We start from the raw sequence: 127,076 nt of genomic DNA on the forward strand, positions 1-127,076 counted from the left end.
GTTCAGCAGGTATGGACACTTCTGCCACAAAGGAAGACTGCGAATATCCAGAGTATTCAGCCTGAAGAAGAGAATGCTCTGAGTCACCCTTATTGCAGCCTTCCAGTACCTAAAAGGGAGCCTACAAGGAAGCTGGAGAGGGTCTTTTTACAAGGGCACATAGTGACAGGACAAGGGGTAGTGGCTTTGAACTGAAAGAGGGTAAATTTAGATTGAATACAAGGAAGAAATTCTTTACTTGAGGATGGTGAGGCACTGGAATAGGTGGTGAGGCACAGAGAAGTTATAGATGCCCTATCCCTGGAGGGTTTCAAGGCTGGGTTGGATGGGGCTTTGAGCAACTTGGTCTAATGAAAGGTCTCCCTGGCCATTGCAGGGGTGTTGGAAATAGATGATCTCTAAGGTCCCTTCCAACCCAAGCCATTCTATGATCCTATGATTTAGAAAAGCCCCATAATCTGCCCTTGGGAAAATCTCAGGTACTGTGTGGTGTTGCTTATCTGAAAAAACATGGGTGAAAAAGCAGCAGGGCAATGTGTATATTCAGATGCTCAGAGCAGGGCCTGTTGGACATGTCTGTGCATCTTGTGGGGTTCTCTGTCACAGATGTCTGCTTGAGAATGGGGTTTGTGTGGCCTTTTGCCATGGGTTTTATGATCTTGCCCCATGTTCATCTAAGACTCAAAAAGACTTCCAAGATCACTGCAGTACTTCATCACTGTCTATAATTATCTAGAGGGTGGGTGTTAAAAGGATGGAGCCATGCTGTTCTCAGTGGTGCTGAGCAATAGGACAAGAGGCAGTGGGTGGGTGATCGAGCACTGAAACAGATTTCCCAGAGAGGTTGTGGAGCCTCCCTCACTGCAGACATTAAAAACCCACCTGGACACAATCCTGTGCCATGTGTTCTGGGATGACCCTGCTTGAGCAGGGAGGTTGGACCAGATGACCCACTGTGGTTCCTCCCAACCTGACACATTCCATGAGCCTGTGGTTCTGTGAAGTGCAGTGGGGGAGCAGCAGGACAACAAGTCAGGTGAGTTTAATCAGGTTTGTTACTCCAACCTGAGAGGGGCATCACAGGCCTCGGGGAGGTTAAGCAAGGGAGGACGGAAGATGTTCTCCCCAGAGAACATTTTCGCAGCCGTTCTGCTTCACAAGGAGAGATGAAAACGGTCACAATAAAATGTTAATAAATGAATTGTAATGTGACAGTCTACAATATGGTGAATGATAATAGCACAAATTTCCTCTGAAATCGGGAGACAGGGAGATAAAACGCCAGCAAAGTGGTTTATTGGCCGTCTATGCGGAGCTGTGCCCACACGGTGACTCACAGGGCACCCCTTCGGCCATCGACTGCTCCGGCCGTGCCCGGCCCCGCCCGCCAGCGGGCGGGTCTCGGCGCGGCGCTCGATTGAGCGGCCTGTGCCTGACTCGGCGGTGGCGGGGGGAGGCGGCCGGGGCGCTCCCGATGCTGCGGTGGCTGATCGGCGGCGGCCGGGAGCCGCAGGGCCTGGCCGAGGTGAGGCTGCCGAGCCTTAGGCTCGGGGCTGGCGGTGCCGTGAGGGCGGGATGCGCTGGGCCGTGGCGTTTCCCGCGGGGTGGGTCTGGGCCGTGCTCCGCGCCGGCTCTCGGCCTGCGGGGCCTTTGGGCTGACAGAACTGGTTATGGGCTTAGTGGAGGAGAAGGAGGGGAAGGCAGAAGCACAGAAGCGAACCTCGCGTACTGTGTCCAGTTCTGGGCCCCTCAGTTCAGGAAGGATATTGAGGTGCTGGAGCGTGTCCAGGCAAAGGCAGTGAAGCTGTTGAAGGGACTGGAGCACAAGTCCTGTGAGGAGAGGCTGAGGGGGCTACGGTTGTTTAGTCTGGAGAAGAGGAGGCTCAGGGGAGACCTCATCACTCTCTACAGCTACCTGAAAGGAGATTGTAGCCAGGTGTGGGTCCGTCACTTCTCCCAGGCAACAAGTGGCAGGACGAGCGGAAATGGCCTCAGGCTCCTCCAGGGGAGGTTCAGGTTGGACATCAGGAAAAATTTCTTCACAGAAAGGGTGATTTGATATTGGAATGAGGTGCCCAGTAGGGTGGTGAATTGATTCTGTGAAGAGCAGAACACCCACGCTGAGCTCTCCCGGGAGCTGTTGGAAGCATCCCGGCTCTCTCCCCCCTTATTGGCGGGGGTTGTGTTGTGTAGCTGCAAGAACTGCGTGTACGTCCTGCCCTCAATGAGACTGATAATATAAATTGTAGGCAGTGACTTGTTATTTGCAGTAACTTCTTATTTACGTGTCATAGTAGTTCACAGTAGTCTTCTAGCACTTCTTAGTTTCTCATCCATGAAACACAGTTTGTTACATAGTGCACAAACATAGTGCACTGGCATCCTTCCTGCTACTTGGGTTAAGAGTTTTACTAGATTTGGGGGAGAGATTGTTGGGATTTTCATGTCTCTAAGAGTCTGGTGAAGTTCTCAGACACTTAACAATAACAATGTCAACGGGCTTCATACACATAGTGCTTTTGTAATTTAGACAAGTATGAGGAAGTAGTTATTTTCCAGCTGCTGTTCATGAGCAGGTCATGCCAGTGTCATGGATGACTTCAAATGCCAGTACTTACTTTGGTGGAAGCTTGCATTTGTGCCAGTTTGGAATGACGACATGTGGGAATGTCTTTGACTTTTGTGACCAGTCAGAATGTGGGTTGCATTGCAGTCATATTTAACAGATTTGTGTGCAGTTGTTTCTGAAAGGAGGATGGGAAACATGATGCAGTTTTGTAAGATGTGCTAGAATGTGAATCAAGATGTGGCCCAAATCTTCCATTCTGCCATTCATAGCTTGGTTAAACCTGATCCACAGGACTTTTGTTCTCATTGTTAGCACTGTTTTGTGGAATGACTGTAATAATTTTGCTTCTCTGAGGAAAAACTGTATAACAAATATTGCTAAGGGGTAGTCCCTAAACTTCCCCCTTCCCCCCCCCCCACTTTATGATATATTGTTTCAGCTAATGATCTTCATAACTAGTTCTTAAATAGGTAAGAAAGCCCATAGCAGTGTGTGGGCTGTGGATTTAGGGTGTTTCATGTGGTATGACTTCAGACAGATGTGTTGAGGGGCATTACACTGGGTGAATAGAGAAAGTCTCTAGCAAGGCTATCCTGAGTTCATGAAATGTAAATTTCTCCTTGCCCATTTTTATTTTTACAATGGAATTGAAAGTAATTTAGACTTAAGCTCCTGAATATCTTCAGCTGATGGTCATGGTATCATCTTAGGCAGGGTGGTTCTGGAAGTGGAGGCATCTAAGTGGGTCAATGGCCGTCATGGCCAGTAGTAGCTAATTTATCATGCTCCATGGTGCATAAAATCAGTATGTATGTGTACTCCTGTGTTCCATGTTTTTGGTGAATTGCATTTGAAAATCCTACTTTTAAACACTTTACATCATGGGAATTTATAGGAAGTTTTGAAGTTTGGATTAATATTTTGTGGTGTGGTTTTTGTTTGTTTGTTTGTTTTTGTTTTTGTTTTTTGTTTGGTTTGGTTTTTCTTTTTTTTAACTGATTACTGTAGTGATGCTTACAGGTCCTGCATAAAAACATGCAAGTTGGGAATGGATTCCATTGGCATCACTCTTCAGCTTTCCCTTCTAAAAACATAATTGCTGTAAGAGAGTCCAATTAATAGTTTCTAAAAAAAATAGATTTCTTCAGAGAAAGAATCCTCATGTAAATATTTGGTAAATTTGGTAAATATTAATGTATGTTTCCTCAGTACAGTATTGCAAATGTACTGAGATTTGCTTAGAATATTTAGAATTCATTTTTTTAAGGCATGTTTTGATTACCTTTTAACAGGCTGAACTCCAAGTTTTCAAGTTTGTCCCAGCTTCTCTTTCTATCTGTGCAGATTCTACTTGCATTATTTTAAAAGGAAACTGCTATTCCCATGTGATTGCATAAAATGAGGAACAGTTTCTTCATGAAATGCATCAGATAGCACAAACCTAAGATAAAATCACAAGAGCTTAATTTAAAAATTAAGAACTCCTAATTTTTTCAAAATAAACAGAGGTTTCTTTTGCCATTTTTCAATCTTGTTATTCTTAGTTTATGAAGACCAGTATCATAGTAATAGAAAATATCAAAGTAATAGAAAATAATTTATTAATCCTGCTTGAAGATGTTCCAATTTCTGAGAATAATACATTTGTCCTTGCTGTGATATTACCTATCATGTGTGCTGCCTTCTGTACAGTGTTCTGTAGTTACCTTTTTACAGTGTAGGTTCTGCTAAAGTCCTCAAAGAGGAGATAGTCTTGGAAGTAAGATGATGTTGACTGCTGTGTAAAATAAATCCAGAAGGAGAAGAGTGCTGCCACAGAGTTACTATTGAGCTGTTTTGTTTTTTTAAAAAGTAGTGTCTAATAGTAAGTTTTTTCACAGTATATAAGACCTTAATTACAAAAAAGTTGTCTTGAAACAAACTGATTGAGATTAGCAGAACTATTATTCCTTGAAACTGCAGTTCTGTGCAGTATTTTATTGACCCTATCTGATGATCAGCTTGCTTCAAGTGATTGATTGTCCTTTTAATTAATAGTCTAGGTGGGGGTAATTACAAATGCTGTTCTATAAAATGATTAATCATTCTCTACTTTTTTTTAACCGATTGGCTTTGGTATTTTCTGAATAGAGTAGCAATGGATGATTTATATATTATGTAACAGAACAGCATTTGTTCTTATTTGTTTTAAATATGTTGTCTTTATATAGGATTTTAAAACTGAACAGCAGATGAAAGATATGAGAGGTTCACAAACCTCTCATAAGATATGTAATTTAATGAAAACCTGAGTGTATGGTGAATTGAGTCATGAAGCTGGCTCCACATGACAGCTCATAACCAAACTGGGTTTTCATCATGCTGTATTAGCAATTAAAGCAGTACAAAATGCTTTGTTAAACAGAAAATACCATATTATAATTTAAAATGCATGCAATAGAAAGCTATTATTTACTTGAAATAGTAAGAAATTATATATTTTTTAACGATTTTCATTAAGGCAAAATGGTATTTCAGGAACTTCACACATGAGTCTGTATGTAGATTGTTAGAGGTTACAAAGACCTGATGAAAATAATTATGTAATTACCAAATTTTAACTCATTTTTTATGAATTTTAGAAATCCTCTGTACAGACAGTTGGTGAAGAACAAATACAGAATCCTTACACGGAGCTCCTTGTGTTGAAAGGTCATCAAGATATAGTACGATTTCTAGTGCAAATAGATGACTGCAGGTATGAAATACCATTTCAAATTGTTTCACAGTGTCCTTGACAATACTTCAGAGAATATTTGTGAAAATGTAGTAATATTTGTAGTATTCTCTTTTTATTTCTGGTGGGGGAGGGCAAGAAAAACTGGAGTTATAAAAAGTGAGGGATGAACACTCCCTTTTCTTGGTATGTTACTATGTCTTTTGGCTTCTTTTGTAAATTTTACTTTAATGAGAACATAATGGTGAATGAGTTGTTTCTTGGTGCCAAGTCATTTGTTTGGAAGAAATGTTCTTTTTAGTCTGTTCCTTTTTGAGTGTTCCTTCTGTACATGCATATGGACCCTTTCTCACGGGACAACATGCAGTAGTGTCCACTTCTGCTCTGAGAGGATACATGTGTTTTGTGTTTCTGAACTGAGAATAGCTGTTATTCACCTTTTGGTTCTATGAAAAATTGTAATAGGCTCCTTTAGATACACTGTAGCAATTAGACATGACATCTTCAGCAATACTGAGCGTTGGTTGCTGTTCCTTTCTTTCCAATCTTCTGCTGCACTTTCTTCCGAAGCTACAGTACTTGACTCAGTTGAGCTTTAGTTAATGCAGGGTTTTTTAACTTTTCAAATATTGACATTGTCATCACATTATTCAGAATGACTGCTTAGCAAAATTCATCATATGCCTAATCTCTGCATTTCGTTTCTCTTCCAATTTGATCTGATTCAACTGGCTGTACTTCTTTGAAACCTGATTTTTCCTTTGTTTCTCTCGGTCAGTTTTCAGCTATGAAGCAGAGATGAAGTTATTGTATTTGCCTTTGTCACTTTGGAAGTGTAACTGAGAGAATGAATTATGATAGTTGTACATTACAACTGGCTTCTGTTCTAGTTTTCTCTAAATTAGCCTTACATGTTCTTTAATTATACTTGATCCTACAAGAGAAGAAATAATTATCTGCCTTAAAAGTAGGGTTGTGAATTCTTTAGTCAGTAATAAAATGTAGTGACTCTTGGCTGATGTGGAGAATAAAATAGAAAACGTTTAAAGATTAAGAATGTAAGTAACAGGCAAGAACAGTTATGGTAAGGAGCTGTAGTAATTTATATCTTTTATGGATTAGATTCAGAAGGGAATTTCTAATATATTCATCAATACACTACACAAAGTTAACATGGATAATAACTTGTTTTAATCCTAGCAGTGTATAGCAGGTGTTTTGTGAAGGAAGGTTGTGTTCTTCCCCATGCATATTGATTGGAAGAGATCATGCAAGTGGTCTCTTCCAATTCAGGAATGCCCACAGAATCCTGTTTTCTAATAAGATTCGTAATATATATATATATATATATATAAAAATATAAATTTCACAAAAGAATGCAGGCAGGATCTTTAGCATGTCAGTTTTTATCGTTAATGTCATAAATATATATATCACGAAAGTTACGTGCGTTACCATAAAATTTAGTTTTCTGCATTGTAGTAGTCTGCCAGAAAATTCCTATAAAAATGGAAAACTCTTGTGGCTTTTCTTCAGTGCTTTTTTTCCCAGACCAGTTATTAAAATAACTCTTTATCAAACTATGTTTTCTCAAAACACATACTGAATAGATGTAATTGATTTTTATAGAAATACCAGAGTATTCTTAAGTTGCTGTGTGATGCAAATAAATTGTTTACCATTTTGAGCTTCTTTCTCTGGTGGCAGGTAAATTACTGAAGCTAAACTAATGATAATCATTGTAAAGCTAAAGTCTGGGTGGCTGCATTTAATATAGGCTGTAACATAGCATATGGATAAGGAGTAAGTTATATAGCTGGTTAATATTCTGAGAGTTTGAGGAGTTTAATAGAGTTGCTTCACTGGGCAGTAATTCTGAGTTTTTATTTATCAAGAATATGGTATTTTCTGGATTGTTAAACACCTGATAATATTATTCACTTGATTCTTTTCAGTAAAATTAGTATTGTTACTCAGCTTCTGAAATGTTTTTATTTAGTTTCTGCAGCTATTCCATTGTGTGCTTTTTGTCAACTATTGTAAGCCAAATTTCACGCTTCAGATCTTTAGATAATATCATCTTAGTGAGAATTTTGCAGAAGGATTTTCTTGTTTTCTCAGTGGCTCAGCTAAAACCAGTGAGTGGAAAATTTTCTCAGATTGGTTTTTGAAGATACTAAATAAATCCTGTATGAATGTAAGAGAAAGCTGGTGAGCTTTTTTTTTGCTTTTTCTTTTTTTTTTCTTTCTCCTTTGCTCTTGTACTTTTTGAACATGAAGTAGGGGTCATATTGATTGGAAGATCACTAAGAAAGACTAAGCCTGAGCAAGGGTCTTCCAAAAAGTGGACTGAAATAAAATTGCATGTAACACTCTAGCATTTGGCACATTAAATTAAACAGAGTTCTGTTGCAGTATGCTTTTGTTATAGAAAAATATGCTGAAGTTTTAATGTTGTTATAGTGACTATGCTTCCAAAATGTTGTTATAACTCTTTGTGTAAACCTTTCTCCTTCCCAAGATCCCTCACTATACTTTGGAACGTCCTGAGAGATAACTGAAAGCCTACCTATTGGTTGTTAACCCTTTGTTATCATGGGTTGTTTGTAAGACCTCCTGGACTCCTAATGGTTACATTGTGATCCCCCCCAAAAGTATTTAAGCAGTTACGAGAACAATAAAACTCTCTATGCCTGCTCACCCTGCTAGCAGCTCGTCTCCTGGTCTCTCTGGGGGCCCTGGAGACCACGTGGTGGGAGGGGATGGAGGGCATGCGCCCCCCGGAGCAAGGGGTAAAAAGAAAAGCCTCTTGCCTGGGGTTTCCCCTCCCTATCCACCTTCAACGTTCGTCAGAGTTCATAACACATTTTAAGAATAGTTTTTTTTGTTGCTCATTTGACCATCCCTTGCTCCTTCAGGAAACAGACAAGATGTGATCACCAGATGATGGTGATATTGACTGCAAAAAAATGAGGTGTCCCATAAGGAGCATATGTAGGCACATGGTTAGATACTCATTGTAACCTAGAGAAAAAGATTAAATTCAAGTCAGATTTTGTTCATGTGAGATTAACATGCTAATCTGAACTTGTGTTTTCTTCATATGGTATGCCTTTCATGTGGATTTTTATCAGAAGTCAAATTTAGCACCTTAAATGTGCTGCCCTTTGAAGTTCTTTTAAGCCACACTCTAAGTTGCAATGGTAAATCCTGATCTACTCTGTTCCTGGGCTGAACTCAGATGAGTGGTTTGTACTTGTTAGATGTCTTACAGTTGACTCTGACTAATAGTGTTTGGTTTTAGAGTTCACTGTTATTTGGTGTTTAAGAGCTCATATTTTTAAACAAGAGAATTGGTTCTTTTATGTGGGATTCTTTTTATAGTAGTACATATTAGAATTCTTACATCGTGTTCTTATATTAAGTGTATGTTGAGAAATACCTATTCAAATGTACTGACTTTAGAAACTATAATTGGGATTTACAAATATATTTATTCTGTAAAGACAGTCTGATATATCTTGTAAGTATTTTTTCTTCCATAACTGTTTACTGCTTTTCCATTACATTATGCTATACTGAAGTTTTCAGTTTGTTACGATTTTTTGTTTCTTTTTCTTCAGGTTTGCATCTGCAGGAGATGATGGAATCGTATGTCTGTGGAATGCTCAGGTTAGGTGATTTTTTGGGGGCTAGCTTGTGTGTTCTGAAGAGGGTAGAAGTTGTGGAGAGGACTTAGAAATGCCTAGCAGTGAAAAAGCAGAATAAATAAGAGTTGCTGCAGAGCTGTTTGAAAATGTACAAGTGGAGGGAGCCTGTTAAATTTTAGTTTATAAAGGAGAGTTAGGATATGAAAAACTGTGTGAACTCAAGAGAAGGATAAGTTTTGAAAGTATAATGTTTTGGAAAGACATAGTGATTTTAGAGAGATTTTATATTAAATGATAATGTGAAAAGGAGAAGTGTGTATGAATGTGTGCCTTTAATTACTCTTTAGAAGTGTGTTGTGTGTTTGCAGTTAACACCAAAATGTTGACTAGTAACTCAATAAATATGTAAGAAGATCCAAGCCTGCCAGGATTTTTATATATACTTAAGTTTTAAATTGTTTCAGGTTTTTTTTTTTTTTTACAAGTGTGGGTATAACCCTCGAGCCTGCGCAGTGCATTTTTTTAGGTGCATCAGCGCGCTTGTAGCAAGCGTGGGTAGAGCCCCTCTCAAATCTTCGTTCACGAAGCCCAGCCGTGATGAAATTGTTTCAGTAGCTTTACTAGTGATACCTCTTTGTGGTATAACTGATTAGGCTAAATGGTGAGCTAGCACAAAAATGTATTGGAAAGAAACCAAAGGCAGTAGAAGTTCAACATTTCATGCAGTGCAGGAACAGGGCCTTAAGTGCTTGCTGTGATAAAAATCTTGTAACTTTTGAAAACCTTACAAAGGCATTAGTTTTATCATGGAAGTGATGCTCTGTTAGTGTGACATCTGCTGATCTGGTCTTCTGCTCCGTATCTCTGTATCATTGACAGAATTGTAGAAGGGTTGAGCATTAGACCTGTTGTAAGCCAAATTGTGTTAAGGAGGTCTGGTATGTAAGTTACATTGTTCAATAAGAAGTCTGAAGGGGAGACATGCTGTACTGTCTAAAGTGTATCAAACATTCAAATTGAGGAAGAAAAAAATGTCAGACTGTAAATTTTTAAAAATATTCTGAAAAATTTATGTGACATTTATGATGGTGTAATTTTAAAATACAGAAGGGGAGACTTGAAATGTCTCTTGAGCAGTTTCAGTTACTACTTTGCTGTTGTTAAGGGCCTTTTGTAATTTTTTAATTCTATAATTTGGAAAAGGAGTTTTGAATATTAAAACCTATATATGTGATTATATATACCCAGTGTTCTGAGCAGTTTGTGAATGTAAAACTCATTTAGATATTGAGCTTATGAACTGAGTTCCATTTTCTATTTCTGTAGGATTTGTAATAATTTAAAACAGTAACTCACAGCTGTAAAGAAGTTTGCTGCTAAACTTACCTTGTGTTTTAGTTGTGTGTTTAAAATGCCAGTGTGCTTCTGCATGTTTGTTTGTGGAGTTTTGCTGTCTAAACATAGCAGAAGTAGCTCCGGTTTTCTAAAGCACCATCTTAAATCTATAGATAATGTATATACTAAACAAAGCTGGCAGGAAGTTGACAGTACTGTGTTTACCATAAACATAGGTCAAGTTTTTCTAGTAATTAAAAAAAAAAAAAAAAAAAAAGGACTTTTTCAAGAGAGGGTTTATCAACAAATTTGAATTACCATAGTATTCATGGGTGAATGGCCAATGTTTGCATTAAAATTAAATAAATTTAATACAGAATTTAGTTCTTAAGGGCTTTTAGAGGGTTTTTTACTCTCAGAGTAATTTGCATTATGTCCTTTAAGCCTATGCATAGTATGTTATTTAATCTTGAATAACATTGAAGGTAGTAAGAAGCAAATCCATAAATTACTTTAGAAAGGAGGATTTTAGACTCTTAAAAATTCTTGCTTTCAAAAGTTATGTGATACCTATGTTTTATGCTACAGTAGGCATTTTACATATTTTACATTTAGTTTTCCATGGTTTTGTTTTTCAGACTGGAGAAAAACTTTTTGAACTTCATGGACACACACACAAAATTACAGCTATAGCACCATTTTCTTCGTCAGATTCTTTTGAAGAAAGAAAACATTTGATTATAACAGCCTCAGCTGATAGAACAGTTATTGTATCCTTTGATCTGGAGAATATTCAAATTCCTATCAGCTTTTTTTTTTTCTTTTAAATGTAGCACTGAGACAGGCTGCAGGTGTCTCAAAATGTATTGGCCAATAATACCTACCAGGTGTAATGGGGTTACACAGGAGTTTTACTAGTTATTGCTCACAAGTAGATGCAATCCTTGCTACAAATATGAATCCATAACAGACCTTTATTAATATGCCATTTAAGCCAAATATTGAAAAGACAGTTAGAGTTTAGAAGACTGAGTCTCTTTCCTAATCTGTCAAAAACACAGCATTTATATTTATAATGCATAGAAACCCTTCAGTTTCCTTAATGAATAAAGACAGGTTTGGGACTGCACTAGTGGCAGACAGGTTCAGAAAGTGTCATGTTTCCATTCTACTGTAAAGGTAAGCTAAAGAAACCCTATGAATGTCTGTTGTGTTGTTATATACAATAATTGTTATGTATGGTTCGTGGGTCCTATGGTCACGGGTGTTAAAATGAACAGCTGTGTTTGGTGTGAGCAGTGGTACATAATGAGTGGCTGAGAAGTGGGTGTAAATCTTAATTTGTTTTTTGAACTCTTAATACCTCAATTTTCTTTTTGAAAGGACGTAGAACAAAGGTAACTTTATGGCTTGGTTCTGTTACTGTGTTGCAAAAGATAACCTACATTTAAAGTAGTTCTTGACTGTTAACAGGAGGAAAAAAGCAATGAAAAAATAGGTTTTTGCATTATTGATGAAAAATGTAACATATGTAATTAAATTTGTGTTTCTCAGGGAAGTGATACCCGGATACTGTGCTTCATGGTACTTACAGATTTATTTAACTAAAGCTCATGATCATTTAACTGAGAAATTCCCTGTAGAACTTTTGCAGGAGACATATATCTGATTTTTGTTCTGCAGTGTTTGACAGTTCTTCAAAGACTGGATGTATGGTTGTCTGGAGGGAGTGATCTATGTGTTTGGAACCGAAAATTAGATCTCTTGTGTAAGACCAGTCATCTTACTGATGCAGGTAAAAATGTAAATGACTCATTATAGCTATTAAAGTGCAAGTAAAATGGATCTGTATAATGATGCAAAACCAACTTGGCAGATTTCCTTTAATTCTAGTGATAACATTATGTATTAGAGCCACTTGCTCTTTTTTAAAATGTCAGACTTCATAGTTTCAGAATTAAGACTGCTTTTAATCTCCTGTGCTGTGTGAATTAAAGAGTATGTCAAATCTCAGTAACTGTACAATAGCTTGGACTTAGAGGGCTAGACCTTGGATACTGGTCTGTATGTGTTTGCTGTAGCATGTACCAGATCCTTTGACTGGCTTTTTGTGTGATCGAGTGGGAGTTCTATTACTCTGAAGTGAGCTTTGTAGTAGTGGAACAGTAGAGATTACTTTTTATTATTAAGAACCAGTACTTTTTATGTAGAAAATGCAGGTTTTGATAGGAATATAATAAATGTAATCAGATATCAATGTCAATCCTGCTTTTATATTAATAAACTTACATATTGTATGTCCATATGAAGAAAAATTGTTGCATGTTTATTGCCGTGCTTTACCAAGTAACCTGTGAAGCTGTGAATCACATTTAAAGGTGGAACTAATATTGTCCTTATTTTTATCATAGAATAGAGTAGTGGTAGGCAAAGCCTTCTGAATCTTTGAGGATATTAATACTTCTTTTGATTCAGTATTAAATGTTATGCTAAATGCCAGCTGAAAGTGGTGCTGTGGTGCTTTGTGTGAAGTGCTGTTGGAACTTTGGTACAAGGAATCAATGGGATGTGTAGCATGGGCCTTGTCTTCTATCCTAACTGCATGCTTCCTTTGTGGTGAAAGAGATTGCTTATTCCTTGGGGAATTTTTCTGTAATGGTGTGGTGGCACAGACTGGGAGAATTCTGTGCAGGATTAAGGCAGACTAACAGCAAGTTGGACATTTTATCTCAGGCCTTACTTTTCTTCAGCTGGCTCTGCACAGTATTTTAGAATTGTGTGTACTGAGGTATGTACAGTGTCTAATAACTTTGGTACTGCCTTTGTTTAGAATCTTAAAAATTGTCATGGTGTCCTTAATACTGTCCAGCATTAGGACATAAATATCTTAACTGTATTTAAAATAAAGAGATAATTTACTTTCAGTTTCACTGCAAGTTTGATGTTCACTGCTGGATTCAGGACCAAAAGTCCTGACCTCGCCTCTGTTTGAGATAATCTATTTAATTCTGGTGCCATTTAACTTTCATTTCAGGCAATATGCTTCTGTTTTGATTATAACTTTTTAAGTGGAAGAAAGATTGTTAAGAACTTTATTAATAAGGAGTTAACAATTTGCTGTGTTATAACCAGTGGTTTTCCTTTCCTCCCTTATCCCCTGGTTTTTTTTCAAAGGTATCAGTGCTTTGGTTGAATTGCCCAAAAATTGTGTTGCAGCAGCTGTTGGCAAACAGCTAAGTGAGTATGTTGCATTTCTGTGAAGTGTTCATGTTCCACTATAACAGCTGCTTATCAGAGATATGTGTAAAAAACACACTGCTGGAATTGTATACGAAAAGTAAATGGTATTAGTGTGTGATCAGCAACCTTCTTCCATTTCTTTACAAAGAGGAGACAATACTAATCTCATTAGGAATCTTGTAGATGAAACTTTTCTATCTTTAGAATCATAGAATCATTAAGGTTGGAAAAGACTTCCAAGGTATCAAGTCCAACCTTGAACACCACCATACCAATTAAACCATTGCACTAAGTGCCATGTCCAGTCATTTCTTGAACACCTCCAGGGATGGTAACTCCACCACATCCCTGGGCAGTCCATTCCAATGCCTGATCACCTTTTCAGTGAAGAATTTCTTCCTGATGTCCAACCTGAACCTCCCCTGCTGCAGCTTAAGGCCACTTCCTTTTGTCCTTTTGGGAGAAGATGCCAGTCCCCACTTCTCCACAACCTTCTCTCAGGTAGTTGTAGGGAGTCATGAGGTCTCCTTAAACCTCCTTTTTTCCAGGCTAAATGACCCTAACTCCTTCCTCTTAAGACTTGTGCACCAGATCCTTTCCTATCTGTTGCCCTTCTCTGGATGTACTCCAACACCTCAATGTCTTTCTTCAAGTGAGGGGCCCAGAGCTGGACAGAGCTGGATTTGAGGTGTGGTCTCACCAGTGGGATGGTCACTGCCCTGGTCCTGCTGGCCACACTGCTGATACAGACCAGGATGCCATTGGCCTTCTTGGCTACCTGGGCACACTTGATGGCTCATGTTGGTCAAGCAGGACCTGCCATTCTTAAACCAATGCTGGCTGGGCCTGGTCCCCTGGTTGTCTTGCATATGCTGCGTGATTACACTCAAGATAATTTGTTCCATCACCTTCCCTGGCACTGAGATCAGCCTGACAGGCCTATAATTCCCTGGATCCTCCTTCTGACCTGTCTTGTAAATGGATGTCACACTGGTCAACCTCCAGCTGACTGGACCTCCCTGGTTAACCAGGACTGATGATAAATGACAGAGAGTGGCTTGGCGAGCTCCTCCGCCAGCTCAGTCAGTGTTAGTGCCACCTGTCCAGATCTGACTGGGGCAACTGACATTTGTCCTGCTGAAGAAGGTCTGGGACTGCTTATCTGACCTGTCAGTTACTAGGATTCTCTAGAGCCTCCTTATCCCAGAATCAGAAGCTATAATGAGACAGTGTGATGATTTCTGTTGTTCAGTTGGAGATAGAATTATCTGTGGCTAGGTGTTGGTGGAGAGTCTTTTTGATAAGTGCTGTGTAAAATTATTGAAATTTCAAAATAAAGAATAAAATCCAAGAGCAAAAGTAGAACATTATATCAATGAAAAAGCAGATGTTGCTCAAGATGATTAAATACTTTGTTGAAAAATTAGCAACCTGATAGTTTGATCAAAGAATCAGGAACAAATTAAGAATAGTCCTCTTGTGTTTAGACATTGGTATACAATGTAAACTTCCATCTGAACTTCCCACACTTCTTTTGCAGTACCCTTGAGATAGAAAAGAAATTTGTAGCCTGGTTAAAATAAAGTCTTAATTCCTGACGATCTCAATTGCCTTACTAGAGAATATTGCATCCTTTTGAATATTAATTTTTCAGTGAGATGAGTCATCAAGAAACATTTGACTTTTAGTTCACTTATCCATAAAAATGTCTTATACTTCTCACTTCTGCTTTCTACAGCTTCTGATGTTGACCAGTTCTCTACATTTCAGAGTAACTAGGCTGAAATGTTTTATCCTAGAGTTGCAGTAGTGAGAGGCCTTAATGATAACGCTGAAATAACTCATTCCCATTTTTTGATGTCATGAGTGACCATAAATAGCTCTTATATTGTCTCACTTATGTTTTAGTTTGTGTCTCTCTGAAAATGATGTGTTTTATTATAGTTCCATCTTATTCTGAATGAAAGATCTTATTTAGACAATTTCTCTTTCTTTGAAGTAATTTTTAGGTTGAGTGATTCTAACAATGAATCTGAAGGTTGGAATGTCTTTGAAGTAAAGCGCCTTGTTGACCATCAGGATAACATTTTGTCATTAGTCAGCGTCAATGGTAAGAATTGTTTTATAATGTTACTGCTTTTGTTAGTTACCAGTGGGATAAACCTATGGAGTTTTTTCGGACCCAAGTTTTAACTGGAGTGAAACTACTTAACTAGTGGATATACCATCTTGTGTAGCTGCAAAGGTAGTGACATGTCAAAATATAACTTGTTTATGGATTAAAAATGAGACAAAATCAGGCAAGTTGCAGAGTAGAAGAGAGGTAATGTCATTGATGGAAATGGAGCTCTGAGTTTTCTTTCTGTTAGGAAAGTCAAAAAGGCTACTTTTCCCCTTGTTCCTTCTGACTCTTAAAATGGGATATGCAAGGCCATGTTCCTTGCAGTTGTCACAAGGTAACTGAAGATTCTGAGAGTGCAGATGTGGGCCTGCATAGAGATTATAGAGAGTCTGGAAGACGATACAGTCTCTGCTGCTCATTAGGGCAGTACTGAGGTATTACCAGGAATCCAGAATCCTGTCCCTTCTACTCTGTTTTTCTTTTTTTTTTTTTTTGACACAGAATCCAGAACCCAGAACAAGTTATTACTGGTGTAATAGAGAGTGTGTATTTGTCCTTGGGTGTATCTGTGTCGGCCTGGTTGGCACAAAGGGGCTTTGTTACAGAGGCAACAAGAAGCTGGAAAAAAACCCCCTTTGATTCTATGGTACTTGTTTCTGAGCGTAACTGTGTCATCATTTTCTCCTTTTGGATTACCAAGAGCAAGCAGTGTTTGGTTTAAAGAGACAATATGCTACCTGCATTAAATATTGCTAGGAAGTGGTTCCTTCCCATGTATGAAAAACAAATTCATGGCGAGCTACTTCAGCCTTGCCACCCACTTAATTTGTGATCTGTAATTCTATTTATGGCATAGACCTACTTTGTTGCTTCTGAGGGGTGTCCAAACACCTACTTGTGCAAGGAATAGAAGGACTTTTTATGTAGAAATGGAGTTGAAGTACTTGTACATACTTCTGGTGGTGTTCCTTGCCTTTGCTACACAGTACTGTGCGGTGTGGTCAGTGAATGTTCTTCTTCCTAGTTTTAATTTTACAGGAGAGCTCATCTCCTTTTGCTCATTTGAGCTGTGCTAGGTAATAAAATGAGTATTTACTCAAAGAGAGGGGGTTTAGTCCAATCAGTTATGTACTGCACATTGTAGATAGCTTTACATGAAAACAGGAACTCTTACCTTTCTAGGGTTGTTACTTTGTGTGAAATGTGGTTTTTCAATATAATGGTTTTCTTCCCCCCCTGCAGACTTGACTTTTGTGACAGGTTCTCACGTAGGTGAGCTAATAGTTTGGGATGCGCTTGACTGGACAAAGCAGGCATCTGAGTGCAACTTCTGGGACTCCTCTGTCCATCCAGATATACAGCCAGAAATAAAGTTATCCCAAAGCCCAAATGAAACTTCAGTTCAACACCTAACATCTGATGAGGAGGTAATAAGCTTTAAATAGAGTAAACTAATTCAAGTAAGCTAGGATGACCCTACCACAGAAGACCAACTGCTTTGTGTTTTCAGTTTCCTTGTTTTAATATGAGAGAATTCTAAATGTGCACAGCTATTTTTATACAGTCCAGAGGTTTTATATAAAATATTGGCTGTTGAGCTAACTGAAGGTTATAATATGTTGATGGTATTAGGAACTAACATAATGGACTTTCAGCAACAGCATTTCTTTTTGAGTGACAAAGATTTATTAACTGTTTACAGTACCAGTAGAGAAAAAATAAATAGGAGGTGTGTGTTTTGATGGCATACATCTTTCATATTCCATTCTTCTGGAAATGCAGTTTTCACAATAATGTGCCTCTTTGAACAGTTATATCTGAAGGTACTATGGAGTGAATTTAAGAACAGTCATATGCCAGTGCTTAATAGTAAATTAGTATTGCTCCTTCTGTTCAGATGGGCCATGCTCAGTTGTATACTCAAACGCGTGTCCAGGATCCAGGCTACTGTAATAATGTTCTGGATGTAAGTTCTTGATCGGAATACTCTGTCAGAACCCAGTTACTGTTCAGCAAACACTAAAAGTCCTCAGGTTATTACTTTGTGAAATGTTACCAACTTTTAGTGGCAACATAAAAGACGTTTCATAGTTGTCATGTAGGTCAGTTACTGGGGAATGATTAAGAAAGGGATTCCTGGAAATGTATTCAAAGATATGAGCTATAACAAAATCAAAACTGTGGAAAAGCCTGAATTCCTAAAACCCTGGAGAGAGAAACGTTGTGGGTTGTGGACAGAAAAAAAGATGTGGTTATATCTAAAGGTAGGATTTCCAGTGTGGCCAATGCTTATTTCTACAATGAGTCAAAAGCAAATTTTATTTAGGGTAAGATCTATAATTTGACTTTAAAATACTTTGATTTTCTGCTTGAAAGCTACACATGATGTGTTTTAAGGGAGAGGCAAAGAATTTTGAGAAGGTCAGAAGTTGTTAAAACATGGAGTGTGGAATCTGAGGCTACTGAAGGCTTTCTTCCATGCCTGGAACTGAACTAAACAAATTAGTGGGAATTTTATTCATCATGAGAATTTTGAATGGTGAGAAGTAAGAGTGGTTCTAGTGTTAAATCCTGAAATAGAAGGTGTTTTAAGGCAGAGCTGTGCATTGTAAAGGTCCTACCTAAAAATTGGTGAAGAAATGTATTTGTATAATGTCTTATTTTGTTACCTGCAGTCTAAAAGCAGAACGTTGTTCTTCATGTTAAAAAAAAATAATACAAAATAGGTGTTTTCTCTGTGTTCCAGGCTTGGTAGTTGGGTTGTTGGAGAAGATGAATGTGCCTAGTTTGGCCCTGAGATTGTAGGCAAAACATGATTTCAGAAACAAATGGGGTGGTAAAGGTTTGGCAATACTAGGAAACAGTGCTAGGGAGTGTATCTGCTGCCCTGATACGTGTGTGTTTCTGTTTAGTTGCCTTTTAAGACAGATGTACAATTTATGCTTCATCATCTTTTATTTTCTTGGGGTTTGAGATGACCAGGATTTTGCCAAGGCTTGTGAAAAAAGAAGAGTGCTCCATAAAAAGCTGTAAGACTGTGTGACTCATGATGGAAGAGTGATGTGGAAGACCACTGAATTTGAACATCACACAAAATAGGAAAATAATACAGATTGGCTCAGTGGGCTTTTTTTTCTTCTTGATTTGGCAATGGTGCTATCAGAAATCTGTTTAACAGTTTCAATGCTTCCAACACAGATGTACATAAGAAAAACCTGAAACTCTGAACAAAAACCTGGATAAAGAGTTTTCAACAGTGTCAAAACATTGCATATATATAGAAAATCTTAGTCAAAGACAGTAGGTTACAATTTTTACCAAATGTTGACAGATGTGTAGTGTGAACATCTTATGAGACACAGATGTTTGGGTTGTGTAAGTGGAAGCAGGCCATTCAGGGAAGTGTTCCAGCATACCATCACCTAAACAAGATATGTTCAAAACTCAAACAATGTACTGAATGGAAGCGTTTTGCATGCTCCTGGTACTGAATATTAGTCATGTGTACATACATGTGTACATTTGCCCGCTCTAAGATCATCACAACTAGCAAGAGGGTCCAGGTCCAAAGATGTGTAAGCTGTTTCTGGCTTCTCAGGGTCATGAGGGTTGTGAGATGGAATGCGTGCACTCTTCAGAAGAAAAGCATTGAGTGCAAAACATAGCATTGTGTAGTACTTTCCCATGACAGAATTCTTTTTCTGTACCTGGTAGAGCTGAAATACTTGAGCAAGGCCTCTTTGTCCAGCTTCAGTTAAGTTTCAAAAAGAGGCCAAAATGCAAAACAGCCTCCTGTATTCTCAGGCTTTCTTGATAAAACAAAAGTTTTTCAGAACACAGAGCATTATTTTAGTGTAAGAACATAAACGTTTAATTGCAGAAGTGTATTGATTTGTTTGTATCCTTGATTACTGCTTATACTGTAAGGTACTAGGTACAGGATAAAAATACAGACCTTAAATAACTGCTTAGAGTGTAGGAGGAGATCCCACATTTGCTCAAAAAAGAAAATCTGTATTTTTTCTGACTGACTAATTTCATATGTTTGGGATAAAGCAGCAACATGAGGACAGTAACAAGCTGGATAGTGCAGGTTAGATGACATCATAGTATCTCTGGAAATCTGTTACATGCAGGATGATTTTTCAGCATCTGTTTCTTCAAGTTGTTCCATTGAATTTTTTTTCCAGTGTGTGTTTGCTGCTGTTGGGAAAGGCATATACGTATATAATCTTCAAATGAAGCGTGTGATTGCCTGCCAGAGAACTGCTCATGACTCCTCTGTGCTGCACATCGAGAAGCTTCCAAACAGGTACATTTTGTTAATGCAATAAAGAAAAGCAAAACTTGGTAAGGTGACTAGACAGACTACAAAGCTGCATCTGATTTCTAGGGCAGGGACTTATCTGCAGTTCGATCTGCTTTTATTAGGTAGAGCTTGTTGATCTGGTTTTTGAAAATTCATCATTGTAATTCAACAGGAAAAAACTATAATCCAATATATCTAGAGTGGTACACAGGCTGAAAATATCTCAGCTGTTTTCAAAATCAGCTCTGATAAAGCACTTTTGTCTACATTGTGAAAATACAGCTTCATGGCATTTTACTTCTGTAAAGCAAAGGCATATGACATATTCAGTAAATATTTTTCACTAAATATTTTGTAACAATTGAAATGTTTCAACAAAAAGTAATAACTTCCAGCCTTTGTTCATTAGTGCTGAATTTCTAGCTGTAAATTGATTTGAGAGCCAACTTGAACAATTTGCTGCATATATGTATATATATGTATATATATTCTAAGAGTAGTTGTGTTAGGTTCCTTTATACTCTTGTTCAATGGAGCAAAAATCTATCAGAAGATGAAAATTAGGGCCTTGATTGTGTAAATGCATGTGCTGTTCTAAGTGTGTAATGAAATAGGGTACCTTTTCTTTTGTTATTTTTCCATAAGAAAAGGTTTTTGCTTAATGAAAATAGGCTAATGGACACCATTTAGTCGAACTGTGTTTGCAGAGTGTAAGCTTCTTCTGTTTTGTTTTACATAGTGGTATGCTTTTAAAATGGCGTTGAAAATGTTTGTTTTTTCCACCTATTCTACAAGTCTGTTATAGTTTGTTCTGCTACAGATGCACTTCGTTTGAGGTAACTCGCTATCTCCTATAGAAACATCACAAGGTGATTTGCACAGATAAGTATCCATGCTAGTGTTGCTTATCAACTGTTTTTGCAGGCAGCTGATCTCCTGCTCAGAAGATGGCAGTGTGCGCATTTGGGAACTCAGAGAAAAGCAGCAGTTGCCAGCTGAACCAGTTCCAACAGGTTTGCTAGTAGTGGGGGGGGGTGAAAAGAACATTTGAAAACATAACAGGAAACCCAGTATTCACCATATAGGAATAGAGAGGCTTTCAGGCTTTGTAAGAAGAGATAATGTCTTGTGTTCAACCAACTGATAACAGGTGTGGGAGAGAAACTGAAGAAGGCTCGGGTATATAAGCCCCTCAAGATCTGATGTGGGACATTAAAAGGTCTAGGTGAAGTAGTTCTTTGTCATAAAGCTTATTTAAAGTTTACAGTTGTATAAGGCAGTTTAACAAAAATTAGGACCTCTCCTGACGAACCTTGATCCTTCCCTCCTTGCACCAAATAATGCTGAATCCTCTGCCATGCAAGATTAAATAGTTGCAGAATCTTGTGCAGAAAGCTAGAAAAGCTTGCAGATGAACAACTGGCACAAAAAAGCAAGTGTTTTCCACATCTCTTTGAACTTGGAATGATATTGGGATTCACTTTGAGGCTGTATGTTTCATACTGCCTCTGGGCATTTCAGTCCTCAAGGCTAGTTGCTGGTGTTAGAGGGAGCATTTTCCTCAAGTACAGACATTCACAGAATCATAGAATGGGTCAGATTGGAAGTGACCACAGTGAGTCATCTGGTCAGACCTCCCTGCTAAAGCATGGTCATCCCAGAACACATGGCACAGGATTGTGTCCAGATGGTACTTTATTATCTCCAGTGAGGGAGACTCCACAACTCTCCATTGCTCTCTGGGCAGTCTGTTTCAGTGCACGGTCACACAATAAAGAAGTTGTTCTACATACTCAGGTGGAACTTCCTGTGCATCAGTTTCTACCCATTGCCTTTTGTCCTATTGCTTGGCACCACCAAGAAGAGCCTGGATCCATCCTCTTGGTACCCTCCCTTCAGATACTTAGACATTGATGAGGTCTCCTCTTAGTCGTCTCTTCTTGATGCTGAACAGGCTAACTTCCCTCAGCCTATCCAGATGTTCCAGCCCCCTCATCATCTTTGTAGCTGGACCTACTCCAGGAGCTCCATGTCTCTCTTGTCCTGAGGAGTCCAGAACTGGGTACAACACCCCAGGCGAAGCCTCACCGGGGCTGAGCAGAGGTGCAGGATCAGCTCCCTTCACCTGCCGCAATGCATTCCCTCCTGCAATGCTTTTCCTAATGCACCCCAGGATATCACTGGTCTTCTTGGCCACAAGGCCTCGCTGCTGGCTCATGGACACCTTGTTGAATTTCAGACAGTTCTTCTCTGCCCATCTCTCCAACCTGTCAAGGCCCTTCTGAAGGGCAGCACAGCCCTCTGGGGTATCAGCCACTCCCAACTTTGTGTCATCAGTGAACTTGCTGAGGAGGCATCTGCCCCTTCATCAAAATCATGGGTGAACAAGTTAAACAATACTGGCCCCAATATTGAACCTTGGGGGACACCACTAGTGACAGGCCCCTGTGCCTCTGGAATCTACTGTTCAGCCAGTTCTTAATCCACCTCACTGTCCACTCATCCAGCCCACAATTCCTGAGTTTGCCAGTAAGGATATTGGGAAAGACAGTGTTGAAAACTGTGCTGAAGTTGAGGTAGACAATATCCACTGCTCTCCTCTCATCTATCTAGGTAGAGAATGCTTCATCGCAGAAAGTAATCAGGTTGGTCAAGCATGACTTTAATGAGTCCGTTCTGACTACGCCTGATCACCTTCTAGTCCTCCATGTGGATACAGAGGGCCTCCAGAATGAGGTGCTTAATTACCTTTCTGGGGATTCAGCTGAGGCTGACTGGCTGGTAGTTCCCTGGGTCCTCCTTCTTGCCCATTTGAAGACTGGGGTGACATTTGCTGTCTTCCAGTCATCAGGCATCTCTCCTGATCTCCATGACTTTTCAAAGATGATTGTGAGCAGCCTTGCTATGGTGTCTTTCAGCTCTTTCAGCCCTGGTGCATCCCAGGTCAGGGCCCATGGCCTTGTGGATCTCAGATTTGCCTAGGTGGTCTCTAACCCAATCCTCCTTGACTAAGGGAAAGTCTTCCTTCCAGCATTCCTTTACCCTGGTTTCCTAGGTCAGAAATTCCTGAGGGCTGGCCTTGTCTATGAAGATTGATGCAAAGATCAATAACTCAGCCTTCTCTGCATCCTCTGTTATCAGGGTTCCCCCTCCATTTAGTAACAGGTCCACGTTATCACGTTATCCTTAGTTTTGCTTTTGTTATTGATGTATTTGAAGAAGCCCTTCTTGTTGTCTTTCACATCCTTGGCTACATTTAATTCCAGATGGCCTGCCTTGTCTCTTTTCTACTTGTTCTTAGAGCCTCTCTATATTCATTCCAAGTGGCATGACCCTGCTTCTGTTTCCTGTGTATTTCCTGCTTATGCTTGACCAATGACAGGAGTTCCTTTGTAGTGCTTGATACTCTTTGACCAGGCTAGCAGCTTTTCTGCACACTGGCAATTGTTGCCTTGGACAGGTGCTCTGGACAATATAATTAGTATTAAGGACTGGAAACAGCTGTAGACTTGCTCTCTTGTAGGAATTTTTTTATTCAAGCTGTGAATAATTTTCTTGATGTATCTTGTCTGTCTTGTCTACCTGGCTGTTCATCTTCTTCAACTTCTGCAAATATATTTTTGCTGCCTGGCTTGATTTAGAAACATTTTTTTCAGGAATGTTCTGTCTTCAGTATTGCTGGTGACAGCTTATCTACATGGTAACAAGTGATATTTGGCTTCACATTGGAAATTTATAACTTTTGTGAATCAAGATGTTTGAAAGAAACCTTAGTGAGATATTGCTGTTAATTTGCTCTATTTTTGTTCTAGGGATCCCCTGAGAGGTTGTTCATCTCACCAATTACATTCCGTGCACCAGGGCTATAGTTTAGCGCACTTCTAGTTTTGTGTGCTGGTGGGGCTGAGGGAAGGATTGGGAATAAAGTCTGAACTGCACTGTGAACAAAACACAACTTTCTTCTGTCAGTACTATTGCATAGTTCACCTGGTGGCTGTGGCTGTGTATTTTTGTGATCTAAATGGAACATGTGGAGTACTATCTTTATACTCCAGTTTGGCTGATAGTTTTAAATCTGAAGGAAGAAGCCAATGGGCCAACACTTCAATGCTATAGTGCAGGACACACTATAAATGGTGCCTCATTTTTCTCCTCTTTGCATAAGTAACAATTTAGGAGCACAAAGCAAAGGTGAACATTAGTGTCCTGCATCTACCTTTGCTGTTCAGTTAGTTCATTTAGGAAGTCTTTGTATTTCTTCTTAAATCTGTATACTGTCTCATCCAGGTGTGTAATTCAGCATGTTTACTAAATTATATCTAATTAGGACAAGTAGCTGTGTTTCATTCCTCCCTCAAGATAAATAATGCAGATGTATAAAAGCTGCACAGTACAATGCTTCTCTCAGTTTGCCATGTAGTGTGTCCTGCTTTTAGATTTTATGTGGCTCTTCAGCTAGAGGAAATAAATTGTATTCGTTATTTTTGCCAAAATGAGAGACTTTTCTTCCCCCAGGGTTTTTCAACATGTGGGGCTTTGGAAGGGCAAACAAGCAGGCAAACCAAGCTGCCAAGAAGATGCAAGAGAATACACCTATGTATTTCTTGGAGCTGGTTGGCGATTTGATTGGTCATTCATCAGCTGTGCAGGTAGGTCAGCTTTAGTAGGAACAAGAAAAAGTGAATGTTGGTAAGTAATGTAAATTTGACAGCATAAATTTGAGAAAACATCTGTAAAGCTGTAACTTTTGACTGTCTGGGTCTGGAGGCTGGGAGCACATTGGTATATTTAGGGCAGTATGAAAACAGTAATACATACTGACTTAGTACTGTAATGAGAACTTGTTCAGTGATGCCTGAGGACTGTGTGCACATATGTGCTACAGATAATTTGGTAGCGTATTTGGTTTCTTTTATAGACTGCAGACAGTACAACTGGCAACCACATACGTGACCCAGATTTCATCTTAAGTTCACAATCTAAACAAGGGCTCATGCAAAACAAAACACATTCAGTAATTTCTTAGCCTTCTGCGCTGTGAGCATGAAGGAGCTCTTTTAATGTTAGATCAGTTACCATTCCGTGCTTCTGTATACCTAATATAGTATGCTTTTGTTTTAAATGGCATTTTCCCTCCACACTTTTCTGTGTTTGACAATCTATTGGAGTAAGAAATCACTTTCTTACAGTGGACTTCTATACACATTCTTGGCAGGAGCAGGGGGAAAGGCAGATAGAGAGGAGTGGAGTGCTTTTGGAGTAGCTTTGCTCACAAGTATTCATGAGACTGACAGGATTTCAGAACTGCTGCTGCTGCCAAAACCTGAAAGATTTTGTTTAAAAGCTAAGGTGGTGAACGTTTCTGCTATGTTTCTTTTGAAAAATGATTGAAAGTGGTCTTATTATTGACTTGGAAAGTTGCTATCTAAGAAAGAGGACATACTGTGTAATTCAGCAAGGGACACAACATAGAAGGTGGGGGGCATATGTTGGGTTTTGGCTGGGATGCTGCAGAGCGAAGGGGTAATGGAGATGATGGTGGATGTAATTTCCTGCAACCTTCTACATATGGAAAATCATGAGGTTTTTTTTTAAACTAAGGGCAGACTAGAGCTGTTGAGGAAGAAAATGTTGAGTAGTGATGAAATGTGCTGACCGAAATAGTAAGTGGCTATTCCTAGAACAGGTAAATCTTGGCCTGAATGCTTTCCCCAAGCAGATCCCTTCAAGAAAATGAAGAGTCAGGGCACTGTGAGCATACCATAGGGACATCGCTGGTTCTGTTGGCTATTGTGTTGAACTGCAATTAGTGGTTAATTTTAGGCAGCCTTGTGAAGGTCTCAGAAATCAGGAATGACCTCATGACTTGTCAGCTCCATTGGTCTTGCAAAATCCCTCCACTGCTGCTGTACTTTTCTCCTGTGTTGCCTTTCTTGCTTGTTGGACTTCCTCTGTGTGACCAGGTATGTGCTGATGTCTGTCACTGTTGTTTGCTCTTTGATCCTTCCAGGCCTGGTGCTAGTAGTCTGCTGTGTTGTAGGGAAGGGGACAGTGTACCCAAAGAACAGAACAGACTTCTGTTCTTAAGAAACCAGATCAAAGTTCAGACAAGTCATTCACTCTTCTATTGCTGACTTCTCCAAGTTGCTTCAAGATTCTGTCTTTTATTGCTTTCTGTCCAGAATGCTTTAGTGCTTTTTTAAAATGGAGATCTTTCAGTATAAAGTTCTGTTTAAAGACTTATTTTGTGCAGTGATTTTATGACCTCTCAAATGGACAGTATGGAGTGTAATTTTGCATACCTATCTATAAGCAAAGCCATTTCAGATATGTGTATTTGTTTAGTCCAGCTGTAAACTAAATAGTTAAGCAAGTTGACCATTCGTGCACACATCATGGTAATAATAATTGTTTCATTGCAGATGTTCCTGTACTTTGGTGAACTGGGACTGGCTACATGCTCTGCTGACCACCTCATTATTTTGTGGAAGGATGGCGAACGAGAATCTAGCCTCCGCAGTTTAACATTATTTCAAAAATTGGCACAAAATGGTGATTTGCAGCTCAAACTTTAAATTGCTTGAATACAGGCTACATGTATGTAAAGTGGATGCGTGTTAAACGTGAATGTGAGGCTGAGCTACTGGGAATCGGACTACCAGTAATGCTTACACTTGATGTCATGTATTATATTGGAGATTTTATTAGTTGCTATTATTCTTCTCAAAGGAGAATTTTGCATGTTGGCTTACTCTGTCAGCAGAAATGGTGTTCTCTTGAAAGACTGAAGATAATGATGACTCATTAAATGGTTTCTAATGTTGTTCCCACATGGGTAGATGTCAAGATTTGTGAAAATCCTCAGGTGGATCATAACTAAAACAGTTGGGGGTATCCACAGTGCTGCGTGCAGAAAGGAGGCATGGCAAAAAATGTGCAGCATAAACACTAAAACACAGTAACAAAAAGACAAAAGCCAAAAACCCACAAACCAACTCAAAGCAAACAAACCAACAAAAAAAGCAAAGTTGAACCCAGAACTGATAAAAAGAAAGGGTGAGGGTGAATGAGCTAATGAGTGGTAGGTTACCATTTGAACAAGAAGAGCTAGGGAAAGGGAGAATTTGGGAACTTAGTGGGTGCTGTTCTCCTCAGGTCTACTCAGAAGGTCCAGTACTTAATGGTTCTTGAAACACAACTAAGTGTTGTGCAACTTTTGAGTCCCACATCTTCCCTTTGAATCCATGAGAATTGGTTTTAGTACTGGAGACTACAAGGCTGTAATTCCATACTTAAGATACACTGGTTGCAGTAAGTGCAATTAAAACAAAGGGCTAAGCAGATCCTGGCAAGAACAGGAGCAGAAGGAGGAAGCTCCTAGTTTCCTAGAAGAAACCAGGGAGCCTTTAGACCTGCTTTCCTCCAGTGACTGTGGGCACTTGCCTTCCTCCTACTACCTAGAAGCCAAGCTTTGCCTCTTGAGTCTGACCATAGTCTCTGGAAGGCTGGGCAGAGGGATACTAAGATTTTGAGCTGTATTTTTTTCCTACCTTAGTCAACTTGTATAGGTTTTCTTATTTTGAGTAGAGAGTTCAAAATAGCTTATTTCAAAACTACAAAACAGATGGAGAAATTGTTAAACTACCTTCTTCTTTCAATTCAGGAAGGTTAAATTAGTGTTAAAACTTGAGCTCCATGTTCTTTGCTCAGCTTGGCTCTTCTTTTGACCAGCTTAGGAAAGGCATTTGGATTACATCTGAGGATAACATACTTCTGGGTTTATGGTATTAAACTGGACAGAGAAATGCATGTTAAGTCTGCATCATTTCAGCTTGTCTTCATCAGCAAATGTTGCATTTTTGGCTTCCCCAACTCAAACTGGGGAGATGAAGTTTTTCTTTGGCTCTTTTTCTTGTTTCAATTGACAACTGTTTAGTTGTTTATAAAGGGTGTCTACACATTGTTACTAAACCTTTAGAGGGAAAGCTTATAAAAATTAGATTATTTGGAGAGAATACTGCTATCGTCAGTTATAGATAGAGAGAAGAAAGCTCATATTTTTTTATCTCTTCTTACACCATGAGAACAACCATTTCCTTTTTATGTGACTGCTTTAAGTGAATAACTGGTAGAAAAACAGACCTATTTAACTAAACAGTTCTGGTCACAAAACTCCGTGTGCAATTTACAGGGATGTAATTCATCCTTAAATAGTCATACATGCATGTATAAATATTTATATCTATCAAAAGTGCCATTGTTCTCAGATACATTCCAGTGGCAATAGATCTTCCAAGGGTCTCTTCCTTTAAAGATGGTTGAATTGAAAGTATTAAATTGAGTTCTTTGTTTTAGAAATAAACTTCGAACATAACAGTGAACATAGTAAGACTATATTATCCCATTCATCTGTTAAATGAGAATTTGTCACTTGCTGTTGGGAGGTGCAGTGAGCAGAATTATGGTGACCATATGAGAATTTTTAGTTCTTACTTATGTCCTTTTAAATTTTTTTTGCACCTTGCGGTAACACAGAATTCCGTATGTTCACACCATAAAAGCAAATATCTTTATCTGACCTACTCCTAATACTTCTACAACTCTGAGGTGACTGTTTTACACATCTGTGCACTGACAATAGCATGAAACAAGCAGCTGTTAGTCACTGGACTAGTCTAGGAGATCTCACGCAACTGGCAGATGACAATTAATCTGTGCTGATTTATTTTGCTCCTGAAGAGGACCTATCTCCACAGAGATTGCTCTTTTTTTACTTAGTCTGACTGTGGGAGGAAATACGTGATCTTGCAACAAATATATTGATTCCACATTAACACCTTGTCTTCATTTCTTGTTCACAAGTTGAACTTTATTTTTCAGATTCCTTCCACTGTTCACATTTTTTTCCTTGTGACAGAAGTGTGACAAAAATTATGAATTGAAATGTTTTACATGGATGTGGTCTTACAGTGTTGCTGTATTTAACAAATTAACAAAGCTTTGAATTTTGAGAAATTCTTTTCTCTAATGCAAGCTGCAGTGAGCATTCAGTTATCAGAATAGTTAAAGTACAACCACCGAGAGCACTAGTTCTAAATAAAGGAATGGAAAAAGCAAACAGTTTACAGTATTAGAAAACAGAGGTTCAATTAATAAGAATAAAAATCCATTGAAGAATGTTGCCATAGATAATAGGAAAGAATAAAGAAACACGCTTCACCAGAAACACAGTTCTTCAAGTATACACAACGCAGCATTTTAATACACAGCAACCTGCCTTAGCTATGACAAAAGTAAGGATCTGTTACAATTCTAACAAAAATATAGCTTATATACATTTCTCTGCACATACATTTTATGAATGTTTCCTTTTGTTTCAGAACTTGGTACAAAACATACAAAAAAGGTTGGCACATTTTGTAAGCTACCTGCAGTAAACAGCATTATCGCAATGTTACCACAGCAGTCTAAATGCTGTTTGCTTTTTGTTTGTTTGTTTTTTTGTTTCTTCTCCTTTTCCCAGTTTGATTCTTGATACAGCGTAGGGGAAGTGGACTGCTTCTTCAGCTGCAGTCACAGCTTTGACAGTCTTGCCTGAAACCTGGAGTGCACAGTGTTAAAAATCAGCAGTTCTGCCAGTATTTATTAACTGAATAATCTGAGAATAGTCTAAAATTTGAACTCATGTTCTGCATGTGATTAAAATGAGATGTACAAAAATATGCATTTGTGCTTTGAAAGCCTTAGCATAAATTTCATATCTTAAAACTAATGAAAAACTATGTTTGATTTCTAACTTATTTACATATTTTGAAGTACTTTTTACGTCACAAAACAAACCAGCATTTTATTAGGAGGATAAAGCAGTAAAAATTATAATACTGTTATAAATTATAACCTGGACATTTTTTTAAAAAGCAACAGGTTCATCCTAGAAGTAAGTAGCACAATATATGAACATATCATAAAATTTAGATCAGGTTAATAAAAGTGATGACCATGCGTACAAACTCCACTTTATAAAAAAAGTATGGTGATCAATTACCACAATAGTTTTTGTGTAAAATATGGTGAAATCTTGCATGATAATGTCTGTAAGATGGCAGAGAACTGTGTGGATGGCACCAGCTATACAGAACATGCTTATTTTCCTTCATTATATGATCAGTTTTAGGGGACGTTGACTCCTACCAAGATTTTATATGGAAAAGAAAGAACAGGTGGTGCTCAGAGAGAGAGTCTCTATAATAAGGTTGTTTTAAAAGGTGCCAGGTTTGGGTTTTTTACTATATCCAGTTTATTGAGGTTTATTTGTTCTACTGTGCGTATTCTTTTAGAAGTATGGTTCAGAGAGCTGAAGAACATTGATAGAATTGGAACAAATTTATACAAGATAAGTGGGAAATTTTTATGCTTATTTGTAAGGCTGTTCTCACTGTCCTGGTAACTACGTTGCCCTTCTATCAGAGAAAGAGTTGTGTGAAGTGTTAGTGAGTACAGGTGTATCAACTACAAGATTCAACAAGTGCATATTCAGTATTAGAAATTAGTTACAGAAGTACATTTTCTGCCACAAAATATTATTTCCAAAGAGCACTTAGTCATCTGTGGATTATATAGCCTCATTGAAAAACATTTTTCTGTAGAATTCAGAGAAGCTTAAAAATTATGAGTAAAATATTTCCATCTTGTTATGTAGTTTTAATTTCACTGGAAAGGTAATATCATCCCCTTTGTAGCCAAGAGTCCATAAGTAATTCACAGTGAAACTGGCAGAGCAAGTGGTCTTTTTTTTGGATTTTGTGTCAGTTGATGTTTTCTGATGGAAGCCTGAGACTCTTGCACTTTAAATCATCCAGTGTTTTCCAGTGTTTGTAGTTATTAGCCAGGTGTTGCATCAAAACAGGCAGATGTGCAAATGCTGAAAGAACAGGAGAAACAGTTGTACTGTGTATACAGAATGGGCAGAAGAACAGCCCAACTGCATCTGAAATTGGCATTCGTCTACTTTTTTTGTTTCTTCAGTTCCTTAAACTAATACTAAAAGGGGAAAGTTTTTTATACTGTGTTCTCTTTCAAGAAAATCTCTTTCTTAATGCAGGCTGACTTTATTAAATTATGCTAACATGCAACCACATTGGTCTTAGCTTCTGCTGCTCAGAAGAAAAACATTGTTTAAGGAAAAAAAAAGTAGATGAGAAAAAGCTTATTTTTAAACCATTACTCTTCCTCTACCTAGATTGTCTGGTAAGAGCTCAACTTTTATAAAGTGTGTTGTTTGCAGTGAAACGGTCTTCAGCAGTATCACTGCACAGTATCCTGTACTGTACTGCTTCTATACAGGTAATGACCCTCAAAAAAGTGGACTCAAGGCCAGCTTGAGATGAGTCATTTTAGTCTGTAAGAATATCTGCTTCAGACCAAGGAAGAAAAAGTAAGCAGAAGTACTTACCATCCCACGCATCAAACATATCTGTTATAAAATAATCAATGAAGGAAATCTGAGACTTGGGGATGCTGCAGGTGTTTCTGTCAAATACTGGCATTACAACAGGCAGACCCTGTCTCTTCTCTTCATCAGTCTAAGAAGACAAAACTCTAATTAGCCACTAAAGCTTTGCTGACTTTCATGCTGGAGTAGCAAAGCTGTAGGAGATTTAACACAAACCTTAGACCCCCTGAGGTGAACTGCCTCAGTTTCATGTGTGTTATTTCATCTGGAACAGGGATTGAAATCAACATCCCTTCCCATTCACAAGTACTGTTATTTTTGTAGTTCTGTGATTGCACTTAGCTCTAGCAAGACAGAATGCTCTTATCAGGTGATTAGGGTACTCCAGCTGAAAAATGGAAAATGGGGTTGCAGAGTCCTTTAGCAGAGGACTCCATTTTTCCACATCTCTAGTGGCTGTTTCAAACCATTTGTCTTTTAAGTAAGAAGAGGCTGTTGCTGAGGCTACTTTCTCTGCTGGTATTAAGTTATAAGGTGAATGGAAGAAAAGGTATGCCCTTTAACTCTGCATCTACAACTGGCCACTCCCGGGCAGGTGGAGCTCGTTAGCCCTTAAAAAGGCAACCCATCTACGTCCTGAGGACCTCGCTGCCACCGTCCAAGCTCGCTTGGCCCCGGCAGATGAACCTTAGGATTAAAGGGTGGGCTCAGTTCCGCGCACACTGTGTCTCACCTAAAAAATCCAATGCGCAGGCTGGAAGGTGTAAAGACCTTCCCCAGATCTTCGCTCGCGAAGACTGGCCATTATTATTATTATTACAACTGGAACAAGGCTTGTTTTGTTGCACTCAGTATGGTGGAGGATCAAATCACCTCAACTGTTTCTTAGAACTAAATTACAAACCAAAAAAATGTCCCATTTTAAGAAGTACAGACAGCACCTATGCTGGAATGAGCAGCGTAGCAGTCCTCAAAATAAGCAGATGAGTTGAATGAACAGCAGAACAGTTCTCAGCACCTCACATTGCTGCATGTAGGCTAGTGCCTAAGCTGGGCTGTTTAAAGCTAGCTCATGATACCTTGACTGCTAGGGAGATACAACCTAAGTGATCCTTGATCTTACTTAGGGCATGACAGAATTGATTCACTGTGATTAAAATGAAATTCAGACATGTCCTAAGTACTTGTTACAATTTTCTTTTAGTAATAACTATCAGATGTATGATCTGAATTTGGATGGTAGGCATGCCCACTTTTCTGTCTCTCGACTCATAGCTGCTGATTTCTGTACCATTAGTGGCAAAAAAAGACTAAGATTCTTATTGGTTATTCAAATAAAAAACTGGAAGCGTATTTCACTTTCAGGAAGCTGGTACATATCTGTCAGAAAAAATGAGTGTGAAGAGTGAAGTTGAGCTTTCAGTTCTGTCTGGAGAGACCCCATGCCATAAGTATTTACATTGGCCATGTGCCTCCACTGCTCATCTGCCTACCCTGACAATAGTTCAGGTTCTACCTTAGAAGAGAAAGGGCCATCCCAGTGGTTCAGCTGAGGGCTGCATCAGGCATAGATCTTCATGCTTCCTTCACTGGGACTAGAAGCTAGAATGGTGATGGTCTTGAATTTCAGCCAATGAAATTGACTAAGACTAATCAAATAATTTTGTTTCAGCCAGATGAAGAAAGTTGAAAATGTAAAACTTCCTTTTCACCATTCTGTACAATGAGCTTTATGATGAACAAACTAGCTAACTGCCTGTCATGAATTCTTCTGCATGAAACTGATGGGCCAGTTCTGGCTGGGAACAAAAAAAACACATCTGGACTCTGGTGACACCAGGCAGATCCTGTGTGGAACTGCAGAGCAGCTGGTGTGCATTTTCTTACATAATATAATGGTCAAATCATAAAAGTATACGTACCTGTGCAAAATACTCCTCTGAAATCCTCCCTGCCCATTCGATACACAGCTCTAGAGGGCGACATGGATTTGCTACATCTGCACATTTAATCATCATGCGTTTGATCAGTGTCTGATTGTCTGGAAAATTCTTTATATTGGCTGTACATTCAGTGTCGCTGCCTTCGCTCTGTAAAGGAGAGACGACTACAGTGACCATGGGCCACATCCCCCGCTGGCAGGAGTGAGGGCGTTATTATCAGCTCTCTGCACTTGGGCAGTAAGCGGGCACTCAGTCTGCCACCTTCTAATGTCATGCAGAGCACCAGGAATTTGGAGAAGAAAGTGATGCCTGAGAACTGCAGCCTTGCTAAGTAACTAATTGTAACTCTAATACATATTACAGTTGTGAAGAGTCTGAGAATTAACAGCTAAATTTGTAAAATAAAGAGCTATAGGCTCTTTATCAGGTAGGAAGTTACTTTCTCTGCATCCCAGCCTTGTCCAGTTGGAAGAGGACTATGACAGGGGATGCATCCACCAACTTCTAGCTCATAAATAATCCTCAGTGCTAAGTGTTTAAGTCTGAGGGTGATGATTTTAGGGGACTGCTTCCCTTAAGGGAGTTTTTGGAGTTAGATTTTCATTCCTAAATGAGAAAACTGAGGCAGGCACAGGGGGCTGAACTGACTTGCACAACTTACTGTTACTTTTATACGCAGAAAAGCAGATCTCTACCATTCAGTTCCAGCATATTCACATATAAAACTACCTTCTTTATGCTAGACTTTGAACCCTCAGCCTGGAATCACCTCTGGTTTTAGTTATGAGAAGGGGTGCAGTCTTAGGTAATCTATGAGATTAACAGTTAAGAAAACACAGGGGCAGCAGACTGATTGCAGAAAGTGTCTACTTGCTAGACAGTAAAATATCAGACTGCTTACTGACTGCTCTGGACAGCAGGTGGAGGTGACAAGGTAGTTGTTACAAGTCTGCTGTGGCATCATATTCTGAGTCTTGAACAGTTTACAAAAGGCACAGGTATATTATGTTCCTTGTGGAGTAATAAAAAGCCTACACCTCAGCTCATCATGGCATTAATGCTGTTCTCAAAATAATATATTTGTGTTATTATGGCCTTCCTTCACTGCTAAATTCAACTCATGAGTCAAAAACTTTACATAAGTACTTTTTACCACGGCAACTAAATTAATGTCCCTGTGGTTTATGGAGAGATATTTTGCAGTGACTTTTGCCAGATCAGGCATTCATCTTCTAACTTTATGTTTAGCAGTTCTTTTTCAGCATGGATAGTGCAGCAAAGACCTGCCAAATTAACCCTGCACCTTAACTGCTGTTCAAGATAAAAATAGAAAGAGCCACTGTTAACAGTAAAGGACAACCTAATACTGGGGGAAAACAACCATTCTGTAGTACAAGTGGTTCTGTGCTCCACTTTTATTGTGTGGCAAGTTGTGATTTCCAGCTCACACTGTTGGGAAGAATGGAGCTCACCAATTCCTAGAAGTAGTTCAGTTCAACTGACATAATGCTGTCTCTAAAGTCATAAACCCCACCAGTCCTGACTGATTTCTGTACCCATGACACCCTACAGTGCAAAAAGTCCAGTTACAGATATTACCAGAAGCAACTTCTATTTATTTTTAGTATTGTTGACCTTCAATTTTGTCTGATTTTTTTTCAGTGTTTCCAACAAAGCACTGTTTTCACTAAGGGGGGCTAAGGTAGTCTTTCCTCAGGTAATACTGCTGTGGAGAACCCTGTCAGGCTCAGCCCTGAAAGGCAGCAAGAGAAGGTAAGAGGGGCATGGGAAAGTCAGAGGCAGCTTATGAAACAAACCCTGGCTGGAGCATTAGGGTGTATAACTGATAGGAATAAAGGCCTGGACATCTCTTGGTACAATCAGGAGTTGACAGGTCTCAGGAAGGTATTCCTCAGGACTTGAAGGCTCCAGATTACACAGACCCAAAACCATCAAGGTAGGTTCCTCAGTTACAACCCTAAGCTCAGGCAAATCCCACTGTTTGGAGACAGGACCATAGGCACAGGTGCCAACCTGGCTCCATGCACAGAATTTTCAATGTAAAACAACACCCACTTTCTGAATACAAGATGGCTTTGAAGACAAGGCTTATAAATGAAATGTTTAAATGAGCTAAGGGCAGAGCCAGACATAGAAAACAAGAAAATGAAAGTATTTTTTCACGCTTTGATGTGTGAGATCACAAATTTAATTGTGTTATCTGGACATTACCACAATGCAAATTAATCAAGGTGAATGAAAATGGTACTTAAAGTTGTCTTGAAAAACCTAACTGAAATGCCTGAGGATGTAAAGTCCCCCAGGCACTTACGTGTGGGCTGGTCTCCTCACATGCCATAGGCTTGTTGATACTGTTCACAAATTTGTTCACATGCTCAAAGTGCTTCGTCATCTCTGTTGCCAAAACCATATCAATAATGGCCTGACGCAATGTCCGGTAGCGATTTCTAGGAAAGAAAAAGAGTTCCTGCTCACAAGCCTGCCAGACAGAGCTCTGTCCTTTCCTCATACCTGGCTAGACAGTACTGCAAAATGCTGCTCAAGGGCTCACCATGTGAGCTGGCACCTTCAGAGTTAGGAACAGTCTAGGGACGGAGGAATGGACTAGATCATGCCTCTCTGGGTTCCTCCAGCTGTTATTTTTGCCTAATGAAAATCAATTCCCTGAGGTTAATAAAAATTTACAACTCAGTTGCATAATACTGTAACACTAAGACAAGTTGTCCAGGAATGGCACCAACACATCCATCTGACTATATGTTAGCTTGGAACTCGAAGCTCAGAAACAACACTGTTTGGTGTCAGGCCTTTTCCTTTTCCTTTCAGATCTCTTTCTCTCTCAACTTGTCCCTGCAAAAGCCGGGCTTATGTAATGGAACTCCCAGGCTACAGCATGCCACAGGGAGCCTTCAGATCTCCCAGAGCTTCGTGTTGATCTGGCACTCCCCACTCTGCCCCATGTGAATGCAGTAGTGCTTGGAAGCATGGGACCTTGTGCAGACACAGCACGCAGCATCTAGCTGCTGGGGTGGAACAATATACCACAAAAGGTATATATCCTGCAGGTATATATCCTATATATCCAAAAGGCCGTGGGCCAAGGTGCAGTCTTGAGGTTGTCAATTGGACCATGTTAACGTAATCCACAAAAGATTATTGAAAATCTCTAAAAGCTTCCAAAAATTACAAATTGGAAGATGGGGGTGGTGAAGGAGGAAATGAAAACCTTTTTTAAAAATCATTTCTACATAGCATTCTGGAAGAAGTTAAATATTAATATCTGTATTTAAACACATGGGCACTCCTCCAGAAGACACACCTGTCGATATTCTTGAAAATGTTGCATTTGCTGTCTTTAGTTGTAAGCTGAAATGCCAGTGCTGTGTGATGACTCTCTAATACGGCTGTATCATTGTAAAGGACAGCTAATTCACTGCCTGCATTGCACAGGAAAGAGTTGGTCCGTCCAGGGTGGTCTACATCATGAATGGTGGCAGCTATTAATGCAGCTACCTCATCTAAATGGTCCAGACTTCCCTACAGGAAGAGAGAAAAATTATGATGTGGCACAAAAAATTACAGTAAATATTTTTTGATCATTTCTAGGTACTCTCAATTATGCAAACATAAGCTTCAGTGTAATTATCCTTCCTCCTTGCAATCATTTTCCACTCACTGTGCCCACAGATTAGCTACTACAAAACTCTCACTCCCACCTCTACCTATATACTCTTTTCTTTAAAGCAGCTTTTTACTATGCTGTCACCTAAGCAATATCTTTGCATAAAATTCTCTAAAGGACAGATCATTTAGAGATTCTGTATGTGCTTGACTGAATGCATCTGTACTATCTCTGCTTCTACACACTTTTTATCTTTGAATACGGTAGGACAGACTGTTTCAGTTGGAAGTGACTTACAGTGAGCATTAGCCCAACTGCCTGACCACTTCAGGGCTGACCAAAAGTTAATGCATGTTGTTGCCCAAATGCCCCTTAAACACTGACAGGCTCAGGGCATCAACCACCTTTCTATGAAGCCTGTTCCAGTGTGTGTGACCACTCAGTAAAGAAATACTTCCTAATGTCCAGTCTGAACCTCCCCTGGCACAGCTTTGAACCATTCCCACTCATCCTGTCACTGGGCACCAGGGAGAATAGCTCACACCTCCCTCTCCAAAGCTTTTGCAAAACTTTATTGAGAGCTATTACTAACCAAGAGAAAGAAAGGGGACAGGTTCCCTTCCCACCCCTATTATTTCTACTTAAAAAAGTAAATTTGTATAAACAGACTTTAGAGAAACTGTATGGGCTTGCTGGCTTCACAGGAAGAGTTAAAGGGCAGAGAGAGTTTATGAAGCCAGGACCATTATTTAAACATGTGACTTTTGGATGACACATATAAAATGGTAAACACACTGAAATCCTAGCCCAGAGGACTCCTAGTTGAGGGTTCTACCTTAACTCTCTCCTTGCCAAGAAAGAAGGCGGTGGCATGCAGGACATCTGCCGCGTGTGTGGAGTTGTGGTAGGAGTTGGAGGAATGGTAGTTGGCCTCAATGACCTGCAGCCATGCCCGCAGCGTTACTTCTGAGCAGTTTAAAAACTCAGAGACCCCAAACCGGGCAAAAACTTTTAAGCCCAAATACACTAATGGCCTGAAAAACAATAGAAGAAAAAAGCACTTGTAAAATAGGAACTTGTGATGTTCTAAAAGCAATGTATTTGATGAAGAAAACAGTAAGACCTTAAAAGGGGTGGGGAATGTTAAACAGTTTTAACTTGCACATCTACAGCCTCTCAAAAGCCTGAGCAAGGTTACAAATTATTGTATCTACTATCCTTTCAGACATTATTTTAATATGTTTTGTGGAAATGGTGCAGTTCCATTAGTTTGAACAGTTCCTGTGGCTTCAGAAAAAAACATCTTAAAAGCCCAGGTCTTTTGTGGTTTTAGTATCTGTCAATCAAACAAAAATACATTTATTTTTTTCCTGAGGAGGAAAAGCAGTCTTTGAACATGACATGGACACATTCCCAAAGATTAAGAAGCCGTAAGACAAAAAAAGATGGAATATTAAATGTAAACTGCTGTATGAGTATGTGTGTGTTTGTGTGTAATGATGCAGAGCCCATGTGTGAAACAGTAAATATTCTAATATTTTTGGTTCTTAAATCCAGATCCACTCTCGGTTGTCATTTACACTGCATTGCCTGTGAGAGAGTCTGTCAGTCATATTTCTCACAAGCTGATCTGCAGAACCTTTGACCTCATAAAGGCGTAATGAAAACCTAGCATCTGCAGATTATACCCAGGCACATTCCTAAAATGGCCATTTTCTGCAAAGAGAGTACAAAAGATTGGGTAGTCTCTGATTCTTTGGGTCTTGGAATGAAAATCACTTTTCTCTGTGGATGACATGATTATTTTTGCAGTCTGCATGACCTCAAAACTACTGATGTCTGTTTTCATTATGAACTTTAAAATCTAAGTCTCTTGGTCCTATCACTGGTTTATCCTCCATTCTATTTTTTTATCCCTATAATCAAAAGCTACAGTTGCCTCAGACCTTCCCAAATCATAGGATGATTTGGGTGAGGGAGGGAAGAGGCTTGCTTTTTCCAGCATGACCGTTTGCACATGAGCAGGAAAAAAGGGCATCTGCAGGACATCTAGCATGTAGCAACATCAGACTATGCCAAACAGTGTCACCTGGACAGAGTGGAGGTATGTCAAGCAAAAAAGCTCCCACAGATTTGCTGTGTCTTGCTTCAGTTTTTCCAGAGCAAAGTGCTTTCTGCTACAGCTCCTCAACAGCCTTTCTCTGCACCCAGGGGAAGGAGTACAGTACCTTTTATTTGTAACAGCCTCCAACTCAAAAATATTGAAGTCCCAGCTTTCCTCGTTATCTAGGAGCTGTGCAATACAGGGTGGAACATCATTGATGGTATTTGGCACTGGAAGGTGACTGTGGCTCAGGTTCATATCTGTTGAAATGGAATTTGGGAATTAACACATTTCTGGATTATTCCCCCCACACTACTGCAATCCCCTGCAGAATTCCATTTAGAAAACAACTCTTTTTCAAGAAAAACAACTTTTTCCTCACATGAAAAAGTCTGTAAAGGTCTATAATATAAAAGGTTTATTACATGGTGGTTGAACATTAACCAAAAAGATCAGTGAATATTTCTTTGAGTGACAATTCATTTTTTTGCTAACATCTTGAAATGCCTTATCTTAATTATTTGAACCTGCTTCAACTCCAAAATGGAGGCAGTCTAGCACTTGTTCTGCAGTCATTTAGCCAACCATTTCCAAAGACATATATCCCACTGCAAATTAGCCTGAAGCTCTATGTCAGCAGCACTGACAAGGGAAGTCACACATGCAAAGGAAATTTAAAACGGTGGCTTACTCTTAGAAAACACATACTCATTTCCTGACAGTCTTCTCAAGCCATCCTGGAAAAAAAAAACAAGTTTATTATAAGTTTTAGGCAGAGGGGCTATGCATCACTAGCATCACTAGTTGCAAAAACACTACATACACTTTGTCTTTAGCTACTATTCCTGAGTAATAAAAGCACTGCTATTACTGTGGCATTATAAGCACCATCCTTGTTCTAAGATTTTTGGATCCTTGAAAGGATCCAAGGAAGACTGGTATGAGATTTCCAGAAATGATATTATTAACTATGCAGTGTATTGCCCTCTTTGACCCTTTCATTGGCACCTGCAAGATCTCACCATTCAAATTAGGCACTATAATTTATTTTTAGTTTTCTTTATATTATTTTGGCAGGAATTAGCTCAGTGTACATTAAAAAATTAGTAAATCTATGATGAAATATAGACAGTATGTCGCTGCTGTTACAGTCAGGACATGATTAAAGCAATCTCACTAATACACTGTACCAGCTGTAGAGCAATCCCTCTAATATCATCTAAGCTTCTAGAGTTTCTAAAAAGTATCCCCTTCAGTATCTCCTGAGACAAATCAGACTGGATGATATGGTTTCTAGTGGCAACCATGTTCACTTTTATGTGAGGATGAATGCACCCAATGGACTGAGATGTGACCATATCTTACTACATCTTAGTGCCTGCTGCTGATAAAGAGGTTGAAATCCTAAAGTGAAATGGTGATGAATCCTCTTCCCATTGCTTGGGACATTTTAGCATAGCAGAGCACTGAAGTGTGGTGTAGGACACTTACAGTAGTAACTTTATCTCTACTGATTTTACTCACAGTCATCAGACCTCCAACAAGATCACTTGTGTGAGGATCTTCATCTTTGGTACCTAGCTGAGGAGAGTAAAGCTCTGTTGTCCGCAGGATCTCCAGAACTCTGTCCAAGGCCTCTGCTACTGTGATGGGGCTGTTTTCCTGGGCAGCATTAATTATGTTAATGACCTGAAAGCAGATTAAGGAGGCAGGCAAAGAAAAGTGAATGGCACTTTTTTCTTTTCTTATTACATAGTCTTTATTCTTGACTTGATTATGCTAATTCTCATTTAGCAAATGCAGTGCAGTTCTCCCAACCCTTGAAGTACAACTCTGAAAATGTAAATTTGTGCTCAGATTTCCTAGTATCCATCTACTATTTTTAACTGTCAGACTCTTGGGAAGTGAAAGCAGAAGGGTGTGAAATATCTGAAATATTGCAAGTGGGTGGACCAAAAACTAGCAATGATGTCCCAGTCCTTCGGCATATCCAGTTCTGCTCTGAAGCAATCATTCAATACCTAGAGGAAAACCCAAACAAACAAGTAAATTCCTGGATATGACTCATATATCCTGACATAGGATGTAAAGCCTTAGTTTTCTCCATGCAAAAATAAAGGGCAGAGAGCAGAAAGAGCTCAGCTGTAGAAGAAGAGGATGGCTCTTTTTGTGCCTCAGCCACAATCTGGGAATGCCACAATGATACAGCAGCACCAAGGGCTGTTCTTGATCTGTCAAGACTGAGAGGAAGAAAGCCCCAATGCCGTCTTCTCCAGCAATGAGAGGCTGCTGCAGGGGCACTACAGGCCTCCCTGCAGGTATGACTGAGGATAAGGAAAAGTTCTTACAGTAGTGTTGGGAAGTAAGAACTTGATGAGAGCAAGAAAAGATGGGGAGAGAGGAAAAAATGAGGGTGGGAAATACCTGGCACCTTGGTGTGTGTTACAAGTGACTTTGCAGCTGGTTTGCAACAGCAGAGTTTGTGTAACACAGATAGTGAAGAAAAGACTGCAGGAAAGTGGGGGAGACAGAACATGGTGCAGGTGCTCCTTCTTCTGTGTGCTGTCTTATCAATAGGAAGAGCAAAGGTGAGACTGGAAGCACATCCTCCTACAGATACACAGCCCAACAGAACAGTGTCCCCTTCCTGTCAGCAGCAGTGCATTTAACAAGGGCACACTTTCCCCCTTTTTCATTTTCTTTCTTATGACTAGGATTTGGAATGCAATGATGAGATGTAAAAAGTAGTAAGGATAAAAAAAAGTTATTTATATTATTCTGTTAAATATGAAGTGCAGGAAACCTCTGGTTGTATATTCACCAACTACATACTTCCCTATGAGAGCGACTCCAGACTCCGAGTGTGTGGAAAAGTCAGTGCTCAGGACTCACCTTTGTGATAGGAGCTTCTATGGTCATTGAGTGAATCCTTGCCATTGAGGAGTACCGTCGGGTCTGTAAGCTTGGAGCTGCCATTCAAGAGAGCCACAGGGTATAAATCAGATGACAGCATTTAAAGAGCAGAAGGCTGGGGACCAGCACAACAGAATCCAGCCTCATGTCCCACTTCTGTATCTCTCCTCCTGCAAGTTCTTTACTGTTTCATTTCTTGCTCTGTTGTCAACCTCCTTGGTAAGTATCCCTCACTTTTACTATCAGATTTTCTATCCATCCTTCACTTTGGAATGAAGCTATACCTATTTTGCCTCATGCCCAGTACCTGCCAATTGCTCTTTTGATTGCTGTGGATCTCTGTCAGACATGGCTCCTCCGGTGAGTGTGTGGGTGTATGTCCCTCATCTTGGTGATATAACTGGTCTCATGGAACCCATTCCTGCTCCCCATAAGCTGACCTTCACTTACTACATAGAGTGGCAGAAAATAATCCTTGCCACCACTGCCCCAGCTGGGACTGTCCCAACCAGTCACAAATTGGATCAGGAGTAGAAGTACTGCTCTCAAGTAACCAGCAGCAATGAATCCATTCATGTTCAACACGAATAAAACAAAAATACTGGTTCAGGAGCACAAGCTGAACCTTTCTAAGAGAGGTGGCACTAACACTTCACCACACACTCTTTTAGCAGGCTTCTCCCATCCTTTGGCACAACCAGTCCTCTCTTTGAAGGAACTCTGCACTGCCATGCATCTTGTAGTGATGCTGGTACTTATGCTGGGGCACTGTTTTGCAAATTGGAAGAAAGAAATTTTGCAGCAGTTATAAAAAACTGGAGTAATTTCTTTTCAATCATGTATGAATTTGTCTGGTTCATCTTCTGCAGTTTTATTGCCTAGACCAAGTGTTCTTTCTTTATTTGTAAATATATATATTTATAATATTATATATCAATATATAATCATTCTTGACAGTTTACTTTCTTACCATCACTACTTTGAGATGTTATTGACTTAACATCAACTGAGTCTTTTCTTCTGTTCTTGCATTTGTAGGAATTGGATTCTGTAAATACAAAACAAAAACTTTAAAAATGCATCAAGTAAAACATCTACAAAACATCTTCCATCTAAAATTATGAAAATTTAATTAAACAATCTTAACAATATGAGATAAGGGGGGAAATATTGTAATCTCTGCACATCAGAACAAGAAACTCAGTGTCTATCAATTTGTCTGAAGTCACCTGGAAAGGTGTTTCACAAGGAAGTCAAGATGCCTTAGGAGACTTGCTTCACCTAACTTTAGCTTCCTAAAAGCAGAAGTCTTGTAGGCTGTTGGTGTCTAAGGTGGTTATTGGAGAACCTGCTTCAGGAGAGATGTCTCAGGCAGGTGCATCGAACCCATCCGGCAAGACCCTTTTGCTTTCCACCAACCACTGAATAAGCTTGAGTTTAACAGCCTAAAACTTTACCCAAGTGAGAAAAGTCCCATCTCAGTCTACACTCTTCTAGCCCAAGCATAATTCAGACTCAGACAGCTTTTGCTTTTATTTGCAGTAATTTTTTGTACCCTGTGTTAAAGAAAAATCCAGCATGCTGAGAATGATTATAAACAAGCACTTTGGCTGCTGTGAAAATTAACCATGCAAAAAGCTGTTACTCTTAAAGCTACTGTTTGCTAAAGCAAGAGGAATTATCACATCCAGACAAATTCAAAAACTGGATGAAATACCAGGAAAAAAAAAAAGAAAAAGGTAAAATTTAATTTTCTTCCAAAATATTACAGTCTTCAGTCTCCCTTCTGTTGAAAAACAGCAACCATGCATCTGTTCACCTCTTTGCAAGAGTCTCTATAGGACCTACTCCCAGAGTGTCTGAAATGCCACTCAAGGATCAGAGACCCCGGTAAGCTTTTAAAAGCAGATAAAGCCATCTGAAGATTCAGAAATACCATGACATTGGTATTTTTAATATAAAGAACACGTCACAAGACAGGATGTAGGCAGCCTGTCCTTGGCAAAATAAAATGTTAATATATGATTCTCCAGAATTAAAAGTTTGTCCATCTTAAAAATTACTGAAATACAGTTTCTGTCTTAATTCTCTTTTTCTACCATGGATATCTGCTGGGAACTCCACACAGCAGAGAAGAGACAGTCTAGGAGATTCCTAGAGTGTATAGAGGATAATTTCCTGCTCCAGCTGGTAAATAAGCCTATGAGAGATGGGACCCTGCTAGACCTTCTATTCACAAACAGAGAGGGCCTGCTGGGAGATGTGGTGGTTGGAGGGTGCCCATCTGGGGCACAGTCACCACGAAATAATAGAGTTTGCAATACTCAGGGATGCAAGGAGGGCCATAAATAAAACCTCTACACTGGACTTCTGGAGGGCAGATTTCAGCCTACTCAGAAAACTGGTTTAGAGGGTACCCTGGGAAACTACCCTTGAAAACAAAGGGATCCAGGAGGGATGGACGTGCTTCAAGAAGGAAGTCCTGACCGCATTGCAGCAGGCTGTCCCAGTGTGCCCAAAGGCAAGCCAACGGGGAAGATGGCCAGCTGACTGAACAGGGAGATTTTAAAGCAAATTAGGGTAAAAAAGAGAGCCTACCCGTCACCAGTGGTGTCCCCCAGGGATCAGTGCTGGGCCCAGTTCTGTTTAACATCTTTATCAATGATCTAGATGAGGAGATTGAGTCCATCATCAGCAAATTTGCTGATGACACCAAGTTGGGAGGGAGTGTCAACCTACCGGAAGGCAGGAGGGCTCTGCAGAGGGATCTGGATAGACTGGAGAGTTAAGCTGATTCCAACGGGATGAAGTTCAACCAGGCCAAGTGCCGGGTCCTGCACTTTGGCCACAACAACCCCCTGCAGTGCTACAGGCTGGGGACAGAGTGGCTGGAGAGCAGCCAGGTGGAAAGGGACCTGGGGGTGCTGATCGACAGGAGGCTGAACATGAGCCAGCAGTGTGCCCAGGTGGCCAAGAAGGCCAATGGCATCCTGGCCTGGATCAGGAACAGTGTGGGCAGCAGGAGCAGGGCAGTGATCCTTCCCCTGTACTCAGCACTGGTGAGGCCGCACCTTGAGTATTGTGTTCAGCTCTGGGCCCCTCAGTTCAGGAAGGATATTGAGGTTCTGGAGCGGGTCCAGAGAAGAGCAACCAGGCTGGGGAAGGGACTTGAGCACAAGTCCTATGAGGAGAGGCTGAGGGAGCTGGGGTTGTTTAGCCTGCAGAAGAGAAGGCTCAGGGGAGACCTCATCACTCTCTACAACTACCTGAAGGGAAGTTATAGCCAGGTGGGGGTTGGTCTCTTCTCCCAGGCAAGCAACAACAGGACAAGGGGACATGGGCTCAAGCTCTGCCAGGGGAAGTTTAGGTTAGATGTTAGGAAGAAATTCTTTACAGAGGGGGTGATCAGGCATTGGAATGGCCTGCCCAGAGAGGTGGTGGATTCACCATCCCTGGAGGTTTTTAAAAAGAGATTGGACATGGCCCTTAGTGCCATGATATAGTAATTCGAGTTGGATCAGGGGTTGGACTTGATGATCTTGGAGGTCTTTTCCAACCCAATCTATTCTATGATTCTATAATGGAAAAAAGGGCTGGCTACTCAGGAAGAGTTCAGGAATATAGTTAGGTCTTGCTGAAAGAAAATCAGAGAGATGAAGGCAAAACTTGAACTTGATCTTGCCACTTCTGTTGGGGATAACAAAAAGTCTTTCTATAGATACATCAATAGCAAAAGGAGGGACATGGGTGGGAACATAGTTATCAAAGATGAGGACAAGGCTGAGGTATTTAACACCTACTTTACCTCAGCCTTCAACAGTAAGACAGGTTGTCCTGGCTCTCTGAGAAGGTCCCAGATGATTGGAAGTTGGCGAATGTCCTGCCGATCCACAAAAAGGGCCAAAAGGAGGACCTGGGAAACTCCAGGCCTGTCAGCCTGACCTCGGTGCCTGGCAAGGTTATGGAGCAGATCATCCTGAGTGCAATCACACAGCACCTACAGGATGGACAAGGGATCAGACCCAGCCAGTACGGGTTTGGGAAGGGCAGGTCCTGTCTGACCAACCTGATCTTTTATGATCAGGTGACCCACCTGGTGGATGAGGGGAAGGCTGTGGATGTGTCTATCTGGACTTCAGCAAAGCCTTTGACACCGTCTCCCACAGCATTCTCCAGGAAAAGCTGCAGCCCATGGCTTGGACAGGGGCACTCTGTGCTGGATTGGGAACTGGCTGGAGGGCCGGGCCCAGAGAGTGCTGGTGAACAGGGCTGCATCCAGCTGGTGACCGGTCACTGGTGGTGTCCCCAGGGATCAGTGCTGGGCTCAGTTCTGTTTAATATTTTTATTGATGATCTGGATGAGGGAGTTGAGTCCATCATTAGCAAACTTGCAGATGACACCAAGCTGGGAGGGAGTGTCAACCTACCAGAAGGCAGGAGGGCTCTGCAGAGGGACCTGGACAGACTGGAGAGTTGGGCTGATTCCAGTGGGATGAGGTTCAACAAGGCCAAGTGCCGGGTCCTGCACTTTGGCCACAACAACCCCCTGCAGTGCTACAGGCTGGGGACAGAGTGGCTGGAGAGCAGCCAGGTGGAAAAGGACCTGGGAGTTTGGATGGACAGGAAGCTGAACATGAGCCAGCAGTGTACCCAGGTGACCAAGAAGGCCAATGGCATCCTGGCCTGGATCAGGAACAGTGTGGGCAGCAGGAGCAGGGCAGTGATCCTTCCCCTGTACTCAGTGCTGGTGAGGCCACACCTGGAGTGCTGTGTCCAGTTCTGGGCCCCTCAGTTCAGGAAGGATATTGAGGTGCTGGAGCGGGTCCAGAGAAGGGCAAGGGGGCTGGGGAAGGGACTTGAGCACAAGTCCTATGAGGAGAGGCTGAGGGAGCTGGGGTTGTTTAGCCTGCAGAAGAGGAGGCTCAGGGGAGACCTCATCACTCTCGACAACTCCCTGAGAGGGGGTTGTAGCCAGGTGGGGGTCTTTTCTCCCAGACAGCTATCAGTAAGACAAGACGGCATGGTCTCAAGCTCTGCCAGGGTAGGTTTAGGTTAGATGTTAGGAAGAAATTCTTTACAGAGAGGGTGATCAGGCATTGGAATGGACTGCCCAGGGAGGTGGTGGATTCTCTGTCCCTGGAGGTTTTTAAGATGAGACTCGATGTGGCACTTAGTGCCATAGTCTAGTAACTACAGCAGTGTTGGATCAAGGGTTGGACTTGATGATCTCAGCAATCCTTTCCATCCCAGCTGATTCTATGATTCTATGATTTATAAGACAGCTTGGGTCCTCTTATTTTGTTGTAGTCCAAACTGGAGAAACTGAAAGCATTTTCCTCTGTTGACATCTAACAGCAGGGTATAACTAATGCATGTTAAATAATATTATTTATTCATTTCATAATACTCCTCTTAGAAACCCCATTCCTGCATTAACATTTGGATTAGTTTATCATAAGGCACTAGAGTGGGAGCAAGGATTTACACATAAACATAGCTGTGAGTGGCTATAGCTGACAACTCTCCTTGTGGTAAATGCCAATTAGCAAGTTGGAAACTTTGCTAGTACCACCCCAAGAGTCACAGGCACCTAAAAGCTACTCTCTACCATTCTACAATTTCATCTGTAAATATTTCAATTGCTAAATAAAAAATTTTTCTTCACGTGGTGAGCAGAATATCTCGTCATTCAGATTTGTTACAAATCACATCATCACAAGCAGCGCAATACCCATGGATTACTTTTCTATGCTCATCACATACTGGTATATGCTCATGGATAAGTTCTGGAAATTTATTCTTGGAGCACAGCCATGGACCGCAGGAAGGATAACCTACGTCACATGCTCTAAGTCTGCCTGCACTCACTACAGCTTAGTCATCAACATGGCACCAATGGGATGGGGCTTCCCAGTCTTGTTTAAATCTGTCACAAAAATGAGCAAAGTAAGCTAGTAAAAGTATTTTAACTAGTAACAAGCATCCTCTGGCTTAATTCATAGGCTTTCTCACCTTTTTATATGCAGGAAAGAAACAGTGAGACGAAAATCTGCTTTTATTACAGGGACATGGGAGTAAGCAGTTTAACATACTGTGGATCAGTTCTGATGGCAGCAATGGGAATGAGAGCAGCCAATTACATATTGTCTCTTCTTCCCCCTGCTAACTGCTATTTGGCATCACAAAACCTTCTGATGTTTGTAGGTATTTCTAAGCTACTTTAAAAAGCAGGAGATGTTAAACAATCATGTTCTGTGCTTGTGGTATGTTATATCCTCTTCCCATGTGAAAATCAGAAGCTATCTGACATTGTACAGCAACACTGTCCATCTTTCAAAGCAGAAAGGGCCTCAGATGCCAGAATGTAATAGGGTATGAGAACCTGTTCACTCATAGTAAGACATCAGTGCTGCGTCTGGCTGAGATCACTAGAGTCACAAGCTTAAAACTGGCCTTTGGTGCCTCTTTCTTCAGGCAAAAGTGTTATTCCAAACACTACACAGCACTGGAGGAAAGGGCTCCACACTGCTAGTCAAAAGCTGTCTGCAGAAGTCAGTGAGAGCTAATTAATGTGCTGTCTGCAAGTAACTAAACCCACCTGAGACATAGGGCAAGGGTTTTGCAGACATCCTGCAACAACTCAGCAGTGACAAACTGACTAGCTTAGGCTGGACACCTCAGACAACGGTCTTAGCCCTGTGCTGGGGCCAAACCAGTGGCCTGCTGACAGGTCCTAAACTTGGAAACACTAGGGCGGGTATGCTGGCACAAATTAGCACATTCTGCATTTCAGACACAAAGGGGTGCCAAGGTACACCAGCCTCGTGATCAGACACAGTGTTTGAATACCATGAAGAGCAATGCATCCTAACTTCAAATGCACAGCAAGAGCTCTGCACGGGAGACTGAATTATTGTTAATTATATTATTATTGGTTATTGATTATGGATTATAAATCCAATTCATGGTGGGACATCAGTGGCAGCTGGCATCCATCACTGGCCGTCAGCTCTGACTACTGACTGGAACAAGGGAAGGAACAATTCATACCAGCAAAGAACCCTGCCACCACCTCCAGCACAACAGCATGTAGAGGTAAAAGTTTTCTAACCTGACTGAGAATTGTCTCCTGTGTACTTCTCTTCATGGTGACTCTTGTAAACCTGAAGATTGAAGTAAAATACATATGTAAGGAAAAAGAATACAAAAACACTTTAAACAGGTTACAGTCAACACTGTTCTTGTCCAGAATTTTCCATTCAGTTATTTTTAAAAAGAAGGTGTTTGGCAAAGACTCTTCATTAGGTGCAGTTAGATGTAGAGAAATAATGTGAAAGAAAACAGATATTTCATGCAGAAAATCACAAATACAGTAGTGTTTTTATATACTAAGTTCCTGTTTAATGCCTGTGATTGAAAGAGAATTGACGTTCTTTTTAGGTATTGTTTTAAGTGCAAATTGCATATGAACCTGAAAGAATGAAATGCAAAAAATAAAAAAAAAAAATCCCAAACCATTAATTTTTGCACTTTAAAAAGCATTTTCTTAGCACTATTTAAGCTAATTTTTCATGCATCCTTTCACAGGTCACTAATAAACTGGACTTCATAAAACTCAGTTATAAAAACAACTCTCCAGCAAAAGAGGGGTAGAGGTAGGTGTCATTAATCAGAACTTTATTTCCAAGTAATTTTTAATCATTCTCATGAATGAAAAAGTTAAACACAAAATCTTAATTCTTTGTGCTTCTGAGAGATCTTGGGTAGCTCCAGCAACAAGTATTTCAAGCTTTCTTAGAATTTACATAGGATATTTCCATCATCTTAAAATTTACACATATTGCTTAGACTACAGTAACACAGATTAAATATTCCTCTGCTTTTCCATTCTGCTCAGAAAAGAAAGCACTGTCCAGTTCATGACAATCTAATACCCGCTAATCACCCTTTCCTTTGCTACATGGTTACAAGAAAGTATTTTGCTTTGCTGTTAATAGGAAACTTGAACAAAAATGTCAGTTCCTCAAGTCTTCCCTCTAAAATTAGCACATGATATTTTTAACTAGGGCTAACAGAGACACTGAGAAGGACTAAAAATAATGCATTACTTTTTTTAATTCAGTCACTAGAGAAGATACACATACTCTCTGTATATACATGTCATTCTTGCAAGCACTCTATCTTTTTTTTCTTTTTGCAGTGGAGAGGAGCAGATAAAGAGGGAAAGAGAACAAAATGGGAAAGAAAAAAACCATAAAATTCAGACATAGTTTTCTGTAATGAAGAAAAAAAAAACAAAGGAGAGGGAAATCCTGTGCTCATTTTCCATATATATTTTGTTCAAGTGAGCATAAGAAGTGACTCTTCCTCCAAAAAAAATCTTAAACACTTATCTTGTAACCTTGCAGAAACTCAAAGAGATATGATCTTGTCCATACAGAGCAAGATTAAGGATCTCATCAGATATGATACAGTGACACAAGGCATCTGAACTGCTCGTTCTGGTCCCAACCTGGAGCTTCTCTGAGCCAATGGATATATATATCTCTGTCTACTGCACAAACTGGCAGAAACACTGGCACAGTGCTCTACTAAAAAAACAAAATAAACCACTTTTCTGTTCTGAATACTTCTCTTCCCCTTCTGCAGGCATGTCCTGAAAGAGCCATGTAAGGTAAGTTATGAGGGCGGTCACACAGTTAATCTTGGGTCAATGTGTTCTTAAGAGGAGAAACAACACCTCTGTTGTAAATTTATGAATGTGCAAACACTGGACTCAATCCTGCCAGGTCTCAAATTGACAACAGCAGCATTAATAATTACCTAGGCTTCAGCACATGGAAATAGTCATATGAAAGTCAATCCCCATTCATAAATCTTCACTATAAGAGTGCTTAATACTCTCTTACAAAAATTTTTTTCGATATAAATCTATCATGCTAAATTTTTGTATGTGGTAGACATGGCACAGAAATACATGAAGGATTCTGCACAATGATCTCTGATCATACTGTGATATCCCTTACAGAGGCTATCCGTAATGGCAAATATCTACATTTTTTTTAAGGTGAAACAATGCATAATATGTAAAGATGTTTCTAAATCAACGTACATTGTCTGAATGCTGAAATCCAGCTATTTAAAATTATGCTCATGCATTTGCATCAACATTTGAATCATGACAGCTTTTACTACATAAATAGTTTGTTTGATTTCCTTTCATCCTGCCATAAGGATATATCTGTGGCTTGAAAAGGAACCTAATTTTTTTAGGGTAACGAAATGTTCTACTGTTGTGAGTATTTAGGCATGGATTTTAGGAATACTACAGTGTCCAGTATCTCCTACAGGCAGGAGGTATTTCCACCACAGAAAAGAAACAGAATAATTACATAGCTCTGCTGGATGCACCTTGTTTTTTCAACAAGAGACCTTACATCTCCCCACACCATGCTTTCTCTTTGGCCGTGGTCTTTAACCTTTGTGTTAAAGATTATATTCCCGTGGAGAACCTTTTGAAAGCCATATTCTCCAGGATTGCGAAAGGTGTAAAGCTCCCAAGACTATCAAATTTGTGCTCAATTCACAAGTAACTGCTTATAAAGCAATATTAAAAAGACATAAAGGGTGGTGCTTTCCATTGGTGCCAGTAGTACAGAGAATATAAATGCCGCCTTGGATGTGAGTTCTTATGTAAAATTTGTTTCTTCAGTTCCCTTGTTCTCAGCAACAAGGAGGGGCTAATGGGGCAGGTGAAGTTCAAGGACAGCCTGGGCATCAGCAACCATGAAATGGAGAAGTTCAAGGTCCTCAGGACAGTGGGGAGGGCACACAGCAAGCTCCCTGCCCTGGACGTTAGGAGAGCAGGGATCTGCTTGGAAGACTGCCATAGGATAAAGCTGTGGAAGGAAGAGGGGCCCAAGAAAACTGGTTAATATTCAAAGATCACCTCTTACAAGCTCAGGAGCAATGCATCCCAACAAAGGAAAGTCAGGTAGAAATGCCAAGAGGCCTGTATGGATGAACAAAACACTCATGGGCAAACTCAAAAAGGAAGCCTACTAAAGGTGGATGCAAGGACAGGTAGCCTGAGAAGAATACAGAGAGAGTGCCTGAGCAGCCATGGATCAGGTTAGGAAAGATGAAACCTTGATAGAATTAAATCTGGCCAGGGATGTCAAGAGCAACAAGAAAAGCTGTTATAGGTATGTTGGTGAATAGAAGAAAGACTAGGGAAAATGTGGGCCCTCTTTGGAAGGAAACAGGATACCTGGTTACCCAGGACATGGAGAAGCCGAAGTACTAAATGGTATTTTTGCCTTGGTCTTCACTGACAAGTGCTCCAGCCACACTGCCCGAGTCTCAGGAGATAAAGGCAGGGACTGGGAGAACGAAAAGCCACCCACTGTAGAACAGGTTTGAGAACTTTTAAGGAACCTGAAGGTGCACAAGTGCACAGGACCTGATGGGCATTCATGGGTCCTGAGGGAGTTGGTGGAGGAAGTGACTAAGCCATTATCCATCATATTTGAGAAGTCATGACAGGCAAGTGACCAGTATTATTTGACATCTTTGTCAGGGACATGGACAGTGGGATCAGGTGCACCATCAGCAAGCTGGCTGATGACACCAAGCTTTGTGGGGTGGTTCATACGCTGGAAGGGCCCCAGCATAAGAAAAACATGAGCCTGTTGGAGGAGGGCCAGAGGAGGGCACAGAGATGACCAGAAGGCTGCAGCACCTCTCCCATGTGGAAAAGATGAGAGAGTTGGGGTTGTTCAGCCTGGAGAAGAGAAGGCTTTGGGGAGACCTTACAGCACCTTTCAGTACATAAAGGGGCCTACAAGAGAGCTGGAGAGGGGCTTTTACAAGGGTGTCTAGTGATGAGACAAGGAGTAATTGCTTCAAACAGAAAGATGGCAGGTTTAGATTAGATATCAGGAAGAAATTTTTTACTGTCGGAGTGGTGAGGCACTGGAACACGTTGTGAAGGGAAGTTGTGGATGCCCCATCCCTGGCAGTGTTTAAGGCCACGTTGGATGGGGCTTTGACCAACTTGGTCTAGTGGAAGGTCCCCTGTGACAGGAGGCTCAGAACTAGGTGATCTTTAAGGTCCCTTTCAAGCCAAATTAGTCTATGATTCTTACCGGTTTAGGCAGTCCAATGAGCTGGGCAAAGAAAAGCAGAAAATTACTTTTTTTCTGTATTCCTACTGCTGTTTTTTACAGCTGGCTGCAAATTTGTAATTGTGTTGTACTCATTATCTTGCAATAAGAGGATCATATCTGCAATTCTCTGTTCCAGTCTTTCAGTTGTGGTTTTTTTTAAAGAAAAAAAAGATCAGATTGTATCTCACTTTCAAATCAACATCAAAGCAGCTATAAATGAAAAAGACAGTGAAGAGATTTAAACAATGAATTAAAGAGAATACATTAGAATACATAACTTAATCACTGCTTCTGTTACAAAACTCAATTGCATTCTAGCCTGAGATCTTAAAAAGTACTGTGACTGTAAATACTTTGCTGCTAATACTAAAAACCGTGGTTAATTCAAAGATTAGGTCAGTTTACAGTAATATGAGTCTTACTTTTCAGTGATAGACCTTCAAAGTTCTTCCAAAAGTTATGCAGTTTTGTTCCTTTACTACCTGCCTCCACAAAACTTACACCAGGAGGATGGTTTCAGTGGGCAAATTTTATAGACTACCACTTACAAAATTCTTCCAGTAGCAGTGGTTTTCCAATAATGTTTTAATATTGAGTATTGTTCTTCTAAAGAAGGGGCAACTACACACACTCGTGACTTTCTTAAAATGTTTTCTGCATAAGTGTCTTTACCCATATCATGGGTAAAACTGCATAAAAATCTAAATAAAATACATAACCCCTTCCCAAAACAACATGGAAATATACCATGTTTCCCAAGCACATCTTTGGTCTAAAATGTTGCCAGCCACTTCCTATTTCACCCTTGAAGACCACAAGCTAAAGACAGATTTCACTCTTTGCTCACAGAATTCCAGACTTCTTTACAGTGCATCTACTAAAGTATTTTTGGGGAAAAGCATGTGATATGATCATTTGCCTCAGGCACTGTCAGTGGGCGGACACCAGGAGCAGATTGCAGCAAACAGCTCTCCATACAACCAGATTTGTTGCAGGACCAGCTGCTGGTATGGATGTGTGTCTGGACTGCAGAGACCTGGGTCAGCTGCTGCTGCTGGTTTACTTGGGTTACGGCTTGAATGACACCCCTCCAGAACACTTCTTCTTATCAGTATACAAAGTCTCAGGTGCTGCATGAAGGCTACACTTTATTTAAGAACAACACATTTCCAAGCACTGTCACCACTCAGCATAGGTCATTACTAGGCATAAGTACACCACATAAACTGTCAAGAGCAGCTCTAGAAAGAAGGCCCTGAACTCCCTTTGAACTATGGTCTGTGTCACTCCACAGTATCATGGACTCAACTGTCACATTCATGCTCCAGAAAATTAAAGCCTTTCTTCCTCTACTCAGCAGTCCTACAGAAGGAGAATAGCCCATGCAAATACTGAAGTTTTCTTGCTTGCTCCAACAATCAGTGAGAATCTCATTGACAATATAGATAAGATCTAATTGGAAAAATTGATAAGCCAAAATATATTATTTTACTGAAAGCTATGGAAATTATCACATGAAAGAAATACAATACCTGTTTGTTGTTTTCATTGGTACAGTGCAGCCTCTTGAGGGACACAAAATGTCTTATTTTCCTAGCAACAGAAATAATCCCTTGTTACCATATCAAATGGTGAATAGAGAAGTGAAGTGATACACTGCTATTTTCTATAGCAGAGATCTCCATGCCCTCAGGAAAACAGATACCAAACCCGACACCAGCAAGAAGGCTGGGTGACCAGCACTCCTTCAGCATTTGTCCCAGGACACCTGATCCTTTTGCTCCTACAGGAATCCTCCTGCACATCTGGGAGCTGAATTTGGCAATGTACCTGTTCTAAACTGCAAAGGTGGGAGCATGTACAAGCATACTCACATACAAGGGGATTGCCCAGCTGCTAAATACATGGAGGTTCATGCCAAACGTACAGATTGAGAAAGCAGAAAGAAGACCCTAAAAACCAGAAAGCACATATGTTCTGGACAAGTTATTTACCCTCCTTGACCTATCACAGGTGTTATCTTCACATGCTGCTGAATACTGTCTCCTGATTTTCTTTTTGCGTAGTAAACTCCTTGCCATTCCTAAGGAAACACACACAACAGAGACAGCATCTAAGAATATATAGCTTGCAGTCAAATCTTCATTTATTATTGCATAGTCCTTACACAGTAAATGATTACATTTTATTTCATGGTTGTCTTTTCTAAAATAACATAAAATTTATAGAGAATAACACCTTTAACAGTCATTTGCTAACATAAAGACAGTGGAACTACGTTTCTCTTATAAGAGAGCATACAACTTTTATAAGGAACTTCAGGAATCATCTACTTAGAGAGGTTACTTCCTAGGTACCACCATAAGCAGTAGTAGTTGCGAAATACCCAGAAGGTACCTCCCTTGGGACCAGCAGAAACAAACTGTGCTGAGCATCATTCAGCTTTGAAGTTGTTGGTTGTCGCAATATGTATGCTAAATTTCAAAAGCCCTTGTCCTAAAGATGTCCTTCAACTAACCTCAAAGAAGAAAGATTTTTAAGGATGGAACTACATGGCAGTAGAGTAGGATTAAGTTGGAAAACAGGTGGAGGATACCTTTAAGCAGGCAGTGTGAGCTGCTGGGCAGCCCATATAAATGAGGAGGAACACAGCAGGAGTGGCCTGCAGGTTCTGCTGATGAACCAAGGTGAACTGCAAACAACTCCAGACAGTGACTCCAGCTCAGATCATTGCTGGAAATGATTCAAAGGTTCAAGAATTCCCCAAAATTCTTGAAGCAGAATGTGAGACAGGGAAAGGTGAGAGGTACTTCTGCAGCCCATGGGAGATGGGGTAAGAGACTGTTGTTTGGATTAGGGGAACGAACGCATTGCCAGGCCCATCACCACAACAACAGGAGTTCACAGTGCACTGCAGATAGAATTCTAACTGTAGTTAGAAAAACAAACCCCACTGGGTGCCAATACTTTTTGGTCCTTGAAGTATGCAGTCAGTGAAGCCTCTGCAGTTTCACAGAACAGTTAAACCTTTTGGTTGGATGATTCAGCCACCTGAGAGACTGACTGAGGGACAAAAACTGTTACATTCCAACTAACAAAAGCTCCATGGACTCTAAGCAAAATAGAAACAGAGAAAACATCCTGATATTGATCTTAAGCCAACAGATCAGTAGGAGTTCAGTCAGATCCTAAAAGCAAAGCTAATGAAATCTGTAGTCACTTGTCTGTGACATGGGTTGTTGTGTTCTTTAGGCATCTGAGGAGTAGAATTCTGGTCTTATATGTGCACTCATGAAGAACACACCTAGTGTTCTTAAACCTAGAGCAATAAAAAATAAAGCAGAATAAATCAGTATATAAATAATAAAGCAGAATCTATAGCAATGAGATTGTTTTGTTTGCTTACCTTTCCTTTTTTAATGAATGTGTTTATGTTGTCTAAAAGATCGGCACAGTTTTTATCGCTTTTAGGTAATTCAGTAAGTTCCTTGCCAATAAGCTCTCCCTTGCGGTATCCCATCATCCGTTCAAAGGCTGGGTTAACATACTGCCAAGACAAAAGTACCTTAGGTCAGTATTTAAAGGAACGTACTTGAAGGATATTTACTCACATTTAACTATCAAAGTGGGACAAGTTATGGCTAAAGCCACAACCACACATCCCTGTAATTTGGTGTTTCTTGTATAAAAATCCTAAATGATGATGAAACATTTTATTCAAGTAAGAAGCCAAACACAGAAAGCGATATGTAACCTCCTATCAGAAAGGACAGAGAGAGAATAATACAGATTTTACCATAAACAACATTACTTCACTGAAAATTATAACCTAAATACAGTTACTGAAGGAAGAGTCTTATTCGGCAGGCATCAGTGTGCATCATCCAAAAATTAGGCTCTTAATTGCACAAGGTTTTCTAACGGGCAACAAAACTAAAATACTGAAATGGAACAGGAACTACTGTGCAAAGATCTCTTTGGGGTTCTTCTTTTCCAATTCTATAAAATAGTTAAGGTTTCCCCCCTACCTGAATGACATGATCTTCACTGGTTATTTCTACAGCTTCCTGACAATGGTCTAATGCTGTAAACACTGCATTACAAGCTCTGAAATTAGCAAAGGATTAGCACATTAGTTTTATTGTTAGAACATTTTGTTTACTATAAATACATTATGAAATTGTACTTATCGGGAGATGAATCACAAAGTAGCAGTTGTTTTAGCTAAACCATGTCACTATCTTCATTATGACTTGTTTCAGAACACCCAGCCTCAGACAGCCCTGTTAACGTGCTTTTACTGCAGATCACATTGTAAAAGTGCTTATAGGCACTGCAGCATCTTAATAGTATATTTTTATCTACATACATGTTCTGAACAGCAGGAGCTAACAATTAGCAATAAAACCAACACGTTACTGTTACATCAGAAAGTCTTGTGATCATTAAAGATTAAGAAAAAAAAAATCATCGTAGCAGATATATACAAAGTTTTCAATAAGCAAATAGATTGACACTGTCAAAGAAACTGTAATACAACATAGTTAAAGGAAACAATCTAGTTCATCTCAAAGTTCTAGTCCAAAAATGTCAATTTTCCTGCTCCCAAATAATAATGCAGTGACTTATTTCCATACATCCTGATTTTTAAGGGCCAAAATGATCTTTGTTACTCATTTTCTTTCAGGGCTATCCTTGAACTAATGCATGAATACAAAAGCCTTATCTTCTTGCTACAAAATTTAAATTGCTTAAATTATGATTTACACAGAATGACCTTAACATTAATATAGGCTCCTAATGCTAGGTGGAAAAAGTATATCTCATAGAATCATAGGATGGTTTGGGTTGGAAGAGGCCTGAAAAATGATCTCTTTCCAATCCCGCTGCCATGGTCAGGGAAAGTACATACTAAAAGAAACATCCTGGCATACTTGCTTTGATAGATGCCAGTACTTCATCTTTGATTTGGACTAAAGACAAACTGATTACCTTTTATATACCTCTCACTGCAGGGAGCAAGAACACATGAACATTCCTGTACTTAAAAGAACCATCTTGCTCCAAGTCTGCATAGTAGGGTTTGAATTAGTACCAATGACTAGAGAACTAAGAAATACAGGATGTTTCTACTTCCCCTTATCATGGAAGTAACTCTAAACCAAATAGGATGCATGAAGAGATATGCACAGAAACACAGCCATGTAGCTGCATGGATGAAGATTTCTAGGAAAAAAGTGATATCCAGAAGATGACACAATCCATGTAATAAAAGGAGCTTTTACAAGTGATTTTCTAGCAATCCAAGCTGGTTCCCAAGTGTCATTTTGTGCTGTGTGAAGTAACTGATTTATCTCAGTGACAGATGCCTCTCTGGTACACCAACTGCAAACAAATGTCATTACAAATGTAAACTTTCTGTATTAAAACATACAGGTATGTTTTCACTCTTCAAGCCGTAGTATTTTCATTTGATCTGGCAAGCAAGCCAGCAAAATTACAAGCCCTATCCTCTTTGATTGGCACACAGATGTCCAACCAGTTTTCAGACCAGAAGCAACAATATGGAGAAGCAGAGTCCCTGCTAGGAATGGAAAGACTTTTATGACAACTGACATGACCTTATCTATTTTCTTGGGCTGGTTCTACTCTTTCACCATGTTTCTCTTTTTTCTGAACACTTGAAATATCCCGGGTTTAATTCCATAGACTAACTTCCTGCATTCTCTTCCCTTTCACTGTTACAAAGCTGTACAGAAGACCTACAGACCAGCAACAAATGGGACAGACATACAGTGCAACACTTTTTTACTCACTTAATTAAACCACATGAATGAAAAAAAGTTGTAACTAAATAGCATTACCAAATACCAAGCTCTGCTCTGCTTAGTTTTCAATGGCACCTGCCAAATAAGGCAGAGGTAGGTATAAGACATTAGCTTTTCCAGGTTACAAATACAGCTCTTCAGAAACTTTACCTTTTAAAAGGCAACCTCATACCCCCTTATTTTAGTACAAAAGTTGCTTGTAAGTATTACTTGTGCTTGTTAGATGACAAGGTTTAACTGCTTAGCTATATCGAGCCTATCTCTGTTAAACTCTTTACTTAAATATTCTGGAACTGCATCTGGTAGTGGCAGTAGCAAACCCAAAGATACCACCTTTTCTTTTCATAGTATTTTACAGTGCTGCCAAAGGTTCCCAAAAGAGTCATGTTCAGATGTGATGTGGATACATATACATACACAAAAAAATATACATAATGTTTATTATCAATATACAAAAGACATGATAACACAGGATGAATTTTATATAATATTATTTACATAAATTAAAATGAAGTAGGCTCACAGTTTATGTAACTCCATTCAAGAGAGCAAGAGCAGGCAGAATTGCTGCTGTTTCCATAAACAATATGGATGAAAGAACTGTCAGTAGACGAAATGCCGCTGGGGACTAGGATTGTTTCCTTCCAATTTTAATGAACTTTAATGGCTGTAAATGAACTTACAGAAAAATATGGTAGCCAATATGAATCATGCTCCCTGGGTTGGAGTTCTAATTATTTGCATTCATATTTGATACTACTCATGTAGAGATGCACAAAATGTATTTGGATCTTATTCTTGAAATAAAACATGAAATACAAGCATTTTGTGTATGAATGACAGCTTAATCTTTCCATATAAAACTGATGTTTCTGATCTATGCTGACCTCATTCAGAAGATACTTATTTAATCTTCCATTTGCAGCTAACAATGAGCCAAGTCAGGACCACCACAACTAATAATTAACTGCTAAATTTTAACTTCTAAAATGTAATAGTTGCTTTATTCTCCTGCTGAATTTTGAAAAACAACTATTAAAATTGGGTAAGCCCAAATTAGATTTTTTCCCTGTAAATTTTATAATTGCATTCTGCATGCACGAACACACAATCACTTGAAAATATGAAGTCACTTAGGGATCAGTTTGCAAAGAAAATCTTAGAAAATCTACTTCTTAAACAGAGCCACTGAGACCTGTGGAAAAATGGTAGTATTTTCTGTTAATGGAATTTAAGACACAGAGAATGACCCCTCTCCTCTGTATTACACTCAACTTCCAGGACTTTTTCCTTCATATACGTGCATTGCAAAAGTATTTACATGCATGCATAAGAAACTACATTAAATACAAAATTAATCACATTTAGGAAAAAGTGATAAGGGAATTAAAGTAATTTATTTTCTCAATATGATAAAAAACTGTGCTCCTGACCCACCAAGTCTTGCCCAAGCAAGAAAATAATCAAGATTGCATTCAGCTCCAGCTGTCAGACATAAAATCTTAAACACACAAGATCAAGAATGACTTCGTGAAGTCCTACCATCATGTAAATTCACAGTTTTCTGACCAAACTTTCTCAGGGTACCAGTTACTAAGGTATTTAGGCTTGCCCTTTACATAATAACAGAAGGAGAAAAAATAAAAGTATATTAGTTAACATGCAGATGCAAAACACACATATGCATAGCTGGAAAGAAGCAGGAAGCAACCTGATACAATTACTTAGACCAAGAGGTTGATGTTTGCAGTTTCTTACACTTCTGCTTACCGTAATTTGAAATGAGATCGCACTTCCCCATGTTCTATTTGAACCAGTTCATTGTAACAAGCAGTTACACTGCTGTTCTCCATGAATTGCTGGAAGACAAATCAAGAGTGCATGAAATAGATCAGAACGCTTTTAAACTTTTAAACTATTATTTCTTTTCCTGCATTTAAAACTCTGACCTTATAAAGAGAGCTGGTGTAAGGCCAGCAAAGGGCCACAGGGGTGATTGAGCACCTCTCCTGTGGGGAAAGGCTGAGAGAGCTGGGACTCTTCAGCCAGGAGAACAGAAGGCTGAAGTGGGGAACTCATCAAGGTACATAAATATCTGAAGAGTGATTGTAAGAGGGCAGAGCCAGCCTATTTCCACTTGTGCCCAGTGACAGGACCAGAGGCAACATGCACAAACAGAAGCACAGGAGATTCTCTCTGAATATCAGGCAACACTTTTTTTTTTTACTGTGAGGGTGACCAAGCACTGGCACATGTTGCCTAGGGAGGTTGTAGAATCTCCATCCTTGGAGATCTTCGAAAGATCTGCGTGGCATGGTCCTGGGCAACCTGCCTTAGGTGTCTTTACTTCAGCAGGGAGATTGGGCAAGTTGAAAAATCATCTGTTCCTCAGGAATGAGTTCCTAGTTTTTAAGACAACATGCCTATCTAGGTACAAAGCAAGTACAAAAAATATGCTAAAACTTCAACTGTGGATTTTTCTATTTGGTTTTAGCAACCCAGTTAGAAATAGAAAATCTAAAAAAAACCCAACACAGTCTTACACAAAACCAGTATTGCCTTGATGTTTCATTTGGAACATCTATCCTTAATTCAGAATGGAAATGGAAAACCTTAGAGACAAAACATTCATGCTAAAAAACAGAGAGAAAAAAATGATTTGGCATTTGTTTCCAAGCAAATATTGCAGCTAAAGCTCAGAAGTAACTTTGATTCACAAGTAATCTCACTGAGCTGTCACTGTGAATTCAGAAGTGCAGAAAAGTATGTAATGTAAGGACCATGCTAACAACAGTGAATAAACTTTTACTCCAGACAGGAGAGAATGTCCTCTCTTTGTCAGGCACAGATTTTAGTCTAAAAGGTCTTGTGCTTGGTCCTGCTGAAATCAGAAATTTTATGTTGCTACAAAAGAAGTAGATTCTTTGACTTTTTATAATGGCCAGTCTTCGCAAGCGAAGATCCGGGGAAGGTCTTTCCACCTTCCAGCCTGCGCATTGGATTTTTTAGGTGAGACACAGTGTGCGCGGAACTGAGCCCACCCTTTAATCCTAAGGTTCATCTGCCGGGGCCAAGCGAGCTTGGACAGTGGCAGCGAGGTCCTCAGGACGTAGGTGGGTTGCCTTTAAGGGCTAACGAGCTCCACCTGCCCAGGAGTGGCCCTGACCGGGAATCGAACCCGGGTCTCCGCGGTGATAGCGCGGCGCCTTTACCACTAGACCACCAGGGGCTCATTCTTTGACTTAAAGTTTATTGATAATCATATGCACTGACTTTAGTTACCACATGAAATACCCTGTGTTGTCACTAGTTCTCACAGCACAGCTGCATGCAAACCTCCAAGGAACAAAGAATAACTTTTAAGAAATCTGTACTTCTCTCCTGTATAAAAACTGTGGAGACCTATGGCTTAATTCCAAGTTGTAAGCAAAACGTAAGAAAGTAAAATTAAAAATAACTGTTGGCATGGATCTGTTTCACTCCTTAATGTAAAGATCTTAAAGTATTTCTGTAACTCCCACTTCACACGCTAAGTGAAGGCATGGGAAGAACAAAAGACACAATATCAAGTTGGCAGAAGCAGAAGTGTAAATAGTGTTGTGTTTCTGCAAACAAACTGTCTGCAAACAAACTTGTCTTCTACAACACTGTAGATTTAGATTTTCAGTTTTAGGGTGCTCTTTTAAATATTCAAATTTGTGCTAAATTTAAAACAATGTAAAACCAAATCTGTCAATAATATAAAATTTATCATTGATGGCAATCTTATTTTATAAACTAGACTTAGTAGAATATTTTAAGTCTCTTTATAAACTGCTTTTAAAGCAATGCAGTTTACTGACAAAATTTAACCACTGCTGTTTACTGACTAAACTCTTGGCACAAATCTTTGGCTAAGAACCAAGAACTGCAACTTACTAAGGTGCTAAACCTGCTCTTAAGTGTTGTATAGCTTTCTGCAAATGTACAGAATCACTTTACTTAAGTTTAGAGCGCTGATGCCATTCATTCACTGGCTGACTCAAAGGTAAGAAATCAATTGGGACCTGAAAATAGCAGGAAACATTTCCTTTTTCCAATCTGTGCCCCTACTGTGACACAAGAAAAGGAACATCTATTAACTATCAAATATGAGAAGGTAGACAACAACAGTTCCTTTTCAAAATGTTTCATATTTATAAAGTATATTTTCCTTAAACTAACACATATCCTTAAATTGTTTTTTACTTCATTATAATTGGATTCCACTGTTGTTCTATACAGAACTTTACACAAGCCACTAGAATCATTAGCTAGTAGGAATGCATTATTCTTTGTGCTTAGCAATTGGTACTGGGCTTAACATTAAAGACTTCTTTTATTCCAATCCAGAAAGTTTCGGTAGTATCTGGTCAATGAGAATCAAGATTTGTTTAGGAAAAGAAGTTCAAAATACAAGACAAGGCTGTAATTCAATAACATTCAGATCCCCTGTTTGCTGATTTAAATCATAGTGAAAAAGCAGTCAGGAAGCTAAATCATTTATTCAAATTATTCCATCTTAAGTAGGCCACCACTATTAGATTTATAAGTTTGAGAGGAAAAAAAAAATCAGCATAATTAATGTATTGGACTAACGACAGCATTAATACACAAACACAAAAGCAGTTAATGATATAGGGGGAAAATCAGAAGATGCAATAAAACAAAGTTCCTTGAGAAGGAGGAAGAAAAAACAGAAATAAGTAAACAAGAAAAAATTATTATTTAAGTAGGTATGATTTTCCAAAAACAAATTTCATTTTTGCTCCAGAGGAAGAGATTCCCTGCATCTCTCTTGAAGAAAGGTATTTTAAAATCTTTGTGTGGGATGGTTTTGTGTGTTAATGGATTTAGTCGTTCCTGATCCCCATCCAAGCAGAAATAATTCCTATGTCCACACCACTGCAAAAATGGAATATTTGACATTAGATGTGTTTTAAAGTCTTGAAGACTTTAAAAGAAGACTTCCCCAATAGGAAATTATTATATTATGCAAGCTCTGATAAATTTGGGACATCAAGAGGGAATGGTTAGAGCAGCTGTCAGGTGCAAAAAGATTTTATTTTCCTACGCAGACAGTGTGCCACTAGAATGTGTCTTCTCTGGTTTTACTCAGTACTACACCTACAGTTATAATCTAGCTCACAAAACATATTGCCCTTCATTGTTTTAAAATGAAACACTAGAACTGAGAAGTAATAAAGTTTTCTTTGAAAAATATTAAAGCACTGGCATTCTTGAGCTGATCTTTCTCTTAGGTTCACCTTTTCCAATTTTCAGTGTCTGTGTGCTTTAGAAAGGCATTGGGCTTCAAATCACTTGTGTCCACAATACTCTTGCAGGAGAGGCAAGACCTAGAACCTCTTTTTATTTTGAGATGATCTGAAAATGATAATTCTGGTGCATGTTCTGCTACGTAAACAAACTTGGGCTGAATGTGAGTTAGCTCAGATACTGGACATCTGAGCATCTGAGCATGAGAGTCTACCTGAATTAATTCCATTCCTTCCCTGATATTCCTTACTACAATTCATTGTCCTAAATATATGTATATTTAGGACAATATATAGTTAATTCATTCTAACTACAGTGTTCACTGATGTGCTTCTGTTGCTTAAGTAATACCACTGATTTATATTATAGCAACATAACACTCATGCCCATCCAAAGCCATTAACACAAAGATTAAAAGAGGGTAAGCAACCCGGACATTCAGTGCTGAGAACTCCTGCTTTTCTGCTCTGTCCTACAAAGCTGTTTTGAGAAACAGTATGAACAGTCATCTTTTCTTCTGCTACCTGTACAGAAGAGCCTCTGATTCTGTCCTGAGAAGAACTGGCACAAACCAGGACAACAGACCACATGGGGAAAAAAAATACATTCTTCTTCACATCTGGACCACTTTTGTAGTCCCACTAGAAGAGGAATCCCAGCAGTATGAGACATGCAGAGATGTTGGGGTGACTAATCAGCATGCTGCAATATGCAGCACATGTTAATCAGAATCTCCCAACACTTTTTTTAATGCAGTCATAAACAAAACCCACCCACCACCCAGTCAGACCACAAGAAATGAATCTCTGTACTCTTGCTGTTCTGAAAGGATTAGCTACATCACAGACTTTCTTATTTCACATGCTTCTGGAATACACTGTTGAAAAGAAAAGAGTACCAAATCAACTCCTACAGGTTTCTTATCAATAAATTTTTGTCAGAAGAGGATGTGTAGTTTTCAGTTTGAGGAAGTAGAAGTGTAATTTATGAAGTCACTATATGGTTTCTATATTACAGGGGCAATTTATACTTACCCTATCAAAGCCTGCATCAAGAAGGGGAAGAACAGAAGTCTCTTCTTGGTCAGCAGATCTACAAACAAAATCACAGAACCCTAGAATCATTCTGGTTGGAAAAGACTGTTAAGATCATCGTCCTTTTCCGCTGGCCACTTTCCAGCCACTCCTCCCCAGTCTGCAGCACTGTCTGGGGTCGTTGTAACCCAAGTGCAGGACCCGTCACTTGGCCTTCTTGAACCTCAAACAATTGGCCTCAGCCCATCAATCCAGCCTGTCCAGACCCCTCTGCAGAGCCTTCCTACTCTCCAGGAGAGTAGTCTCCTACTCTCCAGCTCAACACTTGCAGTCCATTCTGTGTCATCTGCAAAATGACTGAGGATACACTCAATCCCCTCATCCAGATCATCAGTACAGATATTAAACATGACTGATATATTTTATGGTCACACAACATTTAAGAATTAGGTGGTATAAATTTGACATTATTTAACATAATGAACTCAGTGAGAACAGTTTTGCATAAAATACATACATAAAATCATACTATTACAGAAGTTGATGCTACAGTCTTATTTTATAGGTATCTGCAGCTATTACTACAACCTGATAGTTACTCCTACAGCAAACTTGACAGATCCTATACAGAAGTCCTGTATCTCTTCACAGTCAGGGGATTACAAAAAGAAAGAGGATAAAAGACATACTGCGATATCCTTGTAGAGATAATCTCAAAAAGAAGTTATTAAGAAAAAGGTGAAGGAAGTTGTAAAATCTCGCTCAGCAGCAAATTTAGTCTATTTTTGAATCTTGGCAGTAATAGTTCTCTTGTCACTCTGTTTTCTAATATTTTAACTGGTCTAGGAAATTAATAAAATGACAATGGATTCAATAGTGTGTAGAGTTCTAATGAGGGTATCTGAAGGTGTCTGATGAAGATGTATTTAAGTCAGTAAGAATTCTCCCTGAATATGTGGAGTATGAATTACTCAATAAGAATTTCAGGATAACATTTTGGTAAGTTTAGTATCAACAGGATTGAATTTTGCTCCATTACCCAGTTCCCTAAAAACCACAGTGTGTTAATTGACCCAGTTATTTCCTTTAGAAAACAATATACACCTTTCTGGTTTTGGTTTGGATTTTTTTTCTTTTAGAAACTAACATATGTCTTTCTAATTTTCTTAGTATACAAACCATTCTGAAGGTGATAGGGATAATACTAGTCTGCATTAAAGTTATCAAACACTCAAATAAAACATAAAACATCACTAGCCCATTTCAGGTGAAAAATATTAAACTTACTCTGTTAGACTTGCTAGTAAGATGTTTTCTGTTATTAGGTAACTATTACACATAATATTCTTATAAAGTAAAATAAAAATCTCTCACAAACCAGTAATACTTACATGTGTGGAACCACAGCAAGTATTACAGCGTGCTCTGATGGCTCTACAGCACGAATGGACCTGAGGAAACAAAAATTTCTCAGTTACACTCAATGCTTTCTCAAGGTTACTCTGAGTATCTTCACTGTACATATAAATGAAACCATGACTGAAAGACACCATTGAGGCTAACAAATAGGATATTGCACTGCCAAACCTACCTATCCCCACTCAGACAAACCATTTTCATTTTGCCGCTAGATTCCTTTTGCTCTACACAGTGCAGAAGGCAGGAGCTCCAAAAACACATAGCACAAAGAGCAGCTTTTCAAATCCACTCTTTGTTTGCCCCATATACTCAGCTTATTTGGGGCAGACTGCTCTGAATGCGTGAGTTGAGAAATCCAGCACATTTTCAATACCCACTAGTGAATTTAAACAAGAATCTCTACCACTTCTCATACCTAGCAGTGTCCTTCTAGGCATTCTAAAATTTTCTTTAGAGGGTGAGAAGCACTTTTGAGGCATGCAAGTAAGAAAAGTGGGTATAGCAAATTATGACAGACTATAATTTATTAATTGCTGAAAAAAACAAATTTTACCACCTTGCATAGTATTGGGAAAGTGAAAAAAATACAACCAACTACCAGAACATTCCATTCTCTTTTTACTGGTGACAGGTAAGTTTTTCACCCATATCACACTATCCTGAATAAACAGTCTTTATATTTGTTTGTTGGTTTTTCAGAAAAACATAAGCACAAGTATTTGAGCATTAAAATGCCCCTTGTTATAAACATGGCAAATTTCTGGTCATGGTGGTGCAAAATGTGTGCTTCAGCTGAAACAGTGTATTTTAGCAAAGAATCCCAACACTAAGCACTTGCAATCTTAATGCTGCTTAGACAGAATCATGTGGATCAGAAGAGTGATGTGAAGTTCTGCAAAGAACTGGCAGTGCCTGACCTAGTGGACAAACATGTTCCTTTGAAGTCTGCAGCTTCAGACTCTGCTGTAGCAGTAAGCTAGGAAAGAAACAGACACAGACAGCAGGGAATAATTTCACAACAGCTCTTGCTTATGCTCTGGTGGAAGCCCATGATCTAGAGATAATTCTGCAGTTCATCTTTGCCGAAAGTGTAGTTGTCATATTGTTATTCTCTTACAGATGTATGCAAACCTCCTGGTCTCAGTTCCCAAACTTCCATTTTCTTCTAATTTTGGGTGTTCATTTTTGTTTCACTATCTTTGTTTTAAAATTAGGAGGTTTTGTTTTGTACAATATATTCTGAAGCTCGAGAGAGGCATAAGGTTCTTTAGGTTACCTGCAGATATCTTCTGCATCAAAATATCTGGAGTTCCTGTGATCTATAACAATTATTTCCTGGTGCTTATCAAGAAAACATTCAAGCGCTGACTCTGGAGTCCAGGCAATATTGCACCTGTATCCAGCTCTGTCACAAGCCCACCAGAAACCATTGCTTTGGTTGTCTTCTTTTGCAAAGACCAGCAAAACCTGCAAAGGATGCAAAACAGTAGCACCACATTAAACACACAAAGTAATCCTCTGCATGGTGCAAATCTTAACAAGCACTTCTGCTCTACGATTGAGTCTGCTTTGAAAGCAGGAAGCTTGAACCACAGCTTGTAAAGCAGCTGATGCAGTAGTACAATTTTCTTAATGGATAGAGTGGTCATCGATAGATAATCAATAGTTAATTGAGTAAGTCTGATTTTTAGGACAAAACTAGCTTGCTAGACAATGATTCTTTCCTACCTCCAGTTCCAATTCATTCAGTAACCACCCAGAGTGTTCAAACATCATTGCCTCTCCCATCAGGCCATCCAAGCTACACACACTGTTCTGTAAGGAACTGTCTGAAATGCAACTAATTATCACTTTTCCCTGAATAGGGACAAAACAGAACACTGTTTTATTCATAACCAATATTATTTCAAAACTGAAAAGAACAGTTTTGAATAGGATTAGGTAGTGGGGGGGGAAATCAAACATCACAATTTTGTAGCCAATACACTGTCCCAAATTGTCCCTAAATTGTCCCTGAATATATGAGGTAGTTTTGACAATTTCAGCTGAACAGTTAAGGAACTGCTCACACAAAATTGGATAGGATGTGTACTGAGGTGCCATTCTGAAAAGCAAGGAGATGTCATAGGAAGCCTGTTTGCTAACTGACAGGCAGAATAGAGGCTGAAAACAGCTGTATTTCTGTGCTTCTCATGTGAGATAAAATGCTTTTAGGAGAGAAAAAATTTTCATCCAGCTCTATAATACATACATTATCAGTGTTCAGTTTATTCAGCAAGGAACACAAGTCATGCATACATTCCTCATTACAATTTGCATATATTTACTGTAGCGACTCCTAACTAACCATGCTGCTCTGTGTCAGATGAGGAAAAGGGCTAATTAAGTGCAAAAATACTGTGAAAAAGAAGGGTTCACAAAGTCCAAAGTTTATCCACAGCTATTTAAATTGCACCAAAAGGCAGCAGCCAAAGAGTAATCACATATAAAGCAAAATCCTGTTCCTTTCACAAATAAAAGTCATCCCTCACTTCAATGAAACAACCTGTCTATGAAAAGTACACAAAATTTGCCCAAATGCCCATAAGAAAGGTCAGTAACCTTTCATCTGTGCTGCTTTATGCAGCTGTGGTGTCAGTCCATGAATTTCAACACCATCAGTCTAGAAGACAGAAAGGGTGAGCATATCTTTCATCTTATCCTGAGCTGTCTGGATTGTTGAATTCTGAACAATTAAAAAAATCAATCAGTGTTACTCTGACAGAACAACCAGTCAAGGTTTCACTAAACAGCGGAAGAAAAATATATGCTCGAAATTTCCATAAGTATTAAGAAACAACTTAGGAAACTTCAATTTATTAGAAACAGTTTTGATTGCAACTAATAATAACCAGATTTGGTTTACTGACAAACAACAGTCAAGGTAACTGTTGTCATTCTACCTAATGCCTGACTTTTTTTTCCAGCCATCAAAGTGATGGAAAGCAGCAATGTGGTCAAGCTGCAGACTTTGTCTGTCCATTCCTCAGTGAAGTACCTACACAGATACAATCTTCTTCAGTTTGGTTCCAACTGCCATTAGTTTTATTTTGTTCCTATGTTTCAGAAAAATTTGTGATGGGGGTGTGCATTTTTTTTGGTATCTTCCTTCTCTCAGCACTCCCAGTTTGGAAATAATGGATTGCAAAATGCAACAATTTACCAGCTCTAAAATAATGCAACTTAATTAAACCACCCAATCTCTCACTGGTAGCTAATTATCAGTGTGCAAATCCTTCTGAGAATATTAACATTAAAAGTTGTTTTAAAGTTTTATTACTATGCTTTCTCATTAACATTTGTATGAAGCTTACTATTAATCACCAAAAAACAACCTAACTAGATGCATAGTGTAAGATACTCTCTCAAAGTCATGATAAAAATATAGCAATTCATATAAACAACACAATCAAGGAAATGCTTGAATTTGATCTGTGTCCCTTGGCAAAAAAAAAAGCATGTAGTTATTTTTTGCTGCATAATTTGCCAGTGTTACTGTAAAAATCAGTGCTGCCCTAGTTTAGGAGCACCATGAACTTTCTCTGTGGAGACCTTCATAATTTTGGTGATGTACTTTTTACTCTCTTTTAAAGTATTTTCTTCCCACAACTATTGTACATCTTGTTCTGGCTTATTATACAAATACAGAAAATGGACAGAAATTTGCGCTAAAGGGGTTGAAACAAAGTAAGGGACACCAGCTGAGGACATCAAAGGAAACAGAAAATTACAGCAACTTAAGAAGTTATTTAATTATTTTCACATCATCATATCCCAGCAAGAGACTCTTAAGGTGGAAAAGACATAGTATCCCTGAATTTAGTTATGAAGGGGTTCTTTTACTCCAAAAATTGGCATAAGAAACAGTAAAATGCTGCTCATCAACACGGTTCATTTGCAGCTCATCAGGGAATTTCACAATCATCAGAACAGAAATGGAGTTTGATGTCAATACTGTGAAAGATATTATGGCAAACTAATGTCCTAAAAGGTGAGATAATGAAGCATCTGAATAGGGACACATCCAAACGTTTATCAGCCCTCATAAACACTTCTGCAACAGGATACAACACCTTTTTTTATGTGGACTAAATGTTTATAAAAACCACCTATCTCCTCTGTCTTATGGAGAGGGCACATTTACTTTTATCATGGTCATTTCTGAGGTCTCAGAATCCAACCATTCCTACTTGCAAGCCTTGGTACAAAATTGGGGCAGATGTACAAGCTGTATGTGGCATGTTAGGATTGTTGGGGCTTGTTGATTTACTTTGGACTCTCCCCCTTGCCTCTTAAGGCCAGAAGCACCTGGGTCATGATTCGGTATAAACCAAACCAGATTTTTTTCTCCAACATACATGATCATAAAGTCCAGTGAAGAATCTATTAAAAGGTTTATGGTAGGTCATAACCACAAGTAAGGTCACTTCTCAGACAAAAGATGTGTGCCATTTCAAGGTTGGCACAGGTGTCCCATAACAGCATAAAACACACATCAGAATAAAATGAACTTCTCTAAGAAAAGCCTCAGTGGCAATTGTTTTAACAAACTGAACTTGCTTCTCAGACAATTGTAAACATTATTAATCACCCACAAATAGACATTTAAAATGTGATATTCAGTAGCTGTTTGCACTGCACAGAGAAACACGTAATTGCATTGTCAAGATGGAATAAAAGATTAGCACACATTTTTTAAATGTATGGATGTGTGTAACACTTGCCAAATTATCTGAGGCAATATGGCATGTTCCACAAACAAAGGTGGTGGGTTTACATAAAGTGTTTTACCTTTACCGTAAATAAATTAGCGTATGGCAATATGGAAAATTCTTCAGTTAATGACTTTACTTAAAGAACAGTTTCTGCTTTACTTAAGACAGATTTTTACACTGATTCTCACTTCTGTTATGTAGGGACAAAAAAACATCCTCATCTGGCAAGACAGCAAGAAGAATGTCAGATTTAAAACCAACAAAAATCCCACTTTCACTTCTTATATGAAAAATCTTCACTTGTAACAGCTAACACTGATACGATGATGCTTTGGCAAATCCAATTTCTACAATGATATAAGTACTGATAGTATTTGTAGTTGCTAAAAATCTGCTTGAGCATCCTTATGGAGATGATCATGGTTTAAAGAACATTATTCTGCAAAGAGTTCCTCACTTCTATGTTGAAATTTCTTGCAAAACCGAAGACTGTTCTATTATTGAAGCAACTGTTCCACCATCTTATTATAATATCAACAAATATTTCATTGGATCAAGTCCTACTTAAGATGCTTAATAGGGACATAAAAAGCTCTGGGATGCATATCCACAATTTAGTTTCCTCAAGAGTAGTATTTTTTCACACATAGGTTTTTCAAAGAAAAGGTAATGGTGACTCTGTATTTATAGAATTGACTCCAAGATTAATTCAAATGAATTATGTATCACTAGAACAATGTTAAAGCTTAAAACTACTTAGTTTCCTATAATCTGAGAGTTCCAACACCCACTATAAACTAAAAAAAAAAATAACACTTGGTATCTGTTTACTGTCACAGGAATAAAACCTACAGAAAAAGAAGCGAGTATGAGTGACAGCTGTTGCTCCTTAAGCTGAACTTCAACCTGTTTTGTCGAGGTGATGTGATTTCTTGGATTGGTGATCTGTAGAAGCACAGTTCTCTGCCCTGTTACAGTTCTCTGTCCTATTGTGCAAAACCCAGAAAAACTGGACATGTACTGCTTTGGTATATCAGAACTGAACAGTTTTTAATATCCATAGAGGAAGATCTTTCCCTTGCTAATGCCCAGACACACACTCCTACAGGACATATAAAAGGTATGATGGGATGTTAACGGAAATACAAGCATCTTGTTTACCAAGTTAATTTACTTGTAAATCTCTTCTCAAGCAATCAGATACAGCAAAACACCTATCACCCATCTCACAGTCCTTGCACAAGTGAAATGAAAATAAGATACCTAACTATAACTATTAACACTGAATTGGCTGTATCAAGAACCTGAAGGAATATCTTACCTGAATTGGGTATTGTGTCAGTCTCATGGGCCCGACTTGTACTTCTGTAGTTGAAGCCTGATAAAGAAGAGCAATATAGATGTTTTTTCAGTCTGGGTCTTAATAAGATAGCATTTTACATGCAAGAAGGAAAGATCAAACAGAACCATGAAAGAGGCTCAAAGGCAGGCTGGCATATGACTAGCAGCCTTAATTTAGCTGCTTTGAAGTGTATCTTACATGATCATATTCACCAAACTCCTAATTTTACTTTATTTGCCTGCAAGTTAAAAATTGTAGTGTTTTAAACAAGGAAACAAGAAACACCACTTCCTTTTCCTTCTCTCCCTGAAAGAGTACTTTAGTTATATAGAAGGACTTGTATGTTGCTTAAGACTACAGAAAGCCATTTATTTCTGGCCAAAAATTGCTCTATTCATTTGAATGTAATACAGAACTTGTATTAAAGGTCTTGTGACATACACTAAATAATAGTGTTTTAATGGGTTTGATTAGGAAAGAAATGACTTTTCAGACAAGGGAACTTTTTTGAGTTGCAGATTTAAAGTCATTTCCCAGAAAAACTTTAGTTTTCAGGTAAAAACCATCTCTTCCATGTGAGCCATGACATTTTCAGAAGACATGGAGCACATCATAATTTAAACCTACTGCAAGAAAGCCAGTAGATGTAGGTGGTGGCTGCTTTGTTTGTTATATTTCCTAGGAGTACTAAGGAGTACCCTAATACTTTTTGTATCTTGATACATTTCAATACACTTCTCCTGTACACCTCTGATTTGTTTCACTTCAGACCATTAGCTACAGAAGGTTGTTAAGCAACAGAACAATACATATGTCCTCCCACAGATGCGCATACTTAAGAAAAAGAGTCTTTGAACCCTTAAAATGTTCTTTCCCTCATGAATATGGTGAATTAGTTGCAAGTTACCAATCTCCAAAAGGGCAAATTCTCTTGCTTTTGTGCTTAGCAGTTACCCTAGGTGCCTGGTGTAAGCAAATTAAAGCAATCACCACCCAAGACATGTAATTTGACCAAAATCCCAATCGTAGACAGATTCCCAGGGCCATTCCCTGACACATAGGAATCCTGGAGCATTATTTCTGTGACATTTTGCTCTGTGATGCTCACTAAGTTTGAGACTTTTACACAGACAATACTTAATCCTTTAAAAATATGTTTTTCAAAGGAATATGTAATAACATTCAAAATGGTTGAAGTTACCAGTATTCAACATTTTACCTTTCGACAATACAATACCGTGTTAAGTATTAACAGCCTTTCCTACATGTGAGACAGTGGTATTATGTATAACTACGGCTGGCACGTTGGACTTTCATGCACCACTGCGCATTGATTCTTTTCAGCCCAACAACATACGTCAGAAGGTGGTAATGGGCAGCACTCCAAAAGATTAAACTACAAAGCCTGCCACTGTTTTCCAAAGCAAAAACTACCCCCAATATAAGTGTAGTTAACCTCTCCTTTCTCACAGAAAAGCTCCACTTCCCACTTGAGCTTTCGCTTTAGCAGAATGTAGCTTAGTGCCTGTAAGCATATCTGAACAGAAAGGAAAGTCAGCACCCATAATAAACCAGGACTTAAGAGTAAGGTTAGAGAAACAGCTCCCTGAAAGCTCCCAACCTCTCTTCCCCCACAGTCAAAAAAGAAAAGCAGCACATTCACACTCCACTGGTACTATACAGGAAACTCTTCAATACATTTTTTTATCTTGATTTACTTTAATTAAAAAAAAAAAAAGGGTTAGAAAATCTGTAAGACTACACAACAGACATGGGTCAGTGTCAGAAGCAAAATCTCCTTTTTTGACAGCGCATAGCTCAAACTGTCTCAGAATGAGTAGATCAAGAGCCTGAGATTTTTCAACAAAAGAAGAACACAGACATATCAGTGTACGTTAGGACACAGGTATTTATTTTATTATCCATTTATTAGTGCTAGAGAAATACTAGGGAACTCACATTGTAATGAATGCCTTCCACTTACTATCACATCCAGCTTTAGTCCCTCTGTATTGCCAAAAATGGAATAACTGTCTCGAAGACATAGATCAATGCAGGCAAGTCTATCAAATCCTTTACAGAGATTACATTATAGATTAGCCACTTTTCTTATTCTGCTTATTGTAAAACAACAACAAAATAATCCACTCACTCAGACTCTGACTCAGAGTTTTTCTCCCTACTGCTTCTGTGTTAGCCTCATGAATAAAAAACACTAGAAAAGAAGAACATAAAAATCAGGGTCTTTCTCTCTCTTCCTCCCAGTTTCAGGGTGTTCCTGCCTTTGATAACAGCAGGAAAGCTTGATGAAAATTAGGAAATCTGAGCCTCCTGATGTAGGTGAAGTTGTCCCTGTCCTGCTCTGTGCAGGCATGATAGAGTCAGAACCACAGAGCAATGCAAAATAGGTGCTGTTATATACAGAAGATTGCCTTTAAGCCTCCAAAATGCCTAACTTCATTACTTACACAATGCATGGAAACAGATGAAACTGTCAAATTAAGACTGGTAATGAACATGAGTATGGGAAGGATAAATAAATCTTCTTGTCAAATATAGCAGAAAGTACATCTGAAGTACTTCTTTCTGAGTCTTGTTTTACAAGCTGAATCAGACCCTTGGATTTATATGCCCAAACTACTGTGACTGACTCACTTTTCTCTTTCAAAACTCAGCTACAGGGGGCAGCAAGAATAATAACATAAGCCTGGCCTTAACAAATGTCCTAAAGGAACAAATTCCACGTTTTCTGAACTTAAAGAAGAATGTGACCATGTAGACATTGCATAGTAGTGATACCATGACCATACCACTGTTCATTTCCTCACTTAAGTGAATATCACATTGCTGATGATTTCCAATTTAAATGAAGCTCTCATTATTTGACTGACTGCCAGGAAGGACTGTTAATAGATCTGCAACCTAAATCAATTAGTGTAGTAGCTCATAACAGACTTTTCTGGTAAAACATGCAGAGACAAGCCTGATTCCAAAGAGGTCAATGGAAAGTCCCCAATTTCAGTGACCAGAGGACCAGACACAATGTTGGAAGTAAAGAAATAAAAAAACTCCTAACCATCTGAAAACAATAAAAGCTTAAAAAGAGTGAAAAAAAGTTTGGTTTAACATTTTAAACTGCTCAGTATTATTTTCAGTATCATTATAACATCCTAGGCAATCTCCACAGGAATCAGTTATTAATCAAATAATTAGCCAAATCAATGGCACTTTCTTAATTCTTAAGAATTACTTAGATACTTAGATAAATTACTAAGAATTACTGCTTTTTTGTAAATCAGTGATCATCAATTATCTTACTATTGTAGCAGTGACATTAAGCAAAATGCACTTACTACTTCATTAAATTTCCACCTTTCTAAATTATTAGTACAAAATCTTTACTCCCTTATAACTGCAGACATACAGTTCCTGCAGTTTATGAATCATCAGTAATTACCAACACACCACTGTAATTAGTGTTCACTAATTACTACGGAAAAATCTTCTTGCATAATTCTGTGCTGCTCCAGAGCAACAACTGCAGCTGCAGCCAACCAAGCAGTGAAGCGAGTTGTAGTGGGTTGACCCTGGCTGGATACCAAGTACACACTGAAGTCACTCTCTCACTCTCCTTCTGCAACTGGACAGAGGAGAGAGAAAAAAAAAACAGTGAAAGATTCATGAGTTGAGATAACAGCTGGGAGAGGTCACTTACACTGGGGGATAGTATTTAAATTTATTACTAACAGGGTAAGATAAATTTATTACTAACAGCCAAAGAGTGAGAAATAAAATATCTTAAAAACACCTTCCCCACATCTCACCTTCCTTCCATGTTCTCCCTCCTCACCCCAGCAGTGCAGGGGACAGGGAATGGGGGTTGTTGTCAGTTGTTGTTTCTGCTGCAGCTCAGGGAGAGGAGTTGCAGAGGGAGAGTGAGAGAGTGTCTTTAGTGTGTACTTGGTATCTGGCCAGGGTCAACCCACTACACAAGGGTGTTGTGAGTTCAGCATCCTGAAAAGGCTCAGGATGGATGTCCTAGTTGAGAAGCATCATACAGATGCCAAGCTCCCTTCGGAAAACTTTTTGCCCTGAAGGCTCCTACCCTCTGTATCTTTTTTTCTTTTAGTTACTCTCATGCTGGTGCATCACTTCCTTCACCTTTGTAGTATGTTTTCAGACCTCTGCCTCTTTGGTTTAGCAAACAGGTTAACAGGACTCTCTTTTCAACCCAGCTTTCCCCTGGTTACATCTCCCCATCTTTGCTAGGGCTTATTTACATTCCTTTCTAGCTCAGTTTCCCCCATCCACACCACTGGTAAGAGCTGACACCTCAGCCTATCCTTTGGTTATGACCATTTCCACTTTTGATTGTATCACTATTTCCACTATTTTCAACCTCAAATCCCTTTGCTGCCTTTTTAAAAATTTGTTTGTTTGTTTATTTGTTTGTTTGTGGCCCAACTACAGTCCTGAAAGAACTACAACCATATATGAGACACAGGTCACAGAGCTGTTCTCCAGCACCCCTGGCCTGAAGCTGGTGTCCTGCTCCTCTGCCTGCTACAGCACACCTGTCTAGTGCGCCCAGCTTCTCCTCCACTGTTCACCAGTTACACTTCTTTTCTTTGTCTTGTCTTCTTTAGCAGAAATATATCCCAGTCTTTATTGCCTTCTACTTTTTTTATTACTTCTGGTCCTTTCAACTCCAACCCACTGGCATTTTTGTGTAGTTTAACATTTGGTAACTCTTTCTCTGCTTCCTCATGTTTCTTTTCCAACTTCCAGTGTTACAAAGAATATCACTTGACCTGTTAGCAATTTGTGGACAGATTCACAAAGTTCTTTCCACCTCTGAGTCAAAAAGTCACTAAACGATAAACTGTCAAAGACTAAGGATGATGAATCACTCCATACTCATATTGCTGATGAGTTGGTTCTGAGCTAGATGCCTTCTAGCCTGACCTCAGTGGCTTTTTCAGACACCATCTTTCTCTGCTTCATTCATTTGACCTGCTGCCTCTGTTTATCCTCTCCACCCACCAGTACAGCTACTCTTTTTCGGGAACCACTGCTCTCTGCCACCTCTGTTGTCAAAATCTGTTGGTGTTTTTTTTTTTTGTGTGTTTTTTTTTTTTTTTTTTTTTTTAATTCCTGTTAAGTTCTCCTTGCTGTGGTTTCCATTTAACTTTTGCACCTGCTTCCCCAGCTGCTCATGCCCTTCATTTTCTGGGCTCCCAGTAGAGGACTGCCAACTCACTCTACTCCACAAGCTGCTCCTCTCATGCCAGCCAGTTGCCACCTTTCCAAGGAGTCCAGAGGAGCATTACATAGTTGGGTAGCTCATAAAAACTTCAAAGTAAGGATCAAATGCCTCATGTTGAATTCCTGTGAATTACACAATTGATAACATATTGAATATTTTTATGTTTGGTTCTTAGAGTCGGCTCCTACAACTGCTTCTGGGCAAAGCTGAAAAGATCTGTCTGATCAGAATCAGCTTCAGGAACAGATGGTAATATTTCTGTCTTTCTTCCTTCGTTTTCATTCTTCTCTGTATGATTTCCTGGATTATGTTTCAAATAAGAAATTAGAAAAGTAAGCCTTCAAAACCACAGACCTGTTTCTTCTCTATATCTCATTCCTTTTTTCCCTCTGCAACATAATTCATCCATTTTTAAGCAACTACAGGCAGTAGTGATAGTATAAACTTCCTATTTCAATTTAAAATCATTGATAAGGGAAGAAAAGTGAACCATTGGGATGTAGACAAACCTCTGAAAGACATGGGAAAGAAGAAAGGGAACAAAGGGCAGCTAGCACAAACAGGTCACGAAAAAAACAGGTCATCCTAAGGAGAAGAAAAACTGAGAAAGAAAACTATACCTCTGTCAAGTTGCTTGAGATTTTAGATGACCATTTGAACAAGCAAATTGTCACTTGTAAAACAATCCTATGAGCTCTAATATAATGTGTCTGATATAAAAGGATAACCTAAGAAAGAATATTATTTAGTATTATTTTAGGATTTTTTGCATTCTGTTCATATTTCGGTAGCAGCTTCTTTGTGAATGCATTATAATAATAGGATAGTAGAACAGTCAAGTGGAAAAGACACTAGTTCAGCCATTATGGCATAAAAACTACCACTGTGGGCAGCCCTCAATGCTGCTCAGAGAAGCAGCTCCTTACGGACCTGTCAAAGGTACAAAAGGCTCAAATCCCCTCAGTCCATAGAGGGTAGTCCAGATGCCTTTTAGTTCTATAATTTGCTGATTGAGGCTTTCCACAGAATCTGGAAGCAATCCAGCAGGATTGCACACAGAGTTTCTCACCGTACAGATTTTTCTTATGTGGATTAATGGTCATGATCTGCATCTAGGTGCTACTAAGACCACTCCAAAATTCTGATTCTTGATGTCAGAGGAAGATAGATTTGGTCTCCAAGATACAGTTGGTTGAACACATGTGACTAGGATGTTCCTTAACAAAATACTGCAAGTCTCTGGGGAGATTTCTAAACAAATTCCCATGTTCTCTTTAGAAACTCTGCGAGAAACAATCAAAAAATCGGTCAGACCAACCAATCTTGGCACAATATCCTAGCTTAAGAAGTGGTCAAAAGCAGATGCAAACTGAAAAATGCAAAAACAGGGCAAGTATAGTGATACCGTTCCTTACACCACCTAAGCTTGATGCTTATAGCTCATCTCAGCTAATGCATTCCTGCTCACAAAACAGCAAGACATGTAAATTAAGATCATACTTTTCTCCACTGACCATGTACAGTGTCTCAAACTCTACAGCAGTAGGAAACAGCCTCCTCTTCTCCCAGATATTCAGAACCTGAAAAAGAAGGGCCTGATTAATAGCTTAAGATGCTCAGTGAAGAGCAATTAATTACAAAACTTTCGGCTTAAAGGAAGCCCAGAAGGTCATCTAGTCCCTCCAAGTGGTGCTTTCCCAATGCTATCACAGGTCAAGGATCCCTTCTCAGCATGGCTGCTGTGCGACACACCCAGCCTGTACAGACAAGAAAGGAATTAAAATTCATTTACTGGACAAATGGTGTAACTCCCAAACTACAGTGTTCTTAGATTTGTGGAAAGAAAACCAACTACAGAATGCAGTCACCAGTGACATCAGGTTTATTTTGAATACTGACTTTGTCAACAGAAGTTTCTCTGAAAGTGTGTTTATTTTGTCAGCACACATATCCTCACTAAGTATTCATGGCAAGTTATGTTAATGTCCTTGCAGTGTGAAGATGCAATGGGAAACCAAACTTTTCCAAACATCTATCAAAGTAAACAGAATCTGCCCAAGACTTGTGGATCTTGGCATAGTGAGATCTCTTTCTGTAAATCTGTTTGTAATTACTGTCCATTCTCAGTTTTGAAGGAGGATGAGTCACACACATTAGTGGGAAATCCAATCAAGTCTTTATGGGGGGATCCAATCAAACCTCTGTACACCAACCTTAGTGAAAAACACAGCAACTAAGCTTGAACTGTTTCAGAAATACATGCACTGGTGTTTAGGAGAGAGCAAAATTCAAGACTATAGATACAGAAAGATTTAAAAATTGTTTTTATTTTCACCTCTCTGTGTTGAGCTAACCAAAAAAGGTAGCTACTGTGAGGATAGGAACAAAGATCCAAACAAAAAATCTTTGTTACCATGTAAATTTATGGTGAACCCACACTTTCAGTGTTGTACATAATCTTTTGTTTTCCTTGAGATAAATTAACCAAAACTAGAAAAATTAAAGAGAAAGCAACAAGAATAATCATGATATTCCAAGGCATTTTTGGATAACTAAAAAGACTAGGCTTCTTCTGCCAGAAGGAACCAAAGGAATTGAACAGGTATCTATGAAATCATGAACAGTGTAGGGCAGAACAAAGAATGACTCATCGATAGTATCCACAATACAAGAAATATGATGCTTCCCTTAAAGCAGGCCACTGGAGGGGGTGTTGTTGAAACACCAGTTGAACTAAACTTACCAAGGGTAGGCCCCTGTGTTGCTGCAAAACACATCAGTAGGAACATAACCTCAACTCACAAGCCCCTCAGTTACAGGTTAAAAGAGGCCCAGGGAACAATCCCTCTTCATCTGCTCACTTCTCTATCTGTTATGTAAGGCTCCCTGTGCTTATCCAGGACAAGATAACAGGAGGACAGGCCTATGGCTCAATACAGTAGATCAGTTCTTGTGCATGGCTATTAAAATTGATAAAAAAAAAATGCAGTGAGTTTCAATACCAGAAATTTCAGATAATATGATAATAGATACATGAATGGAAACAGCTAGAGTAATAACCTGCAGCAAGATATTAGTGAAATAAACCTGATCTTCTTCCATTACCTCTTGGTCTAGGTAAATACTCATAACTTATTAAGCATACAGTCAGTCTGCAATCAAACAATTATTTAAAAATGTAAAATTAACTTTGTCTTCCAAACACTGACTAAGAAAAAGCATCTGATAGTTGCTTGCATACACCTGAGGGTCTCCCAGCTCAGCATTTGCTCTAAAGACTATTCAGTTCCCTTGGCTTTGCCAAAAAACAAATGCTAAATTCTACTTCTATACTGTGTTGTGGGAGGCACACCTCCAGGGTTCTGTGATGTCAGCAAGAGCTTTCTGGAATCGTCACATTTGAAACTCCTCTAGAAAATTAGCAAAGGAATAAGTTAAGTATTTTACTGTGTAAAAATTCAGGAGTTTTCTGCAAATCTACTACTAGGAAAGGGCAACCTGCCTCCTTTCCCTTCATCAATTTATTGCTGGCTTTCGTTGCTCCTTGTTGAAAAACATTTTAGTTCAGATAGATGTTGACAATGTCCTGGTTTCAGCCAGGACAGGGTTAATTTTTTTGGAGTAGCCAGGAGAGGGTATGGCCAAGGTAGTTATTCTATACCACCTCACATCATTGCTGGGGCAGGGGGGGAAGGTACTCACTCTATTCCTGGGAGAAGGGGTTCCTTCTGGTTGCCCAATGGAGTGGCTCAGCACTGCATATTGTCAGGGATTTTCCATTGTTTCTTTCTTTTATACCTTTTTTTATTAATAATGTTACTGTAACTGTTTATTTTCTTATCTCATTGTTGTTTCCAGTAAATTGTCCTTATCTCAACCCACAATCTTTGCTTTTTGTGCCTCCAGCTGGAGGGGCAGGAGTGGAAGGAACACTGGATTTTAGCAGGATTCCTAAATTGGAGGATGCCATTCCTAAACCACGACAGACAAGAAACAGTGTGCTCTTAATTAATTTAATGCTTCTGTTACAGTAGTAAATAATCTATCTATGTTCTTACTGTAGGACATGAATGTTGTTTTCTTGCCTTCCACTGTTTAACATAGACAATACAGAATTTTACTGAAAGAACAAAATCACTAAGACTATACCCCTCAATAGTCTGAGAACAGTCAGACACAGCACCTGAAACACTGGAGTACAAGTGCACACATAGGCATTATGGACTCTACTCCAAGGGTTAAAGGGAAAAAACCTCTTTTTGACCCAAGGCATGTGCTATGTTTTTAATCTACCATTTCTGCAACACTATTCACTGTAGATACTACTACTAGCTATCAATATCAACCTTAGGCTGGAGTGGGTAGCAGGCTGCTTCTTCAGAGATGCATGATGGATCTCACCATCAGAGCTTTGGCTTAGTATCACCTCCTCTTATTTCTTCTCTTGGGTAGACATAGCTGAAAGAATTTTTTTCCTGCTTCAAAGAGGTCTGTTCCTATCTTCTTTTGTCGGCTACAGCAATGCATCTACATACTATCTCAGCCTAAAACCTCTATAAAATACTACATTCCTCTTGCTGGAACAAAGGGAAAAAACACCCAACAAAAAACAGAACAAACATGTTCTGATAAGAGTGAGTAATTTATTGAAGTTTTCTGAATTGTTTCACTTAGAAAAAAACCTCAGCATTGAACTTTGATCTACATTTCACAAAAATACCAAAATGGCCTCCAGGAGAAAACAGGGTATTGTACCTAAAGAACAGGAATATGTCCTTTGAAGACATAATGGTGCCTCTTCCCTTCTCCTTCACAGTCAGTGAAGTGTTTGTTTTTTATAGCACTTCTATCCTGTCTATTCGAGTTTTGGGACAGCCAGCTGAAAACAACTAGTTTGGCCTTTTAATTAAAATGTTAGCATCCGCAAGATATGTCTTAGAATTATACCTAGGAACTCTATCAAAGCAAGCAAACAAACAAAAACAAAAATACAAAACCCAATAACTCCAAATTGCAAATACACAGTACAAATACCAATAAAACAAAAATTAAATCTTCCCAAGTTTTTAGGATAACAGATACATATGGGCATTATTTCCATTACCACGTAACATTGACTCTGAAATCCAAAAATAGCATTTAAATATATATCAAAATTAACTAGTTTGCCATTGCTCTTTTAATTAGAAATCCACAAATAGAATTATTCCCAGAGCAGATCCTACCATCTCAAGTATCACATGTGATGCTGTACTGTCTGTTATTGTGCAACTACAAATTATCAACATGAAAGTCTCTGCTATGTCTCACACTAAAAATTGTGCAGACAATGAAAATCAAAGCCAAATTCTCATAAAAATAAACAGCTCCAAGGTTCCCATGCTGACTGAATAATTCCTGATCACATTTAATTCAGTTTAAGTTTCTATTTAAGTTTTGACAAAGCCACTGCAGCTAATCCAGACAGCAGCAATCATGTCTCAAATGCTCCAAGACTGATATCCAGATATCATCTTCTGGGATGTGCACAGTGTCTTGTCCACTGGTGAGTCACCTAACTAAGCCACAAAGATGTTACCCAAACCCAGCGTTTTTCACCCTCCGTATTTTGTCATTCAGGACTAAAATGTTTATGAAGCTTGTCTCACCTATTTTAGTTTATAATCTTCAGAGACAGAGATCACCTCTCACTTTTATATTATGTCACATAAAGGCACACAGGTTGACTAATTCTATAAGCCCTACTCAAATATGGATGAAGAGTGAGGAAAAGTAGAAGCAGTATTTATACAAGGTAGGTATGTATAGGTCATAGGAAGAGGAAGCTCCGACCCAGAGGAACAGAGTAGCCAGCGATAGATGTACCTGAAGAACTCATACCTTGCAGACGTAAGAAACGGCCTGATAAATCCGTAAAATTAATTACTAAGTCTTACAAACTTGAATGCAGTCATGATAATTTCATTCCCATTGCTCTAGTCATGTAAATGCTGGTACGACCAGCATCTAATTTTAGTGTTTAACTTCTGCATACAGTTGCAATCCAATTAAGGTCTGTAAAAGCATAGAAAGAAGGTATAGCATAGTCCTTCCCCTCTTCTGCTGCACTAGAGCAAATTATTACTTATGCAATAAGCAATAATGATTTTGGTATTACTCATCACTATTTACGCTCTGTGTGTGAAATTAAAAGCTTTCTGGAAAAAAACTTCTTTTGGACATTTTGTTCCAGTCTTAACAAGGAGAAGCACCTCCAGGTTAAGTGCCATTTTTCAGACCCAGCATTATAAGAGTCATGCCAATTTTCTACAGAGAGCTCTTAATGCTACTCCACTCTTTATGTGTACTGACATCTATCTGAATACAATTAGGTCATTTTAGTCCACCATCATTAGGATGTAATTACAAAACTTACTACCAACACATTACTGAGAAGATAAAAAATGGCACTGTTATATTCTCCACAGATAGTGAAGCACAACCCTCTCGCAAGCATCTTGACAACCAATCTTCTCTTATAGCTTCTGCATGTACACAGTATGAACATCCACACTTGAAAGTGTAAGTTTTGGCTGAGTGCAGTGTTAACTCCCAAACTTCCTCTCCCCAAAGAATAGTTACAGTTGCCTATTTTCAATGCACCTGATATTGCAGAAACTGAACTCAGTTCAGCAATCATTTAATTTTATTTTATGAGCAATATCGCTGGAGACAAAAAGGGCTTCTTGAACAGAGCCCAAAAGCTCAGCATTTCACAGAATTAAACACTTATTATGCAACAGGAACTATACACATATCATGAACCATAGAAAAATATTAATCTCTCTCCAAGAGATTACATGCACAGTTAAAAGTCTGACACTTTCCAAACACCTTTATTTAGAAATACTATCTCTGAAAACCACAAAATATTTTAGTTTCAATTCACAGACAAACATTTTCACCAACGGAGATTTTATAAGGCATGATCTCTTCATTTTAGTGGGTTAGACTCCACATCGTGTACAACTCCAATGAATAACTGCTTATGCATAAATTATATACACTCTTACACTATAGTCCATGAGATTACAACACAAAAACCTATTCCTGAAGTTTTCTGTTATATATCTCTCTCATATATATATCTTTATTTTACAACTGTCTTTGCATGGACTCTGCAGGGAAATATGTTTTATTTCCTGTTAATACTGTACTTATTCACAAGTGCATATCACAAGACAGGAAACAATAACTTCTCTAAATTTCTTACTGAGTCACATTCAGTTTTCAAAGTTAAGGAATATTTGATTGGCGTAAACGGGGGGAAATGAGCTGCCAAGAGATTAGGGAAAGTGATCTGGGCATTCAGGCCATTCATGCAGAAAGTCTGTGACACAGTTGTATGGAAGAACAAAGATACTGAGTTTTGTTAAACAGAAGATGCAAATCAATATCATTTTACAAAATGTCTGGGGCCACCCTAATACAAGCACAAATAAAAACACATTAAAATATATAAAACCATATAAAATATATACAAAAACATATAAAATACATAAAATATAAAATAATAAAGAGGTTATTTTCTAGAGAAATTAAACTTAATAAACCTCTCCTGTTCAAGACTGCTGAAGGGGATTTGTTGGAATGCCACAGGCAAAGCTACTAAAAAAACAGTAGGAAAAAAAAGGAACTGCCAGATAGGCAGGGTAGTAGAGAACCTTGACTGCATGAGTCTTAGAAATGAGCTGAAATTCAAACAACACAGAGAGCCACACTATTACTTATGTATGTTGCTATCTGTTAGAAACTTTTTAGCTGAATACAACAAGAGAAAGCAGAGATGGCAACTTAGGACTCCCATCAGTAAACTCAGAGAAGACCTGACATAAACTTTTTCAAAGCTTTGATGAAACCAAAAGAGATACAGAAGGTGGTTTCCTACAATTGCAGGGGCCAGCTTGCTGACCCAAGAGTCCAGAAATTTCATTTTACTTCACATAGCAAGTTACTGTTAAAATTAAAATGCTTTCCTGAAAGTAAGTAAGAGACACTGGGCTGGGAGGCCTCCCCATCTGTAGTAAAAGATCTGTAATTGTTACAGTTGATGAACATAAAAAGTTCATTTCTGGGCACACATAAAACAGTCTGACTAGCTCACTGGTCTCATCTGCAGAAACCCTGTAATGAAGTGACAACACAGATTTCTGGATTCTCACACTGACTAACATAAGAGCATCCCTGATTATTTTCATTATGGTTCTGCAAATATACTCCTTCTCACAGAATTTAGACCTCAAGTATTCAGATCTGCTTATTACTAAAACAATGAATCTTCACATACACAGTTCTTCTAGGAGAAATACTACTTTTCCTTTTTAGACCATTGTAGTGACATGGAGCTTACCAACTGCTCTATATTTAGCTGCCAGACACAGGTTATGATCACTGTTTTAGAGTTCTGGGTGCAATGACCCTGTGGAAATGTAAAGTCAAACTGCTGCTCTGGTTTTTCCAGTCAAGCTGGATGTTTCTACTCATGTGCTTAAATATTTTGCTAAGTCAGGCTTCAATGAAGGTCAGGATTGCAAATATGCAACAACAGCTGCACTGGGTCAGACCAAGCCACCAAACCAACATCATGTCTCTGAAAATGATCAACACAGGCTAATACCTATCACGCTAGAATAAGCAAGTGTGACATCTCCTACATCCATTCCCCACTGCAGACCATAAGAGATTTCCAAAATATACAGAATGAATTTTCTTTAGTTATTAATCCCCCCAAAATCCCTCTTTTACTTATTTTTGCAGAGTCGCTGTGAACTCATGCTATGTGCTCCATGGAACACTAGCTCCTTTTTTTATATAGCTGTGAAGCACGGCACAGTCTGACACATTCTGCAATTTGCAGTCATTATGTTTTTCACAGAAACTGCCATATAGCAGGTACAGATTACTCAGAAAACTTTTTATTAAAAATAAAGCAAAGCCATTTTTAAGTCCTGAAGATAGATAAAGTAATATTTTTAAAGTTAGTGTGAAGTAACATATCCCTGAATCTACAGTAGGTCTGAGACAACACCCCTGATAATCTGGAAGGCAATTTTACAGTCAGCATGATGAACTTACCTTGCAGAAAGGTCTGTTCTGAAATGAGAACTTGACTAAAAGACAAGTGGCCTTGACACACCACTGCAGTAGGTGTGAATCTGCAGTAGGTCAGAGACAACAGCTCTGATAGACTTTAAGGCAATTTTACAGTCAGCATGATGGACTTACCGTGCAGAGAGATCTGTTCTGAAACGGTAGTTTGCCTTGTGCACTCTAAAAGACAAGTGGCCATGACACACCACCTACATGCATCTTGTCCAGTAGTGTTTTTTTTTCTTTCCCCATACAGAAACTGAGACTGCTGCTTCTCAGATCCATATTCAGATAATTTGATTTTAAAGAGACCTCAGGAAAGGAGCCCCCCAGAAAGTTTGCAGTAAGATGAGAAGGACAGTGAGAAGTCATTTTGCTAGTGATGAGAAGCACAGGAGTTTATAGAAGCATGCACTGTTGACCCATTTCAGCATCAGTTTTTTAAAAAATGTGTACTGAATACATATGAAATGCTGAAAAAGTACAATTTCCCCATAAGTGTCTAAGTGCTGAGTTATGCTTAATATTTAATGTTTTAGAAGTTTCTTGTGTTTAAATTCCTCTTGCAGCTTCCAGTAAAGAGGTGATTTGAAGATACAGTTTTTTCTGTAAAAGTTCCAATGAAGTACATTTGTGTTAACCGTATTCTTTTTATATTTCACTTCACTAAAACTGCCCAACAAATATCCTTCACCATTGAAAATAAAAATTAAAAAAAGTCATTCCCTAATCTGGTATTTAATTTCAATCATGATGCATGCAGAGATATCTTTACATTATTTGGTCACTTTTACTACATTTAAACTATGGTTGCCTCCAAACACCATGAGTAAGCTAAGAAATATATATTTGGAAGTCTCCAAAGGATAACTAAAAGCAAATCTAAGCACAGTTTCCATTTTTCTACAGAATGGGATCTTCACCTCTGGGTTGCGAACTATCCTTTCAGCTAAGGAAGAATCAGCTTGGAATTTTCTTCCACTTGGCAACACTGAGACAACCTCTGTGGTGCTGCAGGAATCCTCATCACAAAGCAGAAAATCGCTCTGCAGACACTTATTTTGGGGGGCAAAAGCCACATCATTAAAGGCATTGGGCCATCTCAGAACTTGAGAAACCAAAATCTCAAGCTTTTCCTATATCAGATCATAAAAAAAGTTTACCCTACTTCTCCATGTAATACAACCTAATGGTTTTGTAGTTATTGATCATGTTACCACATGAAAGTGAAAAAACCTTACCTATGTTCACAGTGAATAAAAACTATTCCTCCATTTCTCATGCAGGCCAGTTATTCTGGAGTTTTTTCTGTTGTATAAGACACTTGCTAAAAATTGCAGTGAAATTTTACATGGGTTCAAAGTAACTAGATTATACTATGAACACAGTAATTTCACTGGTATCCACCACAAATAATTTTATTTTCCCTGGAAGAGTAGTGCAGATGCTGTGACTGTACAAATAGAACAAATACACTCTACTTCGAAAGGATTTATAAGTGAGCTTTACTGTAAAGACCAATTCTGAGAAAACACTGCAAGAGCGCCTATCTTATTTAAGATTGCTTCGTTTAATGATTGTCTATGCTGCTCTTGACAGGTAGGCTGCAGACATTTCTACCTGAGATTATTACTTATCACTGAAATGTATACAGCATGAAGCAGCACAGAAGCCTTCATGAATTTACATGTACAGCAGAACATACACAACTGGCTGTCATTCACTTTACCTTTCTGTTGCTGACAGCAATATCAGGTAAGCATTTCATTCTTGTGCTCCCTCATATGACTAGGTACACTATGAAAAGAAACATAATGACAACAGAACCAGTAACAACCTACTCACCCACCTTGCTTAGCTTCTTCTCACTGATTTGGGGTCAGAAGCGTACCAAATCAGAATCATATTTAAAGGCTGATTGCTAAACTCTTCACCTTAGTATTCCACTTAACCTTTTGCTTCAAAAGAGAATCAATTTTCATTTCTGTATGTGCTCACTGAACACATCTGCAAGCATTAAATACACATAGTGAAACCAGATCTGTAACAACACAGTTGATGTTATGGTTAATGGTGAGGAGAGTAAATAATCACTCATTTTATTTTTCATCCTGAATGCTGAACTAACAGTGCAATGTCTACCCAAGATGGAACACCATTGCAAAAAGTAAAAAAAATCCATGTCAGTTACTAAGGAAGGAGGAAGAGTAGGAGCAAGCACTGAAATCCCATCTGTGGAGCCACTGTGCCTTTGTTGAGCTGACCCAGTTGTTCAAGACCATTTCTCCCTAATAATAGTAGCACAACTGTGGTGCTTATGCACCTGGTCAGATGTCTTAGTACAAGACTGGCTGTGTCTCAGCAAGAGCTGTAAAATCTCAGTCCTGCTCTTCCAGCCTCCAAAGGGAACATCGTTGGGCTCCAGTTAGGTATGGTCAGTCAGTCAGCTGATGAAGCATATATCCAGCCTCACAGTGTGTGTTCTACAGCTGACGTTGCAGTAATCATTAGCACTCAAACTTTAGTAACCTAAAGTTGGTTTAAAACTACTGTGGGTATCGCTATGGTAACGTGTCTTTGGACCTCTGCATTGCAGCATCAAGTGAAGTTATCAGTGCCAGACAGCGAGAAATTTTTCAGCTGGATCCTCCCAGCAACCAGGAAAATACTAACTTATTAAGCCTTTAGAAGAAGTAGTAAATCAGGTGAACATTTTTATCAAAATATAAACAGAATCTCAGATTGACTACAGTAAGTTCTGATTTACTTGAAATATTTTCCCAGAATTTTATCCTTGAAATATTTGACTTTTTGAATTGAAATTTTCAAATAAACAGGAAATCCAGTTCTCACTATCTTCCCATTGGCATACGAGTCAGTTGCCAAGACTTTTTGAGCAGACAAGCAGAAAAAGTTTGGAAGGAGGTTAGAGAAGATGCATAGAAGGCTCTTCCCTGTTTTATGCTTAATTCTGTGATAGGAAGCACGAAGGTACTGCTCTGTGTCACACATTTGTGCCCTGATTGTTTCCTGTTCATGGCATGCATGCTGGTAGCAGAAATGAAAATATACCTACAATGTCAGATACTAATCAGTTTGGATAATACTTGGAATAGATAGAGAACAGCTCTCCTTCAGAGTGAGAAAGAATGATTGAAGACATATGGCAGCTGGTAGATGTGAACTGGGACCAAAAAGAAGTCCACACATTTAAGTGTATCCTGCTTTGATCCCATTCTCAGCAATGGCAAACCCTCTACAACTGGTCAAATGGGTAGGTGGGTGGGGGAGGATCAGGAGGGGAATAAAACCAAACAAAACTGGAGGAGAGAGACCAGCAGATGGTTCACCCAACCTGCAGATAAGCACACAGCAAGTATGTGTACAAACATACAAAAGGATCCCATCGTTCAAAGAAGGCAGACTATCCTCTTCCTATGTGATCACTTCCTCAGTGATCCCATGCTGAAAGAACAGGCTAAAAAATAAAAACCCTGCAAGAGAGAGAGTGGCAGATCAGCCAAAGGGAGTAGTGGCAAGAACACTGCTGACATCTCCAAGTGATGCAAATCTTGTATGATGCACCCATGCTCTGCTGCTATCTCCTTCACACATCAAGAAATGTTGAACACCTGTCACAGAGGGTTAGGGACAAGTCATTCAAAGAAGCACCATTGCCCAGCCCAACTACAGCTAAAACAGCTAAGGGCTGTGTGTGTGATATAATGCCAGTAGTTCTGGTTCTTGATAACCCCTTAACCAGAAGAGGATGTATCAGGGCCCAATCATTTATTTGTATTGAATTAAAAATAAAATGTGGAGAAACTTAAAAAAAAAATTGAGTAGCCTTTTGCCCATTGCCTATCTGAGAAAGGCCAGATCTTCGTCTCTTTAATGTCAGTGTAGTCTTTCTAGAAGCAAGATTGCATCCTAACAAATGGCATGGTGACTTCTGAATTTGGACCACTGGACTACCTGTATGAATTTCACATTTCTGTACTGCAGCTGGAAGTGCAAAATGATACAAAGTTTTTACTGCTCTTATTTTAAGCTCTTTCATTAGGTTTTGAAATGAAATGTTCCTCTTCCTTCAATGAGACACAAAAATTCTACAGTACAATGAGACACAAAAATTCTTCAATATTGATAAACATATTAAAGAATAATCACATTCATCTTCTTCATGTTCTGTTTGGTTAGAAAGCTAGTTCTGTTAAATGTTCTTACAAAGTGTGCAGATCTCTCTCCTAAAGATTTGTGAAGTGTACAAAAGTTTATTGCTGCTTTTTCCTCACTCAGATATCCCTAAATCTGCCTGATGACAGTATCTTGTTGGAGTAGCTCTCCAGCCCAAACTCAAAGATGATCATATATATCTAGTATCCATTTTACAACATCAGCAACTCAAACAGAAACACCTTGCAACTGTGAGCAAGCTTCCTTCATTTTCTTTCTTTTTGTTCCAATGGATCCTGTGCAGCTATAAGACATGTTCCCAAATAAAACAAAGAAGACATTCTTTACTCATTTGCCATTTAACAGATTAGAGAACAAAAAACATATATGCATCATACACCAATCTGTAAACATGCATGTGGATAGGTGAACTGTGTTACGTGTTGACACCAGAGAATGAGCCGTGAGCATGGTGATCAAGAGCCATCCTTTCATAGGCAACCATCTGCATCAACCATGCAGGGAAACAGTGTTCTCTGATAAGATTTTACATGTGAGCTACAAAAATACAGAACCCTTTTCAGTTTTAAGCTATTTGCAGATATTTGCAACTAAATGAAAAATAACAATAAAGCAAACATGAAAGGATGGACTTAAAGGAGCTACTTACAGCAAGGCAGATTTTTCAAATCTAAGGCAAGGCCACAGATGTCTCATAGCTCTAAGGGGGCAAAAAAATCCTTGATCTAAAAATAGCCTCTTGTATAAATCTGGTGGAACCCATGAAATAGATTCCCTTCTTTGAAGATAGTTCATTACTGCACTCTTTGAACTGTATGGATAGTCCCTGCTCCACTGAAATGCCAAAGGGCCAAAAGGGATCTGTATGTGCATTGGCTGTTCTAGTGAATGCATATCTGCAAACAGACACTCTTTCCAGTTGAGGAGGCCTGATCAGCACCACTAGTTCTTCTCCTATTGATAATTTTAAGATATTTCACTTTCATAAATCTGAAAGAAGAAGTCTGATATCCCAAACACCAGGATGCACAAAATCTAACTTAAAATGACAGAATTTTAAATAATTATTTTTAAGACTTCTTTCGTCTTGAGTGTGAGTCTTAAGTAATATCTATAAACATCTTTTTTTAACCCACTAACAGTGTGAGAAAAAAACTAAGTTGTGTTGCTCAGTCCAAGCCCACCTGAAGGACCAAAGGAGTAAAAGCTCTGTCACACCAAAATAAGAAAAATGCCAGAACGTATCAAAGAAACTGTTGCACCAAATAAAGTGGTAATATTTATCCAAAAATCACTTTTGAAAGAAAAATCTACTACTAAGATTAAATTCATTCCTATGCACCAGACCCACAGAGATAATACACCCTGGGAATCTTCTGCTGGCAGTATTCTAATTGTGGTTGAAATACAGGAGTATATCCTGTCATTACACAAAGTTACCACAGAAGTTCACAGAATAATACCAGAATCAGTTATACCTGAAGTATCTCCATATTAGAACAATTTTCATTCTTATGTTTTGCTTGGTGTTTTGCTTTGGTGTTGTTTTATTGTTGTTATTTTAGATTTCGGTAGAGTACCTTCCCCCCGCTTTTGTGAAAACTCTCTTTAGGGCAACAAGATCCTCCCAGCAAGTTCTCTTTCCTGTCTTACAGTAAAAGTACTGATTTAGCTACCAACATTCTTCTTGCAACTATCAGGATATTACAACAAACCAGCACAGTTTGTCTGGAGCAGTACTTCTGACAAGGAGAAAACAACACACGAAGGTAATAGGGGGTTTTTTCCCCCTTAGAGAATATAGAGCTTGAACTGGCAGTTGGTTAGGAGTCTTCAATTTGTCTAGAGAAATACTAGCTACTTCTCTCTTGCTTTCAAATGTTTAATTGTAAGACTTAGAAGGAGTCCTCTGCCATTGTGATGTGTCTGTTTCACAGACAACCCCGGACTATTAAATGACTTTAGGCAGCAGTGGATACATTACTACAGCTTTGTACACAGAACACCACCTAGGCATTTCCTCTTGCATCAGTCAATCTGATGCTTAGCACTGAGCAGTAAGATACATTTTTGTTGTGCAGCTGTTATAAGATCTGGACAGAAATCATTAGATTCAGACGTTACATTATATCCTCAAGACTTACAAGTGTCAAAGGTACCCTGTACCACCAAAACAGATCTTTTTTTCTTCCCCTAAAATACCTCTCTACCCACAGGCCCCTTCATCTCCACTCCCTTTGGCACAACTCTCTGTCCTGGCCTCCTCCAGCCCACAACAGATGCCCCTTCCATAACCACTTCAGCTTAAGCTAGATTGATCATTTTTTCTCCCACTTGAACAATGAAGTCTCACTGCTTATCCCATTTCAGATCTTCACTTCATCCATCTCTTCTCTAACCATCTACCACACTGTTATAGTACCCCAACTGACCTTTTTCATGTCTGTACAAAACTCTAGAACAAAGGTAGCAAAAGATATCCGAGGTCTCCACCAGCGCACTTCAGCTGCCATCCAGAGCTCCATGGGGATGGGGTGCTGTCCAGCAGCTGCAGCCCACCACAACATGTCCACGAGAATGTAAGAGTTTCAAATTTTTGAGATGTCTTGCTATCCTGGCCTCCCTCACTTTGCAATCTAAGGCAAAATGAAGCAGCCTGAAATGAGGCCACAGCAAGGTACTCAACATGGCACATACTCCACTTTTTCCGCGAGTCACCACACTGCTTGGAACACTAGCACAGCCCTAACCATTTAACACATAGGAATGGTTTTATTCTGAAATGGAATATAAACACATTTTCCTGAAACCTTGTATTATTTCACAACATAATTAAACAGTTGTTTAAGAAACATCTGTCTTTGCAACAAGGAGGATTCATCAGATAGGAGTCTTTGGAATGCACAGATTTCAGGGAAACCATCTCTGAGGCAAGAGGGATGGAAATCCACAACAGCCAACAGTCCAGGAAGCAGAGTACTCACATCGGAGAACCTCTTGAGACTCTTTGAAAACAGTCTTGTGCTTGAGTGTCTCATCTCCAGAAAAAAACCTAGCCATCACATTAACACCTGCCCTGGGCTCTCAAAAGAAATTTGGCTAACTTTGGAAAACAACACACACAAAAAGTTAAAGCCTAATTTTACCTCTCCTTTTCTAAAAGAGATTTCTTGGCTTTCTGTCTAGCACAATGGCTTGATAAATCGCATTTCATAGTGGACACAATGATTATTAAACATAACTGCAGGAGAACGATGACCACTGACGACATTCAAGTTCACAGTGTCCTCAGACAGCCTTCCAAATCTTTGACAGGGGAAGAGCAAAACCACTTTCAATGTCCCTGTGGCAAAATGGCTGACCTTAGAGCAAAGGGAAAACTGACTGCTGGAAGCAGCTCCAAAGCTAACATCAGAGACCTCATGCCCAATTCCACAGTCAACTAAACTGATTTTTTGACAGCACTGAAAGGCATGCCACAGGTAAGTATATCACTATTTGATTAAAACATGTATATAATGAGATAGAAATCAGGCCTCACCCCTCCAAATATAAACACTAAATTGTAATTAAATCTCACAGGTTATAGCTCTATATGCAAGCTGGCTGTGAGCAGTTTGTCCTAGGCTTACAAATAGATGTTGAATACCTTGATTTCTAATAGCTACATTGCTTCAGTGCTCCATTCTGCCCATTTCAGCAGTGGACATTGCTGACCCTACTAATGCAGAGTTTCTCAGCTAAGGGCTGTTTCTTTGGAATTCTTATTTAAACATGGTTTTATAACACCTATACACATGCTCACACTTGACTGCATTCTCTGTGAATTCTGTGTGTGGGAGTCGGGGTGGCCCAGATCTTTGCAATTCCTGCTCCCTCTTCCATGCTATGAAATCAACTAATGTTGATCCAGCTTTCTCATTCTGTTAGAAAGCAAGCTGCCTCTTCAGATGCAGTATGAATCCAGGGCAGGAGGTCAATGAATCTCAAATCAACATCAAAATTATTTCTGCATTTTCCAAGTGAGTAACTCACATTATTAAGAGTTTAATATAGAGAGTGATTTCAAAGGAGCACCATAAATGGTGCTGAGGGGGTTCTCAGCATAAATCTACACTCTACCCCTTCTATACTCAAAATATGAAATATTTGGCACTGGAAAGCCAAATCAGTGTGTAGAGATATGCAGTGATTTTTTTTGACTATTCTCCAGAGTACTTCTCTATTCACAGAGTCAGAGGTAACGCAAAGGAACAGCATGTCTCTAATACATTTTGTTCTTTTATAGCTGACAACACGGTGAGAAAGTAATTTATAAATAATTGGATGCTGAAGGCTGAAGTTGTGGTTGACACAAATGGCTGAAAGGGAAAAATAAAAGTTCATGAGAAAATGGACTAATGGTCCTCTCAAGTGAAGAAAGTTACCTGCACTAGACACAGTCTCCAAAAAGCTGTACAGCATGTCACCTTACTCAGAATTAATAACGTATCTTTGGACAGCACTTCTTCCTCACACAGATGGAAAGGCGACTCAAGCTTCACAAGCCAAAAGCATCAGTGTTTTGGGGGAGTTGTGGAAGCTCCTGTAGAACTAGCTCATAGTACTTTACAGCCTGTGAGATCGCCCCAAGGATGATGCCCTCAGAAAAGCAAGGGGACAGTCAGGTGGTGTGTTGCTGCCCTGACAGACTCGTGGCTTAGTGGGCTAGAAATACACCTACTGATCTGTGCCAGAGGGAGACAGTACTACGCAAGGGATCATCAAGTGGCAGTTGTTACTATAAGCTCATGCCCTCAACCACTTCGAACACACAGGCTGTCTTTCACAATGCTTTGTACTTTTATCTTTATATTGGTAAATGTGATATTGTTGATTTTCTGAAGCCATAATCCTGGCTTTGGTTACCATGACAAGACTCACTAAAGACAATTAAACTTTGCTACACCATAAAACACTTCATACGTTTTTTTTCTAGGAGACACATAGCTACATACAGTCTTTGCTGAAGGCAATTTCAGAAAATTACATGTACACTAAAGACAGTTCTACAGATTTTACATACACTTTGGACTACACTGAAAAACTCTGTAGATAGGGCTGAGTTAGAGTTGAGATAGAGTTGAATCTTCCAAAAATGTAAGAGGAGTGACGAACACACAGAGAGGAAATACAGGCAGAGAATAATCTACATGAATAGTAAAGTACATTGAGATCTGGTAGCAAATTAAGGACTACTTCACAGAGCATTGCCAAATTATTGAAAATATGGACTTGCATTACTCTTTACTTCAGGAGTGCCTATGCTGTATGATCCAGCCTGTTACAACTACCTGATCTAGGAATACATGGATGTAGAAGAAGTACAGAAACCTGTCTAAAATAATAAACTCCCAGAGAAGTTGAAGGATCCCCACCAGGAACAGGAAACATTTTTGAGAATGAGGTGTTTATATGCTCATTACAGCAAAAAGGGTGAGCTCATCATCTCATTGTGATAAATGTCCAAGGCACAGAAGAGGCACTCAAATCAACTCAGAGTTGGAAGGAAATGTCTCCAAGAGGTGTTTGGTAGTCTTGCCTCAGTCTATTTGCAGATCATGTACACACCTTTAGTTCGACCTGCTTAAATACTTTGTTCTAAACCACTAATTAAAGTATGATAGAAGACTAGATTATTCCTCACCTGAAGGACAAAAATTTGAAACTATGTGCCCACTTTCTGTATCACAGCCTAGTGATCATTAAACATTCTCAGCTGCAGGAATTCAAACCTGTCTCCTTCATGCTAAGAGCACCCACTATTCCCCAAGATACCTGGCAGAACTCTTCAGCTTGCATTATGTCTTTCAGCTATATGGTTAGTTTTATTTTAAATCCCTTTTGTCTGCACCCAGCACAATCATGGAGTGTTAGAAACTATCAAAAGATTCACAGCAAGCTCATCAGAAGGTAAAACCTCAGTCTCATTTTGCCCATAGCAAACAGTAAAAACTGGAAAACACACTCTAATAATGATCAGTTTACTCAAAACTGGTTGGTATTTTGGGCACCAAAAGCAAATGTTCCAAAACAACTTTTTACCAGAGAACTTAGAGGGGCTCTGGGACTCTGTTGACTTCCAGTGATGAAATGGTCAAGGCTCATGGTTCTCTTACAAGCTTCCAACACTTTTCCTGTACGTGTGTGTGCTCGTGTGCACATTTTATATTTAATGATATAAATGCATATCATCAAGAACAGTTTTGGAAGTCCAGAATGCTGTGTGACTCAATGTGCAGTCACATTTTACTCCACCAGGCTTCTCATCGCCAAGGGCTTTCATATTTTCTGAAGAAATGGTATTATCTGTTTTGTAACACTTCTGTCTAGAATTGCTTAAAAGTGTAACTACAGGGTTTGCTGAAGTTTACCTGAATCATTTGAAGGAGGAATGGAAAGGTCAGATAAAGAACAGTAAATCTTTACAAAATTCCTTTTAGTGTATTCATTTAAGATGTCTGGGCTTAGTCATAGAAGAGCACTTCTATACTATCAATATCCTTTATGGTAAGAGCTATTCATGCCAGCACCTCTTAGAGAACATCTAGTCTAAATTAACAAGGCTCTGCATCGTAGCATATTTCAATACTTTTTGGCCTCCACAATCTTTTCTGTTTGAACTATGTTCAAGGGCTGTCTTGTCTGATATGTTTTACATGCTACAAAACTTACTAGCAGACAGTTAAACAGTAGTACGTTTCAAACAAAACAAGAAGTACGGTGCTTTTTCTTACACATGATCCTGCTTTAAAGAGAAGAACTATCCTCAAAATCAAGGCAATGCTTACAGCTGCATTTCTCCAGGACCCATGGACCTGATACAACTGTCTCAGTATCTGGATTTCCCAGTGTTTTCCAGTTTGTATTTGGCAGCTGCATTCTTTTACATAATCTCCCATATTTAGGAAAAAAAAGTAAAAGCTTGGTTCTTGACATTTTGAGAAGGATGCACCCACTCCAACACTTCCACCTTGGAACTTAACACAGATCAATGTTGGTAAGAGATACTGTCCCATATATTTTTTCTTAATTCCGAGCTTTGCGTCTAATAAACATTTTGCTATAGAAAAGCCTGAAAACTGTCAAAACCTGCTCCTATTATGACTCATGAAGGGAGGTTCATAAACAGACCTTCCTCTTCCACAAAGAACACAGCATAAGAAAATCCAAACCATTACTCCTGCTGTTCTTGTAATTTCAAGAAGAAAAATACGATCAAGTAATCAATAGAAGACTGCAGACGGTTTTGGGTTTTTTTCCATCTAGCTTACATGTTAGCAACAAGAGCTTTAAAATTTGTCTGTTGTTGTAGTCTTTAAAGTTTGGTTAATGCTGATGTCTCAAGTGTTCAAGAAAAGACAATATATTCACACACGTCTGCTTAAGATTTGGCTATAATTAAAAGATGTACTTGTAAACAAAGATAGGGTAAACTTTTTTTACCTTTTTAAATCTCCAAGGAAGTGCCCAAGACACTGTTCATTCCTTGCTAAACAACTGGTTCTGTTGCACTTCAGAGCAATGGGTCAATCAGCCTTCACACAGTCAGCATCTTTCCATGTTCAAAGCTATGCTTCAGCGATGTAAGCTAAATGCCTTGTATCCTTACATAAAGCTGATCTAAGGTTTGAGATATTAATACTCTTTGTTTTGATACTGTTTGGTTTTATTAAGGAAGGAACATGGGCAAGGAATGTCTGTTTTTTAATCGGGCACTTCTGACCAAGTACCTTGGTAACACAGAGTATGGTTGGGCACCAGAACCTGTCAGTCCTTTTTCAAATCTGGGTGCAGATGCATCTTCTAATACTTAACAAATCTAGTTGAGATCTTTGGCAGCAAGCTTTAGATATTAGTTACCAAGCTTTCAATTCACAAAGAATTCAATTCACATACACACACCAGAACTGCTGAATGGTTACTCCTAACCAGTGTGAGCAGGATGGGACCAACACATCTCAAGGCTCTGAAAGCTCAGAACTTGTCATTAAGGAAAGGAAATATTTCCCTTTGTTTTACAAAGACCCTTGTCTTTGTAACACTGATCTCACCCCAAACAAATACAGATCAGATAGACTTTGAAAGTAAGTTTTAGGTAAATCATATATTCTAAGTGATGTGGGATCATTTTGTGGTGGTTGGTTTTGTTTGTTTGTTTGTTTGGCTTGGTTTTGGTTTGGGGTTCTTTTCATTTTTTAATTTAAATTGAAAAAGGTTGAAATTGTTGCGGGTAGATATATTTTAATGCCTGTTTCATATTACGGTGTGGATTAATTTTAAAACATCATTTGAAGACAGGGTCAAATGTAAATAATGCAATACTTGATTGTGTAAGCAATTAAAGATCAGTTTAGAACACAAAACACCAAGCAGCATGGTTTAAGTGGGTTAAACAGCTAAACAAATGGAAAATTATATTAATATATAATAGTGGTCACAGTCATTTGACCATTGTTTTGTCCCCTAAACAGAGTTAGATGAGATTTTGTGGTGCTTTAACCCCAGAGAGCAACTGAGCCTCAGGCAGCTGTCATTCACTCTACCACCAGCAGGATATGGAGAGAATCTGAAGAGGAAAAGAGTAAAAGTGAAAAAACTCATTAACTGAGACACAGACACTTTAACAAGCAAAGCAAAAGACACATGTCAGCAAAGCAAAACAAGGAGTTAATTAAGTAATTGCTTCCCATGGGCAGGCAGGTGCAGACATCTTCAGGACAGAAGGACCCCATCACATGTAATGGTGATTTGGGAAAACAAATGCCATCACTCCAAACATCCTTCTCTTCCTGCTTCTTCTCCCACTTTACATACTGAGCATGACACCACATGGTATGGAATATCAAATATGGCTAATATATGCAACTAAGTAATACAGCAGATAAAATCATGTAGTACTGCTAGACACTCCTTCTTAGCAAAAGAAATATTTTCTTTCATTTTGAACTTCTATGGAAATAAATATTGTTATCATATACTACTGGGGAAATGTATTTCCACACTTTTCCACTTCTCATAGCTCATCAGGTATCATGTACAATTTTGCCTTTATGATAGTTCTGTAATAGTCCAACCTTGCTTTAGTCAGACAAAGGCTGAAGTATGATATTAAACTGTATGAAAATGTGTCAAGATTGGCAGTAAGAATGGAGGCTCTAATTCAACTTAAAAAATTGTATAAAAAATTTACATATCCTAATTCTTATAAGAATGAGAATATTTCTACTATATAATTGAAACAGTTTTTCAATAACTTAAAAAAACCCACAACAAACCCCCAAAATCCTAACAAACCCGTAATTAGTAAAAAGAACTGAAACTACAGAAAATAATTACAGAATCACAGAGTCATTTAGGTTTGAAAAGATGTCCAAAATCATTGAGCCCAACCTTTGACCAATCACCACCTTGTCAACTAGACCATGGCAGTAAGTGCCACAGCCAGTTGTTTCTTGAACACCTCCAGGGATAGTGACTCCACCACCTCCCTGGGCAGCCCATTCCAATGCTTGACAATACTTTCCATGAAGAAATTCTTCCTGATATTCAACCCAAACCACACCTGGTGAAACTTGAGGCCATTTCCTCTCATCCTGTCACCTGAAAAGGCTGACTTCCACCTGGCTACATCCTCCTTTCAGGTAATTGTAGAGAGCAATAAGATCTCTCCTGAGCATCCTTTTCTCCAGGAGAAACATGCCCAGCTTCCTCAGCTATTCCTCATAGGATTTATGCTTCAGACCCTTGAACAGCTCTGTTGCCCTTCTCTAGACTTGCTGCAGCTCCTCAATGACTTTCCTGTAGTGAGGGGCCCTGAACTGGTCCCTGATTTGATGTACATCGTCACCAGTGCCAAGTACAGAAGGATGATTCCTTCCCTGAACCTGCTGGCCACACTATTGCTGACACAGGCCAGGATGTCATCGGCCTTCTTGGCCACCTGGACACACTACCGGCTTGTGTTCACATGCTGTTGACCAGCACTCTCATGCTTTCCCCCTCTCCCCACCCCCAGTCCTTTTTCTCTTGGCAGCTTTCCAGACACTCTGTCCCAGCCTGTAGTGCTGCCTGGGGTTGTTGTGACCCAAGGGCAAGACCCAGACAGTACTTGGCCTTGTTGAACCAACAAGATTACAGTGCCAATGACAAAGTTCAAAAACATCTGAAATATTTTCAGTTTTAATAACCAGAAAGTTGACAAATATATTTGTTTATAAGAGCACAGGATGTAACAGCAAATCATAAATCATTATTAAGAACTGAATTACTACTTTAACTTTTTTTTTTCAAATCTCAACTTAATCGTGAAAGTATTTCTACTTTGTTCTCCTCTACATTAAAAAAGAAATTTTATTTTGTGTTAAGTATTCCACTCTGAAATGCAAAAAACCCCCAAAACCAAAATCCCTGAGTCCAAGAAACACAATTGTTTTATTCCAGTTGTTCTTGAACTTTGTCCCTATCACTGATGATGCAGCTTCTTCTGACTGAATGAAATGGTCAATGTGACTGCAGACAATTCTGCAAGTTTCTCAACATTTGAATAAACAAACTAACAATGGATTGTGGGGGTGTTCCAGGGTGGGTTTTTGTGATCTATCTCACTTACATTTTCCTAAAGGTGATCTCTGGATTTTTTTAAATTACAAAGAAAGAAAACTTTTTAATTTCTTCATTACCTTCTAACAAAGTACTTCAATCCGTTTAAGACCATGGAATTAATTTGTGACATGATATCCTGCTTTATAACAGAAGAGAAATCTAAGGTGCAGCTAGGATCGTGACACCATTTTTTATCAATAATAAGCTTGGAAGAGGGCAACTAAGCAAAACCTAATTTCTAGAAAGCTTTCAGAGAAGTCAATGAAAAACCTACTCTGATTGGGGGGGGGGGGCAAGGAAAAGGAAAAGAAAACCCAGCACAATCATCTCTTTTTAAGTCCTAAACTTAAGTGAAGACGGTCGCAGTAGTGCACCTGCTTGGTAGGCACTGAGAGGGAGACCCAAGCCTTCCAGATATCCTACAGAAACAGATCCTGTTGCCCCTCCGAGAGCATCCCCACAGCCCTACACCAGCAAGGTGAACTTGCATACGCGTGCAAATCACAGTGGTTCTGTTCTCAGCCGAACATCCACGCCTCGCAGCAACACTTCATTCTAACCAGACACGGGGGGCAGAAAAAGGGATAAAGTAAACCTAGCCGCAAGTACGGGCTCGTTGCACTTGAGAATTATGAGGGGAGAGATTTTATTCCGCCTCTCTCAGAGGCGCCCATTCTCTGCTATCAGTCACAGAGGTTGAAACGAACCCTTTCTCCGCTCGTGGGGTGTCCAGGACCGATCCCAGCACAGGGTGCCCGGGAGCCGCACCAACGCAAGGATCAGCGGGGCAGGGAGAGGTGGAGGGAGCCTGAGGGGCCCGGCGGCCGCTACTCCCCACTGGGCGAGCTCCAGGCGTGGCTGCCCCCCCAGCAGTGCCAGCCCGGCCCGGCCCGACCGCCGCAGCTGCGGTGAGTCAGTGGGCACCAGGGCACAGCTCCCGGCAGCTGCATCCCGCCCGCCGAGCATCCTTCACTGGGGGAGGCGCCGGCTCCGCGCACTGTCCTCCCTCTGCCGCGGCCGGCGGGACCCAGACCGGCCCCGCCGGAGACCCCTCTGGAGCAGCCACCGCTTACCTTGACGCTGGAGCTGCTGGTCTGGGTCTCCGCCTCGACGCTGCAGCAGTGGGGCGTCCTGGACCGGGTGGAGGCACCGCCGGACTCCCTACGCTCCTTGCGGCGGGGAGCGGCGGAGGGCGGCGGCTGCCGGCTCTGGTAAGCGAGGACGGAGGGTATGGAGTCGGCCGCGTCTGTCTTGACGAAGAGGCCGTGCAGGGTGGCGGTGCCCTGCGAGATGGTGGTGGTCTGGTGGGGGGAGTTGGACTCCTCCGAGTCCCGGCAGTAAATCACACCGCTATGCGAGACGTGGATGCTGGGGGCGCAGCCCATGCCTTCCCTTCCCCACCCACACCCGCCCCGCTGCACCGCCGGCCCGCTCCGGTCCGCTCCGCTCGCACCTGCCGCCCGCCCGCCCGGGTGCAGGGCCCCCGCCCCTGCGCGCGCGCACGCGCCGCCCGCACCGGCGCCTCCCCCGCCGGCGCTGCCCCGGCCGCTCCCGCCCCTCCGGCGCCTCCCCGACACCCCCGCCCGGCTCTCCCGCGCCGTCTCCGGGGACCCCAGACCCGCTAAGCCCCTTCCCCTCCTCGTCAGCGTCTTACGAAGCGCCTGCGGCCACCGGGTCTGCACCCAGCCGGGAGGGAGGAGGAGGGGAGGAGGAGGAGAAGTAGAAGGAGGAGGAGAAGCATCACCATCGGCGATGCAGCCCTCTCTCTGAGGGTCTACTTTCAAGTAGACCCGGGCACAGGGTCTACTTTCAAGCCTTGAATATGTACAGCATTTCACACACACACACACACACACACACACACACACACACACACACAAATGCTCCACACCACCAGCTGTGTCACATGTTTAGCAAACAAACTACAAACAAACAAACAAACAAAACTTATTTTGACAGTCAAAATGTGCCTTAGTCATGGGTGGGCAAATGTCAGTTGGTTGGGGGTACTGCAGGGAGCAGTTTGGAGCCTCACAGCACCCACTGCAAGTTAGGAAGAAAGGCCAGAATTGTTCCACAATTCTTAATGCTGTTTTTCAATTAGACCAATATTCAGTGACACAAGTTGCCATTTTACCCTAGATGTCTGATAGCTGCCAATCCCCGTTTTCAGTCCCTGGGGGAGATAATCAAGCGAAACATTTAATGCTGCAGAGATTTACGCACCTTCTTAGCTTTCCACAGTGAATAGTTTCATTGACCTCAGTGAAACTATGTAAGAAGTGTAAAGCTAAACATGTGGTTTTTAAGTCTTTGCAAGATTTTAGTTTAAATCTCTCTGTTTTCAATGGCACATAATAAATCCTTCAGGAATTGGTAATGTCATCCAAGCAGTATGCTGCCTGCCTAAGAAAGCATTTATCTGACACTCAGTTACCAGTGAACACTTGTGTATACACCTTTTCTTCCTCTTGGAGTGTTACCTGATGTGTGATTGCTGTTTCTCCACCTAGTTTTTAGTGAGTGATGTAAAAATACTAGAAATGTGAAGCATAGTTGGTGCAAGGTTTGTAATGTTGAATGACAAAGTGGTTTGAATATGTTGTTTGTGCTCCTAATGCTCCTGAAGTGCTTTCACGGATTAGATATCAGTTTATTCATAAGTTTCACAGCTAAAATGCCTCAGTTTAGAGAGACTTTAGCATTTAGACTCTGTTTCTGCTGGTCCAGTTCATGGGTCCTTGCAATTATGGCAATATAGACTGGCCATTAAGAGACTAGATGGAGATCACCGAGCTGTTTGACATAGTATTTTCCCTTTTCCACTTACCACAGAGAGCCCCTGTCGCCCTGGTAATCAAATGTCTCTAGGTAATTGTTTTCCCCACTAGTTGTCAATGTTTACAAATCAAGTTGTGGCTCACATCCTGCACGTTTGCATGTTTGCCTGCTGTCACACTGCTCTGCTGGTGGCTGTCTTTGAGGACCACTTTCAAGACAGGCTCAGTAAGTAAAATGAAGCAGACTGTGCTTCATCACCCAACCATGCAGCCTTTCTTGCTGCTCAGGCTGCAGTTCTGGATGAGACCTCACAGTCTCCCAGAGCATAATGCACCTAGTTGCAGATGAATGTGTCCTAAAAGCTCATTTAATAACAAAAGAGCAGCCGGTTACATGTATTCCTTGCAATATTTTCAAGTCTCTCTTCTTTTCTGTTATTGGTTGGGAAATTAAAGTTCCGGATTTGAGTTACCTGCTGTAGACCACACCTGAGATTTGCAATAGAGTCAGGAGCTCAGGAATGCCACTCAAACCCCATATACTGGTGTAAACAATGTTCCCCAAAAGATATCTAAGAGTTGTTGACTATCTAGTTCGCAACTTTGTTCATGGGAATTTACCCACCTCAGGAATCAACAGCATTTAGAATTTTAGTAAAGGATGTGAACATAAACCATATTTTGACTTTGCAGACAGAGCTTGGTGCAAACGTTGTCACACCCTAAACTGCATTGCTAGCTATTCACAGTCCATTTTCCTGAACTGATATCAGTTATCAGACATTTCAGTCACTCAATACTCAGGTTTCCTTAATATCCCAGTATTCCAGTTTCTGCCCTGTTCCTACTGAATTCTGTGACAACTTTGCAATTGATTTCAGACACCACTGCAGGTATCTGCCCATTCTCACATTCATTTCCCTTGCTTAGGTATAACATTTGAGTTGATGTCAGAAAATAAGTTGTAGGAATAAGAAGTCACAACTCTGGAGAAGCTTTGCTAAATGCAGCCCTCAAGTAGCTCTCCCTGTACTATTTATTTTAGGGTAACGGGCATCACTAAAGAAGATGAGCTTGCCTGTGCAAAGTGCCAGAGTGCTTGAGAGGAGTGAAGGCTGCAGGATGGGGAACTGTGCAGACTGCTGAAAAGCAACAGAAGAGTGGGCAAAGAACAGTTCTTTGCCTGACATCAGAATCACAGGATGGCTGAGCTTGGAAGGGTCATCCAGCCCAACTCTCACTGCACAAGGGCTACCTCAATTGTTTTGCTCGGGATGGGCATATCTGGATGTTTTTTTAGTATCTCCGAGGATGAAGACCACAGCCCTGGACTAACTATTCCAGAGCTCAGTCACCTTCACAGCTCCCTGACGATGTTCAGAGAAAATCTCCCATGTTCCAGTTTGTTCCATGTCCATTGCCTCTGGACCTGTCACTCGGCACCACGGAAAAAGAGCCTGTCCACTTTGCACCCTCCCTTCAGTTAAACATTGTTGAGATATGCCCTGAGTCTTCTCTTCTCCAGGCTGAGCAATCCCAACTCTCCCAGTCTCTACTCAGAAACATGGGGCTCAGAAGGAACTTAGAAGGACAGAACAAGCAAGTGATGATTAGTGTGAGCAGAAACTGAAGTGGAACTGAGTGAGTGGGTGCAGAGGAGATGGATGACTGTCTCTTGCTGAAGTAGGAACTGAAGAAATGGAGAGTTAAAGACTGTTCTTCGTAACATCATACTCCACCTGCATCTTGCCTGTGAGAGGAAAACCACGGATTTACTGAACAAGGAGAAAGAGGAAATATTTAAAACACATGCACATACACTTGCACCACCTCTTGTAGCATGCTAAAGTCATGCTCCTGCAGTCATCTTGCTGCAGGATGCCCTGACAGATGCCCACTAAAGCAGAAGGCTAATTCAGCTAGTGACTTACAGAAGGGACGGTAAGCAGAATCTGAAATACGTATTTAGTATGGTCCTACAATGAAGTGAGTGCATCCAGACACTGGAAAATATTCACTTGTATCAGTTTTTCCACTACTAAAGAATGTTCACTGGCTTTAACTGCAACTTTATAAATCCTAACAAATTTTACGCTCAGAGGAAACCAACTTCTTATACATGACTAATTTCATCATGATGAATTGAAGCATATCAGTGATTGTGGAAGGTGGTAGTGGAACCCTGAAGCATCTTCTCTGTTTTTTTCTAGCAGAAAACAGTGGATATACATTCTCTATGGCGTTTACACCTGCAAATCCCTCCAAAATGAGGGAAATATGCTCCTCCAAACTTCATATCCCTTCCAAAGCCAGGCCTAGGTTTCCCTCTGACCTCAATATTAAGACTTTATGCTACAAGTAGATTGCTAAGTTTATGTTGGCATTATTGGAAGTAACATCTCTAAATCCCAGTTCATTGCAATAAGAATATACTACTTCAGAGGTTGCATTTTACAGAGACATGAAAATCTGGTACTTGACAACCAGCTATTGAAGACAGTTACCTCTATTTATGGTTCACTTACTGTAAAACCAGCTTAAGAATGTATAAATAAGCCTGTACCAAATGAAAAAAAAAAAAAATCACTAGGTTCTTAGGAGGCTCAACAGTTAGGACGCTCAGTCCTTTCATATTAGTCCAACACATTTCTTAACTACAGTAAAAATGAACATGCTGTATACCCAGATTAGAGCAAAGTAAATATCTAAAAATTATTTAAATTATCCAGACTGTATGCTGTGTTTTAACTTAAACTAGATATGAGAAAAATAATAGCCATGACAGCTAGAATAGAATTCTTCTCTGTATACCTCCATTTTGTTAAAAAATCCCCATCTTTACAGTACTTGATAATCTATATTATTCAATATTAATCTCATGCTTTTATAATCAAAAATACAATAAATGATGGCACTTGGAAAACAAAAAGATATTAAATACAGGTGGTGAAGGTTATTTCTTTAGCCTGAGAAAGAGCAAACTTATTTTTCAGTTTACAAATTCAATGACTCTCTCAACAATGAAATAAAGAGCAACATCAATGAAAGCAATTACTTTTCTCCAACTTGACGAAAAACATCCTATTTTTTAATTCCTGCCCCAAATGCCTTTCATTTCATAACTTTGAAATATCACTTGTTGCAGCAAAACTGTTTTAATTTAGCATGGGTTCGTTACACTGTGTCTGTGAGTGCTACAAATAACAGTCTCCCATTAGTAACATCCTACAATAAGATATCATCAGATAGCAATTGTTCACACAGAATGAGCTTGCTGGGATTACTTGCTAGTCTCATCATAGACCTTGCCTTTGGCCTTCCTTTAACAGTCAGATTTTGACTGGCTTGGACAATGTCTGTTATCTCAGCTTTCCCCAGAAGTTTATAAAATACTTTACACTATTTTGCAAGTGGGTAAACTGAGTCATGGAGAAGCCTGTTTCAAGGGAGCAAAACTAAAGAGGGAACTCAGTCTGGTTCCCTTTCCATTAGCAGCCCTTGCCACTGAAAATTTGTAAGGCACACTGTGCTCAGAGTGCACAGAGAGGCAGAAGGCCTTCCTTCACTCTCTACCTCCTCCACCCCTTTGTGAGCAAGGAGGAGTATTCTTTCCTGCTCTCCTCTGTCTACAGCTGTTTCTCCCTCCCTAGGGATAGGAGAAGATGCAGTGCTGGGCTTTTGCTCCTCACTGCTGACAAGTGATGAGCTGCCCCAGGGATAAAGATTCTCTCCTGGGGTTGGACACCTGCAGTCATTTTCCTTAGAATGGGCCAAGCTAGTATTGCTCTTAGTACCAGTGTTATCTTGAGAGACACAGCATACTTTTACTACACTGCTTTGAAGAAGAAGAGTAACATACAGAAACACACAGCAACAACATTCTTCAGCCACCAGCAGTAGCAATAGGTATTAGCATTATTGCCCTCGAGGAGCTTAACTTTTGGCCGCACAGTGGTCGGATACTTCTAGTTACAAGCAAATTTTCTAGGACAATAGTGATCACATTTAAAAGATTGAGGCTGCTGCTCTCCTGGAAACCCTTTGGTTTGCCTTTGGGTTGGATGGAATCAAGTATTTCACAGTGCTCATAGTTAAGAAAAGCAACTGCAGCTCTCCTGCCAGCATTGAACAGTCCCCCATAGCAGCACTTCAGTGGTCATTTCCTTACAAGCGGCTTACTCTTCACTCTTTATTACTTTAACAACACAACTCTGCTCCCTTGATCGATTCTCCTCCGGGAATATCTGGTTATCTACGCAGCAAATCTCTCTCGAGTGGTCACCACAACAACGTGAAGGATGACCCTCAGGCTCTGGGGCTCCGGGCACTGCTGCGCACAGCTCCCGCCAAGCCGAGCCGCGCTGAGCGGGGCCGGGCAGACGCCGCGGTGGCACCGGCCATATGACACATCCTCCCCAGTCCCGCCTCGCCGCCCGCAGCCTGTCAGAACCCGACGCCGCCGTGTCCCGGCTCCGGACGCCCGGAGAGGTCAGCCCCGGGGATCGCCCCTCCACTCTCTGACCCGCCTGGCTTCCCTTTACCTTCCTCCCTGGCCCGTTCATCCTGCAAGGAGTGGAAGGGAGCGGAGCTGGGGCTCCGTCCCGGCTGCCCAGGTGAGAGGGGCGGGCGTCGCCGCCACCGCCTTCCCCCGGGCCGACCCGCCTCCCGGAGCTCCTGCGCCCGGCCTCGCTCCTGGAAGCGCCCCAGGAAGATGAGTTTCGCCTCCGAGGTTCTAGTGGGGAAAAAACGCCACAGGGCTTTCCCGAGTTATACTGACAATCCGGAGTCCCCCCTCGCCCGTGCCCTGTACATGTCACTGTTCGCCCTGATCGGGAACATTTAGTAACGGGGGAAAGCTCTCGGGAAGTACGGCGAACCAAGTGCTCCGAGCATGGCATGGTTCTGAGTGCTAAGAGTTACACAGACTTTGGGAGAGAGTAGTAAATCCACCCGCAGAGCTGATAGCTCATTGCTAGTGCTTTGCAGGCTCCTCCTGTAAAATCCAGCCTTTCGGTCAAGGAGAAGGGAGACAAAATGCCTGGAGTTGAGAGAGAGAGCAGCACGAGCACGATCTGGAGCAAATCTCAACTGCCATAGGTGGGACCAAAAACATACTTCAAACAGCTTATTTTCATCTTTGACATATTGTATTTTACAGCAAGTACCAAGTAGGTGGGAAACATCATCTTGGGAATGACATCTTTGCGCTTGACTTGACGTTCTCACTTTGATACTCTCCCACAGGCCTTAAAAACAACTAATGGATGTTTACCCTTTTGCAGTATTGCTATTTCTGCTGAGTTAATTAATATTATCAATGCTCTGTGAGGCCTCAACGAGGGGAACTCCACCAGATTTTCAGACACCACCACAAAAAACAACCCCTACTCAAAAAAAGTCAAAGGCTTGCACATAAGGCAGTGGAGAGCACATGAATGTCACAAAAGCAAAGCAATATTAAAGATGATTAGGAGCTGTGGGACGAGTAGTGGTCAAGTCACAACAACTGTCTACCCAAAACCACAAAAAAACCCCCACTGACCACAAAACAAAATAAACTCAACATTCTGAACTTGTGCAGAAAATTACTTCTAGAGGGGAAAGCAGAATCAGTGTGGGTCAGCAAGTTATGTCAGATTGAGGCTAAGGACTGTGAAGAGCTGCCCTACTTGTATGGGAAAAGACACACAATCAGCAAATACAATCCTTGGGATCCCCAGAAACCCTAGACAATGCATATATGAAAATATCCTCAAAAGAAGGCCAAAATACACCTCCCCCCCCTCCTTCTCTGTTTTTGCAGAGGCTGTTCCTCTGCAAAAGCTGTTGTCAGGGAGCTCATGTCCTTGGCCCTCTCTGATAGGTCCTGGTCCTGTGTGTATGAGGTGGATGGGAGGTTTGCTACAGCCTCAGCTGCACACACCCATGTTCTTGGATACGTGGGACTGCAGCCCTGATATGGTCTCAGAGGAGGTATAACCTTTCTTCTTCAGCGCCTCTGTACAAGCGTCAGGTGTCAACTAGCCAACTGGAAATCTCAGAATCAGCTTTGCTCAGTTATTTCAAATGATTGTCAGAGAAGCAAGCATCACAATCTGCCCTGGGATGCTGCTCTCCCCAGGTGGACAAATTAGGTACTAATTAATTACTTCTGTCATGCTGTGCAGCCATGCCGTCTTTGCAACAGAGACCAGGAGAAGGAAGAGGGATCTTACCCAGACTCAGCATCACAGTCAGGGCAGGGGGCTCATCTGGACATAGGGGTTCAACAGTGCTTACAGCACTAAGTTTTGGGTGCAGCAAGGTAGACTTTTTGTAGTTTCCTTACAGTCCTTTTCCTGCATTTCTCCTTCTTTAATTTTTTTTAACCAGTCCTTATATGCTAGCTTGGATTTAATTTCTCCTCAGGTTTTCAGGTCATCATGAGGACAAACAGAAAAAAAAATCATTGAGGAGTGATGTTACAGGCTGAGGCAAATATGTATCTAACAATAGCCTCTGGTAGAGCACAGCTGAATGAAAAGGAGACACACAGAGATTTGTCATGTGATAGGTACTCAAAAAAGTATTGCTTGTGGCACTGGCTAAGAAACAATCATTTTTCAGAGAAGAAGTATCATTCAATAATAGTAATAATTATAATAATGTTAATAAATAATAGTAACAATAGCAATAGATTTTCATTCCTGAACAATTCACTGCCATTTTATATAAAAGATAAAGCTGACAAAGCTGTGGGCTTGATGTTGCATTTCAGGTGCCTGGCTCTTGGACACACATTGTATTGCCAAGCTTTTCCACTGCTTAGTGCTGTCTCAAAAGCTTTCAGAGGAAACGAAGGTCTGATTTGATCCCATACTGCCACATCTCCATAGACTTTCTGACCAAAAACAACAACAACACAAAAAGGCATGAAATTGTTGAATCACTTAGAGTCCTACTTCTTAAGCCTGACCTGCAGAAACAAGGGGATGGAAAGGAATGGTCGCACTTCAGAGCAAGGGGTCTCAGTCAAAGAGTTTCCAGCAGACTTCAGAGAGTGCTGATAGCATTTGACTTTGATGGGACTGCTAGCGTGAGTAAAAGACTGCAGGAGCCTTCATCAATCCTCTTATCTATAGGCTTCAGAGTGTATCAATTATTTAATTTACCCTAGATAATATTTAACAGTGTAATCTTTGTATGCACTGAATGCCATAATATTTTAAGTACATATCAGCTGATGCTATAAATTGCATCAGTTGATATGTACAGTAGCTTCTTGTCTTGCCTTGGAGTGGTTCATTAGTTGACAGACAATCCATTTATTGTTGACATGTCCTCAACTGATGGTCTGATGGGATTACTTTATGTTCTTATGAAGTAAATAAAAATTAATTAAATATAAAAGTAGGATAAAAATAGCACAGCAAAATTTGTAAACTACAAGCCAGAAAGCCTCAAACATCACACGAGGCAAATACTCATGTGGGGTGTCACTTCTCTCTAGACTTACGGCAAAACAGAAGAGAACACTGCACAACACTGTGAAGTAGAGCTATAGATATTGAAAACCTAATTCAAGGACCCAAAGCATTCTAAGCTATTTTTGTCTAGAATAGGGAACATACACTTCAGCATGTATTTCAGATGAGATTTGCTTGCTCTCAAGTATATTTAGGACACATAAGGACAGGTCTTTTTCTCAGTGAAGTTCACATGAAGACAATGTTTTGTTCTACCATTACCCAGCACAAGGCTTTTGTGGACCATATGGTCCACTCCTGGCTCTGTAATAAACTGTACCACTAACAGAATCAGTGGAAGGAGACATCCTCTAATTCAGAAACTACTGAAAGAAACCCAGTAAATTCCTGACTTGTACTGCTGTGTTCTTCAAAAAATAAGGCATTGCAGAGCAAACTCATGTTACAAGTAGTGTAAAATAAAAATTTTCTCCAGCTCAAGCAAAGTTCTCTATACTTTTCACTGTCTCCCACAAACAAATGGTAACTAATAGCTTTGGGAATTTGCTGTTGAGTATTCAGTGACATAAATTTTGCTATGAAATAGTATTAGGAATATTCATCTTAGCCATTGTAGGGAAATTCTTCTTCTCATTTTGGCAGGCTGTATACTTACTGAAGACATCTTCTGTCCTGGAAAGACATGAACATGGCTTTCAAGAGCTACAAATACTTGGCAGAATCCTCTTACTTGGCTAGAACACAAAAAAAGACAGCAGCATGAATCATTTTGTGCCTGTAATCTCTCAGGGTAATGCTTCAAACACACAAATGTGAATTCCACTATTTTAGAGCATTCCACAGCAGGACTTTGTTGTAAAAAATCCTTTGTCAAAGATGATGATTACGTCACAGATTGTGTACTTGTGTGACACCCATTCATGGATGGACAGGCACAGGGCTCATGCCAAGGTAACTATGAAGAGCACAAACTTCACGTGAGTCACTGACATTTTAAAAACTCATTAGTTCTGGGACAGAAGACAATATGCCTGTGCAAAACATGTGTTAATACAATGTTTACAAAGGAATGCTTCTGCACCTGCTAGAATACAAATATTTTAACAGGTGCATTTGAAACCTCTTCAGTATTATTGCTCTAAGAAACCACTACCCAGCCCATTGTACAGAAATAATCTGACTTTTTCATCTCTTTGCGATAATGCAATGAATTTGCACAAACACAATCACTTCTGAACAACTACTGAGACAGACGCAGCAGAGGAACCCTTTCCCTTGCATGTTACAACATGTAACCCAGAGCTAGTGCATCAAAAGTAGTATTCAGATGTGCAAGTCATGGCTATCTATAAACAGCCTCAATTTAGAAACTAAATTTAAGAATTTAACCCTCTTCTTGGCATTCTGCTTTTTATTATACATATGGATGAACTAGTATAAACACATACAAGAAAGAGTTACTCTAGGAATGGCTGAAGTGAATTAATTTTAGATTTGCTTGTCTCCAGCAGTTGGTAGAAAAAAAGTCACCAAACCCTTCTACTTCACATCACATTAAAATTGTATATCCTTTATATATACTTGTCTCAATGGTGTCTATAAAGTCAGCTGTAGTTATGTCAGGCTTGGAGAAAAACAGTTTCCAGAGCAGAGGAATTGAAGAGCAGCAACACTTCAAAAAATCATAAAGAGCATAATAAAATATACTGTTTTTTGAAGGATCTGGTGGCAGAGCTATACATTCTTCTCTGAGCCGCACAGTGCTGCCTTTAGTACAACAGTTGCAATCTGTTTATTTCCACAAGCAATGAAGATAATTTGTGTTGCCCTCCAAGAAGCATCTAAGAGTCTTTGCTACAGCTTAGTCTCTCTTTCCAGCTGTGGTAGTAGGAGTGTTAAAATTATATCTGCACAAAGGGCAGAGAAGTCTTTTGCCCATGGCAAAATCACCACAGGCTGTGGCAGGTTCAGTGAATAATGCTGGAAGGACAACAAAGAGGTGCAGTGACCCCATGCACAGCACCTTGGTGCCTCTGTCCCGAAATCAGTCTGAAAAACTGATAAAACTGCGGGACATGAGTCATTGAACTGCTTGCTGCATACCAACAGTCCTACTCACAAAGTGGCAACATGATTATCTGCCAAGCCAAGGACTCCCAGTCTGGTTGCAGCCTGCAGCTCAGCTTGTACTCCAGACTGTAGACTCGTGAGGGGTATGAATGAATTGCTGGAGTGGTGGTAACCAGCTCTTACCTATCTTGCCATGTTCTTTGCCATGGTGCTGGGTTGCTGTACATGCTTGGCATCACTGTGTAGTAGTGGGATGTATCTACTTCCTTCTTGGTGCCTGAGCACCATGGGCTGTGCCTCTAGGAGACACAGACTGACTGATTTGCTTACAAGCCCCTGAGGTTGGAAAATCACACCACACAGACTGTCAGGTCTCCAAAAGCAAAGCACTCCCTGCAAAAGTCACAAAGGCAAAAGCACTACTCAGTTGAATGACAATTCTGATGCAAGGACAAAGGGTATGAAAGCTGCCCTGTTCTGTTCCTCAACTCATTTCTGAACAGAATGAGCACATGAGATTACAGGTCAGAGAGCAGTCCTACCTAGTTCTGGACAATACCTTCTAGAAAAATCTAGGGTGCAAGATCATTTGCAACAGTATACAACTATTTGCAACTTGTTTGCTGACCCAGGCCATTTTCACCCACAACTCAGGTAAAATGTTCTTTATTTGCAGTCGGAAATCACTGTGTGCAATGTTTTCAGGCTCATATCAATAAACCAAGTTCAAATCCATTTTCAAATCTGACCTTTAAAATGACATAATGGATTTTTCAGTGCACTGTATGAGAGTGATTATTTTTCCATAGCGGGCAATTTCAGATAATAAATACCACAACTTCAGCTAAAGAAAGAAACAAATTCCAGGAAAAAAATAATGCTGCCTTAGACTTATGACAATATCTGTTAATTTTCATTAAAATATGCTTTTGTAGAGACTATTCTGCCTCAGTTTCCCTTCAGACTCCCCAGTTCATGCCATTACTTCTCTTCTCCCTGTATCTTTTTCCTCTTCTCTCTTTGAGCATTTTCTCTCTTGCACTTTTTGCCTTTTTGCCCTACCTGTCCACAGGGACACACCTTGGCTTTCCACTCCAGGTAATAATTTTCCTGAGCAATAACAGTTTTTCAAACTACTGCCTTCTGTTACCATCCTTCTCTCACCTCCAAGATTGTGGACTATGCTGTTTGCTTTGTCTACCTAATTTTCCGGTAATTAAGTGGTGACCCGTTAAATCATGTTTCTGATTTATGCTTTCTCCCTATTTCATCAAACATCTTTTAAAGACTGATGATGTTCCTATCTCTCCAAGTCCCCCATACTGCTGGAAGAGTAAATCATGATAGTGATCTTTCACTCACAGGGCAATCACAATTGCTCAGTTGACTGAGCACACCAGAATATGATTCTAAATACAGGAAGAATCAATCAGAAAGAACGAATGATCAAATAAAACCAAGGAAGCAAAATTATCCCAAAGCAGTTCTGCCTCCTCCTATCTGTGACCATCATCACATGCTCATCCTATCTCATGACCAAGAGTAGTAGGATGATCAAAACAAATGAATCCATGATACTCCTGTCCATTGCAAGAAGGTCATTATATACAGCTACTACTGCTGTTTCACTCACATGGCTCTGAAATAACACTGATAGGAAATACTGAAGGCAGATGGATTATTTTCTCATCTTCCTTTGTACAAAGAGTAGTTTAGCATCAGCTAGTACTTAATAAGACCACCATTATATATAATAAGATACATTTGCTTCAGCAGAAGGGCAACCAAACCTCCCCAGTGAAATTGTGATGCCTGGTTCTGCAAAGGGCAGTGGAGAAAAGAATCAAAGGTACAGTCTGCCATCAAAGGGAGTGACTTCATTGAAATGCTAAGAAAACTCCTTGTCTTTGCCCCTGAAAAGTTACATTCTTAAGTAAGTAAAAACTCTGGCTCAATTTCCTCCACAAAATGCCTACAGAACTGCATACAGCAAAGACACTCAGTTCTGTGTCTACGGGGTGGTCAAGCACTTTTCCTGAACTCTTTGTTTACAGAGACTTTTTCTGCTTTTCCTTGCCCATCTCTGAAAATTGTTAATGGCCTACATGTCGTACATGCTTTTCTTCTTGTACATCATGTGTCTCTTTCCTTCCTATTCATTCCAGGAATCCCCTAAAAGGTGACCTTATTATTTTTTTTAGCTGTAATCTCTCAAACCTACCTTTATTTAAATAACTGTTCTTTACAGTTTCTTGACCTATATCGTAGACTGAAGCAGAAATGGAAAAAAATGTAATATTGTTTGGGTTTTGTTGGCACTGTGTAGGTATGTGGTGTTCCACAGATTACTCAATTACTGCTAAAGCCTAGTTCATCTGTGAGGCTGGTTGTTAGCTATTCAACCCTCCTGCTTACGTAAAATTTCCTCTTTGTCCCTGGAGAGTATGAAGAAGTCTACACACAAAGTTCTCAAAGTCACAACAAAGGCTCCCACCTGTTGGAGGTTTTTAACACAGGATGGTGACATTGCATAGCGCAGTGAAATGTACTTACAGGAGAGTGGCAACACTCATCATTCATGAAGCTTATGCAAGTTCTGTGTATTTGCTTAGGCTTTTTAGTATGGGTGACAAAGTGAATAGTTTTAGGACATGGAAAGTCTCCTGGCATGGGAAATAGAAGTTGGCAAGTTTGGATAAGACAAATACACTTATGTCTGGGAGGGGACAGAGGAGGGCATGAACCAAGTTCTACAAATTTCCTTACCCTGAAGTGGTCCTGGATTCCTGAATTCAACCATATCTATTTTAGTCACCTGCAAGCCCTTGTTTAATGCTGAATTCACATTTGTGGACCAGTAAGACATGTTTGGCCATGATGTAAGGAGCTACACAGTGAGACTATTTGTGCTGTGCTGACAAATGCCATTAAAATAACATGAAGATGATGAAGTACTAACTCATTCAGCAAGAACCTCTCACCTTGCAGAAGCTCTAAATAAAGAAACAGAGGGAAAACAAGCAAGCAAACAAACAAACCAGACAAAACAAGCAGGAACATGAGAATTAAAGCCACAGCTAGCCGCACAGAAGCCAAAAATCTCTGAAACGATTATTTAAAAATTACCAGTAATATTGCTATCAGGCACCCTCTAGTGGCTGAGAATAAACAGTTCCAGAGATGAAAATGCTATCCTACAGGGAAAAACTGAGCAGAAGACGTAGTGTCTCATTGACTTTGTTCGGACAATTAATCACTATACGTTTGTTTTCATTTGGAAGACAGGGAAATAACTCATCATTCAAACCCAATTTAATTATTTATCTTTTGCTACTGTGTTCCCAGCATTTCCTTAATTTTCATGTCATCTGACTGGTTACGGACTTCTGTTCATTTAAAACCATTCTACCAATTTGTTGTAAATTACTTTTCTTTGGAATGGGTGATTAGAATCAAATGAAAAAAAATAAGACAGAATAGCACTACAGAGGAAGATATGATGGGAACAGAAGTAAATTCTGACCTGATTTCCAATACCTGTGACATCAAGGTATATTTTAACTTAACTGCAGATACATACTGATTTTTTTTTGGTTTAAAGACAAGGAAGGCTATTCACTATTTTGCACTTGTATTTAACCTGTAAAAAGAACTGAGACTTGTCTAATCTGTAGTGATCATACATCACAGCTTTACAGTACCATATTTTTTAGGAAAAATTTAATTTTACATATGCACAGAATATGCTTCATATTTCCTCTTTTCCGTAATTCTTTTACTTATGGTCTGTTATCAGTTGGGTTCAACATACAAGAAGTGCACACTACTAAGAATATGGTGCTACAATTATTAATTATTCTTACTGTTAATAAAAAGAATAAAATTCATCCCAGGCAGCATAAGAACTCTTATACAGAAATTTATGGAAATTTCTAGATCCACCAGACACAACTCCTGGAGACTTTGCCCTAGTAAAGGCACTTGAGTTAGGAAGAGTTGAACTGGTGCTGCCAGACAAAAGTTCAGCTCTTGTATTTTTTTATCTCACTGCAGCTTACCTAAGTAGTCTAACTGGGAAGCTTTCTCACACCAGGGAAAAAAATTCATGGGTATATTGTTGATGGTTCCTATGGAAAATAAATATGTTCTCAGGCTTATGGATGGAGAAGAGAAAACAGAAAATGTGTGGATGAAAAACATGGAAGACAATAACTCTCCTAAATAATTTTAAAATACAGGGCAAAGTAGCACTCCAAAATGGTCTTCAGCCTGGAAGATGGAGATCTACATTCTGAAGCATTTCAGACAGTTCACAACATCTTTTGACCTATCCTTGCTGAGTCCTGAATACAACCATGATAGTTCACTAAAAATACATAGTCATAGAATCGGATGGGTTGGAAAGGACCTCTGAGATCATCAAGTACTGAGGAAAGAATCAAACTCAGAATCCCAGTAAATATGTTTAGTTACCAATTATCCTTTACTTTTTCATCTTCTCCTTACATACGTGGGAGAAATAATTTCTACCTTGATCATGATATGCAGTCAAAGGGGTCATTTAAAATCTTTGGTGGAGCAGGTATTTGCAAAATAAAAGTAGGAAAAAAAATCTTCATTGCAGTTGATTACAGTTAAAATGGATTTGGAAGAGAAACTACTCATATTTTAGAGGCAGCCATGAAAAATGTAATGAGAGTCAGACCCTAATCTGCACTTATCCCAGTTGTATTGTTATAAGTCTGCTGCCTTTTAAAGACTTTCTCTCCCTTTATACTCCTCCCAGTGAGATGAGAATCAGGCCCGCAGCCTACCTGCCCACCCTTGCCATGATGATGATGATAACAATAATGAAAAAATTAATGGACCTGGAGTCAGTATTAAAAATTGCTTGTACCTAATACTAATTTTCCTCATGGCTGTGAAGCCCTCTTTTTGATGAGAAGAAAAACAGAACAGTTACCAGCTGTTCACATAATGATGAACACTAATAAGGGAAGACATGCATGTTAATGAGCTGGGGGAAGGGAATCAGAAGGGGCACTCATCAGTGTGCAGCTGTAAGTGCAAGCCCTTCCTCTGAGTATTTTTGAAATCTGACATCACATTATGCTGGCAAATAGACATGAGACTCAAATCAGCCCCAAACAAGGAAAACAGCACTTGCAGAGTCTACTTTTTGTCCTGACCAGGTGACCAGCCTGTCTTTCACCACACTGTTAACAGTATTAGGACAGGTATTTTCACCACATGTGGCATCTTCTAAAAAATTATTATTGCAGTCACAAATGACCAGTCAAACTGAGATGACCTCACGGGTCCAACAGAGAATAACAAGTGAAAAAAGAAAAAATGTGTAGATCAGAGCTGGTGGGAGAACAATGACGCCCTTTGGTCTGTCTAGTCTGTACATCACACAAACAAGTTGAAGCTTAAAGGCTTGCCTACACGCAGAGTTGATCTTCTTTCCAAGCTGATTTAAACCCTGATGTAATTTTTTCAGTTCAAAAGCCAGCAAAAATCAGTCCTCCCTTATTTTAAACCCTGCTTATTTTCATCATTGGGTCAGAAAAGCACACACTTCTGCTGAAATATGCCATTCAACCCAGAGTATTGTCTGCATCTAGGCTTACACTACTCTTAACTAACCCATCTCAATTTTGTGAAGACAGGACAGGACCTGCTCCCAGGTCTTGTAGACACAAAAGACATCAGGCTACCATATGTGCAAATTCCCTGCTTGTAATTCACTTCCTCTGAATTTTCTGTAAGCAGTCCGAAGAGGCATTAGGTCCTTGGAGGACCTCAGCAACTTTATCAGAAGGTACATTTGTTCAACTTGTTCACACTTAATGATCTTGGGAGGCCAAATCATCAGAACTGAGTGATGTGGCCTGCTTGAAAAACAAGCCACAGCCACAGGTGCCAATCTACAGATCTATGGATTATAATTCTACATAGGCAGAGGTAAGATTGCCAATATGAAAGGCAGTGTCTAGTGCAAAACACAATAGGTGGTGTAAAACTGCATAGCTGGAACTATGATGATTTACATCTAAATCTACATCTACACACTAAAAATGCCTTTGAGTTTTTAGATGTGTAAACAGGTCTTACAAAGGGGTTAGAATTTTATGGAGGGATGCTCACTTACTAGGTTTTTATTTCTCAGTAACAGATGTGGCACTTAAATCAGTACTGCAAGTTGTTATATCAACATCCATGCTGGGCTCAGATTGAACAGAGGCTGCCAGGGACACGTTCTCTCCTGATTAATATGAAGATAGTCTTTTTCTTTTTCCTTTTTTTTTTCTACTATTCTAGTTGTGTTTCTACAAGAAAAATGTATGCTGCACAGCAGTCAGCACTTCTCAGCAGGAAAAACTAAGACCAAGAACACAAGAAATCAGAGAAGAAATGGAAAACATGAACAAGAGACTTAAATTAGAAAAATAATTTAGGAAAAAAATCAATTTTCTAGTAAATTCTACTTTGTCTCACAGAACACACTGAAATGAAATGCAAAACAGGGAGTCCAAGTTCATCAAGTTGCAAAGGTTGCACTGTATGAAAGCCAGTGGCATTGTATGAGTTCATTTAATTCTGAAAAAGTGTTCAGAAAAGTGATTTCAGAAAAGTAAAGGTTTCTGTTGCTTTTGCAAATGTCTGTAACAGCTGAGTCTGAGAGATGGACCACTAACAGTATGAGGTGTATGCTAAAAAAAAAGCCCACCCAAACACAAGTGTTCTAAAACTTACAGTTAAAGGCAAAGAGCACTTCAAGAGGCAAACTGATCTGACCTGACCTGACTGACCAGCTGATCCCTACCTAAGTGTTCCAACAACATTGCTAGCTTGCTCCTGTACGTGCTTCTTGCAGCACACAAGAGCAGTTAGAATAGGGCAGGAAGAAGCTCCTGGACATCTATCCTGGCCGCCTTCTTGGAGGCAGGACCTTGTACAAAACAAGAACTCGATGGGAACAGCTGTCCAACTTGCCATTATAAACATGCATTCTGCCTGAAGATTTCATGACATTGACCCATGGAGGGGGAAAGTTTTCCAAATCCTGTCATCTTATCCTGTACATTAGAGTGATTTGTACTTGTTTCTTCCCTCATAGATTTCATAACTGCTTACCACCCTCTTCAACATCATGCCTGCAAACACTGTCTGTGGACTCTTCTTTTTTTTTAAGGACTAACAAATCATATTCTTTAGCTTGACATCCCAGCCATGTTTTCCAGTCCTCCAGTCATTCTTGCTATGGTCCTCCAGACTACTTCCAGCTTCTGTCACAGTCCAAGCTGGGTGGCAGGGATAAACAGAAAAAGAGGACTCTGAAGGCCAAACAAATGCTCAGGTTGCTTAGATAAAGCTGTAAATAATCAGGAAAATCACTGCCATATACTTGAGGAAATCACCCTTCGCAGAATTTCTAGCACTCTTCCTATGTGCAGACCAAAGGCTTTCATTCTGCAGAAGCATGAGGGCAGAGATGTGTAAGTCACTCTTCCAATCTGAGGAAACCCAGGTCTCCTGTTCCTCTGACCATTGGCTAGACAGGCAACTGAGTTTTCAGCTATGACTTCAGTTATAAAAGGGGTTGAAGCCACCAGTTTGGTAATAACAGACTCTCTACACACCTTCATCTCTCTCTGCCTCAGCTCCCTGTAACAGCCCATGCCAAGCCAGTGCAGAAATTTTTTCTGCACCTGGGAGATGTCATACAGGTGTGCTCCTCTGTGCCATTACTCTGATCATAATCCCCACTGATGTAGCCATGCTGGAAATAAAACTGTCTCCACCTTTTGCACTCCTGGTGATAGTGTCGGTGCCCTACAGGAACAAGACAATTGTGTGCCAGTGCATAGCTGCTCCATGATCACTTTTGACATGAAGCAACAAGGAAAAGCACAGAGAACGTTCAGTGCAGGGGAAATCTATCCAATGGGAGTTTCAGTTCTCAAGGTTGGAACTTGGTGTCCTGAAAACCATACAGAAACTTTAACAGCCCAAAGAAGTTAAAATCTTGGATTTTCTCCTCTTTTGAAAAGACTGCAGCACAGTAAGACACTGGCCATTTATTGATCAGAGCCTTCAAAGATTGGTTTTGTACATCAAAGCCCTAAAGCAGGTTCATTGATTTTAAACACATGAATAACCAACAGGATGGTCAACATGGCTTCACTAAAGGCATATCATGCCTGGCAGATTTGATGGCCTCCTATGATGGGGTTACAGCACTGGTGCATAAAGGAACATCACTGGACTCGTGCAAAGCATTTGATACTTTCCTGCACATCCTTGACTCTAAAATTGGAAAGATCTGGATTTTGGTAAATGGACCACTCAGTGGATAAGGAATTGACTGAATGGTTCCCCTGAAAGAGTTGTGGTCAATGGCTCAGTGTCCATGTGGAGAGGAGTGATGAGTGGTACCCCTCAGGCATTAGGTGGTGCCCCTCATGTATTAGGACCAGTATTATTTAACAACTTTGTCAGGGACATGGACAGTGGGATCAGGTGCACCATCAGCAAGCTGGCTGATGACACCAAGCTTTGTGGGGTGGTTCATACGCTGGAAGGGCCCCAGCATAAGAAAGACATGAGCCTCTTGGAGGAGGGCCAAAGGAGGGCATAGAGGTGACCAGAGGGCTGCAGCACCTCTCCCACATGGAAAAGATGAGAGAGTTGGGGTTGTTCAGCCTGGAGAAGAGAAGGCTTTGGAGACACCTTCCAGTTCCTAATGCGGGCCTCCAGGAGAGATAGGTTTTTTTTTTTTTTAATCAGGGACAGGACAAGGGGGAATGGCTTTGAACTGAAAGAGGGTAGGATTATATTAGATATAAGGAAGAAATTTTTTACTGTGAGGGTAGTGAGGCACTAGCACAGGTTGTGAAGGGAAGTTGTGGAAGCCCCATCCCTGGAAGTGTTCATAGCCAGGTTGGATGGGGCTTTGAACAACCTGGTCTAGTGGAATGTGCCTTGCCTATGGCAGAGGCTTTGGAACCAGGTGATCTTTCAGGTCCCTTCAACCCAACTGTTGTTACCACTTGCTGCAGCTTCTTCAGCCTCGTGTTCATGCACTAGCTGTAACTGCATTGCTGTAGCAAGGGTGGTGCAGTGCAAACAGTGTGGGAATCCCAGTGATGAAAAGGGTTGGTCCAAGGAAGAGCAGAGGATTTTTGACACAGGCCAGAAGATGTGAATGGGAGTTGTGAGTGGGGAAAGTGAAGACAAAGCATTTGATCCAGCTGCTTGCTAGCTGAATACATTTCCCCCTGTGAAGGGAGGGAAAAGATAGAGACTCTGGAAGTAAAGAGGGCATGAAAATATAATGATGCATTAAATCATGAAGCATGAAAACTTCATGGAAACAACACCATTAGCATCATGCAGTTAAGCATTCAATAACTGGAAACTACAGTTCTTGCACTTCTGCAGCACTTGAGGGCCTTACTGCAATGTTAACAACATACTCTTCATGTTGATTTTATATGTGATGTAGCAGTGTGCTCGGCCATGTTTTGGTCTTGATTACTATCTCCCATTCTGAGAATCTAGGGCTGGGGACCTATTTCTCTTCTTCTTAATGTTACCATAAATTCCATTAGCATTAAACTCAAAGAAGAGTCATCATAAAAAAACGCCAAAACCAAACAGATACAAGCATCAATGAAATAATATCCTATTCCTATAAAATGGGGAGAAACTTACCAGTGGCAAGTAGCTGGTGAAAAATACCATTGGGAAAGCTTAAAGTGAAGACTGCTATCTTCACTTCAAAGAAAACAATTTTTTTTTACTGTAAATGATCCTTGTGGATTGCAAAATACACTTTGTAAAATCATTGCTAACTGTCAGATGATTGAGTAATTCCAACTGAAACCAGTGAAAAAAAATCATGGCACCGCAGATGATGACAAGAGTTAGGTATTTCAAGGCTCTAGACTATTTTTAACAGTACATAAAAGCATATAAACCCCATAATTATTCAAATGAAAAATACACAATCTGAAATACCCAGTGTTTTGAAAACAAGCAAGTATCCTGACACCTGTAACATTGCTGCAATTTAGCTGGCACTATGATTATGCCAACTATTAGTGCAGATGTCACAAGAAGTGCTGAATACAATCTGGGTAAATGCTTAGTTTAGGTGAGCAAACATAGTGGGGCTTCTATATCAGTGTCAATAGAAAGATCTTCCTTGGCTAATTGCTGTGGTGCCACATATACAGTTTGGCAGGAGGATGGTACTCCGAATGAGGAACACATTTCTCAGTTTGGGATCACGTTGCTCCTGTAAAAGTTAGGGAATGTGTGTATGTATGTTGACTTCTGCACCAACACCCATGCCATTATCTACTTAATAACACTGGCCTATAAGCATCAGAGGCTGCATGCACTCACTGAAGTAATGGTGACATGACTTGTAGCCTTACATTCCAAAATTTTTAGGCTGCTCCTTCAAGCCGTCAAACTGAGGCACTGTCTATATCCACGTCTCAATAACAGTAACTTCTTTCTTTCAAAGAAAAACAAATAAAAACTATGGTGAGCCAAATGACATGACTCATTAGTTAAAATCCCCCAAAGAAAACACACTACCTAAATCGGTTGTGACAGCTATTAATAATCCTGCCAGCTGTTACAGGAGGCCTTTGAAGTGTACTGAGATCTCAACTTAAAGGTCTCCTGATAATGCACCCACTGCAGCATTTTAGAAATGAGCCTTACACTCAGTTAAGCCTTTTTAATCTTTATTTGTAATGACTAAAGTAATTTATCTAGGCTTCAACAGTTCATTAGTTTTAACGGTGGATACTGGCAATTGGCCTATTACCACAGCCAGGTGTCAGCAGTGTCTAGGGGAAAGAAAATACTTTACTGAATGCAAGTCACAGGACAGTGAGGAAAGAGATGAGGGTCATGTCACGTGTTGTAGACAGTTGCTGAAGCATTTTTGCAATGTTCCACCACCACTTGAATAACTCCAAATCAACAGTTTTGGAGGAACCAGCTAACCTTGGTTTTTGCAGAAGGCCTGAGGAAGAACAAGTAGTGGTTTGTTTGCACTTCCAAAGTGTGAAGATTACATGCTTAAAACCAGGTTCAGTTTTCACTCAGCTCTGGCTGTGGAAAATTTAATGTAAATGGGCATTCAAACAAGCAAGGTGCAGATTTCAACCATCATCCCAGTGGCAGGGTGTCTGCAGGGTGTCACATGTACAGACGTGGGAAAGCAGATAAAGCTGAAACTCATAGTCATCTTTCACATTTATTTCTCCATCAAGTCAAAACATACAGAGGATATGTCAGTTTGTAATAAAGACCCACATATTGCAAATTCGTAAGAAAATATATCCTTCTTTAAATACCCCTCAGGTCTGACACTGAAAACATGCAGTAGATAAAGCTATTTTAAGGAACTTGTGATTTTCCTCCTCATGTGTACTGTGAGCACTTTCCACATCAAGTCTTTACTGTATAAAGACACAAGTCTTAAATGAAGCATTTATAAGGCAAAATGAAAAAAAACCACAACCCTATTCTTTTCAAGAACATTCCAAATGTAGTCTCCTTCTCATCAAGTGCTTTAAACAAGCTCTAAAAGGTTGGAAAACATACCTCAGATACGCCTCAGTAGAGTTTTTCGGGCCACTGTCTTTGTGGAGGATCAGTGTGCCTAAAACACACTAAGCAACTGTCTATGTCACACGCAGACCTGCCTCTGGCAAGAGTCTGGGGACATCAGGACTTTGCACAGCAGAGGATACCTCTTTAAAAATCACGTGACAACATTTCAAAAAGCCAAAATGGTCCACTGCTGTGCCACTCACTGATTGCACCACTTTTCTTTTTAATCTATTGTTTCTTTGTTATGCTCCATAGAGAAATGCTGGACTTGCAAGGCTGCCACCATACCAGGTTTCCAAAACTCCTGTTTATGATTTACCATTTAGACTCATCACTTGCTTGCAGTTATTCATGCAACTTAATCTCTGTTGGGTCATGATTCCCAGCCTCAAAGATAGCTGGTGGAGGGTAGAGTGGATTTTTCCTTGCTGGTAAGTCTTAAACTGCCCACTCTTCTTGGGCTTTTTGTTGGTTTTCTTGCTATTGTGAGTTCAAGATGTCTTTCTGCCTGCCTAGATATGTCTATGGCCTCCATCCCTGTAACATCCAAATGCCAATCAGTTCTTCACCGCACCTTCTGTGGTTGCAGAGCAGTTGAGGTTGTAAAGAACCTCTTGAGCTCATCTTGTCCAATACTCTGCTCAAGCAGGGCCACACAGAGCTGGTTGTTTTTTGAATATTTCTAAACAGGGAGAGAACACAAATATTATTATTTCCATTTTGTAGCTAAAGAATCAAACAGAAATATTAGGGATATGCCACGGAAGTTACAGAACTGAAATTCTGTAATTTTGATTCACAGTAAGCCTTATTCAACATCACTGGGCACTTTTGACTATTCTTGCCTACTGGTAGTATGGCCTGAACAAAAAGGATAAAAGACTGATTAAAACAAACAAACAAACAAACAACCGACAACCAGTGAGCAGTGTGGTAACTCAGCTACATACCAGTTTTACTTAAGTAGCACTTTGTTTGCTTTTTGATGCGTATAAAGTGGGTAAAAGAAAAATCTGATGATCTAAAAGAAGAACATTTAGCCAGG

At 39.8% G+C, this 127,076-nt stretch overlaps 2 protein-coding genes across 4 annotated transcripts; one reads left to right on the top strand and one right to left on the bottom strand.

Annotated features, from left to right (window-relative positions):
• The first annotated feature begins 878 nt into the window (after positions 1–878).
• Positions 879–28,775, top strand: WDR41 (WD repeat domain 41). 2 transcript variants are annotated; one of them, XM_050328760.1, is made up of 13 exons: positions 879–1,036; positions 5,191–5,306; positions 8,909–8,957; positions 10,909–11,040; positions 11,387–11,449; positions 11,954–12,065; positions 13,445–13,507; positions 15,510–15,620; positions 16,875–17,059; positions 19,823–19,944; positions 20,866–20,954; positions 24,457–24,590; positions 26,364–28,775. In XM_050328760.1, the coding sequence occupies exons 1-13, from the start codon at positions 983–985 to the stop codon at positions 26,514–26,516; spliced, it is 1,383 nt and encodes a 460-aa protein (XP_050184717.1). In that variant the 5' UTR covers positions 879–982; the 3' UTR covers positions 26,517–28,775. The 2 variants fall into 2 exon arrangements, with proteins under 2 accessions (XP_050184717.1, XP_050184718.1); XM_050328761.1 differs by lacking the exon at positions 879–1,036 and adding an exon at positions 1,433–1,525.
• A 13-nt stretch (positions 28,776–28,788) lies between these two features.
• On the bottom strand, positions 28,789–103,457 carry PDE8B (phosphodiesterase 8B). 2 transcript variants are annotated; one of them, XM_050328757.1, is made up of 22 exons: positions 103,146–103,457; positions 72,816–72,872; positions 68,017–68,207; positions 66,713–66,772; positions 65,322–65,379; positions 60,763–60,851; positions 57,193–57,271; positions 56,571–56,711; positions 55,159–55,247; positions 54,697–54,757; positions 49,108–49,159; positions 42,967–43,044; positions 41,976–42,052; positions 40,608–40,772; positions 39,775–39,820; positions 39,208–39,343; positions 37,815–38,013; positions 36,677–36,894; positions 35,669–35,804; positions 33,316–33,483; positions 31,394–31,523; positions 28,789–29,542 (listed from the first exon to the last, which is right to left on the bottom strand). In XM_050328757.1, exons 1-22 carry the CDS (start codon positions 103,455–103,457, stop codon positions 29,505–29,507), a joined length of 2,580 nt encoding a protein of 859 aa, XP_050184714.1. In that variant the 3' UTR covers positions 28,789–29,504. The 2 variants fall into 2 exon arrangements, with proteins under 2 accessions (XP_050184714.1, XP_050184713.1); XM_050328756.1 differs by having other exon boundaries at positions 28,789–30,862.
• Positions 103,458–127,076: the final 23,619 nt, after the last annotated feature.

This window comes from Myiozetetes cayanensis, unplaced genomic scaffold, assembly GCF_022539395.1.
Source record: "Myiozetetes cayanensis isolate MyiCay16 unplaced genomic scaffold, myiCay2020 scf4, whole genome shotgun sequence".
NCBI classification, from domain to species: domain Eukaryota; kingdom Metazoa; phylum Chordata; class Aves; order Passeriformes; family Tyrannidae; genus Myiozetetes; species Myiozetetes cayanensis.

Bases quoted from the DNA above. Each gene is read 5' to 3' on its own strand.
- WDR41 (XM_050328760.1), top strand. From the start codon at position 983: ATGAGCCTGTGGTTCTGTGAAGTGCAGTGGGGGAGCAGCAGGACAACA. The intron at 11,041-11,386 runs GTATCCTTTGAT...GAATAAAGACAG, and splicing joins CAGCTGATAGAACAGTTATT to GTTTGGGACTGCACTAGTGG. The intron at 20,955-24,456 runs GTTTGCTAGTAG...TTCTTCCCCCAG, and splicing joins AGCTGAACCAGTTCCAACAG to GGTTTTTCAACATGTGGGGC.
- PDE8B (XM_050328756.1), bottom strand. From the start codon at position 103,457: ATGGGCTGCGCCCCCAGCATCCACGTCTCGCATAGCGGTGTGATTTAC. The intron at 65,380-66,712 runs GTAAGTATTACT...TTTTGTTTGTAG, and splicing joins CTTGCTGTGGTTCCACACAT to ATCTGCTGACCAAGAAGAGA. The intron at 57,272-60,762 runs GTAAGCAGAAGT...TGCTAATTTCAG, and splicing joins CGATCTCATTTCAAATTACG to AGCTTGTAATGCAGTGTTTA.